This window comes from Epinephelus fuscoguttatus, linkage group LG8 (assembly GCF_011397635.1).
Source record: "Epinephelus fuscoguttatus linkage group LG8, E.fuscoguttatus.final_Chr_v1".
NCBI lineage: Eukaryota > Metazoa > Chordata > Actinopteri > Perciformes > Serranidae > Epinephelus > Epinephelus fuscoguttatus.
This window is the reverse complement of record NC_064759.1, coordinates 6,973,691-7,117,869: the sequence shown is the minus strand read 5'-3', so window position 1 is coordinate 7,117,869 and position 144,179 is coordinate 6,973,691. Positions and strand designations below refer to the sequence as shown.

At 40.9% G+C, this 144,179-nt stretch overlaps 6 protein-coding genes across 10 annotated transcripts; 5 read left to right on the top strand and 1 right to left on the bottom strand.

Moving 5' to 3' along the window:
* The first annotated feature begins 45,953 nt into the window (after positions 1–45,953).
* On the top strand, positions 45,954–48,887 carry LOC125893945 (putative nuclease HARBI1). Its single transcript, XM_049584955.1, has 4 exons — positions 45,954–46,041; positions 48,114–48,226; positions 48,316–48,427; positions 48,511–48,887. The coding sequence occupies exons 1-4, from the start codon at positions 46,035–46,037 to the stop codon at positions 48,885–48,887; spliced, it is 609 nt and encodes a 202-aa protein (XP_049440912.1). The 5' UTR covers positions 45,954–46,034.
* Positions 48,888–54,982: 6,095 nt separating this feature from the next.
* On the top strand, positions 54,983–68,188 carry tmem106ba (transmembrane protein 106Ba). Its single transcript, XM_049584951.1, has 8 exons — positions 54,983–55,130; positions 57,957–58,161; positions 60,841–60,904; positions 61,054–61,213; positions 62,562–62,702; positions 63,184–63,233; positions 63,316–63,369; positions 65,608–68,188. The coding sequence occupies exons 2-8, from the start codon at positions 57,969–57,971 to the stop codon at positions 65,726–65,728; spliced, it is 783 nt and encodes a 260-aa protein (XP_049440908.1). The 5' UTR covers positions 54,983–55,130; positions 57,957–57,968; the 3' UTR covers positions 65,729–68,188.
* Positions 68,189–76,710: 8,522 nt separating this feature from the next.
* Positions 76,711–81,988, top strand: seraf (Schwann cell-specific EGF-like repeat autocrine factor). Its single transcript, XM_049584954.1, has 5 exons — positions 76,711–77,348; positions 77,947–78,042; positions 78,874–78,978; positions 81,229–81,324; positions 81,673–81,988. The coding sequence occupies exons 1-5, from the start codon at positions 77,138–77,140 to the stop codon at positions 81,783–81,785; spliced, it is 621 nt and encodes a 206-aa protein (XP_049440911.1). The 5' UTR covers positions 76,711–77,137; the 3' UTR covers positions 81,786–81,988.
* A 106-nt stretch (positions 81,989–82,094) lies between these two features.
* vwde (von Willebrand factor D and EGF domains) lies at positions 82,095–136,607 on the bottom strand. 3 transcript variants are annotated; one of them, XM_049584946.1, is made up of 32 exons: positions 136,474–136,607; positions 133,347–133,402; positions 112,072–112,262; positions 109,389–109,620; positions 107,855–107,929; positions 106,527–106,756; positions 106,188–106,277; positions 103,781–103,928; positions 103,427–103,641; positions 103,126–103,199; positions 102,652–102,925; positions 102,145–102,341; positions 100,672–101,549; positions 99,210–99,346; positions 98,693–98,857; positions 97,935–98,039; positions 97,030–97,144; positions 94,764–95,020; positions 92,983–93,202; positions 92,540–92,677; positions 91,887–92,099; positions 91,326–91,766; positions 90,303–90,398; positions 90,006–90,101; positions 89,814–89,909; positions 89,378–89,473; positions 88,097–88,192; positions 85,735–85,830; positions 85,533–85,628; positions 85,318–85,413; positions 85,056–85,153; positions 82,095–82,731 (listed from the first exon to the last, which is right to left on the bottom strand). In XM_049584946.1, the coding sequence occupies exons 1-32, from the start codon at positions 136,512–136,514 to the stop codon at positions 82,717–82,719; spliced, it is 5,373 nt and encodes a 1,790-aa protein (XP_049440903.1). In that variant the 5' UTR covers positions 136,515–136,607; the 3' UTR covers positions 82,095–82,716. The 3 variants fall into 3 exon arrangements, with proteins under 3 accessions (XP_049440903.1, XP_049440904.1, XP_049440906.1); XM_049584947.1 differs by lacking the exons at positions 133,347–133,402; positions 136,474–136,607 and adding an exon at positions 117,656–117,982; XM_049584949.1 differs by lacking the exons at positions 112,072–112,262; positions 133,347–133,402; positions 136,474–136,607 and having other exon boundaries at positions 106,527–106,751; positions 109,389–109,459.
* Positions 129,159–132,747, top strand: si:dkey-30e9.6 (uncharacterized protein LOC564083 homolog). The gene is made up of 4 exons (XM_049584952.1): positions 129,159–129,692; positions 130,491–130,575; positions 130,835–130,977; positions 132,410–132,747. Exons 1-4 carry the CDS (start codon positions 129,258–129,260, stop codon positions 132,494–132,496), a joined length of 750 nt encoding a protein of 249 aa, XP_049440909.1. The 5' UTR covers positions 129,159–129,257; the 3' UTR covers positions 132,497–132,747.
* Positions 136,025–139,476, top strand: arl4aa (ADP-ribosylation factor-like 4aa). 3 transcript variants are annotated; one of them, XM_049584958.1, is made up of 2 exons: positions 136,025–136,163; positions 138,018–139,476. In XM_049584958.1, exon 2 carries the CDS (start codon positions 138,122–138,124, stop codon positions 138,722–138,724), a length of 603 nt encoding a protein of 200 aa, XP_049440915.1. In that variant the 5' UTR covers positions 136,025–136,163; positions 138,018–138,121; the 3' UTR covers positions 138,725–139,476. The 3 variants fall into 3 exon arrangements, with proteins under 3 accessions (XP_049440915.1, XP_049440916.1, XP_049440913.1); XM_049584959.1 differs by lacking the exon at positions 136,025–136,163 and adding an exon at positions 136,728–136,862; XM_049584956.1 differs by lacking the exon at positions 136,025–136,163 and adding an exon at positions 136,770–136,955.
* Positions 139,477–144,179: the final 4,703 nt, after the last annotated feature.

Sequence of the window (144,179 nt, the reverse complement as noted above, 5' to 3'; positions counted from 1 at the left end):
TTGTTCCCTCAGGGTCAGGTACCCACTCTGTCACTCACCACTTAAGCCCCGTTTCCACCAAACACTTTCAATATGGTACCTTTGGAACCACCAGTAACCCTTCAGACATGGTACCTAGACCCTAGTGTTTCCACCGCAATCAGTACTCTTAAATGTGGGCGGGGTTGTTGTCACTCACTGCTCCGTCCAGCACTCACTGTATTTCCTCATTACCAGCAACAGATGGAAGTCAGCACCTCGTTTATCGACCAGCCACAACTCAGCCCTGAGCAGAGGGACCGTCCTCTACTGACCAATCAGACTGCAGGGTTCACAGCTCCACCTTTTAGTACCAGATCTGTGTGCTAGGTACCCCAACAGAGGGGGGACCAAACATGGGGACGGTACAGAACGGTTCTATTGGTACCATCCACAACTTTTCACAGTGGAAACGGAAATAAAGCGCTCTGAACTGAACTGAACCGTACTGCTCAGTGGAAACAGGGCTATTTATCACCGCGCAGAAGGAAGCGTGCATCTTCACATGGACGAGAGGCTCTTGCTCTAGACACAGCAAGATGCAACAATAATACGTTCCTCCTGGGTGAGCTGTAACATTAGCTAGCTCTGTAGCTAGCTAATAGCAGAATGCTATCTAATTCCATTATATTGGAAAGAAGCAGACATGTCTGCAGCCAATATCTCCAACACTCAGCAACTCGCACCAAAACAATCTAGGCTGATAAATACCATGACAAGTGAAGGGAACATTTTTGATTTCGGGGTCAACTGTCCCTTTAAATTTTAAGCTGTATACGTACAATCATGCTTTGTGAGATCACAATCGTGTACTATGAAACGTAAACAAGTGTAATTTGGAAGCTTGTATTTACATTCATTGAGAACGGACTTTACAATGAAGACAGAGACATATTGTGTTCAGCATGAAAAAATACAAACATATTCCTAGATACTTATTTTTCAGTGAGGGAGAAGGAGTTTGTCCTTAATTTAATGTTCAATTTAATTTCAAAACTAGTTAATTGAACTTTTTGTGGAAGAACCGAATCAGACGTGAATGATTATTCTAAGCAGAGCATTTTTAATGTCTTAAAACATGTCTGCAGGGGATTTTTAATTTACTACTAACTCTGTTTCTACAAGAAAATCATATCTATGAATTTTAAAAATAATTAATCTTCTTGGAGCTCCTAGTTGTACTTCATTATCAAATTGTATTTCGCTATATTTTGGTAAAACAGTGACTTTGTGGAACAAACTGTACTGAACAGACAGATGGACAGTGGAGAACATTTTGCTGCAGAGGGGCATGAGCCATGTCTTTGGACAGTTTCACACTTTTTTTTGTGCTGTGAAAACTCACATATATACAGTAAATCACACTCAAATAGCCTCAGGTGTCCATAAACTTTTTACTGAACCTTAAGCCCACAGGGGATTTTTGATACCCAGTAGAATAATATCAATATAAGCAAAGTAGAGTACATGCTGTTCTGTCATGGTCTTCCAAACCAAAAAGATACTGAATAAAGTGAAAAGCAATAATGTGGGTTACGTGATGGAAAGAAGAAGAATATGAGGTAAAGATGCTGTACTCAAAATAGTTCATTTATAAAACATATATAATAATTTATTAATTTAATCACTAAAGATACAATACTCAGTTGGAAAATACTTCTCTGTATAATCTATACATGTGCTCAATTTACTAAATGTTCCTTTTCTTGTGTTATTTTCTGACTCAAACTTATTTCTATAAACTCTACTAATTACTCAGCACAAATAAAACTTTCTATTTTCAGTTGTTATGATGGTAAAATACCTCTAAAGTTTGGATAATGACAGAGATAATGGACAATAATTTGTCTTGCACTTGATTTTAGTGTTCTAAAGTGTACATACGTAACCAATAAAGCTCATTCTGTGGTTGTATCTGTAACTGATTATGTTGACAAGGGGCATTTTTGTAATTCACGCTCACACATCAGTGTTACTTCTGTGTATATTTATGACCATCTGTGGGCTTGTTAATATCAACACATTTTCATGTCATGTCCGCTGCAGGTTCACGTGTCAGCTGCTCTCATTGGTACATACTGCAACTTTTAATGATGCTTCCAACCTTTCATATTGTACATGTATTTCTCCTGTTATCAGTGCTGGTTGGGGAAACTACACTGAAGATATAGTTCACCAAACTTCACCATGAAAAGCCATTTAACTACATCCAAGCTACATCACGGAAAATCATCATAATCTGAGTGTGAAATCTCATTTTAATAAATGGAGGCACAACTGAACTGACACTGAGTAAATCATAGGTGTGTTTGATTTAGGGGCTAGGGCAGGCTAATCAGTTGAAGAATGTGTTTTAAGGAGAGGATAGGGAGCAGTTGTCAAGGAGGAATCAGGACTATGTTTAACTTCAAGGGTAATTTATGGTATATGCTTGGTTGCAAACCAGATGCCTGTACTATAAAGCTAGTTCAACTTACCCAGGATATCTTTTAGTTATTTGGCTTGACTAATCCTAACATTAGCCATCTGGATAACCTGTACTACAAAGCTGGTTATCAACCAGCTTAGTTAACTCTGGGTTTTCCTATCTAGCCATGAGCACATTCATGTGAAGGAGACGGGGGAGTTAATGACAGGCGACATCATCAGAGCCATGAATGAAGTTGGCTGCTTCATATGGTATGAGATGAAGCGGTAACAATAGCTACCTGTGGGAATGTTTCGTCTATGGGAAAGTGAAAAGTCATCAATGTGAAATGTAAAAAACAGCCTGTAATCTGATGACAGAAGATACAGAAACACTGGGAATAATTTCTAAATATTAAACACAGACAAGACTTGAGTTGAGAGTATTTTTTGTCTCTAGGTAATGGCAAAACTTTGAATATGTCACATAAATTATTTAAAATAACACCAGACTGTTTCCGCTTCTAAAGTTAAGGGTGGAAAAGTAGTCTAGTTAATGATAATAACAGGAGCCACATAACAGTGTGTGGATTATTTTTCTGATAAAATATAATCCTTTTTTTCCCCCAAGTTCTCATCACGCAGGTGTCTCATGTTATTTTGAGCTGCAGTGGTGAAATCAGAGTGTGATAACAGCAGCACTGTCAGCTTGCACTGTGGACTAAAATAAACTTTGCATAAGTAGCTGAAATCATGTGTTGAGTGTTGTAAATGATCTCTCTGTCTGTCAGAAGCTCTGTTGTGAAACCAGTAGAAATACGAGAGCCTCAGAACAATGAAATGATTCTACTGATCTATAATAATGTATAGGCTTCTTTTTTTTTTAACCTGTTACTCCAGACCTTTGTCCATGTGGAGACACTTTTTTCTTCAGTGGTCTGATTGGTCAGAGGTTGGGATATTGACAGACTGTGAACTGATACTGATAAAGAAAAACCAGCTTTGTCGTACTGAAGACCCAGAGTCAACCCTGAAGCTGCCTCACTAAGTCCAAACCATGAATTCAGTCGAGTAGCAGGTGATTTTCGTGAAATGACAATCGTGGTCAGTGAGCTGTGTAGGGGTGTGCCATATAATATCATTCATATAACACCAGTATAATTTTTAATATGAATATGAATCTTGAATCTTGAATATTTTGACTTATTATTACCGGCTCCACTGTGGCGCAGCTTCAGTAGTGTGGAATAAACGGTGGCGTCCTGAATGTTTTGAACAGCCCCGGACTTCTCAGACTCTTTTAGTGACTTACCGCTCATAGGGAACTCATTCAGCAGCTCTTCTGGCAGCAGCACAGCGTCTCTCCCTCTCCTCTCTCGTCGTCACGTGATTTTATCATTAACCTTTGGTAATGTAAACCTATGTGACGTTTCCTGCCCGACAAAAAACCCACATATATGTGAATGTGTGATAGTTGTGGTATCATAACAGCCTGTCACAGGTTACAATGTGATGATTAGAGGAGAAATGGCAGAGCATAAAGGTCCAGGTGGAAAAAAAAACAACTCAGTCATTTAGGATTTTACTAAAAGAAGGAAATCAGCTGTTGATTTATATATACATATATATATATATATATATATAGATCCCAGGGGACATTTTTGTATTTGGGAGCTGATTAAATGTGTAATTTGTGGTAGATTTTATTTTGTTGAACTATTAATATTGTATACAGAATCTGAATCTCAGTCTGAGTTACTGTTGTTCACAGACTTAAGAAATGAGAGATCATTTTTGTTTAGTTTTTACTAACTTGTCATATCGTCAAGAATATCATTATCGCAAAAATACCCTGAAATATTGTGATATTATTTTAGGGCTATATCACCCATACCTAGAGCTGTGGCATTGTTCCATATTGTGCGGTAAAAAACATCATAAGGATACCATAAATATGAAGTTTGTAATTAACTACATAAACTACATGATCCAATGTGGTTAACTACTAAAAAAGCAAGTGAGATTTCAATGTGTTAAACTGTCACCCAACTAATATAAATTGCAGTTAAACGAGTAATTCAACTACATGTGGTTAAATGTTCCCCAGCAGTCCAGTCCTGCATGCAACATGTATTCTGTGCCTTGAGCTTTGTTTACTGTGCTTTATTTTGCTGCATTTTATATCATTTCATTGATTAGATTTTAGGCAATACCTGTAAAGTCCTCTGAGACATGCTTAGACTGAAGGAAACAATTACCTTAAATCCATACATGTAAATAATTTAGACTCTTCTCTATACAGTACAGTAAATCCAGGTCAAACACTGTTAATAATGTTAATACTGTGAGGTTATTTTTGCTGCTTTTTGCTGTTCTCGTCCCCTGGGTATCACTCAAGCTTCATTGTACATTATCATAAGAGTTGTAAGTTACCGTTATTTAATTCATCATTAACCCACAGCTTGTTAGGGTTACGTTTAATTATTCTAAAGTGTTGCCCTATGTTGCAGTGTTCCTCCGAGTGGTTGCTTATCAGGGATTTGGGGTTTCTTAACTAATAATTAAAGAAAGGAGAGAATAATCTACCAGCAAGCCTGAAGCACTTTGGCCACATTATATCTGCCTCTCACTGAGGGGGCTTCTGAGAGATTGTAAATACTTTTTATTTTCACTTAACCTCAAATGCAGTATTACTGCATGTTATATATTTTTTTAAGCTGGACCGCAACATGCAAAGCCAGCCCTCTCAACACAAAAGTCTGTCCGTGAGTGAGAGAATGAGTGAGTGAATGAATGAGAGAGTTAGTGATGACGTCTCATTGTGTCATACGGATTACTGTTAATTTATTATGTTGATCTGTTCTGTACGACATCTATTGCACGTCTGTCCGTCCTGGAAGAGGGATCCCTGAGGTTTTACCGTCTTTTTTACCCCGTTAAAGCGTTTTTTGGGGGAGTTTTTCCTTATCCGCTGCGAGGGTCCTAAGGACAGAGGGATTTTGTATGCTGTAAAGCCCTGTGAGGCAAATTGTGATTTGTGATATTGGGCTTTATAAATAAAACTGATTGATTGATTGACTGATTGATTGACGAAAGTGTTAGCGTTTCCCCATTGGCCGTTTCTCTAACCATTGTAGTTTGATGGCATGTTTGAACTAGCAAGCTAGGTAGCTAACTAGCTAGCCGCTACATGAGTCAAATTTAAAAACTTTCAAGCTGTCTCAATTCAGGGGCTGCAGCTTTCGAAGGCTGCATTTGGAGACTGATTGTGTTACATTTGCGTGACCAAGGCTGTCCCATTTCAAAGGCTCCTTCCAATGCGGCCGAGAAGTTAAATTAAGTTAAATTAACTAACAGTTGTTAACTAGCTAACAGTTAACTGTTAGTAACATTACAATTAACTTAAAGCACACAGCTTAAACAACCTTAATTTAATAAGTTTACCTGAAAACAGTCCATCAGCCTGAAATATATCAAACGGTAGTGTCTACGGTGGTGAATCATCTCCTCAAGTATTAAATTTATGCTCTGTTCTGATCACATGTAGAGACCTATCTCTGTCTGCTTATGTGTCTGTGGGTGTGTTCCTGTGTCCACTTGTTTTGCTCTCGGTTCAGACACAACTGAAATTTGTATGGAAGCATGGGCTTCATATGTTATCATTTATCATAATCAGATTAATTATATCACATCTAAAATAGCCTTTACATTGTTCATAATAAATAATCTGTGTTTTCTTGCCAAATTCACTCACACAGAAAAAATAGACCAGACACCGAAATTATCCCTGCAGATCAGAGAGCCAGCCATGAAGCTCAGGCCGGGGCTCATGACCCCCAAACTTGAAAAATGTGATCCATGATGCCGTCAACTACACCAAGCACGCTGAGAGGAAGACGATGAGTGCCGTGGATGAGAGCTGTGCAGCTTTGGTGGATAAATAGATCAACTGGTAATTAATATCCAAAAAACGTGGTCTGCATAATATAAGTTTATATTTAAACTGTCTTAGCAACATATTGGCAGATGATATTTTCATCCGCTCGACAACTACACGTGATACCGGCCAAAAGCCAGCATATACCAACAAACTCTGATGCCACCACTTCCTGTTTAATTAAAAGCCCTCTCGTTTTTCACACACAGCCCAGCCATATACTTGGTTTCAACCCAGTCTTGTTATACCACATAAATGAAACTTAATTCCAGTTCTATTTAGATATTTAATAGCTTTTTAAACACATTTCCTGATATGGGTGTCAAAAAGTTTAATATTTTATAGTTTAATTGCAGCTGTAACGACTTCTTCCATCAAGTCATTTTCTAAATATTTTAATAACTCTAGAGCTCTTCTATGTGGCGCAGCCAGCAGTTTGATAAACGGACGACCAGACAGACACAGAGAAAAGAGAAAATGACTGAGGTAATGACAGAGAAAGCACAATCACTCCGCAAGAGATTACAACTATTAAAATTGATTAATCAAACACAATGAATCAACAAAAAAACATTATTGCGCTCCTTGTAGTGAATTATACATCAGCGCTCAAGGAGTCCCTGCAGCATGTTATTTGGTAATCAGAGCAAAACAACACCAAGATGAGCAGCATGACGACTCCTGCCATCTTTAAATCTGGCTTTGCGAAACAAGGAGGCAGCTGTCAGTCAAGAAAAGCCTTTCACATATGTCATTCTAATGGACCAGATTGTTTTGACAATCTCAACAAATAAAAGCCCACAAATAAAACCAGCCACAACTCAGCCCTGAGCAGAGTGACCGTTCTCTACTGACCAATCAGACTGCAGGGTTCACAGCTCCACCTTTCAGTACCAGATCTGTGTGCTAGGTACCCCAACAGAGGGGGGACCAAAAATGGGGACGGTACGGAACGGATCCATTGGTACCATCCACAACTTTTCACTGTGGAAACAGAGAACAAGTACTGGACTGAACTGAACCATACTACTTGGTGGAAACGTGACTTAAGTGATTGCTTTGTTTCTGAAATTAAAAACATGGTGCTTTAAAAATGCCTAAAGTGGCTTCTTCAAATCCCTTATTTTGTTTGACCATTAATGCAAAACCAAAGCATTTTCATTTTATCATTATATGAAAAAGAAGCAGCTCATCCTCTAAATAGAGAAACTGAACCAGAGTATTTGATATTTTGCCATAAAAGAGCCAATTACTTGATAATCAAAGTAGTTAGCGATTAACAAATAAAAGCTCTCATTTGTAATGAATTAAAACTTCATTTTGCAGCTACTTTATTTCTAAAATTAAAAATCTACCATTTGATAAACCTGACAGTGTCGCACTTTGAAAATGATTGACGGCAGAAAATTAAACATATTACAGTCCTTTATAAAATGACAGCAGATGAAAGGTAACAGCCCTGGTTCCTGGTTGTCAAAATTGTAAGACTTTTAAAGATTGAGCCTTTGTTGTCTCAGAGATATTGAACATCAAAAATGTCATGAGTTGATATTAGAGATATTAATATCACCTCCTGACATTTTTTTTCTATAATAAGAAAGCTTTTTTGGAAGTGATGATTAAAGCAGATTCTCAGGCTGGAGCGTCTGAAGGTTACTGGTTGTAATACACACACATTCAGTGCACATGATTGACAACTGAACATTATTACTGTGAATTTGGGTGTGTTTACATGTTAAGACAGGATATAGTTATTGACTAACAAAAAATGTATTCAGGTTATGCAAATAAGTTTCCCTGCTGCTGAGAACAGTTCACAGAATTGTCTTGTCTGTCAGTTTTACACTCACAGACTCAACAGCAAGCAGCCACCAACTGAGCAAGAACCAAGAGCATAAAACTACAGTGATCTCTGCTGACACTGAAATGTGTCCATAATGATGTGCTAAGTAAGTGCTCAAAAGACATGTGGTCAGCTGTGTAATCTTTTTTATAGTTATTATATTTGAGTCAGAATGGCTTGTCACAAGAGGGGGCAGCAGAAAGATGAGCTGCAGATGATCACTATGAAAAACTATGGTGTCTCTGAGCTACACGACTCCAAGTGTCCATACGATCAAGTTTGAGTCCTCTAACTCATGACGGACATTCAACCAGCTGCAGCTAGGGTTGTGCGATATCACAGTACATATATATATGGTATAAATGTGTCAGCTAGCAGAGATTTGGCAAAACCATTTCTACAGCAGGAGCTATCTGGCACAGGCTTTGTAGTAATGCGAGGCTGGATTCAGGTGCATGCAGGTTAGTTGGTGACTCTAAATTGTCCGTAGGTGTGAATGTGAGTGTGAATGGTTGTCTGTCTCTATGTGTCAGCCCTGTGATAGTCTGGCGACCTGTCCAGGGTGAACCCTGCCTCTCACCCAGTGTCAGCTGGGATAGGCTCCAGGACACCCGCAACACCCAAAAGGATAAACGGTTATAGAAAATGAATGAATGAATAATAGTTGGTGTTTTGGATCAAGTTTTTTTGCTGCCAATACCGATCCAAGTATCTTCCGATACTGAGTCCTGATCCGATTCCATTTTCCTAGGCAATACCGCTGCACAGTGTACACTTCAAGTAAATTAAAGTTTTTAAAATGAATCCAGTGTATATTAGGACTGGGCGGTATACCGGTTTGTACCGAAAACTGGTATTTATTTTCGTTATGATATGAATTTTTCATATACCGCAATACCAGTGAATAGCCCAAACAACGTCCGGAACGTGCGTGGCGGGAAAGTGTTTCAGCGGGGACCCATTTCACCGCTGCACACCACAGGCATGCTTGAGCAGGTGAGAGTGAGAACATAGAAAAGTTTAGAGGTGAGAATGGCTGCCGGAGAGAGTCCTGAAAGCAAAGCAACTGTACACGATGACCCAGAAGAACTCATACCAAAAAGAGCAGTGTTTTCCCCTATATGCAACTAGCAGCGGCGTACCACCGTTTACAATTCTCCTCTGCTCTCTGTATCGCGCACGGCGGAGTTTCGCCCCGATGCGCACACACCCACACCCACACCCACACACACACACAAAACACACACACACAGGTGAGGCAAAGCAAGGCAAGGCAAGGCAAGTTTATTTGTAGAGCACAATTCGTACACAAAGCAATTCAAAGTGCTTTACAGAACAAGAAAATGCATTAAAATCACAATACAAAATAAAAACATAAATAATCATTATAAAATGAACTTTAAAAGAAAAGAGTGCAGATAAGATCCTTTCAGTCATATGCACAGTGAAATAGAGCTGTTTTGAACCTAGATTTGAACATTGTCAGAGTAGAGGCCTGTCTCACATCTTCAGAAAGACTGTTCCAGATTTTAGCTGCTGGAGAAAGTTGTTTTGCATCCACACACTGACCTGTTGGATGCAGTGACAGAATGAATCCACTGGTCCATATTCACCTGCTGTCAGTGAGACATAGATCTGAGTGTCGTCTGCATAATTGTGGTAGGACACATTATTACTTTGTATTAACTGGCCTAAAGGCAGCATGTAGAGATTGAACAGAAGGGGTCCCAGGATTGACCCTTGGGGCACCCCACAGGTCAAGGCCATGTGGTCTGAGACACAGTTACCAATTTCAACAAAGTACTTCCTGTCTTCTAGATAGGACTTCAACCAATTTAGGGCAGTGCCAGAGATGCCCACCCAGTCCTCTAGTCTCTGTGAAAGGATCTCATGATCGACAGTGTCAAAAGCAGCACTCAGATCTAGCAGGAATAAAACTGAGACTTTGCCTGCGTCAGTGTTCAGGCGGATGTCATTTGTCACCTTAATAAGAGCGGTCTCAGTGCTGTGATGGGGTCTAAAACCTGACTGGAAAACATCAAAGGAGTTGTTCTTAAGGAGAAAATCAGTAAGCTGTTGGTAAACAACTTTCTCAAGGACTTTGCCTAAAAACGGCAGATTTGAAATGGGCCGGTAGTTGTTCAGTACTGTGGCATCAAGACTGCTCTTCTTTAGGAGAGGCTTTATGACTGCAGTTTTCAAGGCCTTTGGGAATGTTACAGATTGTAGTGACATGTTAACTATGTGAGCGAGTGGTGGTAACAAACTGCTCAGCACAGACTTTACAAATCTAGTGGGTAACACATCGAGGCAGCATGTAGACGAACTCAGACTGGTGATGATCTCTTGGACAGTTTTGTCAGTTACAGGTGCAAAATGAGTCAGCTCTAAGTGTCTAGGTAGCTGCAGGGTTGTTATTGGTGTTGTGGAATTGATGGCATTTTTAATGGTCTGAACCTTGTCGCTCTAGTGAGCACACTAGAGCACCTTTCCTGACCGAAGATGACCTGTCCCGAGTCCGAGACAGTTACGGCTGGGATCCACTGGGCACGACAATGGCGCGACACGTCTGCAGCGCGAGTCCCGTAGCAGCTCGCCCCCCTGTTAATCAGCGGCTCCACCAGCAATGGGAGCGGCGCGACAACCCCCGTCTGTTGTGCGACAACTCTCTATTTTATGCGGCTCTTCTATTTTTGTCGCGCTACACTCCCCTACGTGACCCTCCAGCAGATAAAAACTACATGAAATAGTGTGCTAAACAAGCACAATGTGTTTTTAAATGAATAACCATTATCAGAGGTGATATGTGATGATTTTTTTTTTAATGCATTTACCCATGTTTATCCATGACATTGTGTAAATGTCTGTGGCGGACATTTGAAAGCGAGTAGATGACAAACAGTACAGTAAACTTGTAGATAACTGAAATATATGTAATAACTTAGGTGGAAAATGCTTTAACATTTCATGCAGCCTCTCGGCTCGGCAAACGGTAAACAACCCCGCTGGCTTCTCTATGTGTCGCTTCCGTACGCAGTTAGTGGAGCCCAAATGAATGGAGCAGTGTGTGTTGCTTTCAGGCATTGTCAGGTACATAACAAATTCCAGCACTTGAATAGGCCACAACACAACACAGCAGCATGTCAAGTTGGCCGAACCTGAGCAAAATACCATGAAATACCGTGAAACCCATATGATTTTTTTCTTAAACCGTGATATGAAAATTTTGTCATACTGCCCAGCCCTAATGTATATGCTTGAGATTTGAATAGCTCTGCAATGCATTAAAAAAGTCCCTGCATCCAAGCTGTTCCTTGATGTTCAGTGAATCCCCACAAACCCCCGTGTTTTAGGACAACTTTACAGCAGAGCTAAACACGTTTACAGCCTGATACAAAAAACAGTTTGGGTGTCTAGGTAATTTCCCCGTTCATTTTTTAAAAATTTTTTTATAACTCACCCGTTTACATTTTATCAAGGCTTAAAGTTAAGCACAATTAGGGATGTGGCTGGTTCAAGTGACCGGGTGTCTGTGAGGCGTCATCATAGTCTGTAAGTCAGATCCACCTCTCAATCCGCCACAGCTCCACCCTCCAAATACGATCACAGCTGAAATGCCAAACTCAAGGCTTCAAAACAGCAGTGCACAAACCAGTGGGTGACATCACGGTAGCTACGTCCATTATTTTACACAGTCTACGGAACCACGCTGCTAGCTTGGCTAAAAATATTCAGTTTAATATAATATAAAAACAAAAAGCACCAAATCCTTTGACATAAGGAGCTAAAACTAGCGTGTTAGGCATTTTGGCATAAAAAATGACAAAACAATTATTAGATTATCAGAACAGTTGGCGATTCATTTTTGTCATCAACTAATTAATCATTGTTTCAGCTCTGTCAGCACAGTAATAAGTATTTGATGGAAGCAAAACTGGACAGTGTACATGGCACATACCAGGGTAGACCACACATGCTCTTAAGCAAAATAAAAAGAGAAACAAAAGATCAGCAAGGAAAAACATCATTGCTCATTTGCTGCCTGTCAAAGCAAAGTCTTTTCATTTCTATAACAAAGAAAATATCCAACTATTCAAAACAAACGGTGACACTTATACTCACTGACATGATTAGTTGAGTGCAGGAGAAACGCGGTTAAGAGTATATTTCTCAGTGCATGTAAGCATGACAACAACGGCATCATCACGAGAACAAAATGGATGTTATGCACTTGAGGTGTGAAGGACAGTGTCACACGTAACGAAGTTTTCATGCTCATGTGTGACATTTTACACAAACAATCAGACCAAATCGTTAAGTCTCTCACTTAATTAACTGTCTGAATCAGTGCCACACATGTTTTAAGTCTATCGCACTGTATCACAGCCTCAGTGGGACAAAGCGGGAGAGAGTGGCTGCCAGCACTGTGCCAGGTGCAACTGCTGTATTCTGCTCTATTGATTAGAGCTGTAGTGGGGGATTGAAGAGCGAAGTCATCACAGTAATCTCACAGAAGGCCAAACACCATTTCAAGGTAAACTGACCATAATCACTTTGTTGGAGAAAAAAAAAAACTCATTCAACTTGTTTTTCACACAACAAATACAACAACAGTGTGGGTTGAAATGTCCTATGACAAGATGACAAATCGCAGACAGCTCAGAAAAAAAAGCAAAAATTAGCAAAGCGTTCTTGAATGACTGCAGGTTAAATAAACGTGGAGAGAAAACTATAATTTGATGATTACGCACTCAATAACTGATTTTTTGGCCATTTGGAGCAAGCAGAAATACACATATGATCATATTTAAGGTTGGCATGATATATATACATGAAAAGTTGTTTACCTGCACATCCAGCAATCAGGAAACATTATCATTCATTTGGAGTCTCACCAAATCCATTATTCACTCTCTTTTAGCTCTGTTTTGGTCCCCACTAACTCCTGGGGGAAATTTCTGTCTCTTTAGCTGCTAAATAATCCATTATGTCGACCAGCTTGTCACAATCTGTGTTTTTCTACCATACGGTACTGAGCAGGTAGTGTACAGTGGGATTTTAGATCTGTTTCTCTGTGAACAGCTGCCTGCTGCATGCAAAAATGATGCCATGAGAGCACTGAGAATGAACCAAAACAGTACATTTACAGGTTGAACAGTCAAACAATAAGCTGAAACTCGCTGTTAAGCTCTGTAAAGCCAAGGGGAGCTGCAAAGCCAGATGATAATTCTCTGTAGATGAAGAGTGACTTTACGTTGTCTTAATGGTAATACATTAGTATAAAAATACTTTTTATATCTGCTTTAAGCAACCCAATCACCAAAAAAAATGTTAGCATTGTACGTTTAGTAAAGGGCTTCCCATGTGGTCCAACCACACGGTCCAGTTTTCTCCTTAGTCATTAGTTCAAGGTCCACACAGTTTAATATATTCAGCATCATACTTGTGTTTGGCCATGTTGTCAAGCTAGTTTGCTGTCTCTGTCAAGCAGCCGTCAATCAGTCAGTCACTCTACAGCAGGAAACAGCACTTCACTGTATTTCAAAATAAAGTGTGTTTTTTTTTTTTTGTTTTGTTTTGTTTTTTGTTTTTTTTAAACAAACTTGACAGATTCCCAAGTAACTTGCGGTCCATTCAGAATGGACCCGTGACCCACTTTTGGACCATGACCCACCAGTTGGAAACCACTGATTTAGCGGACCTGCTGAAACTTAACGTTTCAAAAAAGCTGTGGGTAACGTGTGGTTAGTTTAGATACAATAACCACTTGATTATATTAAGAAAATATCATGTTTTGGCTTAAAATACACAGTTTTGGGGGGCACAATCCCTGCTGGAAAAGCAGCAAAAAAACAACGGATTTTCTACCAGTATCTTGGCAGAAAATGTCAGGAGGGAACGCAGCGGGACAAAGACAAAATTTAAGGCAGCGAAAGTCTGAATGGGACAGGCAGGATAGGTGGTGGATGGGTCAAACAAACACCAACTTTCACCCGAGAGAGCGGTGTTCATGTCCTTCTTCTTATTCCCTAAACCTAGCCACGTATTTTTGTTGCCTAACCCTAACCATGTGTCTTTGCTGTTGAAGGGAAAAAAAGGTTAATTCACAGTGTTGTACTGAGGTAGTGCATTTATTTTGAAAGAGACTGTATGTAAATGTTAAATTTCCTGTGAAAATGGAAGTGTATGTAACAGGCAGAACTTGACACGATGTCCCAGAACGTCAACAACCAACACACCCAGGGTACCTTGCACGCTGTATGTGGACGTGGAAAGTCCATGACCAAACGTCAAAATGTGATGAGGTCAGAGTGAGAATGTGCGATCATGGTTTGTAGAAACATACAATGCCAACATTTTCTCCTGGCGACTGGCCAGCTTTATGCATGCAGATTTAAGGATAAATTATTGAAGGTCATGATAAATATTAAGCATTTAGTTATTGTTTTACAGAACTGTACAAAGAAACTCTATCGCTGTTGTTATTATTATTATTATGTACTGTGTTATTATGTACTCAGTTCAGGGCTGATCTGCTGTGGGTGACAGCATGACTCACAAAGCAAAGGACAATGACACTGACATCAATGCTCAAGTCAAACAGACAGCGAGCCCAGGATTCCCTTGAAACTGGGTCTCCAGAGAATGACTCATGTGGCGGAGAAAGGACACAATGCTACAACAGCACTTCTCAAGTCAAAACATACCCTTACACCCGCGCCTTATGGAATTGGTGACCAAGCTGCAGTGTATGAATGCACCTCTTGTGACACAATGAGATCAGTGTGCTTCACCCCCGCGCTACAGCGAGCACAGCTCTGGGATATGCAGACTATTCTTAACTGAGTTTGTTTGAGCTGATTTACTTTGCAGCGTGATAAGACACTGAAGTCAAGCGATACAAACACAATAATGAAATACAATAACAAAAACTCGATGAGAGTTTATATCACATACCACCGCTGGCAGCGTGCCACACGCCGTCGCTGCGTTCTCTGCCTTCATGAAGCAATATGATTAACAGCTGAATGAGCTTGTCTCTCCTGGCAAGATTAAACTAATGATGAATTTTATGGCAGATGCAATAAAAACGGTCTTTGCTTTGTTTAGTCAAGATTAGGTTGTGAAACGGCTGGATTGGTGGAAGACTAGTGCATATATTAAGTATTTATAATGTTTTATTTTGTTCTCCTCAATATGCAGGTTTGTGTTTGTATATTGTAGGTGTGATTTACAACCACAAGCCAGAGAAATAAAATGGTTACATCAAAGCAACTCCAAACTGCAAACAGAAAAACTCTTTCACACAGATAAGCAAAAATATCCTTTTTCGAAGTCTCGATAATTGAGTTTCTTCTCATCTATCTATCTGAATTTATTACATAATATAATTTAAAATATTTGCCGATATCACAAAGTTCGCCACAATATGACTTAAATTCGATTCAATTTAGGACCTATTACTGATGTGAAGTAATATCATATTCCCATACAGAGTTAACAGAGAAAGCAGCCACCCCTTTTGTTTTTGCTTTAGGCCACAACAGATAAAAACAACACATAAATCATTGTAAATACTAAGAAATCCTTTCTTTTAAACCCAAACCACAACCCTTTTCCTAAATCTTCAGGGATATCTGTCTTAAAGCCCTGAAGGCAAACTTGTCCCAACAGCCATAAAACATGAGTTAACAAAAAGATCATTTAACAAAAGCATAAAATTAACACTAATAACTGTCAATGTTCATAGACAAAAGACCAGCACGGTTCATTTTTCAGTCCGCATTAAAGACTGTATAAATAAAGGATGTACTGTGACGTGATGTTTGTGGACTGCTGTTTTGAAGCCTTCAGTTTGGCATTTCGGCCATGACCATCTTGTTTCTCGGAAGCAAGAAGTGACCATATTTCTATGAGAGGGTGGAGCTGTGGAGGAGCGAGGGGTGGATCTGACTCACAGACTGTGGCGACACTTTGCAGACAGCCTGTCACTCAAGCAGCCCCACCCTTAATTCTAAGTAACTTAAGGCCTTAATAAAATGTATACAGCTGATTTATATATAAATTCACCCCCCGAATAGTCGTCATGGAGGGGGAAATTAGCTAGAGAGACCAAAACCGTTTTCTGTACCATGCTGTCAGCATTTTAACATGGCAGTCTATGTGTATTGACTCCATTTGTAGCCAGCCTAACGTGGACGTTTAAAGAACTTTTGGCACTTCCACATTGGCTTCATTTTTCAGCCTCAGAGGTTGCCGCTTGGTCTGCGTGCACGTTTTTTCAGCCTAACATTGTTGAAGCAGAGCAGCTGATGTGGCAGTAGTGAGAAGTTAGCAGAGCGAGATGCCCGGCCAGCAGATACATCATGTTTCCTGAGTATTCTATCTCTTAAAGGCATTATTAATATACAGCATGTGCTCTGTCTGTTGAGCTATATTTTCTTTGAAATCCAAAGTATGTCCACACTGCTGATTTATTCCTCATTAAATAGAGAGTCTGAGAGTTAGAGTCAATGGAGCACAGCTGTGTTGTTGTCGGACCCTGGTCTGAGCCGGCCTGATGCTACGTTATGATTGGTCAGTCTGTGTCCGTGGGCGGGACTTAGTGAAGGGTCAATTGGCAGCCTGCGGGCCACATTTGCTCTGCACACATTAATCTGATGTATGACACACTATGTTGACTATGGAGCGCCCACTAGCTCACCTGGTAGAGCAGGCACCCCATGTACAAACACTATGACCTTGCCACAGCAGCCTCGAGTTGGATTTCAACCCACAGCCCTCTGCTGCACGTCACGCCCCCTTCCATCCCCATTTCATGCTGTATCCATCCTATCAAATAAAGGCAAAAGGCCCCAAAAAATATCTTTAAAAAATATGTAAACTACATACAGTGGTGGAAAAAAGTTTTCGGACACCCTTAAAATTTCACACAATCTCAAATATTATCATGAAATATTTGTGGAAAAATCTTTTTTGTGTTTCAAAAGGTGTGGCTGCATTAGACAGATACAAACAAATACAAATTATATTTTTTTGTTTATTGTTTACAAGAAAAACTAACAAAACTAAATTCAGTTTCAATATGTCAGTTCTCAACATTGTCGGTATCAAAGTCAACAAATAACAGAGAATGTGTTCAAAACTGAACAAAAAATAAATAAACCATCACATCATCAAATTAATATTTAGTAGTCCTGCCATTGGCGCGTAGTAGAGCTCTAATCCTGGCTGGCATGTTCCCCACGAGCCTTTCACACTGTTGAGGGGTAATCTTGTCCCATTCTTCTTGAATTACTGCTTTTAATTCTTCTAAATTCTTTGGTTTATGCTTTGAAACAGACCTTTTGATAATCCACCACAGATTTTCAATGGGGCTCATGTCCAGGGATTGAGCTGGCCACTATAAGACCTGGATACTGTGCTCCTGCAGCCAAGTTCTACTGGCCTTGGATGTGTGGCAAGGGGCATTATCTTGTTGAAACATCCAGTTTTTACCTCGACGGAACAGTGCACGCGCAGAAGGGAGCATGTGGGTTTAGAGAATGGTACAATACTTGGTAGAATTCAATGTGCCATCACAGACAGTGAGATGACCAACACCAGCAGCACTCATGCATCCCCAAACCATGATACTGCCTCCACCATGCTTGACAGTAGGTACTGTACATGCTGGAGATAATGCTTCGCCTGGCCTTCTGCGTACCCTCACATTAGTAGGAGGAAGATAAAGCTGGAAACTGGACTCATCTGACCACAAAATCTTCTTCCAATTCCTGGCTGTCCAGTTCTTCTGTGCCTGGGCCCAGCGACGCCGGGCTAACCTCTGTCTCTCATTGATCAGGGGCTTCTTGATAGCCTTGTAGGACCTTACGCCATGATCTAAAAGTCGGCCACGTACAGTGCGGGTGGAACACTGGACACCAGTTTGGTTTGACCACTGCTGCTGAAGCTCCTGTGATGTCATTCGGCGGTTTTGCCTGCACATGCGGATCAGGATGTGGTCATTTCTTGCTGGAGAAACCCTTGGACGCCCAGATCTTGGTTTGTCTTCCAAGCTGTTGGTTCGTCTGTATTTCTGCAGAGTGTATCCAACTGCTGAAGGACTGCATCTGCACTTCCTGGCTATCTGGCGGCAGCTGTACCCTTCCTGGCTGAGAATCTTTATCTTCAGGCGTGTTTCCTGCGTTAGGTTCCTTGTTTTAGCCATTTTTGTGTCTGAAGAACTTTCAAATGTGCTGGCTTTATGTAGACACGAAGCTTGGCAACAAAAATTGTGTCTTTTAATAAAAAGAACGACCTTCATCACTGGTACCAAAATGACTAAATACTCAAAATTTCTTATGTATTTTTATGGAACCAATCAATTTTAAGTTTTTAAATGGCTTTTTTAGGATTTATTTAGTATTTTGGCTGTGACTGTACTAAAAGAAATTGCACTTGAAGACCTAAGAGTGATTCTTAATGCAATATTTCACAAATGCATGGGGTGTCCGAAAACTTTTTTCCACCACTGTATATAGTGTGTGGAGGCAGATAACAAGTGAGCTATCCCTCTTCCTTCTCATCTCTGTTGAGCTACACATGTGCAGCACCGATCAGGCAGCATGTAGAAATCAGGTAGGGACACTGCCAAATCATATCTTTCACAAAACAACATTATCTCGTGCAGTTCCAACCACACTTAGGAGCTTTTCACATGGGCAAATAGTCAAGAAAAAAAAATATATATATATCACATCCTGTGTCTTTTCCTGAACACTCTTCCTTCACTTTGATGGGAAATGTAATGAGGTCAGGTGTGAGTGTATTCAGGGGAAAAATGGAAGAGGAAGGAATATACTGGTAAAGAGATAGTGTAATTCTGTGTGCTGAATGTTTTTTTTTTTTTTTTTAATTTGGTTCCTGCACTCTGTGATGTGCCTGGATCCGTTACGTGACCAGAAGTATATTTTCTTTCATTTCAAAAGTGAAATGATAAACACTGCTATTTCATAAGTATATTTAAATGCATTTGTTTATTTGTTTCATTACCAAAAGGTTTAAAATGGGCTGGTGAATAAATACCTGGCTCATTTACATCCTTTGGTTTTAAAATCTGGCCCAATTTCATTTGTAATTGAAAAGCTCTGTTGTAAGGGATAGGGTCTATTCGGAGCCTCTTGTGTGTTCCGGAGATATGGATGTACAGTCGAGAAAGGACCTGTTCAAAAATATCTTGAAAGATGTAGCTGTTTTGGAGCTGTAGCAAAATAGTGCTTAGTGTCTGACATATTGGTAAAAAAAAAAGAGGTTGATAAAAAGGAGATTGTCAGGATGGGAAGGAGATTGTCAGAAGCCTCAGGCTACAGAGGGTGGACGAAATTCATGCATTTCCTTATACAGTAGCATACAGTATGTATTTCACTCAGCCAACTCAGATTATCTTGCACGTAGGCTCCGATCTCATCACTCTCCTCAAAGATGCACTGGGACTGGGGAATGACAATGAAAACTCCCCCCTCAGGGCATGAAACAGTAGCAGAGACAGCAGCGATAGTACGAAGTGTTTGCAGCCGTTACAGCAGAGTTTTGCTTGAGTCCTAAACAGCACATGCTCAGCATTGTAAATGAGGAATTAAGTGGAAGTCTAACAACAAATCCTCCAAGTTTCTGCTGGTTTCCTGCCCTTTGTTTTCTTCTGCATACCAATTCTCGGACCTTTTACATAAACCTTAACAGTTTCCATTACAGTATGTCTGGTTCCTGAGTCTATATTAGGTTCTAGTGAGCATAAACAGCACTGCACAGACAGCTGTCAAGCAAAGCCACTCAATGCTGACACTATCTGAAGCATGGTCTATGTTAAAAGGACAGTTCACCCCAAATCAAAAACAAACATTTCCTCTTACCTGTAGTGCTATTTATCAATCTAGATTGTTTTGGTGGGAGTTGCAGAGTGTTGAGATATTGGCCGTAGAGATGTCTGCCTTCTCTGTAATATAATGGAACTAGATGGCACTCAGCTTGTGGTGCTCAAAGCGCAAACATAAAAAATCTCTCTCTCTCTGGAAATCATTACCTGGTTACTAATATGTATGTTGATGTTATCTAATGTCAGGTTTCTGATCATGTGACGACACCAACTCACATATGAGTTGAAGTTTTTTGAACTCGAGGAGTCCGGCACTCTGGCAAAAATGCCAGGCATCAAGAGCGCAGAAACAAGTCGCGTGTCACAACGCAAACACAGCGAGCAAAAAGCTTCATTCTTATTAAAACAATTACAAAAAGGCGCCTCCAGCTGCTAAAATGCTTTCTGTGTGATCAGGGCCTTACTGTACCCCACTGTACCCTTCTGTGTTCTGCATTCAACACTTAACTAGTGTTTAATTAGTTTTACAAGTGTGCCACCTTTTTCATTTAAACAACAACAATATACCTCATCATTAGGGATGTTTCGGCCGCCGATATTAGCAAAAAATGTGCATCGGCATCGAATTGGACTGCATGGAAAAATGCCAACCCAAGAACTCCGATCCAGTTTTTCACGGAGTCCGATCCAGGTTTTCCGGCCAGCCCAGCGCTCCGCGATTCAAGCAGTCCATTCCAGTGATCCGCTCCAACTCTTACTATCAATCCACCAGGCCAGCATGCAGACAGCAGACACACACACGAAGGGTAGGAAGAGTAGTGGTCAACTTAGTTAACTGACTATTTGTTTTCTGCTCTGGTTTTTTGAGAGTGATATTTTTATTTGGTTTACACTCTTACTGTTTAAGTAAAGAGCACTGATGGCATTGTTTTAGGCACAATTAGTGAAATTGGAGCCATGGATGGACTATTGCTTGTTTAAACAGTTGTACAATATTGTGTGCCTGTGCACCAGGCTGGCACTGACACTACTAAAATAACTGAAAAGGAAAGGCTGCATTGTTTGTTAAATGTCAACAATGTCTTGTGGTGTTAATCTATTTTTTATTTATTAGAGGGCCAAAGCATAAGTGTGTGGGGTCTTGCTGCTATTTTAATTTCAACTTTAGACATTTTAAAGATTTCTTGTGTTGATTTATTTTCTATTTATTAAGGGGCCAAAGCAGCCAGAGCAAATCAGCTATATTTTTTTATTTAATGTTAAAGTTCAAGTTTAAAGTTTGTTTATTTAATCCTGTTAACAATAAACAGGTCAGTTTCTCATACCAACTGTTGTGGATCATTCTAACTAACCCGATTAAGTAGTTGTTCTTGTTAGAGTAATATTGCTTGATCAAACCTTTTCTAACACGACTGACAGCAACATAAGTGAATATGTATAATACGTGCTTGGATCGGATCGGTATCGATATATATATATATACATATATATATATATATATATAGCCAAAACTCAAGGCTGTAATATCGGTATCAGATCAGAAGTGAAAAAGCTGGATCGGGACATCCCTACTCATCATCGCCTAAAAATAAACTTATTTACACAGCAATAAAATCAGGACAAAAGAAGTTATTTGCACTGTTGAGCCACACTTAATCACAGCAGGGGAAATTCCTTCAGCATGGCAGCCCTACCACAAGCAGAGTGACATCTAGTTCTATTATATTTGAGAGAAAGCAGACATGTCTACAGCTGATATAACACTCTGCAACTCACACTGAAACACAATACCACTACAGGTAAGAGGAAAAATACCTATTTTTGATTTTGTGGTAAACTGTCTCTTTACTGCGATCAGAAATGTGCCTTCTACCAGTATTCTAACATTTCTCACCCAAAGCTTATTTAACATGAAAAACATCCAGACTCAGAAGAGAACTGAGAGGGAGGTATAATCCCTCTCTTTGGTTTGTAGACAAAGGTTTGTGCTACTGCTCTAGATCTCAGACTCAAAACACACAGGCTGACAAACAGCAACTGAGCATGTTTGTGCACATTTAATTTCAGAAACCATACAAAAGTGACTTAATTCAAGGATTGTTGGAAGAGAGAAGCATCACTTGTCAAACATTCAGGCTGCCTGGAGCTCTGTTGCCAGCATGATCCTGACCCCGATAAGCAGCAGCAGCATGGAGAGATGGTTGGATGATACATTTTACTTATACAGCCTTTTTTAGAATGTATATAAGACCACAGAGCATACAATCATGATGGACTCTGGCTCTGTACTGAGTGGTGTAAATCTAAACATAGAAAGCATCAAATGTAAACAACTGAAACAAAAATAAATCTCCTCATGTATGCAACACACAACAACATCCCAGATTTCTTTACATTTACAGTTCATTTACAGCTGCAGTATACAGTACATCCTACAAGTCTCTTCCAGTAACAGAGAGATTTTGAGCCAAACACATTCACGTTACACACACCATTGGCCTACCAAATGGATGTAATACTACAATGCTCCCTCTGCAGCCGGAGGAAGGAGGAAAGCTATGTTTGATTCGTTGACCACAATCTTATGGCATTGATTAAATGCTGCATTCTGTGAAATGGTCCCCATACATCTTTCCTCAGACAAAGCTGCTGGAGTGATTGCCTGGGGTGAAAAGTAAGCACCAAAGTCACTGGGGACAGTTACACAGTAAAGTGTCCCACATTAATATTAGCACAAACTACAATAAGCCTGAGATGATTCAGCAGAGCTGAGCTGACTAATATTTGCAAATACAGCATAATTTTGTGTGAAAGGGGGACCAAAGATGAAGGATTTGCCAATCAGGATGAAGAAATGAGCAGCAGAAACTTTGGAAAATAAAAATCTGAACTTGTTAGAACTATGTTGCTCTGATCTACAGAGTTCAGAGATTCCTTGTTTGTAGAGGTATTTCATATAGTTAAAGAAGTATTTCACTGCTGGAAGATGGTATTTTCATAAAACCGGGCTGTTTATGCAGCAGAAAGATGTGAATACTTTTGAATTTGGTGCTATAATGTTCAGAGATAACATGGATCTGGTTAACAGGTGTCACAAAATGGCTCAGTAGCACCCCCTATTAAATTTCCACGAAGCTGCCCCTGAGGCTGGTTTCACCTACATGTATGAAACTTGGTAGGCAGATGTAACATCCCAAGATGGACAAAAAGTCTCTTGGGGCATTTCCAGGAGTTGTACTTTTACAAACTCCTCCTACAGATTTTATCCTGCCTGTACCATCTTAAGATCTTGGACATCAAAAGTTTCTTAAAGCTTGAGGTTTTGTTGAACCTTATGACCATGGCGAGGTGTCAAATGTCAATGTTTCGCCACCAAACAGGAAGTGGTTTGTCACTCCAGCATACATGGTCCAATGTGCCCCAAACTACATGCAAATTAGGGGTCATGGTAATTGCGCCAACTTCTGGCACCAGGATGTAAGACTTGTCAGACAATGATCTTTTGATTTACCTGAAATTTGCATGGTGGAGTCCACAATTGATTTACAGCAACATGACGTATAAGTAGTGTTTTCTCAGGTGCCACATAGTGGACACAGAGAGTACTACAAAATGATAAATATATCATTTTAACCCCCACACGCCCATTTCACATCGTCAGCTATAACACAGATCCCTGATTGGCCCTGATTAGATTTTAATTTCTGTATACGAGGCGGGGTGGCACTAAGTCCAGACTGATAAAGAGAGCGAAACACAATGTAGAGCTCACGTCATAAAGATGGTCTTACCAGGCTAGGCTATTAAGGTATACCAGGGCATTTAAAAATGCCGTGTGATTTTCAATATTGTCAAAAATACAGATTCCAATCTCAAACTGAAGAGGCTGTAATGAGGATGCAGTGTATGCACGTCACCAGAGGTCAGTCTGGTGCAAAAAGAAGCCGAGCTTACTGCTGGTGGTGGGGATAATGTCACAGGACTGTAAACAGCTGGCCTGCGAGCAGAGAGAGACGGCAGGGACATGTTTTCACATCTAAATCCATGAATAAAGGATTTATTCAAATCAGAGTTGGTGATTGTTGGAACAGTGAACTGACCAAGATGATCTTGCGAATATTACATTTCTTGATATTTCATGAGTTTTGTAAATGTAAGACAGTGCTGCACACAAACTGTCATATACCATACACCCTGGAAAGTATGGTGGTATATGAAATAGTTTCTGCCCAAGCCTTGTAAAAAAAAAAAAAAGCCCACTAATACCAGGATGCACTGCGCCACACTGGACCAATAAATGCTCACACCGGTGGATGATGTAATGCAAGTTTGTCAGTTTTGACACAGGAAACAATATGGCAGGCAGCTGGTGACAAATGATCACACATTACAGCTAAACAGTGAGCTAAACTATGTTTCTGAAAACATTTTAGGAGAGAAATAGGCAATAAAGTGGTTCATATTTGGCCGGTGCTGCTTAGTTTTAGTTTGTTCAGCATTTTGACAACATAGGAAACGGTATGGCGCCTACTTCCTGTTGACAAATTCTCGTATTACAGCTAAAAAGTCCACTAAGATATGTTTCTGAAAAACTGTAGGTGAGAAACTGGCGATACTGTAACATAATCTTGGTTGATATTTGATCAGCACTGCTTAGTTTTAAAGTTTGATCTGAGTTTTTTGTAGCAGGCATACAAAAATACCTAAGAACACACGCGCTGGGAAGATGGAGGGAAGTTTAACATACTACCCACATTGTTCTGATTCAAAACTGGTTGAAAATCGGCACAGTATCCCTTTAAGCCCGACCCATCTGGCCCGTGTTTTATATCTAACTGATGTCTAGTATTCATTTCAAACCCCCGGAAAAGACTGAAACAAATACAGCTTTTCAACTTTATCTGTATTTCATTCACTTAATCTGAGACCTCATTTACAAACGTTTGGATGCCAAACGCTCTTTGCAAGCATCATCAAAGTAATCCAATCTCTAAGTATGTGACCTGTAATCCATCCTAAAGAATCTTTAGCACAAGGAAGGTAATGGCTTTATGAGATCAACCATGAGGTCACCGTACTTCTAAGTCTTTACAGGAGTCTTCTGCACCAAGGATCAGAGATCCTGGCATGCCAACAGGGTAAAGAACTGCAGCCATTTCTAAACATTTGACTAAAAGCAATAATGCAAGATAAATATTTACTTTGAGTTCAAACAGACACACAGGAACCATCAGCATCTGTTGTAATATGCGTGCACAGCAAGCTGGATGCTGTAAGCACTAATTCACTATGTGCACATGCTATGGCAGCTCATGTCTATCCATCGCTATGTCACACTCAAAGACACAAAGACACACACACACTGGTCAGGGAGGGGTTTGCGTGAGACCTCACTCAAGTGTAATTTGCACAGACACACACACCATTCCAATCCTACTTAGGGAGGAACCCAGACCAGTTTGTGTGTATGTGTGAGTGACCTTTGATTTCATATGTGCACACACTCACAGACAGCTAAGGTGTTTATTGTACCCATTTGTACCCACTTGACAGAGAAAAGTGCAGCTGCAGCTTCTGCCCGCTGACATCATGCTCTGTATTTAAACCCATCGCAGCTCTAGAGTTTCTTCAATTCTACTAACAACCTGTAGAGTACACAACAGACTGCTGTTAGAGTCTGTTGTACAGGCCCACTCCCACTCTAATTTCATCATGCGGCTAAATGAATACCAATACAATTAAGCAAGTTTTGGAGAGTAATAATACATGCTTATTGGCCAAGACTTGATAATTAAAGCTCCAAGACCGTTTCTCCTAATTGATTCGTTTGCTCAATGCAGGTAAAGAGGTTTATAATTAAGTTTAATCAGCTCCTGTGTCACTTACCTCGTTGTAGTTTCTCTGGTTACCACTGTCATACGGCATGCTACGGGGTCAGTTGGAGATTTGAACCATCATCAACTCAACCTTCCGTCTCGTATGGCAGCTGTCGCATTTACACTGGAAACAATGGAAGTGGTAAGGGAAACCACTCGCTGTCTGTCTGCAGCCATGCTGTCAACGCTGTGAGTCTGTAAGATAGATGAACCAAAGTATTTGACTAATGTAAACTTTCACCTGATGACGATGTTAGATAGAGTCAGAGGTTCACAAAGATCATGTCTGCACCAGACTACATTTCATCCAACAGTTGTTAAGACATTTCACTGTGAACCACAAATATCAACCCCATGGTGGCTCTCGATGAAAAGTCAGGGGATCGCCAAAGTCATTAGGGATTATCCTCTGTTGAACATGGATATCTCTGTCAATTCCACACCAATCCATCAAAAGTTGTTGAGATTTTAGTCTGAACCGCGGTGGTGGAGCAACTGATCGACATTTTCATCCCAAGGTTTCCCACATATTCATTTATTTGTGGCGGCCCGCCACAATTAAAACATCTGCTGCCACACACAGATTTTCTATTTTAGGAGAAGGACCGTTTATTAGGAGCACTATTGGAATATATGTCCATTCAGTTTCTTTATAGCACCACACTGTTGGAGCACAGAGTGCATTCCGGGCAGAGACGAAGCAGTAGAACGTCAGGGGCATTGAAAGTAAAACTTGCAAGCATTTATAAGGAATAAAAAAAGGGAGTTTGCTGTTGGCTTAGTATGAGCAGAGGGAAATTCTGGGAACCGCTAGGCTAATTCATGCAGTGAAAAATGTCACAGGCTCATGCTTATAACGTTCGCATGTTGTATTTGTGTGAAAAATGTGTCTAGCTAAAGACAGTTGTTTTGTATGTGAGCTTTGTGAGTTATAATGGAGCTGAATTTTGTACAATGTCGCCTCACAGCAAGAGGGTTCCAGTTCGAACCCGGGTGGGGGGCTCGAACCTCATGGTGCAGAAGCCCTTTTGTACAGAGTTTGCATGTTCTCCCCACGTCAGCGTCCCTGGGCACTCCGGCTTCCTCTAACAATCCAAAGACATGCACGTCAGGTTAACTGGTGACTCTAAATTGTCCATAGGTGTGAATGGTTGTCTGTCTCTATGTGTCAGCCCTGTGATAGTCTGGTGACCTGTCCAGGGTGTACTTGCCTCTTGCCCAATGTCAGCTGGGATAGGCTCCAGCCCTCCCCCAACCCCTAACAGGATAAGCGGTTATGGAAAATGAATGAATGCATGTTAACTATCAAGCCATGTTTCAATGTGTGTTTTAGATGTGGTGGTTGAATCAATCAAACTTTGCCACACTTAACATAAACTCAACAACACAGTGGCAAAAAATCTGTGTTTCTGAGGTATAATTACAGAGCGACAACATAGGCCACTTGTATAGGCTACGGCGTACCTTCTGCATAGAGCCTACACACAACCATACATCAGCCTTTAGAGGCTGCAATATCCTGACTTTCAGTCCCTAATGTGGGCCAAGCTCCACAAACACTGGAGTCCACATTTCGCCCTAAAAATATCAACCACTAGCATCTTTTCATTAAACCCTCACTGCCTGATAAATGCTTCATCAGGAGCTATTTTCTCAGACTTAACAAAGTCTCCTCTCGAGCCCCAGAGGACACGAAACAACATTTTTTACAGGCTGTGTGGTACTCTCACTGTCTAGTGAACTGACCTTCATGTGTTAAATCAGTGGAGTTCCTCTTTAATTCTGGGAGGACGTTTAGGTCCAGTTTCACAAAATGTGTACCATATCAGCATGTGTTTACCATCAGAAACCACGGTAACACTCACTGTGCTCCCATTGCATAGTACACATTATAGTATTTCAAACCCTGTTTTGACTGTGTACTACATTCAAACTGGGATAATGACAGAATGAAGTATACTTTAAAATGCTCACATAAGATCACTTGAATTCTAAGTGAGATTTGAAACGACACTACGCACCCACAATACAACCCACAGTGGGAATGAAGGAGCTACTTACTAAGTTATGATTGTAAAAATGTGCAGAAAGCTCTGGAGGCAGCTGAGAAAATGAAGAATTAAAATAAATGCTTGGAAAAACACTATGCTAACTTTTTAGTTTTTTTTCAAACTGTCAGCAGAGTTCCAAGTTTTAGTTTACCATCCACATGTGCACAATATCTTATCTAATTTCAGTAAAAAAAAAAGTTGAAAAATGAATAAATTCCTTGTGTATTGGTAACGCTTATTGTACATTAAGTCTCAGCAATAGTATAGGCTCAATTCGGACATCGAAGCAGATCTTTAGAGGCAAGAAATCCATGAGATGAAGGGTTTACTCTCCAACTGACCACTCCCCGTCGACCTCATCAAGTGGTCACCAGCCAAAGCCAATTAGTTTGATGACACACACAAGAACACCAGCCATTAGCATCAAAGGGTTTTCACAGGCAAAAAAAAGGCTGCTTCTTTATTTAGCTTACCATTGATTAATTGTAGTCTTAGGCTCAGACTTGACTTTCACCCTCTGCTACGGGACACAGCAATTTAATCAACGTGATGATCTCCTTGTTTTAATATGTTAAAATGTGTATTAAAGTCGCTCTGGATATTAATGCAATCATTCATTTGAAGACATTTACTTAAAACTCTTGTAAACCAAGCACATTAATTTGTACTGACTTCCTGAAATACAAGCATCAGACAGGCCAGGTTACAATTGTTTTTTCTATGTGTATATTAGTTTTTAAAGTATCACTCCACAGTTCCTTAAATAAATATACACATTAGAGTATCTCTCTCCGACAGTCAAGTGGGTGTGTATTTGCACTGTGACCTCTAGGCTATCTAAAGATACCAAACCTTTTCACCTCAGCTTCAGTTGCTGCAGAGACAAGTAATTTTCTTGGCCAGTGCAACAAAGTAAATGGTTGCCATCACTATACACCTGTCTAGCTGTACAGTTACCTCTGCTCTGATTAATGTCTTAGGTGCTTGTTTTTTACTTGCATGATTTTCTCATTTGCAGACATTTAATGAGCACTGTTAAAGAGAGCCTGAGCCAAAGAATGCTTCTCTGTAACTGTTGTGGAGATGACAATAAATAACTTGAAAGGTCGCGTGATTCAGTCCGAGGTCCCTGCGAACAATATGAGTCAGAGTCAATGACCAATATGTTACGCCACTAATAATCTTCTGTGTTTTGATGGTTATCTTCTATTTCTCCAGGGAAAAAACATCCATTTGTTGGTAAAGTTGAAGTTCTCATGTGTAGGATTTAGTGGTATCTAGTATTGAGGTTACAGATTGCAACCAAGTGAAATTTCTCCTGTGTGCAAAGTGTGTAGGAGAAATACAGTGGCCGACACGAGAACACCAAAATGCAAATGGCCCTATCTAGAGCCAGTGTTTGGTTTGTCCGTTCTCCGTGGAAGACGACCTGCTCGGTACGTAGATACAAACAGCTCATTTTAAGGTCACAATAACACAACCACTTATTTTCAGGTGATTATAACGTAATGAAAACATAGTTATGAACATTATATTCCATTGTTGTCAGGGTTGCACCAATTTATCTGCCTCACGTTGGTATCGGCCAATATTTGCTTTGCTGACTGTCATCGGTCTCCTGGCAAATAAGACATTCACAGATGGCAGTGGCCAATGTTTTTCCATCTTGTCACATCAGTTTTGTGCAGGTTAAAAAGCAGTGCTCAAAACTAACATCATCCCATCAACCCAGGGACTATAGAAAACGTGTTTGGGACAAACAATCTTTCCCGTGACACCATCAGATTGAAAGGATGCATTAAAGCAGCTGTGCGGAACTTTTCGTTTTCGTTGATTATAGCGCCCCTTTGGTCAAAGCGGCATGACACCCACAGCCTGGTGTCGTAAAATTCCGACATGCATTTGTTTTGGAGAGCGAGAGGATTAACTAACGTCAGGTCAGTCCAAGTAATTAGTGGAAACTGCAAAATTACTCAGTAAATTCTCCTGTCGTGTTTCTGTTCTGATCTAATCTAATCTGTTGTGTATTTTGAGCTACTAAGGCTACCGTAGTAGTGTGAGCCTCAAGTTATTCTGGGTAATGTAGTAACCGTTGTTGTGCTACTGGAAACAATGAGAAGCAGCTGTGTATGTTCGGTGTAAGGAGGAGTAAACAGTTAACAAGTCATCTGCTGAGTCCGCATTATTATGTGAAAAGAATACTCCGACGATTTGAGAGTTATGCCCTTTCTCTAACATTTTCATATTGAGACAACATGATGGGTATCTTGGCGCTTGTAGGGGGTCAGTACATCTTGCGCGGAGGGATACACTGGTGAGCAACAGCTGCAGCTGGCTCTGGGACAGGTACGCTAGGTCACTCGGTAAAAGCAAACAAAGAGACGACACGGACGAAATTACTCACTCGACTGAAAGCTGTCCATCAGCTCCTGCAGGCCTGGGCGTTTTTTCCAGTTCATCTTATTAACATGAAAAAAAGTTTCAATCACGCCAGGATTAGTGATTGCTGCAAAGTTTTCACTCCTTGTGATGCACTCTCTGTGGCGCTTTTCCTCCTGATGGTATATCTCCACAACGATGGTAGCACCAAGGGAGCGGAGGATTCAGCCTCTCTTCTCACCTGCTCAGCATCCAGCACATGGAGTTCCTCATCTGTATGCTCCGGCTCAAACAGGTATGGCTCTGGATCTGTGTCCGCTACAAGAAACTCTTCAAAATTGCGTTCAAAGTCATCCATTGCAGCTACTATAGTCCGGAGATATCGCCAGGCTAAATAAACAGCTGAGTTTTGTTTACAAGCTACGTCTGTGCCTGCTCACCGGTGTATCCCTCCGCGGATCACAGCGCAGGACGTACTGACCCCCTATAAGTGCAATGCTAACCGCTGAGACCCAGCCACTGGACGTACAGACACAAAAAAGATATCGATCATGTTGTCTCAATATGAAAATGATAGAGAAAGGGCATAACTCCCAAATCGTCTGAGTATTCTTTTATGTGAAGATACACAGTGAAGACATAACATAATCCTAACACAACAAAGCTGTTACCTGCAGCCTTCGCTTGCAAAGCTAACGCTACTAATGTTAGGTCAGTCCAAGTAATTAGTGGAAACATGCTAACATGCTAACGTTACACACAAATTAGTAGTAAAGTAAGACCTGCTCATAAATGTTCTGGTGTAGCTCTGAATTTCTTATAAACTGAGGACAACTGCCTGCTGTATATTTGTGTTCATGGTCACAGTCACAGATAATTTTAGATGATGCTCCTTCGTTATCTGCCATGACATCAAAAGTACAACCAAGTCCTCACAGATACATCTCTGGTAAAACTGTTAGGTTTGCGTACTGCTTACTCCTTCTTCTTCTGTGGTTTAATCGCTGCGGGCCGCTGCGGGTGCCGTATTCTGGTTTGCTGACTTCCGTTGTGTGTCCGACCCGAGTGAGGCTACGCTAAATAGCCATATAGAGAAAGGCTTTTTTGTCGCTGTTGGGATCAAATAAATATGCGGATCTTCAAGAGGGGGTGATACGAACTAGGGGCAGTTTTATGAATGGTAAAAAGTTCCGCACAGCTGCTTTAAACTCTCTATCCACATGTCAAAGGACCCACCCTATTGTTTCCCTGATAATACTACATTGTGGACAACAAATCCATGTTGACGTCAGCAGGAAGAAAACTAGTTAACATAAGTGGCAGCTAGAACTAACTGCTGACAGAGGCTACATTGAGTTACATTATGATGTGTTCAAGCTCTTCGGTAAAAACGAGTATTGGGTGATGGTAAATTTTTTCTCATAATGTGTCCAAATGTTCATTCATTCCCTTCATTCATTCATTCATTATCCTGTTAAGGGTACAGGGGTACTGGAGCCTATCCCAGCTGACATTGGGTGAGAGGCGGGGTTCACCCTGGACAGGTCACCAGACTATCACAGGGCTGACACATAGAGACACACAACCATTCACACTCACATTCACACCTACGGACAATTTAGAGTCACCAATTTACCTGACGTGCATAACTTCGGACTGTAAACCTGGAGAAAACCCATACTGACACGGGGAGAACATGCAAACAAAGCACAGAAGTACTGCCCTTGAACCCTCTTGCTGTGAGGCCACAATGCTAACCACTGCACCACTGTGCCACATGACAAAATGTAAGCTCGATAACCTTGAATAAATACAGCTGTTTGAGGAGGAAATTTGTTGATGTTTCCACAGATATATAAAATAGGTAATAGAGAGGGAATTAAGATATATTATATAAAGTTTTATATTGAATATTTCTTTGTTTCCCTGGCACAAAAGGGAGAATAAATAACAACAAAAACAGAATAAACATCAAACATTAAACATCGCAATCAGCCCAGAATTTTACAATTTGAATATTTACAATTCCTAATTTCTGCCAATAGATGCCCCTAAATCCTACACACTGGACCTTTAAGTCTGCTCCTGATAACAGTCACATGACTTATTGGTATGAATGGCTAAAGTTCAGAGTAAGTATAGATTTAGTCATTTGGAAGGCTCAAAAGCATTTCAATGACTGTATTTCAAAGTGCAGATTGGACCTGCTACATATTGAAGTATGCTCATTTAAACACTGTTGACACAATGATTATATATAAACTACAGTCTAAAAATAAATCTGGAAAAGGGAAAAAACAGTTCGCAGTAAAGAGTAAGCTACAGTGTTATGGATTGGATGTGAGATGTGTTAGTTATGTGTGTTAACATGCATGTAGGTGTGAGGATGGCCTACACAACATGAAAGCTAAGCTGCACGACATAAAGACAGAATATTCAGTCCAGTTTTATTTGAGATGTTTAACCTGCAGAATCAATGCATATGTACTTTTCACAGCTTGAAACACCACAGTACTGGAAATAACAGACTTCTCTCAAAAGGGCAAATTAATTAAATGTTTGTGCAATACTTCCTGCAATTAACCTGATTGCATCTAAAGATGTTTATTCTGGTGTGCCAACATACTAGGTTTCACTTGCACACAAGATTTTCTGACACGTTTGAAACTCCTCACGTGGGTGTAAAATAAACGTCCATCAACTGTCATCAGCCACACGGCTGTCTCTGACAATCACAAAGCACATCAAATCAATTCGTACAGTTACCTGCTCTCCAAAATTACAGCCTGCAAGCTGTTAAGTTTTTGATTCCACCAGTCGTGATTTGTGAAAGCTTGACCTCAATTTCCTTGTTTTCAACTTCGTCAGCCTAACAAGCACTTCTAAAAGAACATGCTTAAGCACATCAAGCTAACTTTTCAGCTATTATGAGGTGTTCTCATACGTGGATAAAGTGCTTATATAATCAATATACTGTATAAAAGGTAAAAGGTTCATAAACACACAAAATGTTTGCATATCTTCCTGTAAGCAGCCTGTAATCACATCAGATAAATTCATTGTTAATTGTGACGGTTGTTAAAATTGTGTCATAAGTTTAATCTGCTTTATCCCATTTTTCTCACACTTGAAATGTGGTTACTTGTTTGTATGCATGTACATGTGCATGGAGGCTTTTTCCCCCCCTTCAATCTCATTTGGTTCCCTCTGGAAACATTTAGATAAAACATTTCATTTCGGTAACAAACAAACTTGTTTGTGTCCTAAACAAAACCGTCTGTGAATAGTCACAGCAAATATGGGTCAGTGTCATTATCAGAAGCGACCAAAAAGGGGCTGAAGCGGAACGAGGTCAGATAAGGCTGTTTTTTTTTAGTGGCTACTCTGCCAAGCCGCTGCAAATTCAGGAAATAAAAAAACTTGACCCATATGCCACATGTCGATCTCTGCTTCCCTGTCATGCCAGCACACACAGCACCTTCGTGGCTGCTGATAGAAAAGCTTCTACATCACAGTCAGGATCACACCTATTGTGAAATACATACAAAACAGAGTGGTGGGTGGGGGTGGGGGTTATATTCCACAATGTGCTAAAAGTTGGCACTCGAACCACACAGCTACCTCCTGTTTACAGGATCCTGCACAGGAAGTGCTCATAATGTGTTTGTTGTACTTGATTAATTTTCATTTCTGACTCTGCTCGTGCTCACTTTCCTGTAAACAACTCGTGCTTCAAGGGTATGACCAAAAAAACTCTTGGCACGCTGCAGGAAAAAAAGCTTGGCATTAGGAGTTGGTCTATAACATTTTTGGCAAAATTTCACCCAGATAGATAGTCACCATTTTGACATTTGTCAAATTAAACTAATGTTATTAGACTGGAGGATTCCTGAGGGTATATTTAAGATACGGGACTAAATGTGTGACATTAGAGAGCTAACACATGTCACTGATTTAGACTGGACTGGGGCCAATAGTAAAGAAATTAGCATGTTTATCACTACAGTTATGGAGGTGTGAGTTATTACTGCCTGATTTAAATTAAAAAAATATTTATGTCCTACTTAATGAGTAAAAATCACATTAAAGGAACACTTCACCTGTAAAATGACCATTTGTGCACTCACCAGCCACCAGACACCTGTTCAGCTCCTTGTTAAGGCAAATAGCTAATGAGCCAATCATGTGGCAGCAGCTCAATGCATTTAGTCATGTAGACATGGTGAAGACGACCTGCTGAGGTTCAAACTGAGCATCAGAATGATGAAGAAAGGTGATTTAGGTGACTTTGAACGTGGCATGGTTGTTGGTGCCAGACGGGCTGGTCTGAGTATTTACTGGGATTTTCACACACAACCATCTCTAGGGTTTACAGAGGATGGTCCCAAAAAGAGAAAATATCCAGTGAGCCAAAATGCCTTGTTGATGCCAGAGGTCAGAGGAGAATGGCCAGACTGGTTCAAGATGATAGAAAGGCAACAGGAAGTCAAATAAGCACTGGTTCCAACCAAGGTGTGCAGAAGAGCATCTCTGAAGCAACAACACCTTGTCCAACCTTGAAGCAGATGGGCTACAGCAGCAGAAGACCACACCAGGTGCCACTCCTGTCAGCTAACAACAGGAAACTGAGGCTACAATTCACACGGGTTTTCTCACCAAAACTGGACAATAGAAGATTGGAAAACATTGCCTGGTCTGATGAGTCTGGATTTCTGCTGCCACATTCAGATGGTAGGGTCAGAATTTGGTGTCATGGATCCATCCTGCCTTGTATCAACAGTTCAGGCTGCTGCTGCTGGTGGTGTAATGGTGTGGGGGAGATTTTCTTAGTACCAGCTGAGCATGGTTTAAACACCACAGCCTGCCTGAGTATTGTTGCTGACCCTGTTTGCTTTCAGTTTTGTGTTGCCAGGCACCTTGTGTTTCTGCGCTTTAAGCACCTTGTGTTTTTGCCAGAGCACTCCAAACTCCTCAAGGTGAAAAAACTTCAACTCAAAGTGGAAAAACTTTTTTTTTTTTTTCACTAGTGGCATTCAATTGAAAAAAAAAAAGGCAGTGCGGCATACCTCGCACCACTTTCTGTGTGATCGGGGCCTAAGGCAGACTGGCACAAACTACACTGTGGCTTCAACACTTGCAAGCATTTTGCTTGATTGCCTTATAGACACTGCACCTATGGACTGTACAGTTGTTTTGAATTCATATTTAAATGTTTCGTCATTTTTATTCTTGATGGTTGTGCAGACCAGTGTTGTGTGAGAAAAGTCAATAAATGTACTTGGAAAAAAAAAGAAAGGAAAAGTTGTTGTCATGTTAAAGCCTTGTCATATTTATATTTCAATAAAAAAATTAACTTAGCCATCAATGTGAAATTTTCCGCATAGTACTGAATATCAATATTTGTTAAGGTACTGTATCCAAGTTAGAAATTTCAGCATTGTGACACCACTCGCATGTGAAGTGTTTTAAAGAGTGAGGTTTTCGTCAAAATTCTGACTGGATAAATGAGACTTGGATTATACCACATGAGTTGTGTGAGACTTTGTAAACAGATGTTTTGATATAGTTTTGCTGTTGTTAAACGTGTTCCCCAGTGACTGCAATTCATGAGGAATGTTTGCTTTTTTGGTTTTTCTGTTCATCGTGGAAGCATGTCTGAAAAAAGAGTTTTCTTCAAGAATTCAAGGTAACAATGGGATGGATTTAGTCTAGTCTTAGTAGTGGGGAAGTCATAACTCGCAAATAGGTGTAGGTTGATCCTCCAACAATGGCCCAATGGCTTGGAATTATAAAAGAAATATACTGTATAGAAAGACTTGCTTTTATTTTAAGGCTTGAGATGGAAAAATGTACAAAATATTGGGAGAAATAGATGTATAAACGCCGTTGAGAAAAGTGTGACAGCGTATGCCAGGATGTAGGTGAAAAATGTACTGTGATTTGATCTTGGAACACGCATGACGACCTCATGTTCTTTGTTTCTTTGAGTAATTGATAGACAAATGGTCATTTTGCCAGTGAAGTATTCTTTTGACGACACAATCAGCTACACAACTTCAACTTCACGCCTGAGACAATTCAAATTTAGTGCTTCATGAGATCAGTCAGATAATCTCCGAGAGAAATAATGAAACACTAAACTTTATTCTGGAGCTGTACAACACTGTTAATGGGTAGATGTGGAGGCCTGAAAGGTTCTGACCCCTTTTTACGATGACAAATTGCAGCCATTTCATATATATCAACAGCATTTCAGCACTTCATGCATTTTTGAGTCACACTCTTATATTACATTAAGCACAGCGGAGGGGAGCAATCTCTCGTAGTTACACCAATCTTACTGCTGCAGCCCTGTTGTTGGAGACGCCTGTAGGAACGGCCCATAGACGGCCATTTTTCTCCCACTGCTGCCATAGCAACCAGCTCAAAAAAAGCAGCCTGACCTGATGTTAATATGATTTGACAGGCAAGAATGTGCGTGTGTGTATGTGCGAGTGTGGGCGGGTGTTTTATTGAGAGTATATACTTTTCTTGTGTGTGCATGTTCCCGGCTACAGCCTGTGTGTTTCAGTGTGCATGCGTGTCTGTGTTTGTATGTAAAGCTCATTAACTCCTCAGTGTGCCATTGCCATGCTTCTTAGCTGAGAGACTTAAACAAAAATGAGAGTGGAGACAGCCCTTAGTCCCCACGCTCACCCACAAGGTTATAAGGTTTGTGCATGTGTGACACTTAAATTAAGCTCTGCTTTCTGGGAAAAACCCTCATCACTGCAATTTAGGACATTTTCATATTTTTAAATTGTATAGAGGAGTTTTATCCAGTCCCAAAGCACATAATGACCCTAATACATCTGGTGGGGGGTTGATAGGGATGTCGATCAATAACTACCCCCAACCCAGTTGTGCACTCAATTTTTTTTTTACCTCTGATTAATGGACACACCACAAGTGCAAGTGGCCAGTGTTATAATACATTCTGGGACCTGCATCACAAAATGACTTTAAATTAATCAGCCTATATTTGAGCTATTGGGTTTTACTAATTTGAGCTCCCACATAACATGTTTAAACTTATTTATGAGCTGGCCCAAAAACTACTTAAAGGTACATTCTGCTGTTTTTCAAACTGGGTCTTCTCCTCATAAATGTGACCATTCTGACAATGACTGATGGTAACTCGGCACTCACCGCCTCCGTTGTGTCCTCATAAAGCTTTCACTTCCCCCAGAAGTACATCACTATGCAGTTAACTACAATCCAGGGGGCTGAATTCTTTGTTTACTTTCTGTCTGACTCGGAGAAAAGCAAATCAATTTCTGTAAAATTGGAGTTGATTTGGAAAGCTTTAGGATGCTGCTTTGAGTTCCATTTCCCTAATCTCTACAGAGGAGGTGGGGGGTGCTTTTTTATTACGCTTATTTATTTTGCATTTTTGCCTTTTTTTTTAGATAGGAAACAAGGGAAGAGAGTGGGCTATGACAATCAACACAGGACCTCAGCTGGAACTGTAGGTCATGCAGTATGCTGCTTAACCATTAGGGCTATCAGGACGCCCTCAGGCAAATGAAAACTTAGTAAAACCCATAGTTACAACAGGCACAATTACAAGAATAAGAGCTGATGGATGTATAAGGTGAACTGGATAGAGCGCTAAAGGTGGGCCCTGTTCATTCCTATTAAAGTTGCTGTGTGCATGAAGCCAAAAAAGTTCAGCTGCTGTGTATTAATTTCCCCTGGTGATCGACACTGCTTCCACACTGTGTTGCCCTCAGAGCAGACACACTGGAGACTTCCACCGCCTGAGCTGGCTACGTCTGGTTTAGCGCTCTGCTAACTTGAATGGGGATAAAAATGGTTTACTCGTGCTGCTCTTTTTGATATTTTAAATGTTATCAAACAGAATGGCTCAAATCCTGATAGTGAAATGAGTCATACCTCTGGGTTGTGACGCTCAAAAAATGATCTACTGATTATTTACTGGTTTCCACAATTTTTTCCCCATTAAAGTAGTTTGGGGGGAGTTTCTCCTTAGGGACCAAGGACAGAGGGATGTCGTATGCTGTAAAGCCCTCTGAGGCAAATTGTGATTTGTGATATTGGGCTTTATAAATAAAATTGAATTGAATTGAATCAAACTTGTAAGTATATGGGAAAAAGTGTTTTTGGGCTGCAGCATCTTGTGACCGTTCCCCACTGTTTGGCCATTACGAAAATTGGCTTCAAAACCTGGCACACCTCCTGTGGGCCTGTAAGAGCCAGGTTGAACAATCCCAGCTTTTCTCTTTAAGTGGCTTTGTTAACCTTGTACTTTCAAATCTATTCATCGGCTTGTTCTTGAAACAACAATGGCATCTGTGATGATTAACTAACTGTAGTTTAGAGCAACAGACCAGTGAATGAAACATTAGTTAAAAATTTAACACCTGCAGTAGAAACAGATTTTTAAAACATATGCAGTATTTCACTTTGAGTTTAGTTTGACAGTTTGCTTTTTTTTTATTTATACATCTAACATACCAGTGCCCAGCTGCAAGTATTGATCTCAGTTTCATCCCACCAAGCTGCTGCCACAGCAATACTTTTTCTCTCTGGATTTTACAAGCAATCCTCTGAAAACCCCTTTAGAGACCTGGTTAAGCGTATACATACATACATGGCCAAGAAATCAGTTTTCTCCAGCAAAATTCTAGCTGTGTAATCTTTATTCTGATCCTGTATCTCTATCAAGAAAGCTGGGTTTCTTCTTTATGGGATGTATAAAAAATGGCTACAATAGAGAGATGACAATACATGTATGTGAGCCTATACATATTGCCTCTGCGCCCAAAGAACTAACACCTCCATGGGTCACCAGACATGACTGACGATCGCACAGCCAGCTCTGCAGCAATGCCGAGCTGGCTGCCATTGTCCCAATCCTGTCCGCTCTTCCCTGAACAAGCTGCAATTTGGTAAAGTAAAAAGTGATCAAGGAGATTAGTGTAAACTGCAGACTGTCACATCCCATTTGCCACACTAACACCAAAATAGCCCCTCAGACCGAACAAAGAGCCTTTATTCAACATTCCTGGTGACAGTAGGAACTGTCAACAGCCGTATTTTAAGATCAGAGCCTTTTGTATATTCCTGGCACAAATGACCGTCTCCCATTTATTTTGCATACAACACAACCACTCTTCAGAATTTGACTTGGGTCAAAATATCTGCAGGGCTTTAACCACCACTGGGTGATAATTAAGACCAAATCAGATGCAGATTATGTTTCATCAAGCTTTAAAGAGCTAACCTGCAACATTTTATTAAAACCAAAACAAAAGCAACAAAGCAGAAAAGGAGAAAATGCCTTCATGATGTGGATGTAGTTTGAATAATTATTTAGCTGTATCAGCTAATGAAGAAAACAAACGATTTTTTTTTTTATCTATTGTATCCCATTTGTTGATGGCAAGGTTTGCCAAGGCATCTGCCTCCCAACTTTGCCAAGGACAGTACATGGCATCCTAATTTCCTCCATTCCCGTGGGTATTATTTAAGTGAGCAGCTAACTTCCTTGTATGCCATCTATTCAGCTAGTTTTATCATGCTGCTCAAACTCTGGGTTCTTGTTATGAGTTTCTCCATAACCAGTGTAGAGTGTCTTCGAAGTTTAAGTTAAAACTTTCCTGTATCATTTACCTTCCGATGCTCCACAGCGAGATTAATGCAATGTACTCCAGATGATTGCCTGGGTAATTGACCTTGACCTGTGTGGGCATCCAATTAGACCACCAGTCTGCAAACCACTGAGAATTTAAGAAGACAGTAAAGTGATCGGACAGCTTCCAAATGTACTAAAAAAAAAAAGAGCTAAAAGGCAGAAAAATCTGATCAAATATTGGCCAGTGCTCCATCCTCTAACTTCCAGCTGCTAATCCACTATATAAGATCATTCTCTTTCATATCCTACATTATGGTGCTATTATTTTAGCCATATACATCCTGACTAAAGCATCTTGCAGACAGGAAAATATACTTGGAAACTTCATCCATCTTCCCCGTCTTTATCTGTTATCTAACCCTCTTTGTAAAAACCCTCTGATATTTTTTTTCTGCCACAGTGTTCTCTTTTTTAAATAGAGCATCAGATTGGATTCCAGCAGGAGTTAATCAGAAATGCTGCATGGTGCTCAGAGATGACATGCTTTATAAGCGGGGTGGAAAATAACCATCAGCCTCCAGACAAAATGCTGGCAAATTTTAACAGAATCTGGTGCGTGCATCAACCAGCCACTTTGGCAGGCGCCCAACCATTATGTGATACCATTTTTGATTATAAAAATCTTAGGCAGGGAAAGTGGGCAGCCAGTTTTTCAATACATGAGTTGAGAAGTTTTTTGCCTCTTGCGTATGACCCACGAGTCACAATGTGGTTCTAAACAAATCTGCAGCTAATACCAAACCCAGCAGTAGGTGTAAGGAGGATGCATGCGTGCGATCTTTGCCAGAGTCAGGCAGATGTGAACACCGCCGGCTGAGCTGACCAGAGTTGAATCATGGGTCAGCTGCACAAGACAACAACAACTAAAGGATACTGTAAACTGCCCGAGCATGGTGGATCTGCTTGGAATTATTTGACAGACTCCCTGCTGGGGTCCATCCGGTCCCTAAAGAGTCACAGCACTGCCAGGGATGAGTGTTGGTGAAGTGCCTGGAAGCATACAGTAGCCCTGCTGGATCCCATCCCCTCTGATTCAATTCTGCTGCATCTACCATACACTGGCTTTTTCTTGTCTTGTGAGAAAGAAAATATTCTGGGAAATTAAAAAAATGACTGCTCTTGTTTAAAAACAGAAAAATAGCTTCTAATTAGTGATTTCTGTGTCTAAAGAAAGGGAAGTCTTCCATCTGACGATACACAATCCCACAACAACAAAAGCAAAAGCATCAACAGTGCCACACTGGAGCAAATTGAAGGCAGTAACTGCCTGTTTAAATGTAGTCTCATACAAAAAAATGTACTTTCAAGGTTTCAAATTAGGCCTGTAACCATTTCTTCACAGGCACAAACACTCAATGTGCTCGTTTTTGATGTCATCGTGAAATGTAACGGAAAACTAGCTGTGAAATTCCTCAAAACTCAAAAACTGGAGCCATTCTTATCACGATTGCTGCTAATTTCATTCACTCAACAGCAAACAATCAATTTGCAAATTTCAGAATTCAATTTGTTCTACATATTTAGCAGAATCAAACGTTATGTACAGTGGCACGGACACATTTTTTGATCCCTTTCGCAACGCTTGCTTCTTCTTCTTCTTCCTGCTGCGTTAAATGTCTGGTAAGTCCTGTGCAAAATAAATCCGTCTACTGCTGGGTCAGACCATGATGAATCCCTGCTAAGTTTTCCTCAATATGCAGTTTTGCCATGCTGCAGCTTTTCCTGTGTGGTCTCTATTGGGTGTGTGGCGTTCTTACTGAGAATCCATTTCAAACTGGTAAGAGTATGTGTTGGGTAATCCCACTTTATGATAATTGTTGGGATGATTCCTCTCTGAATGTATGTTTGAACCCAGACAAAGGCTACGTTCACACTACAAGGCTCAATTCTAATTTTCCCCCAGATCTGATCTTTCTGCCTAAACTGTTCACATTTGTGTTTTAAGTGACCCATATATGACATCAGTGTGAACGGATCTCTGCCCTGAAATGCCTTACATGCAACCAACAACATCACACACATGTGGGTTGGAACAACAAAAAATATCGCATCTCAGGCATTTAGGGAAAAAAATGACAGCCCTGATGATGCCATTCTCTGTGGCATATTTTCTGACAAATGGGCCTTCGGAGCAATGGGCTTTTGTGTTCAGGATAACAGGCTGTCATACAAATAAGCTTTCAGTCCACTTACTCTATGAGCAGCTATTGCTGGTAGTTCTGTTGAAAGAGCGGTGTGGGTGCAGCCAGGAGATAGGACATGAGCCAAACTACAGTAAAAACTCACAGTACTTGTCAAGTAAGTTTTTCCCAAAGATGATTTCTTACATTTAAGGTAGATCTTATCACCCCGATGTATGTTCATGTGTTTGTTTTTCTAATAAGTTTGGTTTTACTTTGTTTTTTAATGTTTTAAAAAGGGGATTTGACGACATGATTGATAGCTGTGTGTGCCAGTTGGCGTGCTCATATTCAATGGCTCTGCTCACGACTGGTCGGATGGGTGTATGGGCGGTAACTCGATTATGCATAGATCGCTACTTCACTACTCTGGCTCCAAATCATGTCACCAGCGCAAGGTGGCAGCAGCCGTTTCTGCAATATTTTGGCTTCATGTTTTCACAGTGGGAGTAAGTGATGTATGTCCATCTTTATATACACTCTGTGGTCCACACTACTCTGAAAAAATTGAGCATAACGTCAGTTCAGGCAGGACACATCAGCTGATCTCAAGCAGCCCAGTCAACTCATGGAGCAGCTCACATGATTCCTTTCTATGCAACCACTTGGCAAATCTCTGCTCTGGCCTGACTATTGTTGCTGCTTCCTCTGCAAGCCACTTCGCAACCTGCCTCCACCCCAGCTCCTCCTTTTCATGTGTCTGACTTTTTAATGTCATTTCTGTTTGTCATTGATGTTGCTCTGGGGGGTCTTTGCTGCTGCTCTCCCTGCCTTAGGCTCTCCATGTAGGCGCATGGAAGGTCAGGGAGGTTTGCTCTCTCTGCCTCCAGCTTTCCTCATTTGCACATGGAAGGGCAGAGAGGTCTGCTCTCTCTGCCTTACAGTGTGTTCACACCTGGCGCAAGTAAAATATTCGCCTCGCTCTACTCGGGCGAGTTTGACCGCTGGAATATTTGTTTTTACTCGCGACATTCACGCGAGTCATTCGCGCGAGTAATAGAGAGCGGGGCAGGGGCGGGACAGCAGCACGTCAGTGAAGACAGGAAAATCTCAACGCTTATAGGCTGCCCCGACACAGCATCAAGCGAATATTTTGCTCGAGTTCAATATTTTGAACTTGCGCGAAGAGGTGAATGACGCAAACTTCACGTGTTCGCTCCATTCGCGTCGTGCCTTTCGCGCCATTCGCACTGCCGGCACAAATTCGCGTCTATTCACATCTTTACATTGACTTTGATGTAATCTTAACGTGCAAAAAAATCGCCTCGCGCCCGGTGTGAACACACTGTTAGGCTTCCATGTAGGCGTGTGGAAGAGGCTTTCTGTGTAGGCCTGAGGAAAGGCAGAGAGGCCCCAGAACAGTCATAGCACCAGTTACAGTTTCCTTTGACTAAAGTGTTCCTGACTGAAATCAGATTTGTGTCACATGAAAGCAAAAAAAATAAAAATTGGATTTCAGCCACATTTGCTTGAAATGTGAACATGGCCAAACACCCAAGGTGAATGATATTTATCCTCTCCCTGACATTATTTACAATTATTTATTTGTTTATTTAAGGTTAATATTATTTTATGAGCACAGAGAATCATTCAGACTAGACTGAACATGTTATTACTGAGCAATAACAACAAATGAATTACAGTTCACTTAAAAGGTTGAGTTTAAGAGCTCAGTCATTGCTGTTTATTTTCACTGTCAGTTTATCCAACAGCTTATGACTGAGACTGATAGGTGTACGCCTCTCAGTGATGCTCAGTAATTTCCCATTAAACGGCACGGCCTTGGCGCTATGTGCTATCATATCTTTGATCATGCCTAATAACTCAAGTGGCCTTACACTGCAATGCAGTAAATTGCTGTAATACACCACAAGAGGCTTGTCAATTAAAAATAAAGTGCATGCTTTCACTGAGCAACACTATAGGAGAAGAAAACAGAGAGCTTTCAGAAGCAGGAATCCAGTGAGTCACCACTCCGAGGATTCATTTTTCCTTTTTTTTCCTTTCAGGTTAAAAACAAGTTGACACCAGACTTCAAATACTACCAACTCCGAATATCCTCCACTTCACCTCTGCAATATGGAGTTTTACACATTCCCTCTGAAGCCCTGCTTCTGGTTTGAAGTGCTGACACCTGAAGTAGGCTGACGTGTCCTCACCACTCACTCCCTCTTATCGGGGACACACAGGCAGCTTCCTCACACAGCAGACTGGACCAGAGCTGCCACTTCTAACCTGCCTTCTCAGACTAGTGCTGAGGTGTTTTCATATGCCTCACGGTGATTCAAAATGAATTAGTCCTCTCTGTGTACTACACGGACTGCATTGGTACTGTGATGTGCAGTGACAGGAGAGTATCCTGAGATTAGGGAGGACGGACTATCCGCAACCAGCCTTACGTTTATAACAAGCGTGTTAAAAGCACATTTCCTTTGTAAGTTAGATTGTTTGGCAGATCACATCTCCTCGCTGTGATGAAAACTGCAGTGGGGTTTGTTAGTCATAATGCAATGCAAACTAACTGTGGGAAACGATCATTACATTTTATAGCTTTGAGGTGAGGATTTATTGGCATCTGAAAGCTATGAGTTACAAACGCTTGGAAAGCAGAGTATAACAACATGTACTGGACAACTTTTCCACAATGTTTCACATCAGAGAGAACAAACCGCACTGATGGCCTCCTTTAGATGCAACTGGAGCTCTAACAATGGCTGATTTCCTGCCAAAGTGCCTAGTGAGTTGACAAACCAGCCACCACCTCCTGATACATAGCTGGTGGTAATTTCCAACCCAGTTAATGATAGAAAAGGAAGTATTCTGCTCTAAAACTCGCGCATCAGCAGCAGCAGATCTGCACTATGAATCTTTTCAAGGATACATAATCTGGTCCTCCAGGTTCAGCACCGAGCTAATGGACATTCAAATCTTAATTATTGTGAAACTCGGGGGAATTCAGAGTCTAGATGGTTCATAGAACATTTTTTAAAAACTACTGTGAATGCACATTATTAAAAACATATTTTTCCTAAGTAGTAAATCCGTATTTAAGGGGATAATCAGAGCCACAGTGTTGACGCTGAATGCTGTCATTTAGCACTGGCATTACGACAAACTTGTTGACGATGCCAAGTAGGTCATTGTTAAAGCCAACCTGTGTCAAACAGCATTTGCTATTTATTTTTAGCGCATTTTTAATTTGACTACCAGATGGTTTCTGCACACAGCGCAGCACAACGACTCAGAAGTGTCACTGAGTTAAACAATCCCAGGAAAGTGGACAAAAACTGAATATCTGCATTGCCCTAAATCATTAAACCGGATCCATTTGGTACTCAAAACAAACACTAATTGATATTTTCAAATATCAACCTGACCCAGGTCAGTGTTGAGCACAGTTGGTGCAAAAGCATTACAGATTTATTATTTAGGCCATTTTCAAAGTGTACTTCTCCCTCAGCCTGCCAGGTTATGTATTATTCAAAGTGGTCCCTCTGAAATCAGACAGAAAGGGATTAAAATAAATCTATTATCACTATAATTTGATGTTTGCTCACGGGCATGAATGACCATGTTGTTGTTGTCAGGAGGATTCACCGCCTGAGTGCTGCTGAGTCATACATTCACACATGGCAGCACACTGCCATCATCTGGCTCAAGGAGAGCACATCCAAACAGCCAGTGACCAAATACAATCTCTCAATCAGCAAGTTTGAAGAAATGCTGTGTTGTGGATAAACAAGCAAGCTGAGATGTGTCATAGACATGTACTGGAGTTAAACTACAGGGTCCCATGAAAGGTAGGTTGTTGGTAAAAGACAATAGTAAGAGATGTAATTTACAAGTAACTGTTCTATACGTATTTGAAACAGGGGTACAATTTTGCAGTACTCTTAGTTTTTAAACTTGTTATCTAAACAAGTGTTTACAGTTCAACCTTCAGTTAATTCAGTAGACAGACAGAATTAATGTCAGCATTGTACATTTCTGCAAGCCATGCATATGTTACACTTGTACATTTCATATGTCTGACATAATTCAGATTACATGTGTATAAAATTAGATTCTCATCAAGAGGAGGAGGGGATGGGGGTTATGGTGTGACATCTAGGCAAGAGGACTGCCAAGCTGCAGAGAGCTGCAGACTACAGTCAAGACCAACAAAAGTGGGTGTCTTTTAACAAGAGTTCAGGACATGTCCTGCCATGTTTGTGGTGACAACACTGCATATTTATGCTCCAAACATGACATCTTCCTGACCCCAACCAGGTAGTTTTAGTCCCTTAACCTAACCACATTTTGACCACAGCGCTGTCAGAAACATGAAATTGAAAATGAAAACAAAGAAACATAAAGTCTCAACATATCTGCTAAATGTAACATATCCGTGGTTTGCAGAAATGTACAATGCCAACATCTATCCTGGTGATTGTGTTGGTAAATTCAACTTTCAGGGTGTTTTCACATGTAGTCCTTTTCAAATGAACTGAATTCAGTTCTCTGGAAGTGCACCAACGAGTGGACCAACAGGAAAGGGACTTGATCTTTTTGTGTTCACATTGTCAGTACATTTGAAAGAGGACTCAGTTCTCTTTCTGGTCAACTTCAGCTCTGATGAGGCCTCAGTCCGCTTTCTGTTCACACTACAGCCTATATAATACTGACATAGTTTTGTTTTTACTTTGACGTGGCACTGCAGTGCAGTTATGAAGCCCCTCACTTTCAGATGAACCTATAATTGGAGAAAAACCTTAATAGACTGTTGCCATTTGATGTATTCTACATTCTGCATCTGAAGACGCGCAGTATCTTCCATGGACCAAACTACTCCTCGTCGTGCGTCCTTGCAAGCGTAACAGGCTGACGTGGTTTCATCTGTTTTTTCAAGTGTCCCAGTGCAACAGCATGAGATCTAGAGGGTTAAATACAATGGATAAGAGCAAAGCAAACCTGGGGTCCGTTTCACAAAGCAGGTTTAGTGAAAACTCAGAGTCTGTTAACCCTGAAATGAGGGAAACTCTTGAGTTTTCCGTTTCAAAAAGGGAGGTAACTCAAACCAGAGAAAGAGGGGTAACTCTAGCCTGTTTCAGAGAGAGAGGCAACTTAAGCTCTCGGTCAGTTACCATAGTAACAGACTCTATGAACCTAACCTGGTCGGGACCAGGTTTTTCTCAATGAACCTTGAGTTTCTCTCTGTCTCCGCCCTCTTTCAGAACCACACACTCCATTTGATTTCCTCATTCATTCAGTCAGTCAGCGGGCGAGTTTTGGCATATAGCCTAGTTCTGCCGTCTGTCCTTTAAAAAAAATCATTAAAAAAACGACCATGGCATGCCCTTTTGATAACGATCCAGTGGATGAAGGTGCAGCATTACTGCACAGAGAATTAAATATTCGTCGGGAGATGGTTATCAGACCACGCATAGATGTTCTAGCATTTCCACACAATTATCTTTTTGAGCTGTACCGTTTCATGTCACAGTCCATCATCTACATACACAACCTAATCCGTCCTTACATGTACAACATTATCAGTCGTAGTCACGCTCTCACATCCCAGCAGATATTGTGTGTTGCCCTGCGTTTCTTTGCAAATGGAAGTTTTTTGTACAATGTCGGAGATGCAGAGCACTTGAGTAAGGCAACTGTATGCAGGGCGGTCAGAAAAGTGTGCCTCGCCCTGAAACGGCTTTTACCCATCTTTGTCGTTTTCCCTGGACATAAACCTGTCAGAGCCATCAAGGAGGAGTTCCACAGGATTGCAGGTGAATGATGTAGAGATCTGTTACATTAATTTTAAATTTATTCTGTTAATGACATAATGACAGTGCTGCAACCTCAGACTGGGATTATTAATTTTAATTTCTTTTAGGATTTCCCAGTGTGATTGGCTGCATAGATGGCACACACATTCCCATCACGGCTCCCTCACATAATGAAGCCGATTATGTGAATAGGAAGTCCATTCACAGCATAAATGTGCAGGTACATGTAGGCTAGATTGACTACGGTTTCAAAATGTTAAAGCCTGCATCATAGTTCAACTAACATCCGGCATTCTCTGCACTGTCAAGATCATATGTGATGCAGCCCACATCATTTCCAATGTGGAGGCCAAGTGGCCTGGGTCTGTTCATGACTCGAGGATATATCGCGAGTCTAATCTGATCAACAGACTGCAACGTGGTAAGCAGCCTAAAGATTTGCACAACATAATTCACTTGTCTCCCTCCTTTAATGCACTCTAATGTAACCACTATACATTACAGGAGAGTTTGATGGCCTTCTGCTGGGTGACAGGGGTTACCCATGCCAACCTAGGCTGCTGACCCCTTACCCTGACCCTGAACCAGGCCCCCAACAGAACTTCAACCGGGCTCACTGCAGGACGAGAGCCCGGGTGGAGATGACCATAGGCCTACTGAAAGCCCGTTTCCAGTGCCTACGTCACCTCAGGGTGACCCCTGAGAGGGCCTGTGATATTATTGTGGCATGTGTTGTTCTTCATAATATTGCCACTATTAGAGGAGAGCAACACCCTGCCCTACAAATTGAAGACCCTGATGATGACCCCATCCACCTGCCAGCTATCCAGGACGGCAGAGCAGTCAGAGACACCATATGCCATAATCACTTTAGAGTTTAAGTCACCATCATCACCACCACCACAGCAGTCAAATAAAGACATAATACACATTTCATTTGGTCTTCTATTGCCTAAAAATACAAAAGCTAGTTTAGTTAACATTCCAATAGTTAACATAATTAACATAATTCATCTGTGACCATGCACCTACCTCTAACTTGTGCTCCAGTATTTCAATTTCCAGATCTGCCCTGATCTGGCGGTCCAAGTATAGCATTTCTTTGTCTGTTTTTTGTATTTTTTTCAGCAGGTGAATCTTGTACATAAGGAGGACATTAAATTATACAGTTGCACATAAATTCCACAGAATGAACCTCTGGTGTTTACTGAACATCTATCTCACTGTGTCAATCTGTGCACTGGAAATTGAGGGACCCTCCTGCTGCTGCCCAGCCATGCTCTGTTAAAAAGGATGAGAATGTGTTAATACTTCAGTGTACGCTAAATGTCACATTCCATATTCCACCAGAATGGTAAGAAATGTGAATGGGAAGAGAACTATCAGTAACATATCAAGATGTTACCTCTATATGCCTTTCTGGATCCCCCTCTGTAAAGGCAGCAGACATAGTTTCCTCATCCTCTTCATCCTAGATGAGTGACATGTTTCAGTATACTTAAACTACCATTTGGCAACATCTTAGGAGTATTGCCTACTTACATTTACAAGGTCTGTTGTGGCGTGAAGGGGCTCCACCAGGCAGATGGCACCATCAGAATCTGTTGGGACAAAAGGAAAAAAAAGACATGAAAGGGAAATAAATATTTGTATGAATAGGCTCAACAAAAAAGATATATAGGCCTAGGCATATTACATTTTATAAAGGCACTTGTGTCTTGGGGGGTGGGCTCAGAGGATGAGCTCCCTCCAGGGATTCCCTCAGCCACTGGCCTTCCTACATTCTGGCTTAGGGCCAGCTCCTCTGCCTCCGTTAGAGGTGGCGGTGCTGGGCCACCACCCGTTTTGCGGGCATCTGCCTTCTTTCTGTTGGCTGAGTAGAAGTCTGTGTTAGTTTAAATAGGCTTAATTATTTAACAGAACATGATATAGATGAGAAGACATTTATGTGTGTGAAGACAGCATTATGTTGGGGATAAAACAACCGCACAGTCAAACAGCCATTTAATATTTACTTTACAATGTAAAACATGATCAAAATGAGGTACCCCCATGAGATTATGCCGAGGTCTTACCTGTTTGAACAATGTTTTTATACTTCATCCTAAGCTGCTGCCAAGTGCGCTTCTCCCCCGCGGGATTGCACCTAAATGAAATAAATTAATAGGCTACCATTCAAGCAGTTTTCCCCTGTAATATTATTGTGATTGCAAAGGACTACATTTAAACTTACGCATTGACCTGAGCAGCAATGTTCTCCCACGCCGTCTCCCTCTCTCAGCAGCAGCTGCAGCGGTGTTGTACTTCCTCCTGAAAACATGTTCAAAGTCGCCGTATGACCGCATTAATATCTCTAATTCCAGTGGGGTGAAAAACGCAGCCCTCCTCTTCCCCGTTGCCATGGTGACTTGTCGAATCGGGGCTCCATTGATGCTGGCTTTTTATAATTGTGGTGCACGCGCTTAACTCCAGGTGAAACTACTCCGAGTTGATTAAACTGATTCAAATCAGCTGTTCTGGAACCGGAAACTCAGAGTTTCCTATCTCAGAGTAGATCAACTCAGAGTTCAAAATTAGACTCAGAGTTTGTTGAACCTGCTTTGTGAAACGGACCCCTGGTGTGCTTTGTGCTCATAAGGCACAGGTTAAGTGAACCGCACGCGGACTTAAAGCGAACCCAAGTCAAACCATCTTGGAGTGTTCACATATGCGCAAAAAATGCTAAGTCACCGCTCTGAGTCCATTTAAAAGGGCTGAAAAGGACCAAGTGTGAAAACACCCTTAATCAGTCTTAATTTCAGTGAGGAAAACTATGATGAAAAACATTTGTCAACAATCTTTTTTTTCCATGACAAAGACAGGATGTTGACAGACTAAAAATATATCTTTGATAAAAGATCGTTAACGAGACAAGATGGGATGAAAGTGTTTGTGGCGGACCATCAGACTTTCAAAATGTGACAAGAGAAGAAGGTGAATGATAAACTGTTTTATGAAATGTAAAAATGTTTTGAACTACAAAGCAGAGAATGGTTGTGCATGCAATTATCTTCTAATGCCACATGAGGGGTATGAGAGGCTGTAAACTCCTGTAAATAGTCTGTGCCATGATGTTTCCCTTGTTAGCAGGTTAACCACAGCAGACCAAGCAGCCGCCAGCCAACGGTCTTCTCATCTATTGATCCGGCAGGACTTTGCTCAGATCCGGACTGTCTTGAGATGGTTTATGGTTTGTTTACTGTTTGGCAGGCAGGTAGGAGGTTCAGTTATCAGTGAGTGTTGCATGTAGCAGTCTGAAATCAGTTTTCTCAGACAGAGCTGAAAGTCCAGTTTTAATCACAGACTCTGTGAGAGGACATGAGCTTAAACCTCCAGACAAACATGCTGCAGATTTAGAAAATTCAGGCTGAAATAAAGTTATTTTCTGCTTCTGACAGTAAAATCGATAAGTCAGAGTTTACAGTGAACCTGGGGACAAATCCACAGTTGTCTCAAGTAGTTATTTGTAGTGTCAAAGGTTTTGAGAGCATAAATAGAGAGATGTTGAGCTTTTCACATGATGATCAGCGAGTGTGTGCTTGTAAATCACTGCTTAAAGCTGTCAGAAATTCTGCTGGAGAGATGCAAGTTTGTAAGAGTGTGGAAATTATTTGTAGTTGTAGAAAAGAATTGTTTGAATGAAATTTTTATATAACCTGCTCTATGAATATAATGACAGCAAGTATTTTTCGTAAAAGTTACCAACTGTAGCTTTAAAACAGTAAAGGCAAAACAAAATAAAGTACAAATTAAAAGTTATATGCATTACTAAAATACTGCGTGAGTGTCTCCTGGGTGCATGTTTCTATTCATTATCAAAGCTCTTGCCATCTGTTACATCTTCTGAGACGCTGGCTCCACTGGGATACATCTGTTTTAAGTGTCTTAATGGAATAATGTCATAAATTCTAGATGATTAAGAACAACAATGGTGGTGACTGTGTCACAACTTGCTCACCAGGAACTTACTTGACATGTTTCTGTCAGCTGACAACATTTTCCAGGAACTGCAGTCATCTCACATTAAGGACCCTGTCTGGTTCACTTTATATGGGACTGTGCTGCCGGTCTAATTTTGGACTCTACGCAGTTTTAACAGTGTAATGAATATCATGACCTACTGTCTGAAAAGATTTTGATTTGTTTCTGCAGTTAATAAAATTCTTGCTGCTTTAAAAGTTAATTTGTAATTGAATTGATATCAGCCTCTAAATTTGATTTCGGTATAAAAGTAGATATTCTTATCTAAAGAGTAAAGCTTTATTTTCTGTTTGTTTTTTTAAGCTATTAACTCCAGATTTTGCCACTGGCACTGATAAAACTCTGTGGTGGAATGTAACCGTTTAAGTACCTTTACTGAAATACTTAAAGGTCCAGTATGCAGGATTTAGTGGCATCTAGCCAGGTTGCAGATCTGAAACTTCTCCCATGTGCCAAGTGTGTAGGAGAACCATGTGGGGTGATGCAAAGATGTGAATGGCCCTGCCTATAGCCAACAGCCCCTTCTAGACTGTCTTGTCAAGGCAGGAATTTCACACCGTTATTCTGCCTCACTGTTCTTTATAAAAGGTACGATCAAGAAATGGTGGGACAGAGCTGTCTCGCCTTTAAGCAGACATCGGAGGTAGTGACAACACCAAAATGATGTTTACATAAAAGAGACAGCCGGCAGGATGGGATCATGGGCGGCATAGATGTAACATTTTTTAAGACGTGTTAGATTTATAAAGTAGCTGAGATATTCAACAAGTAGCTGACAGCAGTTAGCAGCTAACTCAAAGAACAAGAACAGCGGCCAAAAATGTGTGCAAATTGGGAAAACAATGAGGCCCAGAAGAAACCTTACCCTTCAAGGAGGGGACAAGATCAGCCGCCATATAACAGGGACAGTAAATGATCGTTATTACTATGTTATGCCATGGTTATTGTTTATGAAGCACTGCTGATGTGTATGCTTTATGTCACACTAGAGGAAGACGCCGTTGAGTCACACCCGTCACACCTCTGGAATGGAATGATGCCGCCATTGTTTGGGTCTGTGTAAAAATGCAGTGGCAAACAGGACAGACTTCGTAGTGGCCCTGTAGTGTGACCTCTGTTTGATTTGTCCATTCTGGGCTACTGTAGAAACAACATAGTTATGAATATTATTACTCTATGATTTCTGCCAATAGATGTCCCTGAATCCTACACACTCGACCTTCAAGCACAAATTGGAGGTATAAAAATATCTAGAATTAGCCTCACTACAACTATCTGCAATACTTTAGTGTTGATTAAATGATATCAGTAATAATAACCTAATAATATAACGGTTTATACCTGAATATTAACATAATACTCTACAGCAGATCATGGGCTTCCTTTAGCTTTGATACTTAAGTGTTTCTTTTTTAAAATATTTTTATTTAAGCAACCTTTTCAGCGCAGGATTTTTACTTGTGATAGAGCGGGCATGTCCTAGGTCCAGCCTGGCAGCCAATTATGGCCTACGGACTGAATTTTAACAGCCTGCGGCTTGTCTTTTGAAGTACACTATCTGTGGCCTGCCATAAAATATTGGTCAATCAAGGGAGATCCCTTGACATATTTTCCATTCACCTCATGATGGCAGTTCAGACATGCACCAAGTAGGAGCTATGCAGGTGGAACTAATGTGTTTTCATAAACAGAAGGTAAACAAGCAAATGAAATGTAACCTAACAGTGTGAAGTTGACAGCAAGGGCTGCTGCTTCAGGAGTGACAAAAAGTTGAATACTTTTTTGCTAAATGATAAAATAGTGTTCTTATTTCTATGTGATCTGAGTTTCTAGATTTTCCATTTTAAGATTATAGATTATCGTTTACATCCCATGCCACTGACATTTTTCTGTTTCTTTATCGCAGACACTTTTGCTACCGTTTCATATCATATCATATGAAGCAGCCTACTTCATTTATGGTTCTGATGATGTCACTCATAATTAACACCCCTGCTTCTTTCACATAAACACGCTCATGGCTGGATAGGAAAACGTTGACTGAACTTGTTGAACCAGCTTTGTAGTATCAATTATCCAGACAGCTAATGTTAGGGGAATCAAACCAGATATGGCGAAGATATCCTGGGTAAGTTGAACTGGCTTCGTAGTTCAGGCCTCTCAGGTTGATAACCAGATTTATATGGTGTACTGTGTTGTGTATAAAATTAATCTACTTTTTTTACTGCTGCAATTTTGCTATTTTTATTTTATTCCTGTATATTTTAAATATTAGTACTACTTGTTTTTGTATATGTTTTATATTTCTATATTGTCATATATCTTATTTTGATCTGCTTTGGTCTGCTGATGTATATTACTGTCCATATACTGTTTGATTACTTGCTGCTGTTTCACAATTATTTCCCAGTTTGGGATCAATAGTGTACTATCTATCTATCTATCTATCTATCTATCTATCTATCTATCTATCTGTCTTTCCAGATGGCCAATGTCAGGGTGAGTCAAACCAGAAAACGAGAAGATATCCTGGATAAGTTGAACTGATTTCATAGGACAGGCCTCAGCTGGCCCCCAGATATTCTCACATTATCTAAGCCGGTTTCCATTCAGATAAATTTGGATTCCCCTGTAATAACGTGGTATCAGTTTATTTACTTGAGTAAAAACAATTATACTTCTTTCACCACTGACAGTAAATTCCACAACAACACACATTACACTAACATTACAACAGTCCATTTGTATTTGTGTCAAAAGCTCCGCAGGGTAGAAACACACACAGCCCAAACAAAGCAAGGATGGCAAAGGCATGACCCGCCCTCTTCTCCCTTACTCTGCCCCTGATTGGCTTACCCTGATAGTCATCCTAACCCTAACCAATCACAACCAACGAAGGCAACAAACACTAGCCAATCAGATGGAGCGAGGGGCGGGACATGCCTTCGCCATCCTGGGACAATAATATTGGCACAGCACGAGCCTGTCCAATGGGGAGCGGAGGGGGGCGTGACGTCGGCTTCACTCTCGTCGGTGTGTTGAACCTTGAGCCACAACAAACAGCGACGATACGACGAATGGTAAACAAGTAAACACAGAAACAGGTAAGACGTTAGCTAACGGAGAAATAACACCTGGTTTACTGTATGTAGAATGATATAACGGTTACAGGCACGTCTCAATGCAGCGCGGTTTGTCCTACAGAGCCACCGTTAATCCTACGATATGTTAATAAATGTCAGAATAAAGCGACGACATGAAATAATATTGAACTGACTGTGTTGAAATAATAATTTACACAAGAAAAATCAGTGTTGGTTGTCAGAATGACGCCGTTATGGTTGTTTTCCTCCGGCCGGTACGTTGTGTTCTTGGCTGATGCTCAGCGGTTCAGCAGTATGGCGGCCTGTGATAAAGAGAAACGTTATGTGGACAAACAGCAGTCATGCTGCTCTGAGACACAGGCTGCGGGCTGTCGGTGTCACCTCTCGTTATTTACATGCTGCCCGTCTCCTGGTTGTAATATGCTTACACAATGTAACGTTATCAATATCACTTATATCTGCTGTGGCCTCAGAGACGGGACAATGTGTTCCCTGATTACTCTCACCAACATCACCTAGGACACACGTTAGGACAGACCTACTCAAACAACAGTGGTACATGTACATTACTTGAGTGTTTCCATTTTACAGTGGAGGAGAAATACTTATATCAGCAATACTACACTGTAAAATAATGGTTCATAAGTTAAAAGTCCTTCAGTCAAAAAAATATTAGCATCAAAATATACTTTAGGTAAAGAAAGTAAAAGTACTCATTTCATTTTCATACATATATTGCTGAATTACTGAACTATTACTATTATATACATACGCACACATATCACATTAGCTACAACTGGACTGGACTGTGGAATGGGCAATTTTATTTTATTTTATTTTTATTTTAATACCACGGTGTTGTTGATGAGGGGAAGTGTGGTTGTACTTTGTCTATTATGAGCTGCTGGACAGCTGAATAAAGGTCTTTCTATTCTATTCTACTGTATAATTACATGCATTCATGTGTACATCACTTCAATGTTGCAGCTGGAGCTAATTTTATATACTTTACATACAGCTTAACCCATAATAATAAATGATTATTTATTAGTTTTATTTATATTTGTATCGATAATCTTAATCTGCAAAGTAACTAGTAACTCAAGCTGTCAAAACTAGATGTATTGAAATAAAAAGTACAGTATTTGCCTCCAAATCTAGTGGAGTATAAGTATAAAGTACTTGAGTAAATGTACTTAGTTACATTCCACAAATGCCATTTTATGTTGCTTAATACTTCAACCTTGCTGTTATTCAGAGGGATATTTTTGTACTTTGTTACTTTGCAGATTAAGATTTGACATATAAACAATACAATGCACATTTAACTGCCAAAAAGTGTAGAAAGTATTATCCAGCTATTACACCAGCTGCAACTACAGAATTCTGATTATATGATAATGTATCAATAATAATTATCCAGTAATGTAATACATGTACCTGTATAAATATCAGTGGTGGAGTGTAACTACTGTAGTTTATCTGGGTTTTTTTTTCCTTTTACGTCAAACAATTTTCACTCCACAACTGTATATAAAAAAATCAGCTCCACCTCGACCAACAACAACAGTGGCAGGTAATTACGCCTGAATGTGTTGGTAATATGAATACAGTAATACAATTTGAAACAGTAAAACACCCACAGCGGTCACTTTTAAGCATTAGGAGTACTTTTAGGTTTGATACTTGGTGGATATTTTGCTCATAATACCTACATGCTGGTATGTAATATTAATATTATGAGTAATATTTTCAAAAGTATGGTATTGCTCCCTCTTTAAAAATATCTGAGGACTTCTTCCACCACAGGGATATACCTAACTCACAATTATCAGTGATTAACTGTCATTTAGACATACATTTATATTCTGTAACTCTATTACAATAAAAAAATTGTTTAAAATGTACAGCAGCTACATTTAGAAAATAACAATTGTTCTGATGAAAACCTTGAACATTAGGTCTGTACTCAATAAATAAACCCAGATGGTAGTCACATTTTGACAAAGTCATTTGTTAAATTAAATCGGGAAAAATGGGCGGTTCTCTCCGGGCACTCCGGCTTCCTCCCACAGTCCAAAAACTGTGCCAGGCCTCTCGCCCGATGTCAGCTGGGATAGGCTCCAGCCTCCCCGCGACCCTCAAGAGGATGAAGCGGTTAGAAGATGAATGAATGAATGAAATCGGGAAAAATATCCAATCACTCCTAAGATGAATATAATCATTCAGAAAGATCTCTTAAATCCTTGTTCTTAAAAGGACTTAAACATATTTATGGATATTATTAATGATTCCAGAGATGTGATTATCTATTTCCAGTATTTGCTAATAACTTATCAGCTCATTCTCCAGAAAAATAATCAATTTTTCCAGCAGTTATGGTCTTAATGACCAAGAAGTCACCTAACAATGAGGCAGCAACCCTGGAGAACATGCGAAGTAATATAAAGTGTGACTGAGTGAAAGAATAAATAACTATAGGGATGCTTTTATCATTTCAGAGGGGTACTACACAAATATTAGGACAAAGTGATAGTATTATAAAAATAATGAAAACAAATATACATCAAGCAAAGGTCACACTCTAGTCTCTACTAAGCAGCACACTCCAAGTCACAACAGAATTATTTCTGAAGTACTACAAGAGATTTTACTTCACAGACACTGCACCAGTTGAAATTTGTTCTCCTGGAAAATGTTTGCTGGAATCCGTCCAGGTCCAATTTCACATTCAAGCGGCTGTGTGGCATGTGGTTAGTCAGCACATCCTGCTGCACCAACACGGCAGTTCCTCTTTGCTCATGCTGTCTTTTGTGTTGTGCACAGACAACTGCAGCCATGGGCAAGTTCCATTCTCAATTGGCCAACCCCAAAGACGAGAGTCAGGACGCGCTGACGGCCTCTGGAGAGTACAGAGACGGCGAGGAGGATGGAAAGAACGGAGATGTTTCACAGTTCCCCTACGTAGAGTTCACTGGACGGGACAGCGTCACATGCCCGACATGTCAGGGCACTGGCAGAATACCACGCGGTAAAACGCTCTAGTAATAAACCTTTGAGTCATTATTTTTAGCCGAGAATTTTAAGTCTGTTTGAAAAGCAGTGCACTTAAAACTCCTGAAAACATTTCAAATCAAAGTATTTCTCAATAAAATTAAATATTCATGACTTAAGCAGCAATCGCGTCAAGTTCAGGAAAAAAAATACATCCTTAGGGGTCTTATTTCTTAAGAGTTCACATCCAAAACGTTGCTAATCTGCTTCACCAGGACTGTGTGGGTTGATCACATGTGACTGGGTGTGCCGGCAATATGAGCAAACAACCACACAGCTGTCTTCACATTATGAATCAAGTGTTGCTCATTAAAAGCACAAAACACCTTCTGACTGGTGAGAAAAGGCGGGAGAAAAACACAAAATGCTGAAATGCCTTGTGAAATGACCCAAATTGTTCTAACCTTGGCAGAAAATGCTATGTTATGTGAGTCTGAGAGTTTTCTGGGCTTTTAACAGCTGCACTAGACACCGACCTTCAAACTGAAGCATGAAGTTACATTGATTATTTCTGACTCATTGATACAGAGATCCTGTTACATGATAGTAAATTCTCAAGAAGCAGGGTGGTGTTTACCAGCCAGGCCAGTGTGTTGATGCTTTATACCAAATGTAGTCTACAAGCAAAATGATCTTAAGTCTCCAAGTGCAGCTTCCTGTTGACCAGAACACTCTCTCTGATGTTACAAAGATGATGTTTGTATTCCAGGCAAGATGAGGTTTGAACTGTACAAGCATGAAAACCTGTATTAGGATTTCATTGTGGCAAAAGGGGCAACCATGAAGGGATAACAGGGCCTGTGATGATCTATTTCAGTCCCACTTCAAGTTATATTAAAGTGCACATTGCAGTAAAAATGACTGAAGTTTTCAAATATGTCCAGCTCATATATACATGTAAGAAACCTAGAGTTTATATGAGCCAGATCCAGAATGCCAGTGCATACATTTCCAAATATAATACAGTGGAAACCTCTTTAGTGATCACATCTGTCAGGGTCAAACTGATCGCTGTAAGCAGATTATCATAATGACTGAACTTTTTCTTTTTCTTTATTCTTCATGCAGATGACCATCTGGCATTTATACATTTATTACATGAATATAAAGTAACAAAATGGACAGCTTCACAGTTTACTGAATTTTAGTGACTGTTTCAAAATACAGTACAGCTGTTTCATTACGTGGGCATTTTGACGAGGGCGGCATCAACCACAGGTGCTTTCACCACACACCGGCTATGGTAGCCTGAGCTACATCAAATTTCGCTGCTGCATGTCATTGGCAGTTTGTCATGAGCTTTGAGGATGCTATGGTTTTCACTGAAAATTACTTTCTTTTTGTCACTGATTTCAATGTGCACACAGCACCAGCCTCTGGTATCCAGCTGGAAAGGATCACTGGAGCAAAAACAAACAAAAAAAACAGTCACTATAGTTGTAATTTTTTGTCACTAAATGAAAAGACCCCCCCAAAACACTGTAAGCAGACTACTCCATTACTATAAAGCCCCCGCGCACTGCCAGGACAAATGACTCTGATCGGTTTTGATCGGCAGTGATAAAAATTCGACACCTGTGTGAATGTGCTAATTTTTGCCCCTTTGCCAGCAGGATGCAATGAGGCGCCACCACAAAACACCATCCGTCTCCATCCAAGCAGCACTCAAACATCGTTCAAACTTTAGTTGTCAACAAGTTTGAGAGAGAGGCTGAATACGTAACCACCATAAGAGTTTAACTGGGGTCCATACAGCTTTCTACTGTTTACTAACCTGGCTTATCTACTGCAGAACCATATACACAGCTCTGGTCTACTGGCAGTGGGAAAGCAGTCTACTGCCTATTTTCACGGCTTTTACTGCATTCAAAAAACTTGCGTACACATGCTAATTTTAGTGGAAAAAATGGTAGTGAAATATTTAAACAGCATTTGTTTTGGAATGACTCTGTCTGAAGCTTTTTGATCACTATTACATGGTTTCCACTGTACTACAAAAGTCAAAATAAATAAAAGTTTCACACTTTTATATCTACAAAAAGATCCATAAATCACAGATGTAGCAAATTTATAACGTACAAGAAAAATCAAGAGAAAGACTAAATAAATAGACCATATTGCCTGCTCTTCCAGGCTACTGAGATAGAGTTAGCTAATGTTAAAAAAACAACAACAATTAAACATCCACCAGACTTATATTTTAAAGTTTTGTCAAAGATAGTTAATAAAAGATTGATGCTCTTAAATTCCTGCAGTTTGTATGATATAGATCAGGACACGTGTGGCTTTTTACAGGTCCAACAGCTCAAACAATCTGTTTTCTTCCTGCTGCTGCACCAGTGTAACAAATTAGGAATCCGGTTAAAATTGTCATGTCATTACACTCTATACACATATTTGTTGCCGATTATGGCCAAAGACATATTTCACCAGTGCATACAATTTATACTCCATTACTTATTCATTTGTTTGCATTAAGAATAAACCAATCTACAACAGAAATGATCTGTAGTTTCAAGTGGGAAAAACCTTTTGATATTCCTCTCAGGAGTTGTACAGTGGTGTTGCACAGAGCAGATTTTACAACATGCTGCTTTCTCCATCAAACAGTAGAATGACACAGATTTTCTTTTCCGTTCTTTGAATTATTCAACAGGTCAAGAGAATCAGCTCGTGGCTCTGATTCCATACAGCGACCAAAGGCTGAGGCCGAGCAGGACGTAAGTCTGCACTCAGTGCTCTTTCTCAGTGAATGAGCTGCGATAGCTTTCTGCATGATGATGAAACTCAAAGAACACACAGTACCATGACAGACTTTGAAGTCTTCAGCTGCTTTCAGGGTCTCACTTCTCCTTTCTTTCTCATGCAGAAAGCTGTATGTCACGATATCAGTTGCACTTTGCCTGCTGCTGTCCGGCCTGGCTGTTTTCTTCCTATTCCCTCGCTCTATTGATGTCTCCTATGTGGGAGTGAAGTCCGCCTACGTCTCCTACGACCTGGACAAGAGAATCGTCTATCTCAACATTACAGTAAGATTGTTTCTGCATATTCCAGATTTAAAATAAAAAACCTGTACGACAGTTTAATATTTTGGCTTGTGTTTAACTTTTTGACCAAACCTTAATAGATCTTGGTTTAGGATTTTGGGGCATCTATTGGTAGAAATGGAATATAATATTAATAACTATGTTTGCTTTAGTTTATATTCACCTGAAAATAGGAATAGTTGTGTTTTCATTACCTTAGAATGAGCTGATTGTATCTATTATACTATAGTGTGTCTGCAGCCGCAGCTAACACTCGCTAGATAGGGCCATTCACGATTCTACGTCGACCGCCATAGTCTATATTTCTCTTAAACGCAAGGCACACGGGAGACGTTTCAGATCTGCAACCTCACCGCTAGATGACACTAAATCCAACACATCACACTTTAAAGCACCAGTAATCAATATTTCTATATTAACGATGGATCACATGACCACTTGTAGTGATGAATACACAAATTTATCACTTGATTTTTTCTTCAGCTCTAGTCTACAGAGCTTTATCCCACCTTGCAGCTCATCATGTTCGTTTTTCAGCCACAGAGTTGCTGTTTTGGTTCACTCTCACCTCTCTTATCAGTACTGTTTTTAGCATCTCACTATTTTCAACAAAAAAAGCTCTAACAACCCTCTGTATATTTCCAGTAAACACCCAATGGGAGACAGACAAAGTTAGCAACTAGCTGTGGAACATTTAGCAGCAAAAGAGACAGATACTTCCCTCGGAGGTTGGTGAGGAGTGAACATTGGATTTAAATCCACCAGGTTGCCAGAAATCTGACCCAAAATCTCGATAATGTTGCTTCATGTATCCTTGTCGTGTAAATCTACAACTGTTTGCCAGTTTACTTGCTCCCAAGTAAACATAAATTGGTTGCTGCAGGTTTAAAATGCTAAAAAGTTAAAGGTTTACTATGCAGGATTGCCAGTTACTGTTTGTGAGCATGCTCACAGGTGAAAGTTAAAGTAAAAGTCAACCAGTGATTCACTCGTTTTTGGGTCTTTTTTTGGCGCTGTCTCTTGGATGCCTGCTGCTGAAGTCTGAAACTTGGTTACTGCCTTTTTATACAGCCCCAACCTCACCTGAGCGCATGCCCATACATATCCTGAACACAGAAAATAATAAAATACAGGCAGAGGTCAGAGTCTGCAGAAAAATACACATCCACACACTGAGAGTGGGTCGTAAGTGATGATTGAGAGGGATTACTTCTGATTGTATATATTGTTCTTTCAGGAAAATCGTGCGTAGTATATCTTTAACATCGGGGCCCTTTTCATAAAGCTCTCTGTTACCAGAATCTCACACCTATCATCTTCTCCCATCCAGAGCACTCTGAACATCACCAATAACAACTACTACACTGTATCTGTGACCAACATCACAGCACAAGTGCAGTTCTCCAAGACGGTGATCGGCAAGGCCAAGTTCAACAACAGCTCAGTGATCATACCTCTGGATGAACGGCAGGTAGGTGGAAATACACTCTACTGTACACACACACTCATAGGAAAGCTATACTCATAGGGCTCTTACAAATTCACGACTGATGAAAAAATCAATTCATTTTTATAAGTGACAGAAAATGGACTGAAACTCTGATTCACTACTTCAGACTGCAGCTTGCACAGCTTACACAACAGCTCATTGTTACACCCACAGTCACAATACAGAAAAACCTCATCCAACTCAACTCACAGGCTCGTCATGTGCTCAAAATAATAATTATGTTTCTGCAGAAATCTAGACTTCAAATGTTTTAAGCACCATTTAAGCCTCATTGTCTTAAAGTCTTGTGACATGACAAATCTCGGTGCCACTACTCGCTCTTAGGCCATTGATTAAACTGAATTTAGGACCATTAGTTTTTGTTGTAAGTAGCATACATGTGTAATATGTTATGGTATAATGTTTTTCTCTTCAAGTGCTTTATACATTGTGTTTATTGCAGATTGACTACACAGTTCCCACCACCATTGCTGATGAGATGAGTTACATGTTGTAAGTATCTTTCTACACGTTTTAATAATGTACTTTTTACACTTGGATCATTTTAAATCACAAACCACCTCTTTTCTTACAGTGACTACTGCACCTTGCCGACCATTAAAGTTCACAACATAGTGGTCATGATGCAGTAAGTATGGCTTGTATGTGATAAACTGTCATTATCTGTTGTGGTTTTTATCCTCTCATACATCCACACCTACCTCAACACCCACACACATACTGAAGAGCTGCCCAGAAACAACACAGTCCAACAGGAGACTCACGGGCTTTTGGGTGCCTTGCTCATTTACACGTCACCACTGACAATCAAACAGATTGTACATTTAGCAAAGCAAACGTTTCTCCAAGGCAGAAATAATCTTCATTAGCAGACTTAATCCTCAGTGGTCAAAGCCAAAGAACAGCTTTCTGGCCAAGTAACAGTAGACTGAGTCCCAGTGAAAATGGGAAAAAATAAATAAATAAATAAAAACCCACTGACACTGCAACGCCTACTCTTGCAATAGAGCTTTATATCTAGTACAGAATGCCCTAAAGACCAGTTGTGAGGCTTCAGTGTGATGGATTTAACAATAGAAGATGTGTTTATCCCTAAAAAAAACCTGCTTTTGTTTGGGTCTAGATATCTTGGGAGGACGAGGCAAACAGCTGGTTTTACCGGGAAAACAAAAAGCAACACAGATATACCATAAATATGCATAAGAATAAGAATAATAATTAAGTCAATAATTATTTTACTAATTATTGTTCTTGCTGAACAATGCATTCTTGTACACTACGTACCTTAAAAATGTGTTTTTCTCCTGTTTGTGTCCCCTAAAGTGCCTGACCTTGGTTATACTGACTTGTGTCTGTGCAAAGTTTGTCACTAGAAAGTTGTTTTCACATTTCTCTACTGAGGGGACAATATCTGTGCACTATGTACAAATCTGAGATTCAAACGTAAACTCGATTAGGTACACCACGAGCGTGAATGCCAATCTCTTTCATGCAGATGCCTGCAAAGAAAACTGAAAACATAAGCACATAGTGGACTTATTACATACAGTATAAAATCTCAGTCAGACAGAATATATAGCATATTTCTGCAAACTTTGCAGAAATTTTTGCCAAAACACAGTGTGACAATGTGGACACACTGCATGGCTCAATCTCTCCGATGTGTCCTCTAACGCTAATGTTAGCCATCATGATGCATCTGTTCTTTCGCTGGTCAACCTAGCGCTGGTCTCCCATAGCCAGACCTATACCCACTTTGTTTGAGCATTGTGCCAGCACTGAGGAAAGCAAAAAGGAAAGCTAGCACAAGCAGCTGTGGTGGGCAGGGCAGAGGCCAGATCCAGTATTTCTTAATGAGCAGTAGATCTGCTTCCAGCCACCTCTCAGAGTTTTTTATGTGGGAATACCATGTTTAACAAAGTATTGATCGTAGCTTTTACATACTTAAAAACCTGTCCGAAGGGGGGACTATCACTAGTTAACAAGGAAACTCAAACTGGCCATACTACGCTCACAAACATCATCCACAATAAGACAGAAGACTGTATCCATTTATGTCGATATTCCTGTAATCTGTAAGGGTCCACAAATCAAACGAATCCAAAGGGCTTTTAATAAACATTAATCCTAGTTGTGAATAGTGTCAAAGCCTATCACATATAGACACCTGTCCCAAATATATGCAGGTTTAAGCAACAAAAAAAATAGCCCAGGCTATAATTGAAGTTTTATGGTAACTGACAGTCTTCTGGTTGAGTTGGAGATGTTGGTTTTATAGAGGGGGCGGGAACAGGGGCTGTCAGTTGGTGAAGTGAGCTGTTTCCATATATGTCACTTGGCACCACATCAGCCAGTAGCAAAATACAACTGCAATAGTCAGGTTTCAACCTGTGGAAGGCAGTCACTGCATATTTACAACATAAAATGTACAATTCAAACACTTTGCACTCAAATGTCAAGGTTTTGAACCTGAATTAAACAGCAACACTCCTAAATACCCATATATGTTGGTTTTCAACTGAGAAAAGGTGGTTTGGGGATTTAGTTTCTTGTATACAAGGTGAAATTTTAAGGTTAATCAAAGGTCGAAGGACAGATGGTGTTGTATGCTGTACTGATTATCACATTATCACATACATTATCTGTGGTTTTGGGGATCTACTCATTTAGATTCAGGTCAAACAAAAAGTTCTTCCCCAGAGAAATATTTATAACCTACTGAAACTCAAATCTCAACCTGTTAAAGAAGGGTACTTTCACATCCACATTTTCCACACCGTTGCTTAATTTAGTACTGAAAGTCTTCCTGTGCTTTTCTTATCTTGTTGTCTCGTGTACAGCAGTTGACTCTGTGGTTATTTTTCAGGGTGACGGTTACCACGTCGTACTTCGGCCACGCGGAGCAGGTCTCCCAGGAGATGTACCAGTATGTGGACTGTGGGGGGAACACCACCTCCTTGCATGGGCATGTGCAGGTCTACCAGTAAAGGAAGCAAAAGAAGCCCAGGCGTCAAATACTGCTGTGACTGAGGGTCTCACAGAGAAAATTGGGCTGGGAAATCTTGGTGACAACTTAATGGACAGGGACATCACTTTTCCTTACTAGTCAGTGGCTCATCCATTCTTAAATTCCCAACCACTTTCTTCCTTTTAACATCAGCGTTCGTGATAAGAAGAGCTCTCTGTGGTTGGTTACTTGTCAAACAGCCTGGTGCAAGCAGACAAACACAGCCAGAACTCTGCAGGATTTGCCTCGAGGTTTGTTGTCATTTTTGGTGCCAACAAAACAGACAAGTATAATTTAATATTCACATAATGGTAGACATTCCCATCATGTTTACACTGTTACTCCTCAACAACTACATCACTGGAAGCAGTAGTTTCAGATATGATGTACTTTAACCTGACCCTTAACTACAGATAGTAACAATGCCGGGTTCACACTACACAACATTTTTGTCTGTTCCGACAGTCACTATGTCAGATTACGCAATTGTGGAATCATTAAATCGTGGTGTGACTTGGCCAACAGACATGACAGACTACATGATGGTCCACACCAATTATCCTTGGTCGTCTTTCACGACGTGTGATGTCACAGGGTTATTTTTGTCCCATTTTTATCATTATCACTATTGATTCAGTCACTGTGGCTGTTCATGTGCCAGCTGAAACATTATTGTAGTAACATAGAAAGCACCGCCAGATGTCAGGAGCTACATTTGAAGTACTGCATGAAAACATGCAAGTCACTGAATCCTCCACAACAAGTTCGACAAATGTTTCACAATAAAAGCCTTTTTTAGAAAATTAAGGGATTCTCTTAACCGAAGTTATAAGGTGCTTTTAATTTGAAACAGATACAGGAAGTGTTGAGTTGGCGCAATGCATTAACTACATGAACGAGGAATAATGGCTCGTTCATGATGGTAGTCTGTTTCAAATGAAGCTGGTACCCTCTGCAGTTGTGGTGGGTAAAAGCCACTACTTTATAATTTTAGTACTTACTTTATATTCGTCTCCATTATGAAAAAATAACATTCTTTGCTAGCTTGATGCTAATGGCAGTACTCAGGGGGGTGATAAAGTGCCTCTGCTGTTTTCACGCCATCATTTTTCCTGTTTTTACTCTGTGTGATAACGTCACTAGAGGAAATATCAAAAAGGCTGAGTGTTGTTGTCGTACACTTGTCTACGGCAGCAGATCACTCTGTGTTCCTATTGGTCAAAGTGACAGCTGTGACGGGAGCAGTCGTGAACTACAAAAAGAAACGCAAACATGCCAGATTTTATGTCGGAACGTCTTGAGGTGTCCCAGACGCTGAGTCGGTTGTCACACTACATGAGATGAAACGATGGATTATCATGTATGACACTTGTTGTTGTTCATGATCTGAGCCAACACCGTACGAAATTGTGTCGGGCTATAATCAGGCTGATATCATGTAGTGTGTACTCGGCATAAGAATGTTGTTACGAGTGCCCCTTCTACTCCACACCACTCTAAATCAAAATACAAAAACCAACAACTAAGATTCAAGAAGAGTTGTTTTTTTTTGACACAGTGAAAACCACTGAACTGTTCTTGACCACCTCTTTCCTTTCTCTTTTTTGGTTTAACAAGAATAATTGATTATGTGTAGTGCAATATAGATGACCCATTGTCTTATGTAATTTGTTTTGGGGTTTTTTTGGCAGGATTTTTTATTTTTAGCTTGAGTGAAAATAGTACAAGTCTTTTCTTCTGTTTCGCTGTCATTGACCCGATTGCGTTAAAAGCAAATGTGACTACTGTGAAGGGTGACAAAATAACTTTGTTAAAGGGATAATATTTTTTATTTCAAAGCAAATGTGGGAAGTGTTACATCGGGCTATAAAATAAGAATTGTGTAAATGTATAATTTGTACTTTCTGGCTTGCTTTAAAACATGCTATATCAAAAATAATTTCTGCATTGGGAGCAACTTCCTTCTCTTTTAATTAATTTGTCCTTTTTTTGTGGGGTATGGTGTCACCTGCAATAACCTGTTTGCTGTTTTTAATCCACTCTGCATTTATAATTTGTATCATGAGTTGACTGCTATTCTTGGATTTTGAAATTATTATGATATTGTAATTTTTGTTACCTGCTGTCATTTTGGATTGGCTTTTCAAACAGATCATGTAACGACTTTGGTCTGACAGAAGATAAAAATTATGAATTACTTATTAATGATTTAAAAGTTTCTGATCCTAATTCATACGTACAGGTACAATAAAACGTCAATATGCAAATTTTACAATTTCTACACAGTCATCCTGAGAAACTGTATCCCTAGATCCAGCCCTTCTTGATATTCGATGACAGTGTAGATGTGACTACGTCTCTGTCACTGCCTCTTCTCAATGGTTTTGTGTTTTTCATGCATGAAACTGAAAATAAAATCATGACTTATTTTGAAAGTTTTCTTGGGTGTGCTTGTAGTATTCTCTTTACACACTGGGTGGTGCTGAGCGGTCTGCTAAACTACAGTATCACTCAGATCACTGTTGCAACCATTATTTCACTATTCTCTAATTAAAGTCATGTTTATGAGATACTTCAACTGACACCACCACCAGCTTAATGCTAGACAACCTGCAAAATCTTATGTCTGAGCTCCATTAGCACAATGACTTTTATTGTGAAACCAGAATTAACACCTCGTGGTTGCGTGCCTCCATGAACCAGTCAAGTTGTGGTTACAGTTTACACCCATGTCTGTCCAGACTCACATGTAGTCAGGACAGTTAACAATGCTTCAAAAATGCACGTTGCTGCAAAGAAACTTTGCACACACATCTTCAAGCCGGAAGCACAGAAGACCTAAACAATCAGCACAGTTTTAAGGTTTCAGGACTAGAGTCATCAATTCCGTATCTGACCAAATGTCTCCCCTTCTGTTATATGCAAGAAGGTGTTTTTGCAGAACATTATGATGTCACAGTGAAGGTAACCTTTGAACTTTTGGATACGAAATGTCACCAACTCATCATGGTGAAATCCTGTCATAATTAGCATATAAATTCTCGAGTTGAGGCCAAACACATCTTGTAATATCACAGTGACCTTGACTTTGACCACTATAATTAATTCATCCTTGAGTCTAACCGGACGTTTGTGCCAAATTTGAAGAAATTCCCTCAAGGCATTCTTGAGGTATCGCATTCACAAGAACAGGACAGATGGACAGACAGACAACTCAGAAGTGTTACACCACAAATAGTATCAAATGATGGAGAGACGAACACCAAAAAATTTGTTTACAGGATTAATCACAGTTAATTTAGAGGAATATGAACATGATCACCAATTCTGATATTTGTTTATTGTACAGCTGCAAGTAAGTATTATTAGATTATTGGTTCAATGATTGATAGAAAAAAAATCAGCGTTAAAATGTAAAAAAATAGCACAAAAAAAAAATCCCTCAGTTTCATGGACCCAAAGAAAACATCTTCAAACGTCTTATCTTGCCCGACCAACATGTCATAAATCCAGATATTCTGTTTATGATAATAGAAAACAAAAAATAGATATCAGATATCCACGCTTGAGAAGTCGAAACTAGTGATTTTTGATTATTTTTTACTGTTGATCACTACCAAACAGTGTCGGCTGATTACAGTTTAATTTACTGTCTCCACATGCAGCAAAATGCGTTTGTCATTGTTATAGGGAAGCCATTAGAGTAGGAACTTTAATATTCATGTTAGGCAGACTCAACAGACAACAACCTGACACTCCTTGTGTTCTTAAAGCCTTAAGATATCAGTAGAAGAGCTACAATGGAAATTTCTCCTGAGGGTGACACGAGAGAAAACGCCATAAATGACATAAAACCAAAAACAGTTAATTCTTTGGAGCACCGATAGCCGTGCTCTTAACCAAACTGTTGAATGAATAGTTAGACCATCTGAATGACCAACAACAGCACCCACTGGTCCCACCACTAGAGGGCATGAAAATGTTTTAGAGTAGCATCACTCCACTTATGTGGTGGGGGAGAATCCACTACTACCTGAGGATATGTAGAGTACAGTGAGTACCCAGAAAAAAACCCAAATCACTACTAAATAAAGCTGCTTCTTGCTTTCTTGTTTTACTTGTATAAAGTATGAAGATCTTCTTTCACTACACCTTTCTGGCTGCATGTGAACGAACCTGTCACTCAGTGCAGGCTCTCATATACTCCTTGCTGTAGTCAGAAGCACACGATGTCTCCAGTGTATCTCGGTATGCTCACATCTGTTGCGCTCATTTAAAAACCAGTTCATTTCCTCTCTGAGATCCAGGTCAGTGGTTTGGACCTGAGCTTCACTGGGACACATGTGGCCAAAAAACACACATGTACACAACCAGTAAGCACTATCAGTTTCTTTAAATCAATTTTCTGTTTGAGAGATATGTTAATTTGTTTTGATCAAATCATAGCCAGTATATTAGTGAGCCAATATTATCTTATCAGGGATATGTTGGCATCAGGGTACATTACCAAACAGATTTGTTTATTGTGTAAAAATTGAATATCGGCTGGTGTAATACAAACAGATCTGTTTTGTATGACAAATTTTTTAATCTTGTGCGCACAAAATAATTGACTATAAATTCATATGCATATCTAACGACTTTAGATGCACACAGCCACCATATAATGGAGAGAACTCAGCTAATCAAGTTTAATCTTCGACAGAGTCCCCATAACCTTCAGGACTTAGGGGGCTCCGTGCAAAAATTCAGACTGTATGAGTTGTCTGGACACAACATAGAGGTGGCCTGAGAGCGCACGACTTGCAGCTAATAATGCTAACCCCATAAACAATACTAAACAATGGCAGGGGGTAATCAGGAGGTAGGCACTCCGCTGCTGCGACGCCACCATCCTAATATTAGCGCTAACCCTTGTATAGGAGCTGCTCGGAGTAGCTAGCCAGTGGCAGCATTTCCCACAGAAATAAATCCTATGTGTGCTGGTAGCTAATGGCAGGGGGAGTGGTTTAATGTGCCTCTGAATTCAGAGGTTTTAGTTGGTCTGTGAATGCAGCACAGGTGGAACTCGAGAAGGACGTGCTTGAGAACTGAGAAGCAAATTGTTTGATCATCAGACAAAAGACATCCTCTCAATCAGTATGTGGTCAGACTGATCAGATCAATGGATTATAGGAGCAGCAGCAGCAGAGATGAGTGAAAGCAAACTTCCATTTGCTGGTTAGACTCAGCACTGAACTGCAGGGTGAACTGTTTCCATGAGATCGCAGACAGTTTCATCTAATGTAGTTTGGACAGACAATAGACAACACACTAAAACTATATGAATTAACGAACGGTTAAGTTTCTCTTTCACTGCGCTTGGCGCTCTGCTGCTCCGTCTGTGCTCAGAGAATCATATAATCAAAATTGTGGCGGCAAATGCTGACATTGTGCACCACAAATAAATAAACTTGAGTGGGACACACTCACTAACATGCACATATGGCCGGATCAGCTTACCACAACAAAATTACAGCACACACTAAGTTTACACGCACAGTTAAGTCGAGCTATGGCTATAGCTTTTCCGGCTGGCCTATTATGCCACAGACCAACAATTGATAAACTATTTGGCTACGGTTAGCTGGCGGCAAACTGGTGAACAACTTTACAGCTCTGAACATTTCGTCTGTCCAAAAATGCACCCCTCTGGATGTAGATTTTGCCATGTTGTTTCTGGCTTCTCCTTCTGTTAAACATTCAATGCTGTTCGACTTTTGGCCAAAGCAGAAACTGTGGAGCATGCACAGAGCAACCCAGGCAGTTTGGAACTGACTATATACATACAGGAGTAATGCGACTCCCAAGCACATTATCTGGGTGTGTTAGTCCGAAATTTGATTTAGTACGATTTCAGGCGGACGTACATTTTTACATGTGTTTTAAAAGTAAGTTTTTAGTCAGACTAACACAATAAATCGATTTTCTCAAATGTCATGTAAACATACTGACACACAGAGAGGGCTGACTTCATTCTCTGCTCAGGACGCCATTACTCCACTATACCTTTACATCACAAATAGTGGATTGCTGCTGTGTTAATGCTCTGAATGTCGCATAAAACACCTTTAATTCCAGTTATAGAAATGAATTAATTTCAAAAATGCAAGTATTTGTCAATTATATACAGCTTTCGTCAACATATACTGTTTTTCATTGTTTCTTGTGTTTTAATTTTTCTCTTCTTTGATTTTAAAATTGTTCATATCTAAGCCATATAATAATGGACTGGTGATCATAGTGTCTCCCTGCCTTACACTACATGCTGGGATTTATGCCAGCTGACCCTTGACTTTTGCTAATGAGTATATCAAGTACAGTACATTAAGAAATATATCACAATGGGCTATCGCTGTGCAAATAATACAGGTAAATGTTCAAATAATAAGGTGACCATAAGCTTCACTAATTCAGCCTCACCACCCAGTGTGTTTGTATCTAACAAAGTAGAACTACTTAAGGTCAAGCTGTCAGGAAAATGAGAATTACTGTGAATTTCAAAGCTTTGTCTGAGTCCTCTGCTTTCAGAGTGACTTGCAGCAGGATAAGCAGCAGGATGATCAATGTCCTGCTTGAGAGCGTGAGTTATGACGTGCGAAGAGTCGAGGACTACTGACTTTTTATGGGAAAATAGCAGAGTGAATTTTTGAGAAGGAGCAGATAATCATCTGGAAAGCTACCTTCCTGTGAGCTCTCGGTCAGTAGGTTTCTCTGCACAGAGGCCCAGCAGAGAGGACGGCCACATCCGTTATTGATTTGGTTGTGTTATTGCCATTACAGCTGAACCTACCCCCCTCCCCCGATACTCCATATAGACTCAGCACTTCCTCTCACCAGGTAAAAGGAAATGGCTTTTCCACATGTGTTCTACAAGTCCTGCTTTCTGAAAATAATAAGCTAGGTGGCTCCACACTGAAACTTTTCTCCAGTGGCTGTAACAAGCACTACGCTATACCTACTGGAGATGAACAACATTATGACTGTTCATGTTCACATAATGAAAAATAAAAACCTTTGTACAAGGAGACAGCAGACAGACTCAGCACTTATTTCAACCAAATTACAAGATTGCTTGTTTTCTCATTTATGTCTAGTGTTATCTAGCCATGAAGAGAATTTTGGTTTAATTAGCACAGATCTGCCTCTGAGATTTCTGCCATCATTCTAATACAAAAGAAGTGAATTAAATTTAATCTAAGCAGCACACAGCATTAAAAAATTCAAAAGCAATACATCCTTCAAGAAACAGTGTCCCTGTTTCTCTGGATAACAAAAACGATGCCATAAATAATGTTTTATAGGGATACACAGTTCCAAAGTAATCTGTTTTTTACCACTAAACTGGTGGAGGAACTTTAAAGGAGGGGGCAGTGTCAGACACAAATGAGGTGTCCTCTGCAAAGCAATTGCCCCCCACTTGAAGCAAATAATTTGGCAGTCCAATGAGGAAAAGTAACAGGTGGGATGAACTGCAGACGTTTATTTGCGGCTGGCAACTGCAGTAAAGAGCTTGCTTTGCATCTAGTGATGCAGCTTAGTGCAATAGTCCACCCTCCACCCTCTCTTCCCCCTCTCTATCAGTCTCTCCTACCAAAGCTGGGTCAGGTTTGGGTGGCTGATGAGCATGATTTGATTACTATTGCCCTATATTACTTTTACTACACGTTTGGCCAAAGGTATCTTGATAAAGCTTACAATCCTGCTTATTTTTTAGGCAGGGTCAATGAGGGCAACTGGCTACTTCATTCATTCATTTACAATTTAAAGAACACTTGCCAATGTTACACAATTATTTCCACCTACTTCTATGTGCTTAATAGTTCTATGTTTTTTGGTGTTTTTTTTTTCCTCACCTATCTTTGTCGAACTTCCCCATGGGAAAATTTTTGCTGCTCACAATAGTCTTTTCTTTGTCTCATGAGAAATAAGTCTGCTTCTTATTTTGAGATAACCAAATTGTGAACTGTTTCTCCTAAACCACCCTCAGGAGACAAGGAGCAAAAAAATAAATTAGATAATTCAGCAGGAGTTCTTTTGCTGTGCTCTTAGGCTTCTCAGAGGTTTCTCAACTCTGAGAACAGATCAAATACAAAGTTGAGACTTCAGTACCAGAAATCAGAAACACTTTATTGATCCCAGAGGGGAAATTGTGATTTGTTAGTTGCTCTGATGTAAAGAATAGAGACTTATAATAAGTAAGAATAAGAGTATGAAATAGAAGTATGTAAATGGTTGACGTGTTCCACCCACCTGAACACCGTTGCAGACAAAATAAACCCCCTCATGGCAATGGCACTTATTGCTGGCTGTGGCCTCCCGCAGGACATCGTGCCACACCACAAAAGCTGCTCAGGAATGACCCAAGGAATGGGACAAAGAGCTCAAGGCAGCAACCTGGCCTCCAAACACCCCAGATTCCAATCTGATTGGACATTTGAGGGACGTGCTAGTACCGCAGAGGTACCCCCAATCCACAGTGGGTGCTCCTTCGACTGGATTTAGCTCTGACCTGTTAAGGCTAAGGATAGACCGATACATCGGCCGGCCGATATATCAGGCCGATATTTGAGTTTTTTTACTTGTATCGGCATCGGCCGATACGCGCGTGGGTTCGTGGATTTATTTTTCCCTAGCACTTTTTTTCATTTGAAAGTATGTGGTTAAGTTGAACAAAGCTGTTGTATCCTACTTGTACAGTAGTTGTTGTTTTATTTATGCTTCAGCTTAAATATTTGTTTATTTTATAAAGATATTACTGGAAGATTTAAGAGCACTGAACTCTTTTTTTTATTTGAATGTATAATAATAATAATAATAATAATAATATTCTACCTGTTCTACCTGAACTTTCCATCTTGTTTTAGTATTTTTTACTGTTCAATAAAAGTTTCTTATTTTAAACTTGAGACCTGTAATATTTGTTATCATTGTGTCATTTTTTTTGATGTAAATTGAGGGAGCAAAAGCAGTATCGGCTCCAAATATCGGTTCAAGAAAATCGGCAGTCCATAATCGGTCATCGGCTAAGGGTGATGGAAAAAAATCAGTATCGGCATCGGCCCTAAAAAATCCATATCGGTCTATCCCTAGTTAAGGCAAAGACGGTGGATAAACCAAGACGGTCCACTGCGAGTCAGTTTCCTGTATCAGTGTCACGTGGGGTTCGCGACCACCACGCCCCTTTAGGAGACTAACAGCAGGTACTGAGTCCATTGACTTCAGTGGGAGAAATGAACGTGATTACAGATTATGGCCGATTCTTTCGCCCCATAGTCACGGAAGCAGATATTGGACCCATTTATCGCAAGCCACATATCTTCAGAACATTCCGACACCACAATGGCAAATTTCAGATGGACAAATCAGGAGAAAATTTACTTTGTTCAAGACCTGTCTCTGTCTCAACAACACACTCTCGTGAGATCTGGCAACAGATAGCTCCTCTCTCGTGCTGAAATCAGTGCAGTTTCACCAAAGATACTGGATTAAAAAAAAATTTTTCTTCCAGCGGATGTCTTTGTTACAACATGATTGAGCTAACTGGAGTAGTTTCATGTCGTATCCGACAACGGGAGGCTTTTAACAGATGACGTCCTGATGTTAGCTTAGCTGCTAGTGTTAGCTGTCCCTGTCAGCTGCAGCCACTGATGCTTTCTAGACATCGTGATTTCCCAAAACTGAATAAATACCACACATAGCAACACAAAACTGCTTTGCTAGCTCAATCATGTTGTAACTAAGATATCCGCTGGAAAAAATATTTTTTTCACGGACCGTTTAATGAGTTATTACCCATTACAGACACCGCTAACGGTTAGCCCAGCTAATCTACGATAACCAAGCGAGGTTGGGGATACTCGTCTTTGATTGGCGGTTCTCCATCGTCTTTGATTGGGCTACGGGGGACAACGCCTACTTAGGAGACCGGAAATGTATACCATTTCATACAATGGGGGTATATTGTAGGTGGGCCATCTTGTTATAATACAGTATCTTTGGTTAAGGCATCAACACAGGACCTCTGGTGGTGTCCTATAGTGTCTGGCACTAGGGTGTTAGCTTCAGATCTTTTGATTTCTGTGGGTTGTGAGGTGAGGTAACAGTACATCCACAGATGTTTGATCAGATTGGGATCTGGCGAATTTGGTTGTCAGGTCGACGCCTTGAGCTCTTTGTCACGTTCCTAATTCTATTAGGAAAATGCTAAATGCTATTCCTGAGCAGTTTTTGTGGTGTGGCATGGTACATTGTCCTGCTGGGAGAGCACTGCCATTGCAGAGCATTGCACTGTAACAAGATGATCAATGTTGTTCACTTCACCTGTCAGTGGTTTTAATATTATGGCTGATCAGCGTATATACATTAAAAAGTTGATCACAGAAGACAAATTTCTGAAATTGTGCAGGCACATTTATCAGCCGATCAAGATTTGTTTTGTGTTTTAATGTTACCTCAGGTGCTGATTATTTCAGACAAATATAGATTTCTGCAGTGAGAGGAGAATAAGTGTTTAAGATCTTTAATAAGGATCAGGCTGAGACAAGAGGAAGTTTATATCTAAAGAGCTGAATTTAAGAAGGATGAGAAAATGGTGAAAATCACATTTTGATGTTGTAAAATAAGATAAGTATTGGGATAAAGGGATAATGAATTTAAGCTCAGTTATATCTGAGAGAAAAAGCGTGGACAATAAAAGCTCTTAATTTTCCTTTTAGTCTAATTTGTTATCCTTGTTTTAACTTTGAAGCCTCACGTTGTATGTTTACTTCCATCTTTATGTGAATTGTTATGTGTGTAAGCTACGCTACATGTTTTGAGGCCATGTCAAAATTAAAAAGAAATTCTCATTAAGAGCTACAAAAATAAATACTCAGTTACCTTTAAAGCCACACTGAAGAAGCCTCGTTTGGCTTTGTAGCATCCTTTTACCTGTTTTGCCTGTTAGCTTGTAGCTGCTAACGCTAGCATCGTAACCAACGTCGTTAGCTAGTTAGCTAAAAGGCTAACGTTCGTCAACCGTTAGTGACGTCACTTTAAGCTTCGAGAAAACGGTTTTAAAGTTATGTGCTCGGTTTATCGCCTAATTGTTTACTGTATAACTTTCTTAAAACTTATATTAAAGTGTGTGTGTGGCCACTTTCAACACACACTCAACCTCTCCACATCAGCCAGCCCCCTTCACCGACAGCCTCCCCGCCCCGCCCCGGCCGCTCCCCCCGGCCCCGGGACTAACCTGGGCTCCCTGTGTGTAGCAGCGGGGGCGACGTGGGGACGTCTCGACACTCTCTCCTCCATCTCCTTCCACCTTCTGTCTCGCTCCGTCCTCTCCCGGAGATAAACTCCAACTATGGCTTTTGTGGGTCTCGGTTTGACGGTCCTCTTGGCCTCCCTTGTCGCTCTCTGCTCCGCGGGCTCGGACGCGCCCCGGGGAGTCGCGGTCGGGTTCGTTTTTGACCCCAAAGCGACGTGTGAGCCGCTGTGCAGACACGGAGGGGTCTGCATCCGCAACAACACATGCTTCTGCTCCAAGGGATATGAAGGGGAGACCTGCCAGTATGGTGATGTTACACACCTTTTATACACCTTTATATTCATGTGCATTTAAATGTTACAGCTTAACGTGGAAGAACTAATGCTTATAGATATTTATGGATGATAAAAAGCGATTGCTGTCATGCATTTGAATGCATTTACCTGTGGTAAGACAAACATCTGCATATACAAAGAAAAACAAACCACTATATGTGATTTAAAGCAGGTTTCATGTAAGTTGCATCAGTTTACTGCAGAAATTATGCAGAAAAAATGACCTGCCTTGATTTTAGTTCAGTTTATTTGCACATACATGTGTAGAAATTACAGGAAGAGGGAATTAAAAGTTAAACATTGTGCAGGAGAGGTTAGAAGCCAAATTATAAAGAACTTAAAAAGATATCTCCCCTATTAAATAACAATCATACATAAAAAGAGTCAAGTCTTTGCAAATAAGAGTCCTTTTCAGATGTTTGAGGGGGAAAGAATCTTGTTTATTGAGCATATTCCTCATCTTAATAACTAATTTGCTACTTACTTTAACAATACTTAAAGCAAAAATAAAGATGACTGAAACTTTGAGAGGCTTGTGTTAAAATCTTGTTTGTTCTCGTGTGACTGCAGCCAACTGTTACCCCAAATGTAAGAATGGAGGGACGTGTCTTCGCCCTGGAAAATGCAGATGTCTTCCAGGATATGGAGGGAGATACTGTCACAAAGGTAAGCAGGGTTTCCGTGATGTGATTATGTAAACTAAACATCTGGTTGGTCCAGCGGTTGCTGTGAAGTTGCTGACAGGGGTTGTGTGATCTGGAGGAGTCTGAAAGCCGTCTGCTTTATAAGTCAGCGTGGACATCAGTCTTCATGCGTCCATTCATCTGAATCCGTCCTGCAGTAACTGCTCTTCCATGTGATACAGTAGAAATATATCATCTCAGTCCAACACACAGCGGTTTCTGTTTTACCAGACACACACTAACCTTCAGTCAGAGAGTCGAAGAGCAAGATTTTTCCCAGGAACAAAACTGCAGCCGTAGTTCATGCAGTAAATATTTCTCCAGGGGCTCAACCTTAACTGTGTCCTATCATAAATAAACCCCAGATTTATGTTATCACTATGAAGGTTGTTCTGTAGCTATCCTTGAGAAAGCTGTCCTCAGTATTTCTTGTCTGTGAATTTTGGGGATTTATCCAACCAGTAGTGGAGTTTCCATTCATAGAGTCACTCAGATAACACACAATGGGGTTTTAAAATATGGTTATGATATTATTTGAGAGGAAATATCTTTGAATGTCTCTAGTTTTTTGGCCAAACATTGAGTCGGGTCAAACTAATCCAGCAGTTATCTTCACATCGCATCTTCACATAAATAACAGGCCAGGAAAAAGCAAACAAATAATGTTCTTTAATCCTTCCCTTTTTCATACAGATAATTATTTCTAGATAATTTTACCTCATAAAGCCTCTAAAAATTTGCTGTAAACACTTGAGGACAGGTCAGTTAAAACTATGTCTACTGATGGGTGTGATCTGTGTCTGTGTTTTTGCAGTGACGTGCGACGGGGGATGCTGGAACGGAGGCGAATGCACCGCCGTCAACGGAGTGGCCAAGTGTATCTGCCCCTCGAGCTGGACGGGCTCAAAATGCCAGGAGGGTCTGTTTATGGCCGTATCTAATTACCCTTTTAACACCACAGGTCAAAGTCACCAAATGGAGCTGGCTCTCTCAGCTGGAGCTGCTCATCATCATCATCAGCAGCAGCAGCAGCAGCAGCTCTCTAAAAACATTTAAAATGCCTTTCCGGTTCCAAGTTGCTGTCGTGATGGGAAACATTCAGTCTGCCCTGAAGCCATTCATCTAACTTAATGCTCATGAATGACATTTAAATTTTCGGCTTGTGGATGATGATTAAGACGTTCTTGGCAGTGAATTTTAGCTCAAATCGGGCTCAGCAGAAATGTCTCTTATTCCTCAGATAAACCTTGAGAGGCACAAGAACCTTTTGTTTCCCTGGTAAAGGTTTGTCCTCATATTTTTGGGCAGTAGAAGTAAAACAGACTCAACTTGGCTTTTGAGTAATGTGCCAAAAGTTTTGGTGCACTCCATGAGAAATTAGGGCTCTACAGAACTAAATCAATCTTAATCTTTGGTCTAGATCAGCAAGTTAATTTTGCTGATCTTCTAAATTCAAAGTATCCACACTATTGTTGTTTAGAGTTTTGCTTGTCGACCTCCCAAGAACCCAAAAATCACTGTGATGAATTAATGAAGACCGAGAATTGCCTTGTGTGAGAAAGCTGCTCTTGATTGGTCAGAATTTCCATGTGGGAAAAATCCAGGAAGTAAAGCAAACGTTGAAGAAGAGTACACTTGCAAGATAAATGTGACACTTTCTAATGTCACAATGGAGGGACAACTACGCAGGTTGATGTTAGCGCTGCTCATCGTGGACTATATTGCTGTCATTGTTCATTTTAGTCAAAGCATACAGTTTGAAAACGAGGCGCGGCTCCAACTAGAAAACAATGTTTTGATGCATTGGATGTGCTGAATGTGCATATTAAGGCAGTACAGGAGGAGGTGCACATTAATAATCCTCCAGGACTGTAACATGCTCATGTTTAACCCAAACAATGTGTCACGTGACTGCAGTTGCTTCACATCCAGGTCGGAACACCATTTCACCACAAACGAACCGCACCAGAGTTCGTTTGTAACCGGACTGAGACCACCTCTTCAAGAAGGTCTCAGTCCGGTTGTTTTGGTGCGCACCTGAGTGTGATTGCTGTGTTCACACCTGCCCAAACGAACCAAATGAACTTAATTCTGATTGTCCCGAACCAAACAGGGCAGGTGTGAAAGCACATTTAGTGAGCTTTAGAGGTGCTGGTTACTGTAAGAAATGTTAGTGCCTTAAAATTTAGATGACTGAATTTGAGAAGCAAAGTTCAGGTCATTTTGTAATGATTCAAAACAAATAACATTTTCTAGTCAAATACACTTAAAAGGATTTTAGTACAACTGAATTAAAGCAGCAGTGAGTATGATTTTGGAGGATTTATTGGCATCTAGTGGTGAGGATTGCAGATTGCAACCAACTGAAACTTTTCCCGATTAGAATTCCTTAAGTGTTTTCACCAGGAGCTGAAATATCACCAGAGGTCTTCTGGTCTCCAGAACAAACAGACCAAGTGATTCAAACCGGTAAAAACACTGAATAAAGCAGTTTCACTTCACAAATAACGTGTTTCTCCAACGCTGCTGGGCTCATTGGAGATGGGCCACGAACCTGATAATATGTGCCCATCTTTTTTTCTATGATAACTTAAGATCCAGACGTTGAGCAGTTTTTTAGAGGGAGCTGAAATACCTGCAGAGGTCTCTTCCTCTCCAAAACAAACAGACCAGATGATGTAAGCCAGTAAAACACCAGTAAAACACTGAATAAATCAGGTTCACGTTTCACTGCTCGTCGCTGAGGGGCTGCTAACTACGGTTGCTACTGCTACAACGTGAATGGCTCTATCTAGAGCCAGTGTTTGGTTTGTCCGTTGTGAGCTACTGTAGAAACATGACAGTGCAACAAAGCAGAAAGTTTAAGGCAGCCCTACCAACATTTGTAAGTTAAAACAAATACTCTTTTTACAGTGAGCCAGGCTGTTTCCCTGCTTCCAGTCTTTATGCTAAGCTAAGTTAGTCAGCTGCTGGCTGACAAATATGACAAGTGTTTTGATTCTCTCACTTTACTTGCTAGACAACAATTAAGCACATTTCTTAAAATATAAAACTATTCCTTTAACTCATCTAAATGTCTCCAGAGCATTTTTCTGCATCCAGTAAATGTTTTACACCTGCAGCTAAAGCTCAGATCTCTAAGAATGTCTTTCTTTTGTTCCCTGTGCAGCGATCTGTCCCCAAGGCTGCAGGAACGGGGGAGTCTGTGTGGCTCCAGGAATCTGCAGCTGTCCGGAGGGATGGCTGGGTGGCGCCTGCCACACTGGTGAGTTCAAACTGGTCCCAGAGACCAAACACTTCCATATGCATCACTGCACTTTACAAGCACAGTTTCTTTTGTCTCTCTTCTTCCTCTCCTGCTTGTTCAGACAGTTTTGTTTCGGTTGCGCTCTCCCATGATGCCTGTTAACTGTCAGAGATTGATATAAATTGGATGTATGTGTCTGCTCAGGGAAAGTTTTCAGTTCAGTGTTTTACCAGATGTTACATGGGAACAAATCTCACCTCTGTTTCTGGATTCGTGGTGTTTGGATTTACAAGCCCTTCGCATTCACTTACATGTTTTTCAGGTTTAGCAAATAACAAACACTTGTGTGGTTTCTTTTGTCTGCAGCTGTGTGCGCTCAGTCCTGCCTGAATGGAGGGAAGTGCATTTCACCAAACAAATGCCGCTGTCGCCCCCCTTTCTCTGGCCCTCGCTGTGAGGAGAGGAAAAAGTCACACTAGTGTGACCCTGCTGAGGTCAAAGGTCAAAGAGGCCCAATAAGGGACTTAATGCTGACGGGGACAATTCAATTTTTAAGCTGAAACTTTTGTAGTTTTTAAATTTTTTTATCCTGTATGCAATTCTTTTATAAGAATCCTTGAACCTGTTTGTTCTCATTTGACTGTATAAACATGTCCTGTACTGTAATTTGTCATTAAATGAGTTAAAAAGTGAAATGCAGTAATTATTGAAGCTCATTTAACCAAAACAAAAGCATAGAAATAGTACATGTCTTTATTTTGTCACTTGTACCACAGTGTTATCTGGTGTTTACAGAAGTTTTATTTAGAAAACAAACCTACATATAACTCCAACAGGCGGCCATGATCCAGTCAAACAATATATTAATGAAAGCGATAAAGAAAATTAAACAGATTTGTGTTAAATGGCAGCATATTCATATCAATGTCTTGGGTCTGAAACAAGTTACTGAAGTGTACCATCCAGATCAGGCGCAATTAAAAGCAGACTTATTTAACAGTGCACATCAGTTTGATAAAAGGCTATAATTTGGCTAAACTGTGACAACTCTAAAACTAAAAGCTTGCTGGTAATAACCTACATCTGATAAATGAATCATGACTAAAACTGATCCATTTGTCATTTACTTATTTTACATAATACTGAGCAGCAACACACACACATCTGTACGAAGTCTCTCTGCTGATGCATTTAACAGATGTGTTACTGTGAGCCTTGAGGTAGTGATATACAGGGGCGGACAGACAAGTGCAATACATCAAGTCCCCCTGTTAGCCTTCAAATGTGCACACAGCCACACACATCCATCAACATCCACACACACACTCACACGCCCACGCAACAATTTATGATGCTCTCTTTTTGCTTTGTGCATTCTGTAGCTTCTTTCATCCCATTTCTCGTTTCCCATCATGCCTGTGACGCCTGTAAAGGTGCGAACATACATTTATTAAAACTTGGATTTCACATACTGCACATTTAAATATGTCCAAGGTGGTAGAACGAATATCATGTATATATTTGTGTAGCATGAGGAGCCTAAAAGAATGCTTCACCTGCGAAATGATCATTTGTATATCACTTACTCAGAGCATGTTACCCTTAAATTTGTGAAGATAACTTTGTTTTTCTCACATGCCTCCACGCTGAACGAAGAATCCAAAAAAAGAGAACATACTTCATGAGCTAAAGTAAACAGGGACCACGTTTAACAAACACAAAAAAACTGTATCAAAACCTTCATTCACAGACTCTAAACAACTCGTACAGTATAATCCAAGTTTCATTTATCCAGTTGTAAGCTCAGTACTTTCAAACACAGGCATTTACACTAAAACATTAGTGTAGCGTTCCCTTATATACCTGGCCACGCTTGCACGTATGAGCTCCACTTGAGCAGAGTTCGAACTCACGTGCGGGCCCAGGCACACTACTCATTTGCACACGAGACTGTTTTCACTGACTTGTTTCAGATCATAATGTTTTAGTGAAAATGAATGCGTTTGGGACGTACTGAGAAGACAACAAGATAAATGATGATTATACTGCATTAGTTGAGAGTCTGTTTTGCTGTTGTTAAACACGCTATTTACTTTAATTAGCTCTTCCTAATTCTCGCCCCTTTTCCTCTGTCACCTAATAACAGTTGAGCGAGCTGGGAACACGGCAGAACCTCGGTCAAGTCTTCCCTTTTCTGTCATACTCAGATGTGATACGTGCTCGCTAAAAAGGTTGAAAGAAAACCTTATTTTCAAGATTGCTAAAGATGTGGCTGGTGGATTGTTTCAAACTTAACGGACGCGTTATACTGTATAGTCACATCTAAAGTTAGCTAATGTTAGCTATTCATTCATTTTCCATAACTGCTTATCCTGTTGGGGGTCACTGGTGTCCTGGAGCCTATCCCAGCTGACACTGGGCGAGAGGCAGGGTTCACCCTGGACAGGTCACCAGACAATCACAGGGCTGACACATAGAGACAGACAACCATTCACACTCACATTCACACTATGGACAATTTAGAGTCACCAATTAACCTGCATGTCTTTGGACTGTGGGAGGAAGCCGGAGCACCTGGAGGAAACCCACGCTGACACGGGGAGAACATACAAACTGCACACAGAAGGCCTTCCCAGGAGCCCTCTTGATACGAAGTGACAATGCTAACCACTTCATCACCGTGCTGCCTAATGTCAGCTAAATTCTAGCTAATTAGCTAGCTAATGTATAGCTTCATCAAGATGAGTTGGCCTAATGGCAGATCAAACATCAGTCAGGTTTGCTTCCTCCTTATTTCTGTGGTAACGTTAAAGAGATTTCGAAAAGGACGGATTTGTCATTGGAATTATCGTTAGCCAGATCAAGGCTGATGTTTCTTTCTTTGTGTTTTCTCTGTAAGGCTACATGCCACCCTGACGTAACTAACAGAGCTTTCTACAGTAAAGAGAGACGAACGTTAGGTCAACACCATGGTCTGTATTCAGTGATAAACACAGAGTACTTTACAGATCCCAGCAGTGCAGGAGCAAAGCTGACTCAAAGTCTTGTCGTCCTCTGGCTCCTCCCTTTTTACTTGAGACCAGAAGTCTTAATTTGCAGCGTTTTGCCTTGTTTATAAAGGTTAACATTGTAAATATATCCTTCCATCATATACTGTAGTCCCTGCTGTCTGCTTCATGAAGCTATGTTGCCCGGAAATGACCTAATAAATACTGCAGCACCTGGCTTAGCGAAACCCGGTATTGCCATGTTTCTTTTTATCAAACGTGTCCAACAGTGACTAAGTGGGGCGGGGTTCAGGATCAGTCAGCTCATCAATAGTGTTGACCTTTTTGGATTCTCCAGTCACCGTGGAGGCATGTGAGAAAAACAGTTTTCTGAGTAACTGACAAACAAGTTGTCGTTTTGCAGGTTAAGTTTTCCCTCAGCCCAAATTAATGCGTCTCATGTAGTACACCCGAGTCACAGCTGGGCATCTTTTCTCTGAGAGATAAATACCTGGAGTTTGGAAAACCCAGAAGGTCATTAAACATCACTTACTACAGGTCTGAAGATTTTTCAGGAACCATCTGGATGACCCTCTGGGCCGAGTATTTATCTTTTAGAGAAACTGATGCTGAGCTCTGTGACACAAACTGGGGCTGGGGGAGCTCCAGAGAGAATACAGCCTTTAACCCTGGAGTTATTAATACTCTCCCACTGAGCTGCAGAGACATGTACTGTATATAAAGTGTGACCCTGGTGCTGACCTTTACTGCGCAGGTGAGGCCCTTGTAGCCTTTCCGACAGTGGCAGTAGTCAGGAAGGACACACCTCCCGCCGTTCAGGCACCGCTGCTTACACACCGCTGAGGAGGGAATCAATATTACAGACGTAAACACTCTTTATTACACTGTTAAAAAATAAATCAAAAGAACATGGAGTGATAAAGTATATTTGTTTAAAGTTCAGGTCTGCACAAAAAGTAAATGCAGTGTTTGCCCTGCATTGTTTTATCATGAACACACTCACGTGTCTGACACTGGAGACCCTCCCAGCCCGTGGGACAGTGACAGGTGTTTGGTCCCAAACACTCGCCGCCATTTTTACACTTTTGCAGACAGACAGCTACAGTGAGGAAACAGAGACGGAGGCATGAACACAGAAGTCTACTGAACACTTCTGCATGATCTCTATATGATCTGTGATGTATCTGACGTGTATGAATAAAACATGGAGTCACTCACGTATGTTGCACCTCTTCCCTCTCCACCCTGACGCACAGGAGCACGTGTTGGGTCCCACACACTTGCCTTTGTTCATGCACATCGGCTCACACACACCTGGAACACATTTATTTACACATTAGATCCACATATTGACTTGTGAGTTCAGTTATTACCTTTAGATAAGACTGTGTGTAAATTTGCAGTCGGTGATTTTACTCACTCTTCTGACACCTTTTCCCAGTGTAGCCCTCAGGGCAGGAGCACACATTGTTCCTCATACACTGACCTCCGTTCTTACAGGGAGGACTGCACACAGCTGAGAAACACAGCGATAAACAACTGTGAAGATATCAGGAGGCTCTGTGCACATGACTTACAGACTTGTAGACACTGACCCTTAACCTTCGAAAAGAAATACTGACATAACGTCCAACCTCCTGTGCATAATTACATCACACTCTGTAAGTCAGAGAAGCAAAAACATTTTATCAAATTAAAAAAGTGAAAAAGCTTCACATATCTCCTCCCAACCGTCCTCTTCTTCATGGTGAGCTGGTGTATTAAGTAGGACAGAAAGCTCTAATTCTTAGCTTTAAGCGCTGGGGGGAGGGGTAAAACAAATGAGCAAAAACAAAAGAATAAATAACTACACAGACTTCTGCTCTGACCTGCTCCAGATTCAGCCCTGCGCCTCTTCGTCCTGAGGGTCCAAACAGTGATGCCCTCCAACAGCATGGAAGCTTTTTATGTTTTATCTTCTTCTTTTCTCTCACTCTGTCCTGGTTAGTACTATCTCCTCCTTTTGTTCTCTCCTCCCTCTATTTTTTGTTTAGACACCTTCACACACATGTACTACAGTAAGAATATCTGTGCCAACTTTTTTAATGTGAAGGGATGCACGATATAAATCAGGCCGATAAAATATAGTCGATAAATAGCGCCGATAATATGCAGCCAGACTGCTTTCATTGACTTAACAAGGGCAGCTTATACACACCCTGACACAGTGGGTGGCAATACATGTACCTTTAAACTTGGTTTGCAAACTGCCAATAAACACGAAGAAGAAGAACACAACAACTGCAGCACACTGTCAACAGGGCAAAACATGTCTGGTGTGGACGTCTTTTACAGTTCCAGAGGAAGACAGCAGGTTTGCGCCAAGGTCTGATGTCTGACCGCCTGATACCGGTTGGATGCGGGCTGAAGAATTGTCTCCAGAGTGTTAGCACAAGCTAATTAGCAGCAGCGGCTTACATCCAACACCGAGCTTTTAAAAGGCTCAACCCCACAGTTTGCGATTATTTGTACTGCTACTTCTCTGGCTGCGTGTGTGTGAGACACAGCTGCTTGTTCGTCTGAGCTGAGTATTAAAGCGTGTCATTTTCAGTCATTTTACTTTCACATCTTTGTATTTATTACGTTCACCTGTAGTGTAGGGTTAAATGGGGGCAGGGGCGTTGAGGGTAGGCAAATTGGCAATACCACCGCCTAATGTTGAAAAGTATGAGGAGTCAGAGCTTGTCTTTGTGTTTGTTGTGTTAACAGTAGTGCTGTCAGTTCGATTTTGTTCAGTCAGGGTTATGAAATATTAAATTAGCCATATTTTCTCACTACATCTGTGCGCCTTTCTTACCCTCAGGTGTTCATAAACTACAGGTTAACACTTCCTTTAAAATACAAAAATTATCGATTACTGTATCTGTTATCGGCCATGAGAAGCAGGTAATTATGGGTTATCGGTACAGGTTGAAAAAATCCATATTGGTGCATCCCTACTTATATGTTTATTTTATTTCATTTTTTCATTTTGGTTGTCTTTGAGTCTTGTTCCCCCTCATGTCTTGTGCTGTGTCATATGTCTTGTTTGTTTGTTTTCAAGTTGCTCACTTATAATAAAAAATGAAAAAGGAAAGAAAGCCCTTTAGTGAGGTTCGTGTACCCGACCCTGAACTCTGACCTGTTTGTGTAGAGAGGAAGTGAAGTGTGTCTGCCTGCAGGGAGCTGCGAATAATCACCATAATATTACTGAAAATAAATCCTCTGCACTGCATGTTTTTTAAAGGCAAGTATGTTGGTATCTTTGTGCTAAAGTGCTAATATTTCAGGCAATTTTTATACCAAATACAACAAGAATTGGATTTCCCCCAGGTGCTGCATTCTTGCCACTCAAACAGATGATCAAGCGTTATTGGACACTCTTAACTAAAACCCAGACTAATGAAATTCTTCTCAGTGTTACAGCTTGGTGAGCCATATTTTATAAATGTTTAGGGAAACATGATGCTTTTCAGTAGATAATTAATCCACCGGAGAAGGTTAAACTAAAAAAAAAACCCTCCAGTACAGGATGTGTTTGATGTAGCTCCATAATACCAGAGTTTAAATAAAAATCCAGTATCTCTTCAGCCCTGCTTGTCACTGTATCTAAGAGCATCATCATATAAGCGACCACCTCATAGATCCTCTCCTAGTAGCTGCAACAGTAGCTAGAAACAGGATTCAAATTCTCTGCGCAGCCCGTCTGTGAGTTAGAACAGCAGAGCAGTAAAATGTGTCAGTGTGATAAATATTCATCTCACCGATTTGACACTGAGAGCCGTAGAAGCCGCTGGGACAGGCACAGATGTTGGGCTTCATGCATGTTCCTCCATTCAGACAGACAGGGTTACAGAGAGCTGTGGAGGATACAAGCAGACACAGTTAGATGACACAGATACTGGGCACTATTTAAACCATCTATAGTGCGTGGTCTAAAGTGCACTAAGGGCGTGTCCAACTCCACCAGTTAAATGATGCATAATCTGAACTAAAGTTGTATTTAGTCCCTTAACTAATTATAGGTGTGCTTTGGGTGTAACATGGGTTCAACCGATCAGAGTGTCATCTCCCATTCTCTTTAAAAGCTAGGTGTGCCTGCACCTGCTGTACTGCTATTCATACGGCAGATTGGAGCAAGGCAAATAGCAGCAAATATTGTGGGACATTTAAGCAGCAAAACTAGAAACTGTGGTTAAATAAAAAATGAAGTTGCGCTGCTCCTCGTGTGTTAATGTGCACAACGTCTCTCTCCATGGGGAGTCAAACAGCAGCTCTACTCTATGCTATGATCACATTTTAGAGAAAGTCATTAGTATTTTCCTCATCATGATGTACAAACGGAGCGTATGCCTGGTGTGAACCAGCCTATGTAGGCCCCTTTAGAGTCCGAGATTTGAATCATCTGTTGGAGACCCCCCAGTTGACTGAGATTGATTCAAGTCGAGCAGTCTTTTTTTGTTTTTTAGCTAGTAAGTGTGCTGTGCAGTGTACTTCTGGGGACGTTCTGCTCCCCAGACTTTGCTGCGGAGTGAGCGCTCTTGACTTTCACATCTTCTCTCATCTGCTTTGAGGTGGTGAATTTGCAGCTCACACCAAATTAATACGACACAGCCTCTGTCTTATGTTTGATATCTAGTGTCAGACATCATGAAAGCTGCTGTCACGCTGAACGTTCCCCTGAGCCTGTTCAAACTTTAAAACTTTATATGAAGTTAAAAAAAAACCCAAACCATTGAATATTCGTATACAGCCAAATTTGATTCAACTGGCGTAATTCTGAGTCACAGTACATTTGCCACTTACACAACGTGAGCGCTGGCCGTGAAAATGACGACTGTGTCAGTCTGAAACTGGCAATGACAGCTGCACTGTGTGTAAGACAGTACCCAACATGTTTTTACTACAAGCTCTTTCTTTAGAATCTACGATATGCAGCAGGGCCTGTACGTTTTCCTGTGATGTAAGATGTTGTGTAAGATATTATATGTGAGAAAAACATTTTATGACAATCACTTAGTAGCTGCAGTGTAGTTGTGTTGTACCTGAGTTACATGTTGGTCCGTACCAGCCGGGTGTGCATTCACAGACATCAGGAGAAACACACTCGCCTCCATTTTCACAGTGCCTGTTACACACCACTGAAACAGATAAATTATTATTATGCACACTTGTTAACGTGTCCTCAGAGCGCCTGATACAGAAACTCAAACTTCATGAGCAGAAAATCCAAGGTAAATTACATGACAGTATCACTCCACTGCTGATTTACAGGTGACTGAGAGTGGTATCAATCTTCTCATCTAACTCTCAGCAAGACAGTCAACTAATGTATCTCCTGAAATGCTGAACTACTCCTTTTAAAATCCAGCACTTGTTTCATTTCAAACTGTGTCACTGTCCCGCTACTTAACGGACCGACACTTTAATACAAACTGTAAACACATCCCAAACTGTCAGAGTACTTAAATAACATCTCACTGATTTCACATCTGGGTCCCACGTAGCCGTACGGGCAGGTACACAGGTTTCTGGCCAGACAGGTGCCTCCGTGTTGACAAGGCGGCTCGCAGCTCGCTACACAACAACACAGAGAGGTAAATAACACAAAGATCCTCATCAGTATTCTGTGTGTGAGCACTACAGACAGGTGACAATATGAGCTCAGATTACCTTCCTCACAGGTGGGCCCTCCGTAGCCCGCAGCACATTCGCACACGTTAGGTTTCACACACTTCCCCTGGTTCTTGCAGTCAGGCCGACACAGAGCTGAGAGGGAGGAAGAGCGGCATTAAAATCAGATGCGGAGATAAATGAGCCAAAACCTCAGAGGCGATTTAACAGTAATGTGTCGTGATGGCGTGCAGAGTATTCTGAGGTTTACTTTCTTAAATCTGTGTGAATTATTCAGGAGTGACACGATTTACTGAATGTGTTTTCAGTACAAAAATAAACACGTCTCCCTCTCACCAATGTGACAGTTGTATCCGGTGTAGCCTTCCTTGCAGGTGCAGGTGTTGGGCAGAGTGCACTCCATGTTCCTCCCACACTGATACCTGCACACAGCTGAAACCAAATCACATGTTAACTTTATTTAGGGCATGCCACAGACTGTAACAGTTAATAACCTCTTTAAGTAATTTATCCTGCAATAAAAACAGCGAACATCTGGTGGCTAGAACACTTTGGGTATTTATAACTGTTGGTTAAACAAAAATAAGCAGATTAAGGGAGTCATTCTGGTCCCAGGGGAACTTGATGAATGGGCCTCTGTTGTTAATCCTTCACATTTTAAAGCTGAGCTACAGCATGGGAGTTCAACAGTGGCCACAAGCGACAATTATGAGATAATGGTGAAATATAGTGAAACAAAAGCAGCTCTAAAGTTTGCTACTGGTCATCCAGACCAAGTGAAGCTGCAGCATTAATAATCCTATGTGTTTACCATCAAACAAGGGTGCGTTATATTTCTTATGAATTCAGCTTTGTATTTGCAATTATTCATTCATTCATTTTCCGTATCCGCTTATCCTGTTAGGGGTTGCAGGAGCCTGGAGCCTATCCCAGCTGACACCGGGCGAGAGGCAGGGTTCACCCTGGACAGGACACCAGACTATCACAGGGTTGACACATAGAGACAGACAACCATTCACACTCACATTCACACCTACGGACAATTTAGAGTCACCAATTAACCTGCATGTCTTTGGACTGTGGGAGGAAGCTGGAGCACCTGGAGGAAACCCACGCTGACACAGGGAGAACATGCAAACTCCACACAGAAGGGCTCCCCCACATTTTCCCTTAGTGACAGTATATCATTAATACAACTATTTGATATGTTTTCCCATAATTTTAAAGAATTAGTGCTGAAAATTCAAAATTACCTTTAGTTTGACTGACACTGCCTCTTCGTTCTGTATTCTGTCTGCAAGCCAACATCTCTAGTTCGATATAATCCCTAAACAGGAAGCTGTTTTTGACACTACGTACCTTTACATGTGACTCCGTCTCCGGTGTAGCCGTACGGGCAGCGTCCACACTTGAAGGACCCGGTGATGGTGGGCTCACAGGGAACACCCGGGAAGCAGGGAGCGTCAGCGCAAGTCACATGGTGAGATGGTGACACCCGTTTGACCCCAGTGGTGAGGTCAGGGTTTAGCTCCACCTCACTGGGCTGACCTCTGTGGACAGTGGGAGTGAACACTCTGATGGCGGTTTGATTCTGTGACATTGCTGTCGTCCTTCTGTCACTGGAACCTCTCCTGATGCTGGAGATGGTGGCCTCTGGTCTCCTCCTGTCAGGGGGGCGTCTGGATGAAGTGGGAAATGACGACGAGGAGGAAGAGGAGGAGGTGGGAGTCATTTCCTTGTTGGAAGTTGATTTGATGACATGGAGATGACCATCTGCTCCGCTGGCGACCGTCCCCTGACCTGTAAAACACTGGAAGTTAGAGGATAATTTACAAATCAAAACCACAAAGCACACAACGCAGTCACCATTGTCTGTTCACCAGCATCAGGTTTGAATGGAAACAACTGCTTCACTCTCACCTGTCGCTGTGCACGTTCGTCCGTTTCCATGGAGATCGGGAGGACAGGGTCCACAGACGTAACCTGCTGAGACGTGGGTGCTCTCGAAACACTGAACTCCCGGGTGACACGGCCGCCTGGAGCACGGTGACGAACCTGAAGATTTGGGCCTCAGTGATACCTGCGGGACTCTGGATGGTTGGATCACTGCTTTGCCAGGAGAGTCTTGGTTACCTTGAAGATAAAAAGGATGAAGACGACCTTTAACTGGACAACAAAGAGTGACTTATTTATTTAAGAATGTATGAAGAAGAGATATACGTCTTTAGAAAGGAGAGGAAACGGCCTAAAAACTATTAAACCCAAGACAATGAGCCACACTGTTGCACTGGGTGACATGTTCCTGTATGAAAACAGTCCTCAACAAATGCTCCTCCAGTGTCCAGCTGTTTAATATTTTTAAGCCCCTTTAATAGAATTAAACTATATGTCTGTGAGCTGTTTTTAAAGATTTACACCGTTTTCGGTTTCATCCGAAGGAGCCAACGAGCTCGGGGCTGAGAGACAGAGGCGGCAGGGAAGTCAGGAAGTACTAAGACAGACTGACACATTGTTGGTTCAGGTCTTTTTATAGGATTTATTTAATGTAGAATATTGCCAACCTTAAGACTTACGTGTGCAGGTTTTGCCGTCACCGCTGTATCCTTGAGGACAGACTCCACAGATGAAGGAGCCCAGCGTGTTGTTACAGTCCACACCAGGGAAACAAGGCCGGGAGACGCACTCATCTATATCTTCTCTGCATGTGTGGCCTGAAAGCACCAAACGATTTTACTTTACAACTTTACTGCGTACAGTGTGTGATGCAAAATAAGGGCCTGGTCATGAGCAAATGCAGGAGAGTGACCGTCGCCCTTCCATTTTTTTTTACACTCCATGCCTGTCTCCTAACTCACTGCCAGCCAGGCAGCATCTCTCACGTGGGACTGTTTGTTTATTTCAAGGCCAATATCTCACAGTATCAGCTGGTTAGACATAGCAGCAATCAGTGTCTCCTCTACATCTTGGCTACTGCTTTACTATTTGAAAGAAAACATCTCTGCAGGTTGATCCCTACCTGTCATTCCAGGTGGGCAGATACAGGAGAAGGAGTTGGGGCCGTCAATGCAGCGGCCCAGTCTGCAGGGGTTTGGTTTACAGTCATCGATGTCCACCTCACACCTGCCGCCTTTAAATCCATCCAGACACACACACAGGTACTCCCCGCTGCCGGCAGGGAGGTTCACGTTGGTCACACAGGAAGCTCCATTCAGACACTCACAGGGGTGCACAGACACCTGAAGGAGAGGGGAAACAGACAGGTTGGTAATCTGAAATCAACGACCCCTCGAGGAGGTTTATGGACAAAGCTAGTAACACATAAGGAAAAGGAAAGAAAGAGAGTGGACAGCGAAACTTGTTGCCCAGTAATACAAATCACAGTCTAGATAAATACAATACAATAAAGTAGAAATATGATAAGAAAAGAAACAAATACAGAGATAAGCAAACAAGCACATCCTGCTTAATATTTAAAATCACATTTACTATTGTGAGAATAGAGAAAATCAAATCTGATAAAGAGTTAATATTGTTTCTGCCCAAAGAAAGCAAAGTCACAGTTACACACTACATACAACTACTATACAAAATCTTCTGTAAATAACATAAAAATACAGTTACAGTATATAAGAAACCAAAGTAATTTACCATTTTATGCACAATGACGTGTCAATCAAACTGCCACTTTAGAACTACCAATTTAAAGAAAAGCAAAGCAAAGAAGGAAAGAGAAAGACTGAATCCTTAAATTTCATCCCTGCAACTGTCTCTCTCTCTCTTCCCCTCCATCAGCAGCTGAATCTGAATCTGAATGTTTTGCAGCTGTGAGCAGCTCTTTTATTTCCTGTGGGACAAAACTATCCATCCATACAAAACTAATTAAATTGCTGCAGGTCTAACATGCATTCTGACAGCTTTTCTTACTTTGGTCACTTTTTTGTGTAAACACGCAACACACATAAAACCTGCTCAGAAATATTTCAATATGCAGTTGAGACAGAGGGTCATGAGCAGAGAACTACAAATCATTAGTGCCCTCTAGTGGGTGAAAGTCTGAAGGAGTCTTCAAAGTCTTTTTTTTTTTATTTCTCTCTCCTCATTGCTCATACCTGCACACTCCTCTGATCACATTTACATTTATATACGTGACACTTACACACACACTTTCATACTTGCACATTAACACTTACTAAACTCTCACTAACAAAAGAAACAAAAAATCTGTACTGTATTTAAATCTTAACAGTTTCATATGTTAATGTCTGTGTATGTTTGTCACACTGACAGTGGATCTTCTGGACCCTTTAGCTGTCCAAAATGACTGACGCTCACCCCTCCCTCAATATACAGTTCTAAATGTGGTTGAACAAGATATTTAAATCTACTGCTGCAGTAAAGCTGCTCAGAAGAGTCAACTTCAACTTGACTGAGCACATGTATAAAAAAGTGTTTCCTTCTTTGCTTTGATGTTTGTGATTTTAAAGTGTTTCCAAAAAGAAAGTATATTAAAAACGCAGAAAAAACAGCATCCACACATTCGATGATTTGTTTAGCCCCTGAAGATATGATATCAACAAAAATATTTAACCACAGAATTAGATTTAAATGATGTTTGTTAAAATCATTTATTCCCAACATCTACACTTCCTAAACTTCACTTACATCACTGCTATCTAACCCTGACTTTACACTGTCCCACTTCACAACACATTTACTTCACACTGGTTGTGAAACTTTAATGTAAGCAGTGTTCAGCTCACACCGTGACACACAAACGAACAACAAACCCAGCTTTACCTGTATGGAGGATGCTGTCTGGGCGTTACAGTCGTCTGTCACAGTAAACTGGAAAGTGTGTGTGTCTGTAGTTTCAGCTGTGGCCTTCCACATCAGCAGGCCGGCCGGAGACAGAGAGGCACCTTCAGGACCTGACTCCAAGGTGAAGAGCACCGCTGAGCCCTCAGGGTCCTGAGCCTGGAGCTGGTAGATGAAGTGTTCCCCCTGGAAGGACTGGAGACGAAACGGCGACGACTGCAGCAGTGGAGGCTCGTTCTCTGATGGGAAACACAAAAGAGGGAAGAAATGAGAAACTGAATAAACATGAATGAGTCATGATGTGATGAGTGACAGAGAAGTCCTAAAGTCCATTTTCCGTAGCCACCAATCTGTGTAACAAGCTGAAGACAGGTTTATTTTTTACACAGGAATTCTGCCCAATAAACCTTCTGACAGAGCACAAACATAAACAATGACCAGGTGGTTATTATTTTCTGATTTTGTCTCATGATTAACTTGTCTGTGTTGACCAATAAATGACATTTTGTCACTTATGTCACTGTAAATATATTTTATGGTATTTTTGATGTTGTTTATTGTTTTTAATTGACACTATTTTGGTGGCATTTCTGCCTTTATTCAAAGGAGCCAATCAAGAGCTTACAATAAATTATGAGAGAAAGATGATGTGATGTGTACACTCCACTTTATTAAGTACACCTTGCTAGTACCAGGTTGGACCCCTTTTGTCTTCAGAACTGTCTTAATTCTTGGTGTCACAGATTCAACAAGGTGCTGGAAACATTCCTCAGAGATGCTGGTCCATATTGACATGATGACATCACACAGTTGCTGCAGATTTGTCGGCTGCACATCCATGATGAGAATCTCCCATTCCGCCACATCCCAAAGGTGCTCTATTGGACTGAGATCTGGTGACTGTGGAGGCCATTGGAGTACAGTGAACTCATTGTCATGTTTGAGATGATGTGAGCTTTGTGACATGGTGCGTTATCCTGCTGGAAGTAGCCATCAGAAGATGGGTACACTGTGGTCATAAAGGGATGGACACAGTCAGCAACAATACTCAGGTAGGCTGTGGTGTTTAAACCATGCTCAGTTGGTACTAAGAAAATCTCCCCCACACCATTACACCACCAGCAGCAGCCTGAACTGTTGACTCATCAGACCAGGCAACGTTTTTCCAATCTTCTATTGTCCAGTTTTGGTGAGCCTGTGTGAACTGTAGCCTCAGTTTCCTGTTGTTAGCTGACAGGAGTGGCACCTGGTGTGGTCTTCTGCTGCTGTAGCCCATCTGCTTCAAGGTTGGACAAGGTGTTGTTGCTTCAGAGATGGTCTTCTGCACACCTTGGTTGGAACCAGTGCTTATTTGACTTCCTGTTGCCTTTCTATCATCTTGAACCAGTCTGGCCATTCTCCTCTGACCTCTGGCATCAACAAGGCATTTTGGCTCACTGGATATTTTCTCTTTTTGGGACCATCCTCTGTAAACCCTAGAGATGGCTGTGTGTGAACATCCCAGTAAATACTCAGACCAGCCCGTCTGGCACCAACAACCATGCCACGTTCAAAGTCACTTAAATCACCTTTCTTCATCATTCTGATGCTCAGTTTGAACTTCAGCTGGTCATCTTGACCATGTCTACATGCCTAAATACATTGAGGTGTACCTAATAAAGTGGCTGGTGAATGTATTGTCATATGTTTTCACTCTAAAATACCAACTTCATCCTTAGAAATCCAATATAGATTCGCTCTACCTTTCGATATAGAAATGAATACATGCATGAACAAATGAGCTTGACTTGTGAGAGGGTGAAATCGGCCTCCTGCTGTCTTTATCCTTCAGATCAGTGATTTAACCTCAGTTGAGTCAATGCTTCAGGTTCTGTCATTTCTTATGAACAGAGCAGAGCACCATTTGACCTACTTTAAGTTGAAGAAGCAAAGTTGGTCGGAGAGTCTAACAATGAGGTGAGCTGTCCTCATACCAGCGCCGGGGGACTGAAGCAACTTCAATGGCTCCAATCTGCACAGAGCTGCTGACAAATTATCAAAACAGCCCTGAGCGACTGCCAGCGACAAAACTGGGACTGTTTGTGATGGCTATCCAACCTCAGCTCTACAGCTTGACTGAGGAAGAGACACGTTAGAAACTTTCTCAATCTCACATCGTCCACAGTATCGTCTCGACTTTTTCTCCAGTGCTGTTTATGTTAATATGAGGGAGCTGTGAGACAAACCAGAGGAGAAACAATGTACATACTCTCTGCTATGGACCATGTGTGTTTGGACACGTCTGGGCGACATGTGAGGCAGGGGCTGCTGGGATTGGACTCCCCCTCACTGTAACACAGGCCGTCAATGTTGCAGGTTTCCTCCTGGGAAGCAAAGACAATAAATAACAATTAATAACAACAATTATGTTCAGTGTTTATTCCCCGTTGAAACAATCTCTCTTGCATGACTAAAAACATGCCGCCCAACCCCGACCTGTCTCAGTGAGCTACAGAGGTTTATATAAAGCAGCGCAGAACATGGCAGCAAGAGAACAAGGACAGGTTTGCTAAAACACTATTTACTAGCTGATCAGTGGTTGTACTATTATAATTTCCAGTTGTATGATGGATGTTCACTCTCCTGCAGCAAAACATTTGCTGGAACTACAAATAATGTTTGTTAAAAAAATATGACTAAATGAATAAATAAACTAGTTGGGCCATCGGCCTTTTTAATGATAAATACCAACTACAGCCGCCTGCTGGTATAGAGAGTTATTTCCTCTCACACAGCTGCAGAATGTACATACTAGTTGGCCACTGGCTGTCGTCTTTGCCGTGTGTTCAGGTGCAACTTTTTGCAACATGAGGTGAGGCAACAATCGGCCTTCATCACTACTAGTTCTTTGATGCTAGTTTGGCTCATCTGGGCATTGAGATTCAAATTCTGTAAAATATCAGATAAAACAAAAACTACACAGAATAAAGCCTTTAATATTTAATAGATTACATAACTGTACTGATCATACATCAGCAGATTTTGGGTCTGAGAGTTTGGGCCAAGATGTGATGGTTAGAGGACGAAGCAAAGCAGGCTGAGAGGAAAATGTATCTTGTATCTACTTTTGGATCCATGTATTAAATAATATCACTATGAAGAGAGGTGTCTTACCCTCAGGGTGCAGAGGACTTCAGTGTTGAGGCTGCAGATCTGACAGGCTCCGTCATACAGAGTCAGTATCTTGGCATTACTGTAGCTGTAGCCATCGTTGGATACCTGCCATCAGCAGAAGTTTGATTACTGTGGATCACTGAGAAAAAGGCATTAAACAAATAAACTGGTCTGTGGTGAGGTGAGCTGTGTCTGCTCACATTGCACCTCTCAGATATTTCAATACAGTTCATCATATAATCTTAGAGTAACGTCTCGATGCTGGAGAGGACCTCCTCAGTGATAAACGTTCTCATGTTTACCAAATCTCACTGCTGTGACAAAGTATTCCCACACTTTGTTTCACGCACTTGGCAGTTGAGTAAACCAATCAGTTTCTCCTGTTTCACACTGCTGAGTCCTGAACCACATCGAAGCTGGTGAAAACCTCCAGCTGCGCCCTGTGGACGATTTCCACAACCACAGCCAGCAAATAAAAACCAGCAACCCTTCACATCTGTCTGCTTTTCATTACTTCAGTTCAGCTTCACTGTATTATCTTATACTAGGGGTTTCTGAGAAAATGAAATGTCTTGAAAATGATAATAGAAATTTCATGTTAATCCCTAGTTTTGGGAATGATTTAAGGCTGAGGATGGAGAAAAGAGATGGAGGAGAAAGAAGGCACAGGAAGAAAGAGGCAAATATCAATAAGGACAGACTGGATAGGATTGTTTTTTCATAGCCGTTTCACCGATGTGTTTGGAGACGTGACTAACTTTGATCTGCCAGCGGGCCAGTGGTCTGCTTGTCACCGTCTCCAGGTCCAGGCCTGCAGGAGACCGGCTGTCCTCCAGGGGAAGCTGGCACTCCAGAGCCGTCACATCCAGAAAGACAGCCAGGACAAACTGGGGCTCGTCCAGAACCCACTCCCCATCCTCAAACTTGACAAGACACACAGAGGGAGAGCAGAGTGGGGGACAAAGCCATGAGGGGTAGGAGGTGGGAATGAAAGACACAGAGAGAACAGGGAAGGACAGGGACAAAGGATAAAGTGGGGGGAAAGGAAAGAAAAGATGAAAACAGCAGAAAATACAGACATCAGCTAGATATGTATGTAGCCATGAAACTTGACAGTGCTTCAAATGTGGATTTTGCTGCGACTTTGCCCCCCACAGTCTGCAGTTTGTAACTTCACAGCAAAAAAACTGAAGAAAAATAGACAAAAGATTTCATTGCATGCACAGCAAAACCATCATTTAAACACAGGGAAAAAGAAGCAGAAAAACAAAGTACCTTTTCTTTAACAAACTCACACTTGAGCTCATAGGAGTCCTTGAAGCCTTGACCGTAGACCTGGACGGTGGAGCAGTCTCCCTGTCGGACGTCACACAGACCCTGCTTCTCCAACTCGGTGATCTCTGGGATCTGGTCTTCACAACACCAACAACAAAAAGTGAAGACGAGCACGGACTGTTAGACCTGAGAATGTAGTGCCCATCAAAAACCACATGAATTGCAATAATCAGTATGTCATCACAGAGGTCCTGTGTAGAGATCGATGTGTGCCAGTAACTGCTAAATGTATCACATAACAAAACATACCTTAAAATGTTCTTGTGATGTTTGTATAAGTCAGTTTAATGATATTCTAAGTAGTTTAGGCTTGTTTTACCTTTAGCCTCCTGCTGGCATCCTCGGCTGACATTACTGTCATTCAGAGGCTGTGGTGGGAGTTTTAAAGCCATAGTGAAGACACTGGTATCATGAAACTACAAGGCCTTAAGAATCCATTGGCACCAACCACGTCAAGCTCGATTATCAGGAAAAATAGCGCTGCAAAGTAAGGCTACATTTTGGCAAGGGAAAAACTGGCCTGGCCACTTTTACAGGGGTCCCCTTGACTTCTTATCTCAAGATATCTGAATAAAAATGGGTTCATGGGTACCCACGAGTTTCCTCTTTATGCTTAATCCCATGCAGTTGTTTGCATGCAGCATACATGTGTTGTTTTTGCCTACTGTATTTGAATATTTCTGCATACTGGGGTCGCTAAACAGTTTTGGAATTACATAAACTGGGTATGACTGGAAAGCTGAGACTCTTGTGGATTCAGTGAGCCTAATTTTATTCATGTGTGATGATGTTAGCGCCCATAGTAGCCATTTCATTGTAGTGAGACCATTTTGTTGAAATGGACACCACTGCATAATAAGGCCTATTGAAGCCTTATCTGCAGTTTCCAGAACAGAAGTGCAAACAAAAATGCAATTCTTACAAGAATCTCCAAATGTCAGAAGTTTTTGATTCCAAACCATAGTTTGGATTTTTTTCATGGTGTTCCTCAAGGTCTCTGTGTCTTTATGTGGTATTTCTGAGGGATTTTTGACCATTTTTTTAATCAATTTTCGAGTTGTAAAACATGCTTAAATTTAGCTCCCAAATATGTGTAACAAATGGTATGTGCTGACCTGTATCTCAAATTAATCTTTTGGCTCCCAGCTTTAAGATCATGTGTATCACTTCTATGTGACATATTCTGTTGGTCTTCTATGTTCCCCTAAAGATTCAGTGACCCCCCTAAAGAAGACAAAAACTGTTCTATGTTATGGAGCGGTGGAGTAGAGGAGGTGAATGTAAGAGTTTAAGTGTTTTACAGTTGAAAGATAAACCTGTCAGTTGTGACTAGTGGACAAAATATGTGATGGAAACTCTTTAACACCTCTGCGTCTGTGTTAGTGTGTGTTTAGTATGTTACCAGATAGCACACTGCAGTCATATGACCCAAATCCTGGGAAGCAGACACAACCCCAATCTGAGCACTGGCCGTTGCCGTTGCACAGGTTGGGACACTTGAGGACAGCCACAACATCCTGGTACTCTTCTTCTCTCCTCCTCTCCTCCATCAGCCTCCTCTCACACTCATTTTCCAGCAGCGGTAAAGTTGCATTCAGCCATGACTGCTCATCCTTCAGCTGGAGGTCGGTAACACACATCGCCTCCACACGGCTCATAATCGACTTTTCTAACAGGCGCCTGCAGCCCAACACTATGCTGGAGCTCGCCACAGTCTGCTGACACTGAGTCCTGGCCTGCTGCTCCGTCAGGCCAGAAGGTGTGGGCCACGTGAGGGAAAAGTCTGTCTGAACTGCTGCTTCGTGGTCCTCTGGGAAAAAGTAGGTGAAGCCCTCCAGATCAGACTGGCTGAGGCTCTGGTGTGGAGAGCTAGAAATGTAATGGTGGGTCTGCCGCTTGTTCCTGTGCCGCTGGTGTTGAGCTGAGGTTGAAGCTCTGTCCCTGGAGGAGGCGCTTCTTTCGTGCAGATGAGAGTCACTGCCTTGATCCTGGGTGTTGTGTCTGGAGTGGCCCGAAGGCAGCGTCTGTCTGTCGTGTCCATCACCTTTGAGTAGTTCTACCGAGCTGATATACTCAGCTGTGACGTCCAGAGTGGGGAAGACGCTGGGGAGGTGCACGTTGCCGTGATGAGAGCAGGTGGAGTCGGAGGAGGTGACCGGTTGAGATCGGGCTCTGGGGGATGAGAGGCGGGGCTCTGCCTGACAGTTACAGTACTTGCGGGGGCTCAGTGTCGTCAGGTGGGATGGCACGGTGTCAAACAGGCTGTTGCCTGGAGGGAGCCTGAAAGAGGAGAGGAGGAGATGTCAGTGAGGAGGAAACAGGGCTTGACAGGAGGGTCTCTGGTGGCCTGACATGGCCCTGGGCTCCCGTAGTCTATGGTAAGATTAAAGGTGCACATTTTTAACAGAATCTGCTAATAATCAAATTACACACAACCAATTGACACAGTGAACCTTTTGGTACCTTTTTACCTGGGATTTGGCCCAGGTAAAAAGGTGCCTGGTTTGCCAGGTTGATAAATCAGCTGCAACAGCTGATAAACTGCTAACCACTTTCCAGACCTCTGAATCCTTGCCCACATATCAGATTTGTTCAGGGATTCAAAAAGGTCTGGTGCTATGCTCATTGGCAGTTGTTAAAGACAATTAGAGAATCTACTGCCCGATCAGAGTTTGGCAGGCAGGATTACATATCCTTTATCCAAAAAAGCAGCCTTGCTACATTCATGAAAAAGAGCAAGGAGAAATGGCAACATAGGAGAAAATAACAACTCTTGAAATAATGCCTGTAATCAGTGTACAGATGTTAATGGCTCTGAGCAAACACTACCAAAACTTTTGTGTCAACAGACAGATACGACTCTAAAAACACTGACCTCCATTCAGAGATAAAAGCGTGCAGATGCTCCAGTGTGGCGCCTCCTGCTGAGTGGAAGTCGTTGTCTGACTGTGCGTCGTAGGTCCCACAGAGGCCCTCAGTGTGTCTCCAGTCTGAACTGGGAGCTCTCAGCGTCAGACTCATTCCCCAGTTAGACACATCTGCACGGACAAATGCTCCCGACGAGAAGGTCATCTGTGAAGATTTAGGACAACCACACGAAGACAGTGAGCATGTCGACAGCTAAATTTGTCATGAGTTCGCCACATTTTGAAACCAAGGCATCTTTTTGTGTGCAGTTTTTTAACCAGGTTTGGCAAAGTATAAATCAAAATGCCCTCCTGGTGTCTTTAAACATATAAGTGATGTCTTAGTTTTTTGTCATAGTAGGAGAAGAGGAAAGAGTGGAGTTGGAAGTGCTCCAGAACTCATTTATTCAGCCATACTGTTTATTCATTTAGAAATCTATAGACAGGTTTATTAAGTGTGACTCCTCTTTGCTCACCGTGACCTTGCGGCCCTGGTAGGACTCGGTGATGCGAATGCCACTCTTGGTCAAGTCTCTGTTCTTCACAGACAGGTGCGGTTTGGTTTCACCCATCTCTCCGTTGCACATGTCAAAAGCAATGACGTCGCCACCGTCCCTCACCACGAAGCCGCACACGCACGAGGCGGAGTGCACCACGCTGCCGCATTCCCACTGACGAACGTGGACCTCAAACGGCCTCAAAACGCTCTTATAGAGAATAAAGGTGCCAACTTGGTAGTTGTCATAATGCCTGTGAATATTCAATGGAAAATATTCACACAGTTGTTCGCCGCCCAGCCATTCGAAAGTAGACAGAAAAACCATCATTCACTATAGACAATTTGTAATTTCCACACATAATTAAATCTGTTTAATCCTGATTAAATATAGTGCAGTCCATGATACATAAAAAGTATGTCTCCAGGTGAACTGAATAAGAAACTGAAGTACCTGCCATCAAATGTGATAATGTGAGGATCAGTGAAGACGTAGCAGTAGGCTGAGGGGACGTCCTGCACTGTTATCTGAAATGACAGATCAATTCAATTCATTCTTAAAATTAAATATTCTAGTTGCATTACATTAAAAAAACAACATGGTCACACATCATAAAAGCAGTTTGACACAAGCAAAGATCATGAAAAAAATGGGATCACAAAGAAGGTTAAATAGGAACAACGAGCTAAATATATAGAGAGATATAAATCCAAAAATCCTGAATCAATAAACCATCCACATATTATATATTTACCTCAACTGGTTCTGGTGAGTACCCGTTCCAGAGAAAATTCGGTGTGACGATGGATTTAACGGAGATGTGAGTTGTCCTGTTGCCATCTTTGACAAAGTCAGTGACGGGGCTGAAGTGGATCACAGCTCGGCTACAAACCCCGTCCCTACAGGGGCCCCGGGACAGGTCCACCACACACGAGGACAGAGACAGATCTGTGCCCAATAAACCCTCATCTGGAACACAACAGGGAATGAGCCACTTATTTACATTAAAATAAAAAAAGCAAAATTGTGCAGGTAATATCTGACATACTATCCATAGCCCTATGTTCACTGGGGAGTATGACGTCATTATCTTGCTGCAAGTGCTCACCTTTACTGCTCGTGCTGAGCTGCAGAGACAGAGTGCACTGCTCTGCAGAGGAAGAGGACTCCTCCAGACATGGGACAGGAACGGTGCTCTCAACCACCAGCTCATACAGCCTCCCGTCCTCAGACACACTGCTCATCTCTGGTCTTAGCTGCACACAACAGTTACAGTTAGATTTGGACAAAGAAATATTCCTTGGAGGAACACCTAACGTCTTTAGCTAACATGGTCTCCAGTGACCACCAAGTGAGCGAAACCAGTCTTGCGAACAAGAGATAATAATCCTATTACTTATGGTTTTGTGTTAAACAGTATCTCTGCAGTCAGGTGGCCAACTTTTCAAGCGAATTGTGAGCAGAGCAGTTAAAATTTCAGTGTGTAGTAGTGTCCATTTTTGCATTTTTACATTTCTCTTTTTCTGGATAAAATAACTGACATAACTTGGAGTAAAAAACAATTTCAAGATGAAGTGTAACAGGAACTTGGCAATAACTTTTTATTCTTTAATCCATGTTCTGGCAGTTACCAGCTACACTCCACCAAGTGGTTGCTTTTTTATTTCCCTGGTTTTGACAGATCTGTGGAAAATTGCATTTTCCTACTCTGCATCTTATGCACAGAATAATCTGAAAAAGGTGTAAATTAGAAACCTTAATATCCATTGAGGACTTTAAAGACAGCATGAAAATATGACGGAGGTATGTGGTGGTTTTTCTTGAGATGCCACTGTGTCAAACAGCTGTTCTTCTGTTTAATTATAATTTTTGTATATCAGCTTCATATGTTGTATTTAATATGGTGTGATTTAGCACGGCTGCTACCTCGGCCAGGTCTCTCTTGGAAAAGAAATTTGTTTATGTTAAATGTACTTCCTGGTAAAATTAAGGTAAAATAAAAAATGTTGGTGGTCAACAAGATATTATTCAAAGGTTAATTTGGGGGAAAATGCACATTTATTTTTCTTTTGTCACAGCCAGGCTAGCTTTCCCCTCTGCTTCCAGTCTCTATGCTAAGCTAAGCTAACTGCCTCCTGGATCTAGCTCCATACACAGAAACATGAGACTGGTGTCATTCTTCTCTTCTAACTCTCTGCAAGAAAGGGAATTGCTGCAGTTCCCCAAATCCTGAAAACATTCATCTTAATATATTCAGTGCTGTCACTTTTTCCTTCTGTATAAGAATGCACACATTAAATTATGTCCAAAAAAAGAAGAAATATGGACATACAAGTATCCACCCGATGGCAATGATATTTGGGCGTCACCATATTTATACCTTACAGTTATCTAGTTTTTTTATATTCTGATATGGCCCTAAAATAATATCAAGATATTTCAAGGTACTTTTAAAATAAGATATTCTTGATGATACAACTAATAACTGAATAAGAGATATAGTTTTACAGTTTGCCTTCAAATATACAGTAAAAACTAAACAAAAATGATCTCTCATTTCTTAGTTTGTGAACAACAACAGTAACTCAGACTGAGATTCAGAGTCTGTTACAATATTAATAGTTCAAAATAAAATCTACCACAAATTACGCATTTAAACAGCTCCCAAATACAAAATGTCCCCTGGGATCTATATATATATAAATCAACAGGTGATTTCCTTCTTTTAGTAAAATCCTAAATGATGGAGTTGTTTTTTTTTTCCACCTGGACCTTTATGTTCTGCCATTTCTCCTCTAATCATCACACTGTAACCTGTGACAGGCTGTTATGATACCACAACTATCACACATTCACTTATATGGAGTTTTTTGTCGAGCTGCGAGTGTCACGTAGGTTTACATTACCAAAGGTTTATGATAAAATCATATGACGACACCGACTCCCGTGTGCACACAGTGAGAGAGGAGAGGGAGAGACGCTGTGCTGCTGCCAGAGGAGCCGCTGAATGAGTTCCTGTTCATAAAACATTCAGGACGCCACAGTTTATTCCACACTGCTGAAGCTGCTCCTCTTTTTGGAACCACCGCAGAGTCAATAATAATTTCACTATCAGCCATGCTTGTTGTTGCCGTGGGTAACAGTATGACGTCAATATGTCAACAAGTCAAAATATCGCGATATGAACGTTTCATATGATATTAAAAATAATTGGTATAACTGGGAACAAGATGATATGGCTCACCCCTATTTTGCACATACTGTTACGTTTTTTTAGTCTTTTGTATATTTGCAGTCTTTGATTTGCACTCTTCCAACTTTGTACTGCAACAGATGCTCAGCAGTTTCCATCAGGATAACCGAAGATTTATTTTATCTAAAAACCTGCACACAGAACCAAACAGACATGCCTGCAAAAACCTGCAATTGCACAAATAAATGCTCTCTCTTTGCTTCACAAAATTTAGCCATGGTCACACACACACATACAGAGTTATAAAACTACTATGATATACCATAATTCCAGCAAAGAACTCCTGACTCTCCACTGATGCACCGCGGACGTCAGGCGAGTCCAAGAAGAAACTGGAGCTTGAGCAGTAAATCTGTGAGAGGAGGGAAAGAAAGAACTTTGTAGTCTTTTTTTTTTCAATCTGAATTATTATGCCAACATTGTAAAGACAGACAGAAAGAACAGAAGGAGCCACACAGGGAAAAAAAATCCCGTCTGTATAAAAGGTTTTTCAGTTAAGGCTGGGTCACACACATGACCGGTGCACAGTAAAACAAAACGACATGCTGACAGGTTTCAGTAACAGCTTCAGTCACAGTATCTGTGATTTACACAGTCAGACCTTGTCCCCCAGACGGAGGTTGAAGCCGTCCAGCTCGATGAAGGCGGAGGTCTGGATGGTGGTCTCCTGTTTGAGCTCCTCCTTTCTGCCCTCAGGTGAGAGGCGGGACCAGGCCACCACATAACCCAGGGAGCTGTTGGAGCTGCTCCCGAAGCTGCACTTCAAGTAGACAGAGTTTCCTGTCACCTCTGAGACGATCACTGGTGTAGATGGAGTGGGAGGCTGCTTTGCTGACGGCAGAGAAGCAGAAGGAGATGAGAGGAGGCTAACATGTGTTTTAGATCAGATGATATTTATGCTATTTTTTCCTCTGCACATTGGAAGTGTAAAAACAACAACAGAAGTGAAGAAGAAATGAAGAAATCAAGGTCATATATGTTGTAGAGTAAATGTACACCACTGTCTAATGTCAAAGTGGAATTGAATCTACAGTCACTGCAATTTCACCTCCCCAAACAAGTTTGTTCACCCATAGGCTCCATTTCCGATCTCACTAATGGTTTAATATACATCAAAGCATATGGCCAAAAGTATATAGACACCCTGCTCCATACACCCTGTACTTCTGATCTGGAGCTGTATTTCTGGTTTATGCTAAGACCCTTAATTTCAATTAAGGGAAACCATACTGTAAGCTTCATCAAGTGCGCTAACAGGATCATTTCTTTACTGTAGTTTCAGTATGCTGTGTCACTAACCTTTTCTTTTTTACCTCTACCATCAAATTAACAACCTTAAACACATCTTTTACTAACATTTGGCTGGAGACTGATGCTGATTTGCATTCCAGTGGATTTAACAACAAGAGAGCCCCATTCTGGGAAAGTAATACAAATTTGTAATTGTCTTAGTCATGACTGACAAATGCAGTAAATGATTATGCAGAGGAATGTAGGTTAAGCTGAGGAATATGAATTCATGAATATAAGCAGTCGAAATATTCAGCTGGGCCTGCTCTGCGAATTTTAAGTAGAAAAGTGAGTTTGGGAATCGAACCAACCTGGATTCTATTATTTAAAAAAGTCAATCAACATATTCAGTGTTATTTCATCTATCACTGATTAAACCTCCCTCCTCCTCTTTTCCACCTCTGCCAGCTTCCTAAAAACCTGCCTCTGCGTAATTCACGACCTGGCTGAGGGCCGTCGCCATGGAGACGAGGCCCAGCGGACACCGGGACACATGCTCAGCTCATTAAGAGGAGCGGTGAGGGGGCTGACGGTGCATTCCTGACCACATGGCAACTCCCTGACCTCCCGATTGTTTTGGTGTTTGACCTAACATGAGGAGACAAGCGTACGCTGTAAACACGGCAGCAGGATCCTCACTTTTACATGTTCCATTGACGTTCACCTCATCAGGACCGCAGCTCAGGGACGCTGTGGGTGCAGCGTCTGACATCTCTGTTCAGACAGACAGAGGAGAAACAAAGGCACTCAACTGAAAATCAACATTAATGAACATGATAGATGAAACAAGTTGGCAGAGAAGAGACTGAGTTTGTTTCTAAGATCTGCTCTGAGAAACAGTTTAGTTTACTATTAAAAAGTGTAGATGTATCCTTGAAAGGATGGGCAGCTTCGCACTAATGACCCTGTTGCAGTCTTGTACTGAAAATCAACATGTAAGCATAATGCCTTCTTCAGGATAATGTTGTAACCTGCCTCTATCTGGGCACTATGGCCTAGTCCCAATCTCCACTTTGACAAACTGACAGACTTTGAGGCGTGTTCCTGCAAAATGCATGAGGCCTTAGGCTGTCCCATTATCAAACTGTCAAGTATATGAGGGCTCACCTACAGACATTTTGAGCCCTTTATGCACACTTTGTATAAGTCCACATTTCTGCAAACTTCGCCTGAGGGAATTACCCACAGTTCAAAGCATTGTGACGCTGAAGCCGTAACTTTTGATAAAGGTAAAATGTGTCACAACACAGTGTTATAAATGAAGCATTGTGGTGCTACAGAGATGCCCCGGCCAACAAATCATATTCCAGACACAAAGGTGCATATTTGATTGGTATAGACACCAGCAAAAATCACATCATGATTTTTATATGTTTTTTAGTTAAAATGATATGCAAAAATTACCATTCCCACTAAAATCATGGCTCATATCGCAATCGCAACACCTGTCAAAATAAGTGCAATATCATTTGCTGAGAAGATGGTCTTCTAAAAAAACCTGGGCTGTGTACGCAGTAGAGACACACAAATACTTTTCCATTTTGTGCTACATGACCAGACAAAACAGAGAAAAGGGGCTACGGCATTCGCTTTTGCTCAAGAGGTAGAAAACATAAAACTACCAGAATGCACTGCGCTGTCCCGGACCAATAAACGCCCCCACTGGTAGGTGAAGGAATGCAAGCTTCCCGTTTGGAAACAATATGGCAGCCAGCTGGTAACAAACAGTCTTTTATTACCATTATACTGTTACCTTAAATATGTTTCTGGAGACATACAAGGTGAGAAATAGACAACGCAGTTACAGAATCTTGATTTAAATTTGATCAGCACTGCTCAGTTTTACAGGTTGGTCTGAATTTGGTCTGAGTTCGGTACTCCTTGTGTCTCCATTCGGAAATGCTGACGTACAACCTGTAGTTGGAGCAACAGCCCTAGAGCCAGCATCATCTGCCAAATCAAGGCTGAGAGATGAGCAGGGAGATCTGGGTGCTGGTTAGATGGAGGAAAGTTTACCATAGCAAATCAGCAAAGTTTCCCTTTGACATCATGTTGATTAGAAAACCTTTTCAACCACAAGCTTAAAACTTCAGCTGCTTCTCTTATTTTTCCATTTTCATGATATAATTACGTGAAAGTTATTACAAACATGTCTCTTTCTGCTCTGACATACCCTGAGCGCAGTATCCCATGCATCCCTGTGTAGGCTGGAGCAGGTAAACATAGAAGTCTCCACAGTTGCGGACGCTGACTGGGATGCGGAACATGCAGCAGTCTTTGCTGACGCCCGGGTAGAGCTGCCAGGCAGCGCAGGCTGTCAGCTGTCTGACCTCCAGAGGCCCCGGCAGGGTCTCACCCTCAGCCAGAGACAGCCACACAGGAGCCTGAGTCCCACAGTGGTTCACCTGGATGTTTGGACAGAGACAGAGAGGAGAATATTAGGGCACACACTTCTGAGGGCAATTACTTTGCTGTACAAAGGTACTGACATGTTGGGATAATATAATAATAAAGAGACAAATAAACACTGTAGTGCTGTTGTATTTCCAGCTTTGTACCAATGATGTCACCAACAAACATTAACTCTTCAAGCTAAAATAGCATCAATCTGAAAACGCTACTTTTTAACACTTATTGTTGCAGTTTATTCCCCTTTTAAAAAAAATCCTTGGCTTGACAAATCTGGCCATTTATCTGCCATCATCATAAAGACATCGCCTTATTATGTAACACATGTTCACAGCAGTCCTCTCTTCCTTCCTCCGCCCACTCCTGTGGATATCCATCACCCAGGGAGAGCAGCGATGCCCTGAGAAGGCAGAGGGAGGCTGACACTTCAGATGGATCCTGCAGGCTCCTCACAGCAGGCCGCCCGCAGGAAATGAGACACATTCCAGCTCTCCTTGCACTCTCCTTCATAAATATGTACTCACACACACATAATGATGACTGTGTGTGTCCATAAGTGCATATGTATTCAAGCTCACACACTATGACACAAAGACAAACACTCAGGTGGGGACAGGTCCTCCACATGAGGTCACAGATGGGCTCCTGAGAGAACTCAGAGACTGATGTTTGTAATTAAAAAAGCTAAATTGAACATTTGGAACACATCAACATGTCCTCACTGCATGCTTCTGAAAAATGAGAACACAAAATTGACTGACGTGATAAAATGAAAATGTGGGGGTCATGAGAATTTCACCACCTTCAGCTGAGGTCACAACAGGTTAAGAAACACGGATATCTGATTTGACTGACTTGGAATATTTGTACAGTAATTGCAGATTTTGTTACTGTGACTTCCAAAGTTAAATTTTGTGCCGTACTTGACAATTTTTCCACCAAATATGTTACTACAGACAGTCTATCCAGATTACTTTTACTTTGCAAGTCAGAAAAATCTCTTCCAACCACTGGTGAGGAAATTGTTTGCATCATTTAAAGGGACAGTTCACCCCAAAATCAGGAATATATATTTTCCCTCTTACCTGTAGTGCTACATATTAATCTAGATTGTTTTAGTTTGAGCTGCAAAGAGTTGGAAATATTGGCCTTAGGGATTCTAGATTATAATGGAGCTAGATGGCACTCGGCTTGTGGCGCCCCCCCCTTCCCTCCAAAAAAATAAATTTACAAACTAAACTGCAAATTTCTCTTTCCAGAAATCATGACCCGGTTTCTCAACATAATCCACAGACCTTGTTTCAAGTTTCATGTTTTCTTTCTACCGAACTACTCCCATCATCTGAATTATTGCACAGAAGGAAATGTGCATCTATGAGGCTTGTGACAGCGTAAGATGTAAACATTAATGGCGTCGTCCTCAACTGATTTGTAATACTACAGTAGGGCGGCTGTGTCTCAGGAGGTAAAGCGGGTCGTTCACTAATTGGAAGAATAGCAGTTCAATCCCCGTCTCCTCCAGTTTGCATGTCAAAGTATCTGTGAGCAAGATACTGAACCCCATATTGCTCCCAATGGCTGTTCCATCAATGTGTGAGTGTGTTAAAAACTGAGTAGCAGGTGGCATCTTGTATGGTAGCTTCAGCCACCGGTGTGTGAATGGGTGAATGTGGCTCGTAGTGTAAAAAGCGCTTTCAGATGCGCTGGCCAGATGACAGCAAAGGCACTATACAAGTGTAGGTCCATTTAAGATTAGCTAGATCAGTGGTGCTAGGTCAGCAGCACAGAAGATCTAAACAATCAGCACAGGTTCAGGGTGGACACCCAAGACTAGTGTCATCAATTCAGTATCTGACCAAACGTCTACCCTTCTGTTTGTGAGTTAAGACGTTGACGTTGGTCAGATAAGTGTTTTTGTAGAACGTTATGATGTCACTGTAAAGTTGACCTTTGACCTTTTGGATAATAAATGGCATAACTTCATCATTTTATCCTATTGTCAGAATTAGCCAATTAATTCTTGAAGTATGACCAAAAACATGTTTTGTGAGGTCACGGTGACCTTGACCTTTGACCGCAAAAGTCTAATCAGATCATCCTGGACTCAAAGTGGATGTTTGTGTCAAATTTTAAAAAGATTTCCTTAAGGTTTTCTTCAAATATCATGTTCACAAGAACAGCACTTCATTATCGGGTCGAAGTGGAAGTTGGTGCCAAATCTGAGGAAATTCCCTTGAGGCGTTTTTGAGATATCGTGTCAAGAGAATGGATCAGATGGACGGACAAACTACCCAAAACATAATGTCTCTGGCCATGGCTGTCATCGGCACAGAGGCGTAAATACACTGGAATTTAAGGTACGTGAGCCACAGCGTAGGCATCACAAAATATTTCTGATATTTTATATAACGTATGACAGAGAAACACAACACATGCCGATCATTTACCTCCACGCACTGGGTGGGCATGCTGGCCGGCTTGTCGAAGATCTGAAACTGGTACCAGCCTGGAGTGAGGGAGTGGTCGCAAATGAAGTCCTGCAGGGCCGACTGCTGCAGCCAGCTGGAGCTGAAGGTGGTGCTGCGATAGGGGTCCTGGAGGACAGAGTGGCCGCCCGGCGTACACTCTGGAGGGAGCACTGCAAGTCCAGCCAGAGAGACAACATAAGTACTGGATGTACACCAAGACTGTCAATGCTAATGATCGAACATATGGGAAGCTTTCTGCAGACAAGTACTGAATTGTGGACATGCTCCGTCCAGCTGGTCCAAATTCAAGATTACAAATTGATTTCAAAGCTGATAAAAAGGTCTGGTGCTGCTCAGTGTTGACGTTTGCACACAGACCATGAAATGTACTGACATGAGAGAGAGAGTGCACGATTATATCATTCAGGCTATGAATGCATTTACTGAATTAGACTAAAATACTTTTGCAAAGACAAAAACTGAGTGGTTACAGGAAAGAAAATGATGAAAACACAGGGGTAGAGCTAAACATAACACAAGCAACACAAACAAACATCACAAAGACAGGAAATATTGAAATGCATGACTTGTTCTCTCAATTTTAACAAAAAGCCTGTAATAGCAATGAACAATACGGACTATGGGCACAGTATATGTAGAAATAAACCTTTCATCAGGAGCTAGTAGAGGTGTCAGGAAACAACAGCTGATTCAGAAGAGCTCTCTTACATTAATTAGACTAACGGTGTCACAGGCTTTAAATCTTTTTAAGACTAAACATCAACACATTTCAACACCCAATGCTCTTAATTATATATTAAAAACTTGAATTCCTTAGAAGCCTGTTCAAAGAGGTAGGACATCCCAGTATTTACTTTAACCAAATATTTGTTTTTGTCCACCTACTGAAGATACAGGTCAGGGATGCGGATGGATTATGTATTGGGCGCACCAGGCACAGGCCTGCTTGTCCCCCAGACCAGAGCCTCGGTTGACTGTCACTGTTAAATGAATGGATGAAACAGGCCAAGCTAGGATCGGGGGCATGGGGTTCTGTGACGTGACAGTGAAGTAAGCAGGGACTTCTGGCACACCTGCACCGATGTCAAAGATGCATGGAGAAGGGGAAAAGTCTGCAGAGGTTAATGCTACAGCAACACTTGTAAGGGAAGCACGATAGAGGATTTGTGAAGATATTTTCCAGTTAATTTTGACTGAATGCCGTAACGGTACACGGACATCTTTGTCCAACTAACTGCAGAGAATATCACGTCTCTCCTGTAGTGGTATTAACATATTAGTATGCCTACTCTTATCTGGATTGCCCGGTAGCAGATGAACAAATAAAATACAATGCTCTTCAAAATGTACACATTCACTGGGCAAAATAAGACAACTACTTTAACTTAGGTTACATGTAAAACATGCCATATTTATTTTGATGTACCATTTTCAAACAAAACTGTAAATTTATCCTACTTGAACAGGCTTGGATGATGCCATGCCTGAATCAGTCCTGACAGTAGCCACAGCCAGGGCTAACCGAGGGTTTAACCTATTTTGATTAATTAATGTTGCATAACTTAAAGGCCATCTTTTTGGCCTGTTGTATCGACAGATTTTTGCTTTCTGGGCTGATGCCAATATTTCATTTAGAAGATTTAATCTTGCGATAATGATGTGCCAATATTATTGTGCATTGTAGTATACCATCCCTTACTGTAAGTCTGTCTGGCCGACCATAAGATATATCTATCTCATCTATCTCATGAAAACCATCATCTTGTTGTGATGATGTTTCTGTGCCATCATCTCATGCCACAAGTCTCCTCTTGGCTCCACCGGAAGAACATTCAACACAACAGTGTCTTAAAGAAAGCCAAATCTCCACAATATTTTTAAATGATGGGAAACCTGGAGCAGGTCCAGGAAAAGTCAGTCTGGGTCTTAATACTAAGGATAGGTGACAACAGGTTGGCTCCTTTTAGAGAGACACCTGTCCTGACTGGTGATGACCATCATGACTGTGCAAAAGGCCATTCAGTCTATGAAGCTAGTGGTACACATAATAGCTACCAGGATTGGGAAATTAAAGATGGATCTTATTTTAAACTCAAAATCGGGATGTGAACACAGGTGACTTAAGAGGTCAAAAATTAGAGAAAGGCTTAAGGTTTATGGGGTGTGACCATAGAAGTTAAAACATGGCCATGAAAATGCACATTTGCTAAACTGAGATCAAAGAGAAAGAAAAAGCTCCAAGCTGTAACCACGAATTACCGGCCAGCTTCTGTGCACTGCAGCACAGTTTTCCCTGACCTGAGAGGTCAAGTGAAAGGTGATAGGAGTCTGCCACAGTGGTGACAGGCAGACAAGCCACTGACAGAGACGACAGGAGCTGTCAAAGCTGCCAATAGACATCCTTCATTCTCAACACCTGGTCACTTCAGTCCTGATACTGGCATTAAGTCATGAATTACTCTGACAGATGTCTACTTCTGTATTAGACGTCATAGACAGGCATGTAATCTGCAGTTTACCGGTTTTAACCACTACAAATGAATCACCTCCCCTTCTCTTTAGCCTCTGAACTATAACCAGACCCTTCAAACATCAGCACAAGAAAATCTAATGATGGAGGAGACTGGAGCTGGAGCCAAACCTAACAGCATTATTATTAATGGGTTTTCCCAGCAGGATGTGACTGCTGATGTTTAAGATATGGTTTCACATGAGCTGAAACATAAAGGGAGGAAGTACTTGGTATTCACAGGACTGTGGTAGAGAGCTCTTGGAAACATCAGTCCTTTTGCTTTGGATAAGCATGCTAATAAAATGGGTACATGTCAGTTTGAGGTTGAAAGTGAACTGAAAGGAGGAGAGCGACTACTTCTTCAAAATCCTGAGTGTATTTCACAAAATGTCTTAATGGGAGACATCGTCTTTAAAGCTTTGCTGGAGTGGAAGAAGTCCTAAAACTGCTACAGAGAAAGGAGAGGTCAGCAGGTTAAAGGTTAAAGGAGGACTCCTAAACAAACAGTTGTGTTTTGGGATCATTAAAACAACCAATAAAATAAAAATAAAACCTTCAAACTTTTGCAGAGGAAGATGTGAAGGCAACCTCCGAACATGAAACTGCAGTGTTTTGTTATGACCACATGAGTCATTTCTACGTGTGAATCTGAGAACAAACAGTGGCTACAACAAACAGTGAGAGAGGGCCACATCTTTATGATGAAATCTTATTGAACTGTCTGACTTAACACGGGGCCCTGGAGAAGTGGGAATTGGGATATCATGTTCCTTTTGCTAGCAGAGGAATGGTAACAAGTGTAGATGAGACTAATGCAGCTGCACACATTGTGAGTCAAATTAGGGAATATAAACATATCACTGTGAAAAAGAAATAAAAATTCTGCTCATATGAATCACTACTGCAGCTTCCATGTCAACCAAAATGTCACCAGGAAAAAAAGTGGTTAGCTACTGATGGGTTAAAGCAAAAAGAAACGTAAAAGTTTATTTACTTTTTTTATTATTAATCCCCCTGAGGGGAAATTCAATGTTTTCACTCTTGCTTGTCAATTACACACAGGTCTGAAAGACACACACATGCACAAACAGGACCTATACATGCACAAAGTGGAGAGATGTCAGAGTGAGGGGGCTGCCCTTTGGTCAGGCGCCCCGAGCGGTTGGGGGGGTTCGGTGCCTTGCTCAAGGGCGCCTCGGCAGTGCCCAGAAGGTGCAGTGCACCAGTCCACGCTCCATATTTTGGTCCGGACGGGGACTCGAACAGGCGACCCTCCGGTTCCCAACCCAAGTCCCTATGGACTGAGCTACTGCCGCCCCCAAAACCCCTCTCAACAAGAAATTTGTTAACATGGACACACTGTCAGACTGAATGAATGAATGAAGCTGTAGAAGCAAAACCAAAGAAGTCTGACTGTCGTTAATGCTTGGTTAGGATTAGGCACAAAAACCACTTAGTTATGGTTAGGAAAAAAATGTGTATTGGCTTAAAATACCCGGGTTTGGGGGCACAACCCTGGTGGGAAAGGCAGAGATGTCTCTGCAAAATTCACAGCTTTTTGTGGCACTATCCCAGCAGGAAATGGAGTGATGTCTGCGTAAAAAAATCAACCACTTTTGTGGCACTATCCCAGCAGGAAATGCAGTGATGTCTGCGTAAAAAAAAAAATCAACCACTTTTGTGGTACTATCCCGGCAGCAAACATAGCGATGTCTCGGTAAAAAACAACCACTTTTCCTGGCACTATCCCGACAAGACATGCAGCAATATCTCAGCAAAAATCCAACGCTTCTTGTGCCAGTTCCGGCAGGAAGCGCAGCGTTTTCTCGGTAAGGAAACATGGCGATGTCCGGGTAAAAAAACAACTGCTTTTTGTGCCACTATCTCAGCAGCAAACACTGCAATGTCTTGGTAAAAAAAAAACAACTGCTTTTTGTGCCACTGTTCCTGCTGGAAAAACAGTGACAAGCCCCTAAAAAACACCCACACCGTTTGTCATTTGTTCAACTCAAACAGAGGTCTGCAGTGTACGTCACTTTAGAAACATTCATATGATACGTACAAAATATAAAAATGTAATGTATTTGTGGCTTGCAGAAATGTACAATGTCAACATTTTTTTCTAACAACTGCACAAGGCTACCAAGGGGTCGAACTTAGAGAAACATGTTGTTTTTAGGTTAAGATCAGGACGTGAACACAGGTGACTACTAAAGAGATCAAAAGACAGAGGATTAAGGTTCATGGAGTGTGACCATAGGCGTTAAAACATCACTTTACATTGTGTGTCCATAAAAGTTAAAACATGACTTTATAGTGTGTGACCATAGAAGTTTAAACACAGCCATAAAAGCACATGACCACCAAAGTGAGATCAGAGAGGAGGAAAAAGATCCAAGCTTTAACCAAGAATTACCGGCCAGCTTCTGTGCACTGCAGCACAGTTTTCTGGCCCTGACCTGAGAGGTCAAGTGAAAGGTGATAGGAGTCTGCTGCAGTGGTGACAGGCAGACGAGCCACTGACAGAGACGACAGGAGCTGTCAAAGCTGCCAATAGACATCCTTCATTCTCAACACCTGGTCACTTCAGTCCTGATCAGCTGGACTGAAGCTCTCTGAGAGTCCACATACTGTCTGCCTGTCAGGAGAGCCAACAGCCCGTGTGGACGAAAAGATGAGAGCTGCCTTGTCTGTGTTTCTCCATGACAGCACAATACATTACACTGTGACCATGAGACATGGAGGTATGTGGCCTCGGATGACAGTTACATGATGGATGAGACGGTGTCAGCTTCTTTTTGGCAGAGACAAAAACCTACCAGAGGAACATGAGGAGCTCTTTGGTTCACAGTGATTAAATGTCATGTTTAGACCCATTTTTGATTTGTTAATTGTTACTTTTCTTTCTGAGGAAAACTTCAGTGAAGAGTTTAACAAGATGTTGGTCCAAAACAGCGCGTGCGTAACTCCTCTGCCACATTTAAACAGACAAACTCAGAGATGGTGAATGACTCAGAGGGGTGATCTTACCTGTTTGTGCGTGCATTGCGTTGGGAAGCAAAAACACAACGCACGGAAGAAGTTTAAAAACTGTTTCAAGTCTCATCGTCCTGCAGCGCCCAGCGCGCGACTTTGCAACCAAACAGCGCGAGCCCCGAACCCGAGCAATGGCACCGTGTTACCGAAAGTCCTCTCTGTCTGCTCGGAGCAACAGGAGCGCAGCCGTCGTTTCCGTTATCCGACCCGAAACAAGTGAAGCGGGGGGAACTCCGGAGGTTTGTTTAGGTTTGTTGGAGTCACTCGAGGCTGCAGTGATCGCAGAGGCTGTCGGCTGATCCGAGACGCCGGACTGCAGCGGCTGACCACAGACTGCTGCTGCACGCTGCAGCATCACAGGGTGTTTGTTAGGAGGGGCATCAGCGGTACACCTTCTCAACACCTCTGCACACAGCCGACACTGAGCTGCACGAGGATTAGAAAAGATTCAGTGCTAATCCTAAAAGATCAAAATGTTTACTAAGAAGAGGGGTGCAACAATTATTTATACAATCGATGAATCGATTAGTTGTTTGATCTCTAAAACATTAGAAAACAGCCAGAAATGATCATCATATGTTGCTACTGGTGGAAGTAACTAAGTACATTTACAGCACTGTACTTAAGTACAATTTTAATATACATGTACTTATTTCCTTAAGTAACTTAGCAAAGATCAGAAATACAATCAAATTGTTTATTTAAACCACTATGAACATTACATGTATAAAAATTAGGCCTCAGGTAAAATATCAATTATGAATCATTCATTCGATCTAGCACTGACAGGCAGTGCGACAAAAAGAGAGTGTGAGTTATGACTAGAGTTGTACGACACCGATACCAGTATCGGAAATGCCTCAATATTGCCTAATATGCAGTATCGGGTATCGGTGAGTACAGCCTATGACCAATCCGATACCACGCAATGCCTCACGTCATTACGCGTATGCATGCTACAGGCAAACGAAATGGAAACGGAGCGAGTTTATAAAGCATTCTACTGCAGCCTTTAAAATGTCTTTTTTACCAAATTGTGTGGCTGCACTTTAACCTGTGTCTTGATCTGTGTCAACACTGGATAATAATTATATAAAAAGTTTTATGGCATTCATTCTACTGTTATGTATTTATTTCTTAATATTTTACATAGAGTTTTAGGAGTTGAGACATACAACAATTCATATCCCATCCATTTTTATTTTACGCACTGGTATCGGATCGGTACTCAGTATCGGCAGATACCTAAGGTTTACCACTTTATCATGTTAAAACAATATTCATAACTTGGATACATTTTGATGAAAAACCCTTTTGATTCTTTTGTTCTGAGGACCCTTATGGACAAGAGGAATATGCATAACTTACAGGGTTATCGAAGAATGTACACATAATTTGAGGTAATGAACAACCCGCTTTTATACATCTGAAGAACTTAAAAAGACAGGCTTTTATTTGTCAAAATCTGTAGCAACGTCAGGTTAGTAAAAAGGACTGGGCGTTTAACTGGGACAAGACTTTTAATCAAAGTTTAAAGTATATTCTGTAATAACCCTTTGAATAAAGCCATTCTGCGTAATAAGTACTTTTACTTTTAACACTTTATGTAGCGTATATTAAGCTGATAGCATCTGTACTTACTTAAGTAACATTTTGAATTCAGGACTTTTACTATCTAACAAATCTGATCTCTTATCAAAATAGTTGCAGATTAATTTTTTCGTCAATTGAGTGATTGATTAATTGACTACTTGTTTCAGCTCTGTATCGGATGCTTAATTTGATCACTCTGTCAAACTACTCTTTTATTGTGCATATGCATATAATGATATGGCTGCAGCTAACAATTCTGATTAAATAAAGTCTTGTTACGGTTACTCCGTGAAGTGTTTGATCTACAAAATGTCAAAAAATTGTTTGAAAAATTCCCAATAAAATGTCCCAAAGCATCTTCAAACTGCTTGTTTTGTCCTAAACCCAAAGATATTTAGTTTACTGTTACACAAGACAAAGAACAAGAGAATGTATTGCAATTTGCTTACTGATTTTCTGACTAATTGGATTATTAGCTGTTGTTTCAGCTCCAAACAATAGACTACTAAGATAAGATAAGATAAGATAAAATAAGCCTGTAGGAGAAATTTGTCTTTGACATTCAAGAGAACACAGACAACACGGGTGCACACATGTACGATCAAACTACAGTTAACATACAGTATCACCCTCAGTTCCATACATACCAAGAGTACTGCACAATGCCCTACCTAAAGCAAATGCACAAAAGTCCTGTACAAAATGCACAAGCGCCCTACACACACTAAACAAGAGCAGAGCAAATGTGAGGAGTTACCATAATACCACTACAAAACGGTCAATATTTGAAGAAGTCAATCAAACAAACAACAACATGCATCTACACTTAAACTACTAAACTGCAAAACTCAAAGTTATCATCTTCAATATGCAGAGAGGGTAAAGCATCGCAAACCTAAATAACTTTATTCTGTAGGCTTCTGTTTTCTGTATGAGCCTCACTATCCAAACAAAAAAGATTCAACACAACTTCATTAATCTGTTATTCAGAGCAAATTAAAATCAATTATCGGAGGCCTGTAAAACTATCTGTATGTTGTTGAAATGTTTTCTCCATTTCCAAAGAAGGGAGAGCAGACTAATGGTCTAATCATGGAAGTTCACTACTGGCCAGCCAGTTATATTTTATAAGTCAACACTCCAAACCACAAAAACAGATGGCCCACATGCTACATTTCCAGGGAAACGGCCTCAGCCAAAGAGTGGGATTTTGGATAAGCCAGATATCGCAGTCGGGTCCTTTCCAAACTGCTCGTTTCCATTCTCACGCTTTAACTGCAGCCGTGCTACTCAGATATTGAGTTTCACTGGCAGGAGCTGAGGAGCTGAGGCTGATTGTTCTGTCAAAGACCAGAAAGTGATCTCTTTAGAAGAGGAAATATCAGATGGAGGAAGTGATGGCTCAATTTGTATTGTCAAAAAACTGTAAATACTGGAGATGGTTTTGACACAAACAAGTTTTTTGGCAGTCGCTGGTTCTTTCACAGATGTTAGATGAAGAGTAGAAGATCATGGTGATAATTTTCTTGACTAATTGATTCTTCATTTTGCCAATAAAATGTGAGAAAATAATGACAAATGCTCTATCGCAGTTTCACAGAGCCCAAGATGACGTCTTTAAATGTGTAGTTTTGCCATAAACCAAAGGTGTCAACCAGATGGCACCAGATGGTCCATGCGGTCCACTGCATGACTTTGCACTCCTACTATTAGGCGTTTTCATACCCAAGGAACTAAGAACCTAGTAACCATGATCGTTCCTAGTTCTTGCGGTGCGGATACAACAAAAAGGGGGGTTCTTAGAAGTAGGACGCAGCACTAAAACGATAATTATCACAATGTAATTTTAATATAACAAATGTTCGATAAATGTTCGATATAATTAAACCATGCCAGCACCAGAAGAGGGAGGTGCCAATGCACCTTAAACGCTAATTTCCACCCACCATTAAACACAAGAAGAAGACGAGACCCACTTTCACCAAGCTAATGCGTACATACGGTAATGTTGTAACTTTACATTTAGCTTTGTTTTGTCCTGTATTTTGCCCACTCGACCGTTATGACATTTTTGTGCAAACAAACAGAAAAAAAACCTTGAAGGTACATAGTTCTCAGGACAGCCGCTTCTTGTGGTCATATTTTAAGATAATGAACATTGAGCAAAATAATCAATCAGCAGCTTCAGTACAGAAGAGTCTGTATCAGACTTCTGTCTTAAAACAGTATTGGTGGAACCTTATAGACTGAATTACAATGTTTATTTACCATACCTTCCTGGTAGAAAATCCTCACATCACATACATAAAATCAAATGTCGCTGAGCAAACTTTGCCTCAAATATTTAGTTTTTAGCAGCCTAAAAAAGGCCCACCAAAAACATTGATATCAGTTTAAGTGCACACTATATTTAGAATACTTTCACCACTTTACCTTCCCACAGACAGTCTTTTCCAACAGGGGACTGAAGCCGTTAAAGCCACCAAACTCCACTGACCAAAACAGTAATTTAACTTAGCAGAACACTGACTTGTTGGTCAAACACAGCATCAGTTGGTTAGTGTGTAAGGTAAAGCAGAACAAATATTCAGATATAGCTTACACTTACACTGATATTGATTTTTTTTTTTGGTGGTTACAATATTGGCCCCGTCCACAGCAGTAACTTCCATTGCTTAGCCTCTGTGTCAGTAAATGTGGCTTGTCAAAGGCTACAATAAGCAGAGCAGAAACGTCAGATCAGTCGCGCCACAGTGTTTAGCCATTTTTATCTTTAAACATTACAGTTACGCCTGCAAATGACAACAGAGGACAGCAAGTTTGCCAATTTTATATATCTTGGCAATTGTTATCGACTGCCAGTTGTCTACCAGGAAGTGACTGTTGTTGTTAGCTTGACGTCACAGTGATTCAGTCTATTGCTAAGGCACTGCCAAAACTTTCAATTTGTAGATGGTTTGTAAGGCAGGGAATAATTTAACCTGCTTCCTCAATAGCTTGTGCATTAGTCTGGTGTGGTGATCCCAGCACAGGAGTTGAAATGTATGGGATAATGCACATGTAATGACAGGGAGTAGCAGACATGTGGAAAAACTGAGACACCGTTGAAATTGCACTTAGTTTTCTTTAGCCTGTTCATCATCTGTTTTGTAAATGGATGAATGTGTTCAGCATCTACTTCTTCACACTTAAAGAAAAGAAAAAAAATCAGAGCTGTTATTTATAGGTGATCATTTATGCACTGGTTTTGCTGGTCCGGCCCACTTGAGATCAAATTAAGCAGTATGTGGTCCATGAACTCAAATGAGTTTGACATCTCTGCCCTAAACCAAAAGATATTCAAATTACAGTCACATAAAAACTCACATTTTAGAAGCTGGTACCAGCAAATATTTGGCATTTTTGCTTGCAAAGAGACTCAAATGATTAATCATTTATTAGGATAGCTTCTGTTGATTTACTAAGCGACTAATTTTCCTATCTAAGAGCTGTTTGAGCTGATGTGAGCTGATGCTTGTTCAAAAGGGGAAATTACCTCTAATGGAGAAAACTCAGACTCAAACTCAGTCTGATGATTTTGTTTAGCATCAGCAGGAGGACTATTTCTGAAACTGTGAAGTTTCAATAAAGTCAGTACAACAATATTCTGTGATTAACGATGAATAAACCTTTGGACAATTATTTCTGCAGGTCTAGAGAGAACCAATGGGAAGCTGACAGCTGTGCAGGTCGTAGACTGTCTTCTCCCAGTGCAACACGGAGGTGCCTGACTGTCTTGGTAAGACGCTCGTCTGTTCGACTCCCAGGCCAAGGAGGGATATAACCCCTCCCTCATAAATCTCCTGGACCATCAACCTGCTCAGAGCCTGGAATAGCTATCAGGTATAAAACCCACTTTCCTCCCGTCTGCTCATGCCTCCTCTTACACAACCAGCAATTAAATCTCAATCGGCCTCCCGGATGGAAAACATCTATGTCAAGTGACCATATAAACAGTACATGACATGTATGAGTTTGCAGCCTTCAAGTTACATCCAGAGAGTGAGAAACAGTGGTAAATAAATGGGGATAATTACCTCGCTTGATGCTTTAATCTACACACGAGGTCATTTTCTGCAATTTTCTCTAATTATAATCAGTTATGCAGACATGGGAGAAGTGACAGCACTGCAGTGTCCCCTGGGAAATGTGATATCAACTAAATGATGCAGGAAATACAAACTGTATATAATTACTTTAACATCTACTACTGACAGCAAAACTGACTGTACAACTTCAAAGACTTGGAGTGTACATAAAGAGCAGAAAAGCACAGGAAAATGATAAATCAGCCCCAAAACACTGGTCCAAAACCACATTTAAAGTCTAAACATAAACACACTTTCCCAGTTTTACCTTTTTGTCTTTATCGCTGTTGTTTCTCGCTCCATCACCTGCATGAAAATGAAAGTGTTCAGTACAGAGTGAAAGTGCTTCTTTTTAGGGTGCTGATTCACATGAACGTACATGAACACGCAGCCGGACCGGCTTGTAAACAATGGGCTGGAGATCAACAGAGAGAGAGGGTGTGTGAGGTCATGCTATACTCCAGATGAAATTACACTTCTAGTTCTTCACATAGCAATTTTTTAATTCCTTCAGTCTAGAAATTTCGCTTATTGCTCCTTTAAGGCCGTGACACACCAAGCCAACGGTCGGCCATCAGTCAAAGTTGGGCAGTTGGTGATCGTCTGCTGCCCTCGTCTGTGCAGTGTGTCCTGCACCTTTGGCCCTTGTCGGCGGTAGTTGGCATTTTTTCCGCCACTTTAGCATGTTGAATTGATGTTGGCACAGTGGAGCCCGTCAGCAAATTAAATCACTCTGCTGAGTACCTCAAGTTTTTTCTACTCTACGTGCCTCTCATTTTGCAGGTGTGCGCTGAATGCCATGAGCTGAAAATCACTGGCTTTTTTTCCCATTGTTGAATCAGATAAATTGAGAGACGGGCCTTCTGTGGTAGCAATGACAACAAGTAGTAGCATACAGTGTTAAGCGAACGTTAGCTCATTTTCATCATCACCTTGCTAAGGAAGCTGCAAGACATACCTGGACAAATTTTAGCCTAGTTTGTTTTTCCAATTGTAATTAGGCCCGAAAATTCTCAGCAGATTGTCAAACGACCGACGGATCCTAAAAAATACCTTAAACCGACCCACATCCAGATGAAGCTCCTCAACCAGCTGGTGGTACTCCTCAGCATTTATCCTCTTTCTGAGAGTGTCATCCACCCACACAGATCTCCGTTTCCTTGTGATCTACAGACAATTTGGGAACAACCTCATTTAGATCCAGAGCAAGGTCCCCTTAGCCTGTCCACTTTTAGACCTATGAGTTTATAAGGAGTTAAGCTAAGGACAGGTGATTCCGTGGTTCCAAGAAACAATTTTAAAAAAGATGCAGCAACCTGGCTCCAACAAAAAAATAGCATTGGGTTTCACTTCCTGTTTTGCAACCTGCAAAACGGACTCTGTCTGATCAGGGCCTAGAGGGAATTTTATAGTTGTCATTGCAAAATGTGCCAATACGAGTGGCCTCAGGGGCCCCTTTTCCCATATTTTTTGGGGGGAGTCCCCTAACGTTTGCCTGGTTTGCCTCTCCTGAAGATGCGCCCCTGACTTCTACCAAAAATGCACAAACATTAGTAAACTGAACCTGAGTATCAGAAGTTAAAGTAGTCATTGTGAAAAAGAAAACAGAATGTTTTGCCATTTGTGTGAAAAACTTGAATATCCAGTTTGGTATTTACAGTTTCAGCTTTCAGAAAAACATGATGGAGAGATGAAGCAAATGAGGAACAAAAGTCGCAGGAAAAGAGAAAGACTCAAAGCAAAGATTTAATAAAGCAAATACTGAAAGAAATAAACATAATATGAGCAAAAATTTAGAGCTATTTTATAATGTAAAGTCTGATTCTGTCTAGATTTGTCAGTCCTGAAATCTAGTGATGGATAAGTAGTTTATCCAAATGGAAATACCCAACTGAAGTAACAGTACCTGTGAACTGTGTTTAAATCTAATACCAATAAGAGAAAGCAAATAACAAGTCGGAACTGCTGAGTGTGTGTTTTATAATTGGTCCACTCTGCAGAAGGAACTGCTTTGTGTTCAGTCACTGCAGAGGACAAATGTGACCTCAGAGCAGCTAGGTCATGACACGGGCTATTCCTGCTTCCACCCCCGACAACCAGCCTCCCATCACATACCCCAACCAGACTGACCACTCAACACTGTCTACCAACAATGCAAACAATGTCTATACAGTCTCTGATGCAGTAACCAACTAAATTGCCAAATCCTTTCAGAGTCAAACATACCTGTTTACTGTTACTGTCATAAGAGGTTATATGTGAGTGCCATGAAATCTGTCTCATCAAGACCAGACAATGCTATACAAATTCAAGTTTACTTTCCAGAAGCATCTCTTTTGTGTTTGAACCAACCTAAAAAATTCTGTCAAATGTTTTGTTTTCAACCAAATCTAGCTGTACTGTATGATGAGCTGTGCTATTGTCATTTCATAGTGTTTACCTTGAACCCGGAAATCCGCTCTTGCCTCACTGACAGTGCTCAAACAGTAAAAACAGATGGAGGTCCTGACACAGACAGACAGACACTGGGAAGGAGGAACACCCATAGTTTCCTCAGCTGAGTCTTGAATAATCAGTTTCAGCTTGTTTCTATTTCCTTCAGCAGTTACATAGCAATCATTTACAAGCTCCTGTGTGTTGCATGATTTATCTGTGGTACACTTTCTCTTAGTGTTCAAACAACGATGCAGTTAGGCTACATCAAGTTGTCAAGAGTGACATGGAGACATCTCTGAGGCCACTGGGGCAGCAGCATCTCAGGCTGTCACGTCTGACAAAAAATCTCCTGTAATTGTTTCAGCCGAGTCGCTGACTGCACAGTGGCTGTAAATGTCACCGGATACAATGGAGGGAGTTTTTCAGACACGGAGCTGAGGGGCCGCAGGTCGAGAGGAGCCTCTGAAGGTGGCAGCTCCTGCTTTAACAGGGGTGGTGAGGTCAGCTCCTTCACAGGCGCTGTTTGGTCTCAGCTCAGGTTTCCTGTTGCCTTTGCCCCTTTGTGTCAGCTGTCCGAGTCGGTACAAACAAAGTGACTGCTGCGACAACTGAGTGGAAAAACTCTGCTGCTTACAGATCAGTGTTGACATAAGGGGAGCTCCTCTGCTCACTGTCTGACTCTTGTAAATCACAGCTATGACCTCTGATGTAACTGTTTTTCTTCTATAATCACCTCATAACACACTCTGCCCATTGCAATGATTAATGTCTGCCATACCCGATAGGAGACTTTGAAAAGACTTTGAAAAGACTAAAATATGACACCCTCTCACATCTAAAGACAGTGTGAGGTTTTAATCACACACTATGAGACTTTGCAAAGACTCGGGATCTTGCAGGGTCACTGTTTGCAAGACTGCAACTAAATTCCTTTTGAGATTATTTCCCATAACAATTCCTTGTATGTCTTCAAAGACATATAACTCTAGAAACACAGGATAAAAGGCATCACATGTCGACAGTATTCTTGTCATTTCGGCATCAATACAATCCATGAAGATAAAATGTATTTGCATACAATCAGTCTCACAACTCCACCAGAGAACCGACATTTATTCGTTCTTGCCTCTCCCTGGAGTTCCCTCAACATTTAGGGTCTACCTGGTTTGCTGTTTCCTTTTTGGTGCTGGAGAGGGTGCACCAATTGACTTTTGATAGTGTTATTGCATGAGCCAAGACTAAAACCTACGATGTTACGATTTTATCAGAACGTCAAGACAAGAAAAAGACTGACTGAAGACAGTTTGGACTGAGCATTATGACCTCCTTACACCAAACAATAAAGATCATGGGAGTGCGTCACAACTTCAGCAAAACTCTCATGACTCTCATGCATAAGAGAATAGGTTTCACAATGTTTCCTAGACTGTGATATGTCACGATAACTAAGCTTTTGTCAAAAAGAAATAGAAAAATATAAGCAGCTCTGACTCAGTTCTTCATGTTTACAGCAATCAAAACTTACAAAAAAAGATTTTCACTCCCCATATGACGTTATTTTACAGTTTATGAACTCCAATATTATCCACAAATGTTGCTAACTAATGCTGTTGCTGCTGTATCTGTTTATTTTACTGTACTTTATATGTCTCATCTTTTTGTACCATTTATACTGTCTATACTGGAAAACTGAAACAATCACAGAAGGATGCGACAAAAAGCTCTGTAGATTTGAAAGGAACTGTTGATTTTGGTGATAATTCTTTCACATCACATGTATTAATTATAAAATAACTGTGTAGTGCAGCTTTTAATTGATGACACCTTTTTCCAGATTATTTCCCTGACTTTTCTCTGAGTTGTTTTTTTTTTTTTCCACTAAAAAAAAAATTTAGCCATTGTAGATGTTAAACAGCATTCTGTTCCAGTGTGATTACATTATGAATCTGAAAGACGCATCATCTCTGCATGCCAGGTCCACCTCTCACCACGGACTGAATCCTATTTTCTTATTTTACTAATCTGCCTCAAATTGAATTTAACAGCTACAGTACAGTGTAGAAAAGGAAATTACCAACAGGGATGGTAAAAAATAAAGTAGCACTTCAAAACATGAGGTATGAGCTGTTCTCTGACTGCACCACCTGAATAATATGCTGCCATCTAGTGAATGTATCCCTACATTACAAACACACGACTGTGTTACACAGTGGTGGAAGATAACTACATGTCGTGTCTTCTCATGTTTTAAACCTTCATCAGTTGTTGGATGTTTGACCATTTAAATAACTGCCTAATGAGGTCAAATTAAATTGTAAATAAATGAAAAAGGGTGAGGTTAAAGAAGCATAAAAATGTCAGTACAGATTGGGTATCAGACTTTTGTTTTTATTCTTTTCAACCCCAGTGATCATCTCACAACCCCTCAGTTTCATCTAGTGACCAAAACTATACACTCAGTTTGTATGTACCACAAAGCTGAAGTAAACTTCCAGAACAACTCTTAGTTCTTTTAAATCAAGGCTTTTATTCTGTTTGTCACTGCCTTTGCGTAAACTTAATTTGGACTAGTTTATTCATGTGTTGCACTGCACTGCTTTTTAATCTCTCTCATTCTACCTTGCCTTATCTTAAGCTTCCATTTTATTTCATTCTTTTTAAATCATACTTATGTCTCTTTTAGAGATTGTCCTGTGTTTCTTTTATCTATTTTCTTTATGCCTGTAATGACTTACGTAGAGCACTTTGAATTGCCTTGTTGTTGAGAGCTGCTACTGTGTATAAATAGACTTGCCATGCCTGTGTGTAATTTTAAAAAATAACTAAAAACACCAAATCATAATTTTACTTTTTTTTTTTTGTGACAATGCGACTGAGTTAACAGACCTTTGGTTGTAACTCTACAAATCTGAAAACACAAACCATTTTCTTTCTACAGTAAGAACTTCAACAAAGTCTTACTGATATGAGAGTGTCTCCAAACTGCCAGGTTTGCAAATGTAAAACTAAACGTAGAGGTTTCTTCGCAACAGAAAGAAAGATTATAAATACGCATAATCCGCTGTATCTGTAATTGAATATTTTTCGTGTAACAGTACGTCTGTAAATGAGACTGGTACAGTGCAAAGATTTCTTCTATTCAGACGGCACTTTGTTTGCACTGTTGCTAAGTTTCTGTCTTTGTTGAATGTCTGACTGAGCTCAGCCCACTTAAGTTAATTCTCTTTGTTAAGAGGACTAAAGGCCCTCGTTACCAAGCAGCACTTTTTATGTGTTTTGTCAGCAATTAACCCTTGTGCCACTGTCTGCTACTTTCTCCTGGGGCTGCCACTGTGATCCTGACACACAAACAACATCAAACTCTGTGGATTTATACTGAGGAGATATCTCCAGGAAATTTAAGGTAAACAGACACCTTATCTGCACATCAACACATCAAAATGGCTCCACGCAGTTTGTTGCATCCACTGTCCTCAGTCTGCTTTAAAGATAAAATCCAATTCTCTGCAAGTCAGCATCTCTCTTATGCAAGAAGTAATTGCTTCAGGCTCCCAGAGATTGAGAGCCACAGCGACGTGTGGAGCATCAAGCCACCTGATTTCTCTCTTAGACTGTACCGATCTCTGTCTGTTCCTCAAAAGAAAGAAAGAAAGACACATTCAAATCTATCTTTACCTGAACTTAGTGAAAGAAAGAGGAGAGCTGGAATATTTCTACCAAATGTTTTACATGAGAGTTTTCAGAAGAAAGACCCTCCAAAGTTCATCACATTGCACAGGCCTCCTGATGCTCTGGAGTCTGAGCTGATGTTTGTCAAGACTGGGAAGTTCCCTTCTGGGCCCTACAAGAACCCCAGACCACATAACTTCAGACCGGTAAGTATCTGCAAACACAAAATCTTCTTTAAACCTTGTTTATATGTTTGTTGAGTGTATGTTGAATGCAAAATGGCAATAAACCAACCCAATTGGCAGAAAAAGTGTTGGCATTGTACATTTCTGCAAACCAAGGATACGCTACATTTGCACGGTACTACGTAGCAGATATGTTAAAACTTAATGTTTTAACAATGCTGCGGTTAACATGCGGTTAAGGTTAGGCACAAAAACCACTTAGTCACAGTTAGAAAAAGATGTTTTGGCTGAAAATACCCCTGTTTGGGGGCACAATCACCGCTAGAAAAGCAGCAATGTCTTGGTAAAAAAAAGTGCCTTGGCAGCTGCTTGAAAAACAGCAACAGAACGCTAAAAAAAGTCGCTGAAAAAACAGTGACAGGTTGATACAAAACACCACAATTGGTGCGTAAAAAGCCAAACTGTGGTCTGCAGCGGTCTGCAACTTGGCAAGGGTCTCACCTCAGTGTCATGCCATTCACCATCCCCTTCAGACAACAGAGTCAGCTTATATACTGCGTCACTTTAGAAACAATGATGATGTGAAATGTACAAATGCAGCATATTTGTGGTTTGCAGAAATGTACAATGCCAACATTTTCATCTGGCGACTGAGCTGGATAAACACACAGGCTGAATACAAGAAAGGAAAGCAGGGTCATTCTATCTTGAAGCAAACCTCTCAGCAGTTTGTAATGTCTAATTTGACCACAAGATGGCGATAAACACAAAGTAAAACATACAACTTTTTCATGACTGATTTTTCATGACTGATTTCAGCTCGATGAGGACCTTCCAGACATAGTTACCACATATGAGAGAGATCCTGGAAACCTGAATTTAAAATTAAAGCACTTGGACGTTAGTAAGTGGATTAACTTTATCGTTTCCTGCAACCTTTGAGTTAATTTTGGCTGAAACTTTGTCTCATAGTTTAATATTCTAAATGCTTCCACTTGTGCCACTACCAGAACAAATGCATTTTGTGGTAATGTACTACACTTAAAGAAAACATGAAAAAGAAAACATGTTTCAGTCAGTCAAATGCCTTTTTTTTTTTTAACATTTTTAAATACCATTGTAGGCACGAATGACTACATGAATAAATATAATTTCTTTTCCAGTTCGGACCACTAGATCTGAGCCAGACTTTAGTTCGAGGGACACCAAGACAAAGATGGACACCTATAAACCTGCAGAGCCCATGTGGGATGTGAGGCTCATACTCCCTCAGTCGCCCTGGCCTCCAAAATCCGCTTCCTTTACCGTGAGTGGTGTTTTGGCGTCAAAGAGAACTATTTCTCTGTTAAACTGTGTCAGTCCCAAAGGAGCCAGACTAAAACTGAATGAATGTTGGACTTTTACTTGTAGTGGAGTACTTCTTTACTTTGGGATTGCTAATTTTAATCAAGCAAATGATTTGAACACTTCCTCCACCAGTGATGATTACATGTCATCACAGTATAATGTATCCGAGGTCTTATTCATTAATTCATTTATTTTCTGTAACTGCTAATCCTGTTAGGGGTTGCTACGTGTAGATCTTTGCTTTGCAGCTGACACAGTATAATGTTGTCAGAGGTCTTAATGCTTAATGGACTGGAGTACTGACTGGAAAAAATGTTACATCATCAGGGTGTCTACTGATATAATAAAGACATTAAATTTAAGACTTAAAAGACCCTTTTGATACCACTTTAAATAAATGTAAGACCATGACTGTAATGGAAATACACAACAAAAGTGAAAATACACCCTTACCAAGTAAAAACATTGATGTCTGATCAAAATGAACTGTAAGTTAAAATGACACTGGTCTAAGCATAGGGGAAAAACAGCTAACAAGCAGGCTGGCTAGCAAGGTTTTAGTTTAACGATACAGACTCATAACATGATGTAAATGCATAGAGAGAGTGAAAATAGTGGCATTGTCTGCATTCAGGTTTTGTGTTAAAGTCTGTTACTCTGTCAAATTGTGTTTTCTTCCTAACACCAGATATTCTCACAGTGACGTGAATAAAAATCTTAAATTATTCATTCATTCATTTTCCGTAATTGCTTATCATGGGGGGTCGCGGGGTCGTGGAGGGGCTGGAGCCTATCCCAGCTGACACTGGGCGAGTGGCGGGGCACACCCTGGACAGGTCACCAGACTATCACAGGGCTGACACATAGAGACAGACAACCATTCACACTCACATTCACACCTACGGACAATTTAGAGTCACCAATTAACCTGCATGTCTTTGGACTGTGGGAGGAAGCTGGAGCACCTGGAGAAACCCCACACCGACACAGGGAGAACATGCAAACCCTTTTGCTGCCAATGCTAGCCACTGCACCATCGTGCTGCTTTAAACCCCTTAGTAATAAATGTGTATTTAAGACTTTTTAAGGACCCACAGCCACCCTGATCATATCTCCGCCTATCAAAATATTACACAATAGTAAGTTTGTTTAATAAGAAAACAAAGATCTACATGAGGCAAAACAATTACTCCATACAACAAACCATGTGATTTCTGGTGCTTTATGTAGGCAAAGTAGGAATGCATCTTGTTTAATTTAGATAACTTGATTTTAACTACTTGTTGTATTTTACATTACTTAGTCTATCTCACACAGTGGGCAATATTTATAATTTAGACACTTCAGAGTTGCACCTGCTTTAATATTGACACTGAATGTCTGTTTCATAGAGACACCGACGAAGAAGAGGAGCCTACAGCGCATTCTTGGACCGCGTGGAGGAGAAACTGTCAAGATCGTGGAAAAAAAGATCATGATTTCCTTTTTTAAAAAATTATTTTTACATGTGCATGGCCTTCTTTAAACTGTACATAAGCATGACATGTTATTAACAGACTAACTAACAGACAATGGGGATGTAAAAAAAATAAACTTGACAAGTTTTGGTAGTTGTGATTAGAGAACACAGAAAAAAATGAAGCTTTTGGAACAATGTAAGACAAATATACAACTTTTTTCAAATTAATAATGCATGTTTTTTACTACAATTCAGATACACCTAATATTAAAGCACACATAACAGCTACTTCCCAAAGCACATTGTGTTTTTGTAATGTGTTGTTTCCATCTTCCATGTATCTATATGTTTAGTATTGGTTTTAATACAGTTTTAAACATAAACATCATCTCTACTGTTAAACTTATAGTATATTAATGTTGATTTGTAATACAGCTGAGAGCACAAAATTAACTAAAAAGGACTGAATACAAAGGACACATTCAGAGATTCTTGTAGCTTTGGGTGTATGGCAGGGGACATGTAGTGACTGTGGGGTCATGGAAGTCATCGCACCACATTAGGAAGCCCACTGGTCCACTGACAGCTGCTCATACGGTACCTCAAGAATCCTAAACATCTGAAGCCTGCACATGTTCGAAGCATATCCGAAATAGCTGCATATATGTGTTCAACGAGTCATCTGTGACTCTGTGCATAACTCACTGACTAAATATAAAATGAAACGAATATCAGTCACTGCAATAAACCACTTGACCCACAGGCTGCCATGTGTTTTTTCTTATTTTAATCTGCTATCATCCTTTCCAATACTGGACAATGTAATGAAAGGTTTCATCCCATGTATGGCTAATAAAGATACCACTTACGAGTGTCGTTGTTCTTTACAGGACTGTGCAGAAGTCTAATGGCAGATCGGAAAAATCTACACAAGCAAAACACAAAATGTAAAGTCAAAAGAAGTTGTGACAAAGCACTGGAACAAAATACATCTCATCGAGCTCTTTTTTGTTACTTTTCATTATATAATTTCTTTAGTTTTTGAGAGATTTTAATAAGACTTCAAATGGGCCATATGTAACCTGTTTTACTAGCTTTATAGCAATGTATGCCAGCTACCAACTGAAAGAATGCAGGACGTGAAGGACTGTTGCTTTTTCTTATTTGACAATTACTAGCTTTTTTTTGCATTTAAAACATATGATATGGGATGTGTTCCTTGTGTCACCCTCTCCCTGAAATCTATACCTATGTGTTTTATTACTTAATATTTATCATTAAGAATGCAAAATATAATCAACAAAAAAAATAATGATGTAGTATTGTGGATAGAGAAAAGAATTTATTAATCCCTTGGTGAAATTTACAAGCTACCCAGTGACATATTAGTCAGACATTTCAAGTTTAGGTGTGAAAGATTTAGGGGGATTTAGTGGCACCTAGTGGTGAGGATGCAGATTTCAACCAGCTGAAACTTCTCCCAGTGATAAGTGTTTATTGTTCAGGAGGTATTTACTGGGAGCAGAATTGTCAACAGAGGTCTCTTCCTCTCCAAAACAGACAGACGTGGTGATTTAAAACAGAAAAAAACACTGAATAAAGCAGTTTCATATTACAAATCTATGTTTCTCCTATGCTGTTTGGCACGTCGGAGAGGGGCAGCCTGTCACTCACTCATTCATTCATTAATTTTCTGTAACCACTTCTCCTGTTAGGGGTCATGGAGGGGCTGGAGCCTATCCCTGCTGACACTGTGCGAAAGACGGGGTACACCCTGGACAGGTCGCCAGACTATCACAGCGCTAACACACAGAGACACACAACCATTAACACTCACATTTACACTTATGGCTAACTACGGTAGCCAACGCAAAAGCATGAAATGTCCTATATGGCTGGATCCAACTGTCCACCCTCTGGATTTGTCCACTGAGCCCTCGCAGACTTCAGTTGTACGTAGTGTGACGTACACACCGTCGTCACATAAAGTCTGTGAGGGCAGTGACTGCATGCAGCTGATAGACAGCCCTCTGTGGAAACGTTCAACTATCGCCGCTGTCATATTCATATATATTTCATATAAGTTGATGAGCAGTGCCTTCTCCTCTGTCTCTACTGATAAGATATGAATCCCGCATATAGCCTTTTTTGTGACTGAAAAAAAAATGTATTAATACATCACTATATAACAGGCTACAGGTGTTCAAAAACAAAAATGTTTGCAAATATGGACAGGACTTTAATTCAGTAGAGGACTTCTTTTGCTATTTTTACGCCATTTTTTTTTTGTTTGTTTATTTCCCTACGTAGCCTGACTGGTTGCAATAATAAAATGCATTTTCATTCCCTTTAGAGCCTATACTCATACATATTTCCGTATCATGATGTGGCTGAATATTTATTTCTGGGGGTTTTTTTTAGCAATTGAAAAAAAAAACATCATGTCCATATGGCAATGAACTGTGGGTTATCAAATCAGTGAAGTCTGCTAAAGTCTGCACCCTATGCGGACTCTCTGGAAGTCGGCAGAAAGTTTGCTTGAGGCCACTTGTGGGCTAGTCTGCAAGTGTGGTGAAGTCCGGACAATTGGATTCAGCCTCTAAAGGGCTCATTCTAAGGTTAGGAAAACACAACAGTTCTTATTTTCAGGCAATTATACACTATAAAAAACACACGATAGTGACTTTTTAACAAAACAAAATGTCTAAACAAGCTACTGAGAGGCAAATGGGTGAACTTGTTCCGCACGTGTGTTCGGGGCTAACAGTAAACAAATGCCCAGTGTGCTTTATCTCTTTGGATTTGGCGATCCATTTATTCTCAATACAATATACACATGTTCACCATAACACAGAGGGGCAACAGCATTGTTCATATATAATAATTACTCATTCAGCAGTTCAGTTTTACACACCAGTACTTCAAGCTTGTCAACATGCTTCCACAACACGTGCCAACATGTTGCCTCCCCATTCTTCACCTGACTGTCTGTACATGGAGCTTACCTATATGCTTTTCACCATGAATGCTCCACCCAGTGTTCAGTCTAATAACTGCATTTGTATATAATGTTTACCTTGTTTAGATAAGGATAGAATAAACAAACTTAAGTATTATGGCTCCAACATATACTTAGATTCCATTTCTGCCAGTGTGTACCCCTAAATCCTGCACACTGGACCTTTAACATTCACAAATATAGACTTGATACTTCTGTATGTTTGAGTCAATATTTGAATTCAAGACTTCTACTTGTAATTGAGTATTCCTACACTGTTGTAGTGCTGCTTTCACTTAAGGAAACAAGTGTTTCTTCCGCCACTGGCCTGTGTTTTGTGTCACATTCGCTGTCTCTGTGTTAAAACAAACACAATTCAAACAAAAGATCATGACCCACAAAACATCAGAAGCAGACACAGGTTATATAATGTAGCTGCTGGAGGACCAGTTAGTGTTTGTTATCCTTCATGCATGATGGGCTGCAGAGAGCGTGGTGCCTTTCCTGCCTCTCTGACCAATCAGTTTAAACAAAAACACGCGGATGAATGGGGCGGCGCTGTTTCTGCACACACACACACACACACACACACACACACACACACACACACACTCACTCCCTTTCTCCCTGCAGTCTCCACACACACACAGCGGACAGCAAAGGCAAAACACGCCGAGAAAAATCAACGGTAAGTTTCTATTTTACTTCCAATGGTTGCTAACGTTTACTGTCTCGTGCGGCTGCTAGCTTAGCCATTAGCATCCCAGGGCGTTTTTATGCTAACTGAATGTCCGTTTACGTTTTAATATGGGCTACAACAACAACTAGCTCACATTTACAAGTGTATTCCGGTTTCTTGAGCTACATCTTCTGGCAGAATAACTGCATCTTCAACTTGGCGGTGAAACAAATATCTTATCAACGTCAACAAAACGTAAAAAGTGCATTTTGTGGACATTTTAATGCACATACACACACAGTCTTTAATTAAAATGTACCTTTGTCGCCTCTCCTGCCGTCTTCTATAAATAAAACTCATTTCAAACACATCGGCTAACTCTTGATCTGCTCACAAATCGATATTAATTAATTATTGATGTAAAAAGTAAAAATGCTGTGACGGACAGACGCAGCAACAGGTGATCCTGGTTCCCGGGCAGGAAGCATGATTGACAGAGCTTTCAGCCAATCCGCTGGCAGAGAATGGAGCCCAGGCACCAATCGCGTGCGGCCGCAGTGTTCGTGTGGGCGTTGATCCAAGCTGACAGCAGTGTCATCAGCGGTAGATCCACACTGGGACACGGAGGACAGACAGGGAGGGTGTCTCCGCTGCTGAGGGAGGATTTTTTCTGTCGTCGTTGCCAAACACACGAGGTGGAAATACACCGTGAGTTGAATTTCAGGCTGTGTAGACGCTGGGGAGAACAGAGCCGCGTTTCTGTTCAGAGTTGAGTGTTTTCTCTACAGATGGCTCAGACTGGTAGGTAGCCAATTTTGGGCTGGACATAGAAATGCATGTGCTCACCTGCCGTGTTAATGCTGTCCTGCGAGTCCTCTGTAGATGAAATGCAGCAATATGTCTAGATAAAATACAGTCATTGGTAACTAAACTCTATTTTAACACAAGTAAGGATGTAATGTTGTACTAGAATGACATTAAAAAACTGCAAACTAGCAAACAGGCCCCTGTAGGAGTGTTACAGTGGAACCATATGAGATTAATCTGTTAAACTTTGTACAATATGGTGGCTGTAAGCACATTATTGTACTAAATTCGGGTAATTTTCTGTTATCCATGTCTGGATAGTGCTTTTGCTTTGTTAGAGCTGGGTAATAAATCAATATAATGACACTGTGATATCTGATAAGATAGTGTATTGCTCAACAGTGTTTTCCTGGTCGTAAAGGCTGGTTTATAGCAAGTGACACACCTACTGTGGACTTTGACAGATATCCTGGTAAACATCCACAGTTATAATCTTTCTTAATCAAACTGTTGCATGTGAAGATTTTGTGATAGCACCCAAAAATGAATCCTAAAATGTTGCAACAGTTTAAGAATCAACATCTAAAGTCAAAAATACTTTAAAAAAAAAAAATTGCATAGAGAAATAGTGATTTGTTATTATACAATATATTGTCAAGTGCAGCTTGTGTAATGTGAAATGAACATAACATGATTGCCCTCTTACAAATCAACAGTTAGAAGCAATCAAATACACCCATGCTCACGTCAATAACACATTTGCTGCCACAACCTTACTTGGTCTGGTGACTCTGGTATGACCAGTAGATTAAGGTGGCTTAGCAAACTTTGGAAATATGTTGTTATGTAACTTGCATTAGTCAGTTTATTGACTTTATGAATCTTCTCTACTTGTGTTACTTGTTACCCGATCTCAGTCTCTTTAAAGCAACAGGCTCAAGGGAATATAGTGAAATTAAATGTGCCATTATCCTGTAATTGCCAGTCGCTACAGTGGCTGTTCAGTCGAAGTTTCACAGTCAAGTGCTGCGAATAACGTTTGCAATTTGCTTTCAGGTAACTGCTGCAGTCATTTTGGAATATTCACAATTCTGAGAATTATTGTCGCACTGGAACTGGATCAACTCTCCCAAGTCACCAATCCTTCCTCATGAGGAAAGATGGGGAATGGATTGTCAGAACAACCTAGCTTCCTCTCAAACGTGCCGTTCTTCCAGTCGTTTCACATCGCCATCCTTGGGCTGGACTCTGCGGGGAAGACCACTGTTCTGTACAGACTGCAGTTCAATGAGTTTGTGAACACAGTGCCCACTAAGGGCTTCAATGCGGAGAAGGTGAAAGTGTCCCTGGGCGGCCACAGGACTGTGACGTTCCACTTCTGGGACGTGGGCGGCCAGGAGAAGCTACGCCCCCTGTGGAAGTCGTACACACGATGCACGGATGGCATCATATTCGTGGTGGACTCTGTGGATGCTGAGCGCATGGAGGAGGCCAAGACGGAGCTCCATAAAATCGCCAAGACCTCTGAAAACCAGGGGGTGCCGCTGCTGGTGGTAGCCAACAAACAGGACTTGAGACACTCGTTGGGACTTGCTGAAATAGAGAAGTTGCTGGCGCTGAAAGAACTGGGCCCCGCGACTCCCTGGCACCTGCAGCCGACCTGCGCCATCATCGGTGATGGACTCAGGGAGGGACTGGAGAGACTCCACGACATGATTCTTAAAAGGAGAAAGGTGCAGCGGCAGCAGAAGAAAAAGAGATAAACTTGTCATGATGTGAAAGACTTACCTGCTGTTATATGTGAAGGATATTCTCCTGGGTGGACACATGCATCTGCTGCAGGCCTAGGTTCAAAATGCTGAGTTTTATCAGTCCAGAATTGAGGTTTAGGATTCGCGGTCTTGGTCTTGTGATGATGCTGTTGATCAGGAAGTGACGCTTAAAAGAATACAGTATGAAGATGAGAAAGTTTCAGACATGTGTGGATATATTAAAGAGTCTAAAAGGATTAAAAAGCACTGAGGGTTTGGGGTCTGGAAGGGTGATAGAAGTTAAGGATGCTGTATGTTTCATGAACGGCTGTTCCAAACAACGCTACCAAAAATAATTTAAGAAAAGGCTTTGACTAGTTGAAGGGTTATTTGGTAAACGATTGAACATTGTTACACCAGAGGAGCAATGAAATATACATCAGTTTTATTTTACTGTTTTGTATGTTATTATATCTTGTTAATTTTTTTTACACTGGACTTTCTCTGTGAAAGAAAAGTATTATCATGCATTATTGCATTATTATCAATTTGCTTGCTGTCTTTTATCTCTCCTTTTTTTAAAGCACTTTAGAGTATCACTTCATATGAAGTTTACAGTCTTTAGCATATTGTGTTGAATTTTACAGAAACGTTTGGGCAAAATACAACAGATGCTACTGTAGTTGGTCGACATCGGCCACATTGTCATTAGACAGTTTATGCATTATGTTTTGCTTAATAAAACATATTTAGAGCGATGCTGACGGTGGTATGGAGGGTGTTATTATGTCCACTTTGTCATTCAAGAGCTTGGATTTAAAAAGCAGGTACTCAAAGATGATCAGGGTTGTAACCTTAAATTCATTTGGGTGATAGCAGGCCTTAGAGAGGGATGAGCAGTATGTGAAAACATCTGTCAGTGTGCACGTTAACAAGGCACTAAATCACCAGTTCCCCCAGGGGAGCTGCTGTATAGCAGACATTATAGAAGTATCTGTTCTGTCACGTTAATATGATGCAAGGGGAAAACAAAACACGTGCTAAGTCAGCCTACCTGTTAGTTATCACGTACAAGAAATACTCCTTGGTTTCATTTTAAGTTTTGATTCGCATATTGTGTCGATGCAGGAACACACCCTAAACCCAAAGCTCCATTTAAATGATTGTTTGCAGGTGTGGAGCGTTATGTTGGCTGCACTGACACCTTTGTCATACCTTAATCATAGCTTTCATTTCTTACTAAATCTTTGTACACACTGAGTTGCAGTATTTGCATAAAGAGCTACAGACAACGGTAGCAATGCTGTCAATCTGATTTTGCAATATACACTTTACAGGGTTTAACATTAATGTTTGGGGGGTTTTTTTCACTTGGGAACACAGGACAGTACATTTATTTGCCCCTATACAAGGGTTGCAGCAACATACTGGTTTCAGGGTATACCTTGATATAAAAGTTGAGGGTTATCATACCGTGTACATTTGCTCATGGACAATGTTGGGGGGAAAAAATGCAACTGGACGGACAACCTCCCCTTTTATCTTAGTTATTTTCGAAGGGGAGAGTTTTTACACAGACTTGAATTAACAAAATGGTTTGAAGTCTCAGTTATAGTATAGTATTTTATCAACCTTGCCCTCAAACTTGTGGCAAATTGCTCAGCACATAGTTGGAGTTTCAGCCTCTAACGCCACCCAACTAAACTTGTTTCAATCAGGAGTGACTCATTATCACTAAAATAATATTTACAAGTTCATAGAAGTATGAGAAATGTGAGTAGTCTTTGACAATTAGACGCCAACACGATGTCATATTTTAAGGGTTGCGTTGAGGCTGTAGTACAGTAGGGTACCCCCTCTGTGGTGTGGTGGCGATGAGCTTAAGAGGGTACTGGGGATCTGGGTGGACTGACTTTTGATGAGCTTGACCTGGGCACTGGATATAATGACTAGAGGTGAATGGGGTGGGCGTGACGATTCCACCCAAAATGACAGATGACGACAGCAAAGAGGAGAATGGATTTAAAGTTTGACAGCAGCAACATGATACTAGCACACTAGACCAACATGGCATTTTACTTGACATAATTGGGCGATCTTTATCGATAAGTCCTGTGTTAGGGAACAAGGTTGGGGCATATCAAAGTTAACATCCAAAAAATAATCATTTATGTCTCTTCACTCTGGGCTGCTGCAGTGTAAAGGGTTAAGAAATGCACAGATGCAGCACAGACAGGCTGTGATCAGGACTTGAAAATGTAGTCAGGGCAGTCTGGAGGCCAGACCCAGTGTGACAGGCTGGGGCAGGAGACTGTGAAGCCAGGGGCATTATCCGGTATTTTTGGACTGAGCTGGGTGGATATGAAGCCCACTGTATTAATGCCATTTGCTCTCCCATTCCTCTGAAACAATTAATGACTGTAAAGCCCGACAGGCCAGTGCAGCAGCTGGCTCTCTAAAATAACTGTGATGCAGATTTGCTCTGCTCACAGGCTGAATCGCCAAACATCCCCAACATATAAATATCTGTTCCAGTTAAATGTGATAATTGTGACCTTGATGTGGGGTTTTGGTGCTGGATCTCAGGGGGTCTAATGCATTTAAAAATAGAAAATACATGTCCTTAGTGCTAATTTTCACACATTTGAAAGACTTTAGAGCTACAGTAGAATGTAATTTAAATCAGTGGAGTACTTAATGGTTCATTTAAATCCTTTTTTGTGGCTTTTATGACTTTATTAGATAGTTAAAAGCAAGAGAATAAGCAGGAGTGACCCTGTGGATTCCTGACTGGACTTGACCCCAGGGCGTTGATTCCCAGGGTGACCCATTTTTGTCAGAAGTTGATGAATCATGTTTTTGTGTTTGGACGCCCAGGTGCCTCTTCCCAATGTGTTTGCCAAGGAAGGAAACTCAAAAGGGCAAAGGCATATTCACACTTTTCCTGATTCTACTTCCTTTTCTCTGAAAGCCGCGTCAGCTTTCAGTGTGTGTGCGTGCGTGTGAGTAAATAACTTCATATGTCGTGTGCTGCTTTGCCGTGTTTGTACTTCAGGCCGTTTCTTTTGATCTGCCAAAGCACTCACCAGGGGGTTACTGTTATTGGCTCTGCAAATCAAAAAGCTTGTTACCTGTCTTTTGCTGACTCAGTTTAAAATGTCTAAAACCATATGTGGCGACCAAAACAACCAAAATCACCTCACTGGATCACATAATCACTTTTCTCACATGTTCTGTCCTTTATCTTAGACCTTTTTCCATTCTTGTAAAGTCCTCAGTGAAAGGTGGATTAGGGTAAATAAATCTCCTTCAGGGGCTGTGCATTAACCCATTAACCTCAGATGGTGTGCTTGGCACGAAATGCTCCAGCCAACATGAAGTAAAGGTGCACTGCAGTGCCCTCATGTCTTGTTAGAAGTAGTTCATCCATGCAAGAACTCCCTCCCATTATTTCTTTTATACTGTACCAGAGATACGCCTGAGGCATGATCGAGTTTGGCAGTTATTTTCCAGGTTGGGCGGCACTCAGCTGAATACTGTACAAAATGTTCTACCGTGTGTTTATTGAGGACACGTGGAGAGCAATGACAGTATTCCTTAACATCATACAGCTGGGAGGAGCTGCTGGAAGGATTTATCTGCGCTGTAAATTCCCACGCCAAAGTTTTCTTTTTAATGATAACCTCAGTGTTGAACATAGACACCCTTTAAACACTCTCAGTATATAAACACATGTTATCAGGAGTCTTATGGATAATTTAACTTTACTATAGATGTGAGATCTGTTCGTCTGTTGTAATTATTCCAACATAAATATTGAGAAATTATGTTGTTTGCCATATCACTGTTAACACTGCAATACCCATGAGCCTCCGTCACTGTTGCCATGGAAGCCAGTTAGAGGCTGAACTAAATTCAGAACGCTGTTGCAATAGAGAAGCAAAGTTAGACTCTCAGGAAGTGTGCTGGACTTTTAAACCAATTTGATATATTGGCTAAACCATGTAATTAGAACTTCCAGGTCCGTCACATGGTGCAGTTGGGCCCAAAAAACTTTCTCCCATAGACTTACATTGGGAAAGAGTCCTCTGTAAATCAGTGGACACATCCTGAGTGTCACAACCCCACACAAAATGACTCGTTTCACTATCGGGATTTGGTCCAAGTCTCCAGGAACAGCGTCCGGCTTTGAAGCCAATTTTACATAGTGGTCAAAAGTGGAATTACTATTAACTGGTCTGTCATATGAAGCCATGGGACCCAAAAAGACTTTCCCATAGACTTACATTGTGAAAGAGACGTCTGTTAATCAGTGGATACATTTTTTTTTAGGGTCACAACCCCACAAAATTACATGTTTCACTGTCGGGATTTGATCCATTTGGTCTGATAATCCTTCTAAAGTCTAGAAAAGCTGTAATATTAAATCACTTTATCCCCTTTAACTTTAGAAGTCTCCAGTGCGTTTGCTCTATGGGCCCTACAATGCAGAAGGTCCGGACAATTTCAGTGGAGCGTTTTTGGCTTCATGCACCACTCAGCAACTTTCATTGGAATGAACGGGGCCCCACCCACAATGCTGTATCCAGGTCTCTTAATGCATCCATGATTTCGTCTGATAACATTTCGAATCCAGGAGTAGCCAGCTCAGCTCTCTCTAGTGCACTTGCTCTGTGGGCCCAATGATGTGGAAGGTCCAGATAATTTTACACTGAAGAAGTCAAACTTTTTTGGCTTCATGTGGTACTGAGCAACTTTCCTAGGCATGAAAGAGGCCCTGCTTCCAACGCTGTATCCAGTTCTCTTTACTCATCCATGGTTAAAGTCACTCCCCTTCAGGTGTCCCCATATGACCTTATGTTGGAAAAAAAATGTATGGTATAGTCAGTAGGGAGAGACTTACTTAGATAACTTTTGATCCTGTGTGAACTGTGCCATGAACCACACATGATCAGAATCAGAATACCTTTTATTGTCTATATGCCTTTTATTTATTGTATCATTAAAAAAACACAACATTAGGAGTGTTACTCCTGTAAGGTGCTGATAGTTAAAACCACATCCTCCATACATTCACCCATCTAATCCTCCCACTAATAAATAATAGACAGTAAGTGTAATAGGTAAAAAAAAAAAAAAACACTACACATGCTACAATTCATGGCACAGTGCAGAAGGGATCAAAAAGTAATTTGTTTTCTTGCCGTAAACTACCATACATATTTTTCTTATGAAATAAGGTTCCATGGTCATCCATCAAAAGGGGAGATACTTTGCTTCTATAAAGGACAAAACATCAGGCTATATTGCTGAATTCCTCTAACATAGGCCCAGCAGCTCCCACTGGCTGATAAGGATGTGTGCCAAAGAATTTTAAGTTGTTTGATTGGATGTTTCTGCCTGAAATGCTTTTTGGGAGTAATAGTCGATTTCTGTCTCATAGTTTGTAAGAGCAAAGGCTTGTGCA

What these genes read in the sequence shown, in the direction of transcription:
- vwde (XM_049584946.1), bottom strand. Translation starts at nt 136,514, where the DNA reads ATGAGTTTTATTTATAGAAGACGGCAGGAGAGGCGACAAAG. An exon ending in GGGACCCAGATGTGAAATCA is followed by an intron (nt 89,474 to 89,813) that starts GTGAGATGTTAT and finishes TATCTGTTTCAG; the next exon opens with TGGTGTGTAACAGGCACTGT. An exon ending in CGGACCAACATGTAACTCAG is followed by an intron (nt 88,193 to 89,377) that starts GTACAACACAAC and finishes TATCCTCCACAG; the next exon opens with CTCTCTGTAACCCTGTCTGT.
- LOC125893945 (XM_049584955.1), top strand. An exon ending in TTCACAGCATAAATGTGCAG is followed by an intron (nt 48,227 to 48,315) that starts GTACATGTAGGC and finishes TGCACTGTCAAG; the next exon opens with ATCATATGTGATGCAGCCCA. An exon ending in GATCAACAGACTGCAACGTG is followed by an intron (nt 48,428 to 48,510) that starts GTAAGCAGCCTA and finishes TATACATTACAG; the next exon opens with GAGAGTTTGATGGCCTTCTG.
- si:dkey-30e9.6 (XM_049584952.1), top strand. Translation starts at nt 129,258, where the DNA reads ATGGCTCCACGCAGTTTGTTGCATCCACTGTCCTCAGTCTGCTTTAAA. An exon ending in GACCACATAACTTCAGACCG is followed by an intron (nt 129,693 to 130,490) that starts GTAAGTATCTGC and finishes GACTGATTTCAG; the next exon opens with CTCGATGAGGACCTTCCAGA. An exon ending in ATTAAAGCACTTGGACGTTA is followed by an intron (nt 130,576 to 130,834) that starts GTAAGTGGATTA and finishes TTTCTTTTCCAG; the next exon opens with TTCGGACCACTAGATCTGAG.
- seraf (XM_049584954.1), top strand. Translation starts at nt 77,138, where the DNA reads ATGGCTTTTGTGGGTCTCGGTTTGACGGTCCTCTTGGCCTCCCTTGTC. An exon ending in AGGGGAGACCTGCCAGTATG is followed by an intron (nt 77,349 to 77,946) that starts GTGATGTTACAC and finishes GTGTGACTGCAG; the next exon opens with CCAACTGTTACCCCAAATGT. An exon ending in GGGCTCAAAATGCCAGGAGG is followed by an intron (nt 78,979 to 81,228) that starts GTCTGTTTATGG and finishes TTCCCTGTGCAG; the next exon opens with CGATCTGTCCCCAAGGCTGC.
- tmem106ba (XM_049584951.1), top strand. Translation starts at nt 57,969, where the DNA reads ATGGGCAAGTTCCATTCTCAATTGGCCAACCCCAAAGACGAGAGTCAG. An exon ending in TACCTCTGGATGAACGGCAG is followed by an intron (nt 62,703 to 63,183) that starts GTAGGTGGAAAT and finishes TGTTTATTGCAG; the next exon opens with ATTGACTACACAGTTCCCAC. An exon ending in AACATAGTGGTCATGATGCA is followed by an intron (nt 63,370 to 65,607) that starts GTAAGTATGGCT and finishes GTTATTTTTCAG; the next exon opens with GGTGACGGTTACCACGTCGT.
- arl4aa (XM_049584958.1), top strand. Translation starts at nt 138,122, where the DNA reads ATGGGGAATGGATTGTCAGAACAACCTAGCTTCCTCTCAAACGTGCCG.